This window comes from Pteronotus mesoamericanus, unplaced genomic scaffold (genome assembly GCF_021234165.1).
Source record: "Pteronotus mesoamericanus isolate MK-2021 breed Mesoamerican mustached bat unplaced genomic scaffold, CSHL_Meso_final contig_269, whole genome shotgun sequence".
Lineage (NCBI taxonomy): Eukaryota > Metazoa > Chordata > Mammalia > Chiroptera > Mormoopidae > Pteronotus > Pteronotus mesoamericanus.
The window spans coordinates 3,546,251-3,665,417 of NW_026555114.1; the positions used below are offsets into that span (position 1 = coordinate 3,546,251).

The window sequence follows — 119,167 nt, forward strand, 5'->3', positions numbered from 1 at the left end:
TCATCTCCTATTCCCTACCCGCTGCATCCTGCCATGCCCTGCAGATCCTTCTGGGCAGGCTCAGGGTCAGGAGAGTCCTTGACCACGCATATTTTTCAAAGCTCTCAGTGTGTTGGAAACACCAGTGAGATCATCATTTGGAGATATATCCAGAGATCACCAGAAAAACTACAACTAGCCTGTCCTGAGTGTAGTGGCCCTGCAAGGGAATGGAGTTGGTCCTGGATTTGTTCTTTTTAAAATTGTGGTAAAATATACATAACATAGAACTTACCATCTCAACCATGTTCAAGTGCACGGTTCAGTGTCATTAGTACATTCACAATGTTGTGCAACCATCACTACTATCTACTTCCAGAGCTTGTTCATCGCCCTGATGGAAACCCCATACCTTAAACACTCACTCCCCAGTCCGTCTTCCCCCAGCCTCTGGTCACCACAAACCTGCTTTCTGCCCCTACAGATTTGCCTATTTTTGATATTTCATAAAAGTAGGGTCATACAATATTTCTCCTTTTGTGACTGGATTCTTTCACTTAGCGTAGTGTCGTCAAGGTCCACCCACATCGTAGGAGCCTATATCAGAACATCATTCCTTCTTATAGCTGAATGAGAGATAGTCCTTTATCTGGATAGACTACAGCTTATGTACCCACCCATCAGTTGAAGAACATTTGAGTCCTTCCCACTAATTCCAAGTTATCATCAGGAGTGCTGCTCTGAACATTCATGTACGTCTTCATTTGAATACCTGTTTCCGATACTCTTGGGCAGATGCCCAGGAGAACCACTGCTGGGTCAAACTGCGACTCTGTTTAGCTTCTCGAGGAACCACCAAACTGGTTTTCACTGTGGCTGCACCATTTTACATTCCCAGCAGCAATGTATGAGGATACCCATTTCTCCACATTTTCATCCAAACTTGTTATGATCCATGTTTTTGATAATAGCCATCCTAGTGGGTGTGTTGGTCCTTGGTTTTTAAAAGATTCAAGGCTCCCTGAGTGGACAGTGGGGCCCCCAGTGAGGGAATAGACTGAACCACAGTAGCTGGGGGGGCCACGAAGAGTTTTATTATCACAGATCTCAGCAAGGAGCTGGCTTGCCCTGCTGTGCCCAGCCTCTGCGCGCTCAGCTGCAGAGGTGCACCCAACCTAGACACCACCACACTCGGATAAGAGCGGTGTCAGCCGAGTGTCCCTTCCCTAACCACCCCAGCCCAAGCGCCAGTCCTTCCTGTGCAACAGGAGCCCAACAAAGGATAGCTGGCACCTCCTCCTCTTTCTCCTGCACCAGCCGGGGTACACTCACCAGTCCCGAGTTTTTGTTCCCTAATGCGTTTCTGACAGGTAACTTGTCATTGTAATTACTGTTTTGTAATATAATTAAATGTTGTATTAATGGGGGAAACAGAAGTGCACAAATACTGGGTGATATTGTTCCTTATGAAAACTCAGTTGAATGTTTTGAAAGGCACAATCTGAGTCACACACACACACACACACAAAATAGCTCTCAAATTAAGTGGGATGAGACAGATATAAATAATTGAATAGGAGGAGATTGTCCAAACCTATGTGGTTCCACTTGCCAACCACTTTGCAAGGCACTTTAAGCTCTCTCTCCATCCCAAGGAGTCCAAAGCTGGATGGCAGAGATGGGGTCCCGCTGGTGTGGATTTCACAAGGAAGGCGACTTGGGGCTGGCAAGGAATGGACCCTCACCTAAAGGAGAGCCTTAACGAAGGCCAGCGACTGTATGCTTACTCCTTGGAAGTGAAAATAAAATGTGTTTTATGGGTTGAATTGTTTGCAGAAACGATATGTTGAAATCCCAACCCCAGTATCTGTAAATGTGACCTTACGTAGGGTCTTGGCAGATGTAATCAAGTTAAGGTAGTCATTGGATCGAATCTAATCCAATGTGACTGATGTCCTTAAGAGAAGACGAGCAATGCAGAAACACACAGGGAAAATGCCACGCCGTGTGCAACAGAGGCAGAGACTGGGGTCATGTGGCTACAAGCCAAGGAACACCAAGGATTGCCAGCCACCACCCAAATCAAGAAGAGAGAGGGAGGATTCTACCCAGGCTCAGAAGTGTGCCCTGCGCACACCTTGATTTTGACCTTTTCTGAGTGTGCTTGCACTGCTATAAGAAATACCATAGACTGGGCAGCTTGAACGACAACATTTATTTCTCACAGTTCTGGAAGTCCAAGATCAGGGTGCCATTTGATTCAGTTCCTGGTGAGAGCTCCCTTGCCAGTTTGCAGACAGCCACCTCTTGCTGTGTCCTCACAGGTCAGAGAGTGAGATCATCTCTCCCTTGTCTCTTCTTATAAGGGCACCAATCCCATTCATGACATAATTACCTCCCAAAGGCCCCCAGGTACCATCACGCTGGAGATCAGATATTAAACATATGAATGAAGGGGGGAGGTGCGAAACCCTTAGTCCATAGCAGACTCCTAGCCTCCAGCCTGTGAGAGAGAAAACTCCTCTGTTAAGCCACCTGGTTTGTGATTGACCATTTATTAAGGCAACCCAAGGAGCCAACACAACGTGTAAAGTATATAGGTAATGTTTTAAAGGTTCCCCTCTTGAATCAACGTTTTCAGTAACCCCGTCCGCCAGTCAGTCCCGCTCTTCCGGGGTAAGTGCCCTGAGCGCACCGCCCAGGGCGCAGAGCCAGGTCAGCCAGAGGCTCCGCGCCCACTAGCCTGGCTTTGAATCTTGTCTCTATCACTGGCACGTTACCTTGGAAAACTTTCTTAGCTGCCCTGTGCCTCGGTCCCGTCTACTGTAAAACAGGGTCGCTCAGTGACACAGCCCACACGTATTTCCCGAGCAGCAGGGGAGAATAGCTAAGGTTCTTGTCCTCATGGAACTCAGCCAGCAGGAGACAGGAAATAAACAAGGAAACACATAAACAAGCCAAAACCTAGGACTGTAATAAATGCTTTGAAGAAAGTATATCTTGCCCTGACCAGCGCGGCTCAGTTGGCTGGGCACCGTCCTGCACAGTGAAAGGCTGCAGTTTCAATTCCTGATTAGGGCTCGTGCCTGGGTTGCAGGTTCAGTCCCCGGTGAGGGGCAACTGATGTTTCTCTCCCTCTCTTTCTCCCTCTTCCCCTCTCTCTAAAAATAAATAAACAAAATCATCTTTTATAGTTAATCCTGAGTTGTGATCATTACACGCGAAGAAGGGGGCTGTTTTCTCCTGGCCTTGTGGTGGCGGCATCACTGGCGTTAAGGCTTGAAGAGCAAGAACAAGCAGAGCTGCAGGGCCAGGAGCCTCAGGTGTTCAGGGGGCGGGCAGGCCCCTGGCAGTTCCCCGGACAGGGCGCGGCCCAAGGGACGTGCCCAGAGTGAGAGCTGGATCTGGGGGCTGGGGCTGGGGCTCAAAGGGTGGGCTTCTCTGAGCGTCAGGTTTTCCCAACCATAACATGGGGGTATTCAGGTGAGGTTAAGCTAATGTAACAGACCCACAATAAGCCAATGGCTTTAGGAAGATGATGTATCCCCGTCCACGGTGAGCATCCCATGCCACTACTCCATGCAGACATCCAGGGACTCAGTTCCTTCCTCCCCATCCCTTAGGACAATGTCCTCCTCTCCAGTCAATGACCTCCTGTCCATGACTGACTCGTGAGAGAGGGAAGGGGACAGACAAGGAGCCCACAGTTTCTGTGCAGGCCTCTGAAGGGCTCACATTCTTTGTGCTTGATTCCATTGGCAAGAAATGACCATGTGGTTGTCCCTTATTCCAAGGGAGGCTGGCAATGAAATTCCAGTCCCTTACCAGTAGAAAGGGGCACAGACTTGAAGAGCAGCTCACAGCCTCATGCTAGGTGGGTCTAGTAATACCTCCTTGCAAGGGCACAATGAGGACAGATCAAGTACCTGGCGCTTAGTAGAAGCTTAACAAAAGTGATCAGGGGGGTCAGGACTCCCAGGAGCCTCAGAAACTCTCTGATCCAATGCAGTCAATTCTTTGCAGCTAAAGAAACAGGTGTAGAGATGAGAGGCATCTGCCTGGGTCACCCAGCAGGCAAGGGACTGAAGTTGGTCCTGAACCCTGTCTTGGATCCGCAACCCCATCCTCCCACATCTTATTTCAAATTACCTGGCTCAGCCCCACCTGGGAGCAGGGACCCAGATAACGCCTCTCCACAGGCAGTGTTGTGGGACAGGATCCTGAGAGGGACTCTGTTTTCTGCAGCAGTGCCCTGAACCCAGAGGGCACAGCTTTATGACTAGGTAGGTGTGGCCCTGGTTTCTGGGATGACAGGCCATGCTGCTCTGTGACAGAGGGCCACACCCACCCCCTGGGAGAAGGAGCTGGGCTGTGAGCAGCTGCCACGTTGGGGTGACTGAGGAGGATGGCGTGCCTGGGCTTCTTCCTCCTCCTTCTCGCCAGTGCAGTGGCCCGGGAGGAGTATGGCGTGGTCCACGTGGTGTCACAGAATTGGAGCAAGGACTACTGTATGCTGTTCAGCTCGGACTATGTCACCCTGCCCCGGGACCTACGTCACGCCCCACTCCTGCCCCTGTACGATGGCACCTCGGCACCCTGGTGCCCTGGCGAGGACTCCTTCCACCAGGCCCAGCGCAGGTCCCCCAGCCAGCAGCCTCTCCACCGGACCACCGCCATGGTCATGAGGGGCAACTGCAGCTTCTACGCTAAGGGCTGGCTGGCTCAGGGCCGAGGAGCCCACGGGTTGCTCATCGTGAGCCGGGTCAGCGGCCAACAGTGCTCAGACACCACCCTGGCATCCCAGGACCCCCGTAAGCCCCTGCCAGACCTCACCATCCCCGTGGCCATGCTCCAATACGCCGACATGCTTGACATCCTCGGCCACACCCACGGCGGGGCCATGGTCCGCGTGGCCTTGTACGCGCCTCCAGAGCCCATTCTTGACTACAACATGGTGGTCATCTTCATCCTGGCCATAGGCACCGTGGCCGCAGGTGGCTACTGGGCCGGCCTGACTGAGGCTGATCGGCTGCAGCGGCGCCGGGCCCGAGGAGGAGGGGGGCCTGGGGGTCACAATCAGCAAGAAGCAGTGGCAGCCCATGAGGGACAAGAGGAAAAAGACGAGGACACAGCTGTGGACTTTACGCCGGCCATGACGGGAGCAGTGGTCACCATGTCCTGCTGCATCATGCTGCTGCTCTACTTCTTCTATGACTGCTTCGTCTATGTCATGATCGCCATCTTCAGCCTGGGGGCAGGCACCGGCCTCTACAGCTGCCTGGCCCCGCTGGTGCACTACCTGCCCCTGCAGCAATATCGGTGGTCCCTGCCTGGCCGCCAGGCCTGTCTGCCGCTGCCCCTGCTGCTGCTGGCTGGCCTGTGCACAGTGGTGACTGTCCTCTGGGTTGCCTACCGCAACGAGGACCGCTGGGCTTGGGTCCTGCAGGATGCGCTGGGCATGGCCTACTGCCTTTTCGTCCTGCAGCGTGTGCGGCTGCCCAAACTCAAGAACTGTATCTCCTTCCTGCTGGCCCTGCTGGCCTTTGATGTGTTCTTTGTCTTCATCACACCCCTCCTCACCAGGACTGGTGAGAGCATTATGGTGGAGGTAGCCTCGGGCCCGGCAGATTCCTTGAGCCATGAGAGGCTACCCATGGTGCTCAGGGTGCCCCGGTTGAGCGTCTCGACCTTGGCCCTGTGTGACCAGCCCTTTACCATCCTTGGCTTCGGTGACATTGTGGTCCCAGGCTTCTTGGTTGCCTATTGTCATCGCTTTGATGTGCAAATGCACACCGGCCAGGTCTACTTTATGGCCTGCACTGTGGCCTACGCTGTGGGTCTGCTGGTCACTTTTGCTGCCATGGTTCTCATGAAGATGGGCCAGCCCGCCCTTCTCTACCTGGTGTCCAGCACCCTGCTCACCAGCCTGGCTGTGGCCACTCGCCGCCAAGAGTTCACTCTCTTCTGGACTGGCCAGGGCAGAGCCAAGTCGCCCACCCAGCCCATGGCAGGGCTCCATGGTGCCCATTCAGTTGGCTCCAAACAGAAGCAGGAGAACACAACAGATGTCTACACAGCCAGCGAGTCTGAGGGGGCCACCAACCACTTAGCAGGAGACTTAGACAGCAACATCAGGAAGGACACTGCCAGATTCATCACCATAGCTGAGGATGAAGCCGCCAGCCTGGTTGGCTACAGTAACAGCTCTGAGGGCTGGAGTGATGCCATCCTGGCCCCCAGTGAGCCACCCTGGGACGCCCCCAGGACCTCGGAGGAGCCGATGCCACTGATGCCATCCCCCTCGGAGCCAGGCCATGAGGCTGACCTGCTCTGGACAAGGCTGCACAAAAGGAAGAGCTTGAAGGTAAAGAAGAGTGTGTTGACCCAGGCTCCCTTGTGAACCAGGCCCTGAGATGTGTGCCTCTAGAAGGACCAGAAGAATATTGCAAAACAAAGGCACACAAGGCAAAAAGAAATCGGAGCATTAAAAATATTCCAGATCAACCCAGCGGAGCCTCTTTGTTTATTAGGATGATAAAAAGGCAGCATCCATGGAATAAATTCATGCAGGGCCCAGAGGGTCCTTAGGATAGGCACCACCTCGAACCGTGCAGAGGGGGAAATGGAGGCTCAGAGAGGGCGTACGACTTGCACAAAGTTACTCAGCAAGGGCAAGATTTTCTCCCAGGGCTTGCCAGGCAGTGACTTCTCTCCCTGCCTCCCCAACCCCCCGCAGCTCCTCAGCCCGGCAGGCTGGCCCCCTCCCGTCCCTGCAGCCCCACCCCAGCGTCACTGCCCATCCCTTCCTCATGCTCAGGGCCAGCCGCACCATTGCTGTTCCTTGATCACGCCATGACCTCTACGCTGTTTCCTCTGGCTGGGATGACCTTCCCACTCCAGACAGACTCCTCAGCCCATCTCCCTGGCTCACTAAAACATTCCACCGCATCCTTCCAGCGTCAGCTCACATCCGCCCTTTCTGCTAAACATCGCTGCTCCGAGCGTCCTGGGCAGCAGCACCACACCCAGGTGTTTCTGCAGAGATCTGAGTGTGCGCCTGCTGTGTGCGTTACCCCATGATGGGCACCAGGGGAGGCTGCTGTCTAGCTGGGGGATGGGTGGGAAGTGGAAAACAGACAAGAAACAACCTGAGAATTGTCTTAAAGAGGAGGAGAGGAGGGTTGGAGCTGGAGTAGAAGAATTTAGGACAGGGTGGCTCTATTTCCCATGCTTCCCTCATCAAATCTGGGTAATAGTCAAATCTCAACCCGTCGGGGTCTCAGCAGTCTCATCTTCATAATGGGCCTTACAATACCATGTCCACCTGAAGACAGGGGCATGGACAAGATGACCTCTTGAGGACCCCACAGTTGTTTAGGCCATATGGTGTATCTATATGTTGCTGCAGCAGAGCAAACAAACTCTGGGTTGAGGGCAGGCTCCCTAGAGGAGGTCGTATTGAAGGTAAGGGAGTCACATCCTGAGGGGTAGTGAGTGGTACAGTAGTTAGGGGTCTAGAGCCAACTGCCCAGAGGGAATTCTTGCTCTACTACTGACCTGCACTGTGTCATTGTGCAAATGACTTAACCTCTTGGTGCCTCAGTTTTCTCATCTGTGAAATGGGATAATAATGACCATTGGGTTTTGATGAGTTTCTGTCAGGTGACTGACACCATGCCTACATGTAGGACGAGCTCTATGAATGTTAACTCTATATTGTTTCCCTTCACAAGCCTTTCAGAATCAAATCCAGCTCCTACAAGGCCTTCAAGTTCTGGCCCCGACTCCCTCTCGTCTTCCCTCCACGCCCGGCATTCCTGCCCCTACCATCACAAGGGAGTAGACAGCAGACCCCACCATACCTGTTGTCCCCCCTGGGCCCTCCCACGTGCTGGCTCCTCTGCCTGGAGCTTGGCCCTCCTCCCACCCTCAGAATTGGGCCTGGACAGCCCTCTCCTCCAATCCCAGCTCAAATGCCCCCTCCTCCGGGAGACCTTCCTTGATGATACTTTCTAAACCAGCCCCCAGCCTCAATCATATTACTGTACATGCTGTTTGCTAGTTTTCTTGTCTCCCCCAGTTGAGTATCAGCTACCTGATTGGCTGAGTAGTTTCAGGGTCCAGAACAAGGCCCAGTGTGTAGTAGATGCTCAATTTATATTTGTTGGAGAAATGAATGAATGAATGAAGAATTAATCCACCTTGAACAATAGAGAAAGAGGGGACACCATGAGGTAAGGTTCCCAAGCCTCCCTGCGTACCTGCAAGGCCTTGGTTAGAGGGAAGATGCAACTCTTAGGGGACTGGCTGGGCACTGGGCGCAGGGGTTAAGGGGCTTGTGGGGGTTCGGGTAACAGGCATCTTAAAGGAAACCCCACTTGCCAGTCCCCTCGGCAAACAGCCCCTGACAACCTGGGCTGGACAAGGGCAGTGTGAGGAACCAGGGCCAGGCCCCTGACCGAAGGTGTTGACAGCTTCTCCTGCTGGAGCCAGAGGCCATCTGGCCTGGACAGAGGGGCCTCCGCAGGCCCTGGCTCATCCCCAGCCCCGGCAGCCTCCCACTGCTGATTTGCGTCACCAGGCCTGCCAGGGGTGGGCTACACCCCTCCGCCAGGCCCAAGGGGGAGGGCTGGATGGAGCCGGGCCTCTAGGCACCCCCTCATCCCACTGGACTGGGGGACAAGGAACTCCTCTCTCCCAGGACTTGCAGCCACGGGTGGCTCTGAGGATGCTGGACTAGAGCTCCCTGCAGCAGGGTGGATGCCTGAGGCCAAGGAGAGGGTTCTGCGGCTGGGGATGGGTGCGGGGGGTGGGGCCGGCCCGGGCCACGTCTGTACAGCACAGAGTCCGACTCTGTCTTCACTGCTCTGCCCAACAGAGGCGAACACTCATAGGGCACCTTATCTACAAAATGGGGAGAATAATACGACCACCCCAGGGGGTTGGACCTGGTATTAAGCCACCCAGGAAAGAAGCTGGACTGGACTCAGATTCGTGCTGCTGCTCTGTGATGACCCAGGGTCCCCTGCACCTGCCCTGGTCCCCAGAGCCACACTCCTCTTAGTTTCGGACTCAGCCTCACTTTGCCAGTCCCCTTCCCAGGGACTGGGCCAAACCCAGGTGGCTGGACCAAGCTGCCACCTGTCAGAGATGCCCAGAACTGGCAGCCCGTACCTGAATGCAGAGGAACACAGGGTACTGCACATGTATGTGTACACCCATGTGCACATATGTAGACACATGCCCACATCTATACAGTACCCTCAGGCATATGTGAACATACACATCTTGACACCCTGAACACATGCATGTACACACTCATACCCAAGCATACACATACTGAATGAGTGCACGTACCTGTGCACACCCTACACACATGTGTGCACACATGTACACCCAGGCTGCGACCTTTGCTGCTCTTTTCTTTAGACCTTGCCCTTCCTCTCCAGGCCAGTCCTGGGCCTGTGGGAGTAGAGGGCCTGATGCCTGGATTTTCTACCCCAGAGGGCAAAGTAGCCCTTTTCTGGTGGGACAGACACTGAGATCTGCCGCTCAGATGCTTGGACCCCCACTTTGAGGAGGATGGCTGGCCGACAGCCTCCCCTAGGGGTCATCTTGGGCTCTTCAAGGAGATGGGGGACCTGGAGCGCCCGCTAATGATAAAGCAAGGCAGCAGTGCCGGGACCTGGCATCTCCCCTCAGCTCTGCCTCTTGCAGGGAGTCTTTGCTCCCAGCCCCTCTGGGTTGCCTCCCAGTCTGATGACCGCCCCCCCCACACCGCCCTCAGCTGCTCCCCCTTCTCCCTTTTCACACTCTGACCTCCACCTCAGGCTCAGCTTCCTGAAGAGCCTGGCCTGTGACAGGTGAAACCTCAGATGGGGCCAGGGTGGGAATAGACTCCCCCAGGCCATGCCCAGGGCTCCAGGGGGCTCCGCCCCAGCTCTGGGGCTGTGCTGTGCTCAGGCTGCCAGTAATTATTTTTGTGACCTTGTTGAATCTCAAAGACAACCCCGTGAGCAGAATAGTCGCAGGCTTGGTTTTTCTATGATTGTTGTTGGGGTTTCTTTGTTTTGTTTTGTGGAGGTTTTTTTTTTAGTTAATAAAGAGTTTGGTATTCTGGACTCCCTCGACAGTGAGAACTAGCAAGGGCCTGTGAGTTGCCCTAGCCCACAAATGAGGAAAGGAAAGCCCAGAGAGGGTCAGACCTTGCCCACTGTCACACAGCAATGAACAGCAGAACTGGGACTCCTCTGCCTCCCAGCCCAGCAGCGGGGTCAGCTCGCTCCCCCTCCCACACCCTGGTTTGCAAAACATGCCTCCCCGGGAAAACGCTGCATCTGCCCACTCCTTTGCCTGTGCTCCTCAGCAGCACAGCCCTCCATGCCTTGTTATCATTGTCTGTCAAATGAGCTGCAATGAGCTGCTACAACTTACCTGTGAGTTTGTGGTAAGGATTAAATGAGGTGAGGTGGTGTATAAGCAGCTCACATTTGCCAAGCACTAATAGATTAGGCATACGTGTCATCTCATGATATAATGCCCAGGTCTTGGCATCCTCCCAAAAGTTATCTTTCCCAAACCAGCTTTTAGTTCCTCAGGGTTGAGCTCCCAACGGTGGCTTCCTCTTCCCTTGGCCCTCCCCTCCCATTGTGGTATGTGGGTGGGTGCCTAGCAGCTAACCCTGGTCACCACCACTGCAGAGTCATGAAGAGGGTTCCCTCTGCAGAACTAAAACGGAAAGGTTTTGTGCCTGTTTTTTCCTGAAACCCTGAAGTTTGAGCGCTCCTGTGCTGCCACCTGCTGGTCAGTTAGATAACAGCAGGTGAGCTCACAGGAGTATTCCATTAGGGAACTTTGGAATTACAGTCAGGATCATGTCCAAAAGATATATACTGACCTACCCATCAGCACGGTTCTGAAGCCCATAATGGCCCCAAGGTCAATCCTTTAGAAGCTGGTTGTGAGGAGATGGAGGTGTCACAGAGAAGGGTCTGAGAGAATTTTGATATTTTATGAAATGAAGGAGCCCCAACACAGCATCACTGAATGTCCTTAATGTTCGAAGACGGCCCATGCCTTGGCCCTTACCCTACCCCATAGCATCAGGGCACCATGAATGAGTGTTCACAGATTCCCAGGTCTTGGCTCAATCCTAGGAGGGGGTCTCCCATACTGTCCCCCCACTCAAAGCCTTGTCCTTGTAGGTCCACAGGTGCCCCTCCCCGCACACAGCAGCCATTATTCATTGTTTGTGAACAAATCCTTGTCCATCACCGGTTTGCTTTCCAAATGCTTCACTTATTTGTAGGCATAACTCTTCCTTTGACCTTCCTTCTGCCTCTAGAGCTCTTCCAGGTATGTGCGTCTGAGAGGCCAGGTTTCACGGCTCACTCCTGAGCCCACCTGGGGTGGTGAGACCCCCCAGAAGGAGCAACTGCAAAGGGAAACAGACTGCTACTGGGAGAACCTTGGGCTGCTGAAATTCTGAGGAATCTTTCTGAGAAATGCCTTTAAGTAATTTCCTCCAGCTTCTTAAGGACTTGAATGGCAGAGAGGTCTGGGGGAGGGGTGGGCAGTATGTGAGGTCTGAGCCTCCAGAGACCTTTTAGAACTCTCCAGAACTGAGAAAAGAGACTCTTGCATTTTGCAAAACAAGGGACAGAGAGGGACATCAGCCTGTCTGAGGTCACACAGCAAGGCAGTAACAAGACAAAGGCAACCAAGAACTTGGAAACTAACCCAAGAATCCTCCATAAACAAAAGACCCTCTCTCAGATGCAAACACTTGCCTTTCATGGGATTGTTTCATGAGGTCCCACTGTCCCCCAACCACATACTTGATCTTCTTAAAGTAAAAGGCTGCCGGGTCAAGAGAGAAAAGAACTTTGGGCAAAATCCTCAGCCCCTCTACACCCACCTTGGGCACCGCCTCGCCACTGCCTGCAGCTTCTGACTGAGACATGAGGTGAACTCAGGAAGAGAGGCAGCCCTCCCGAGTGCCCTCACCCATCACGGCCCAGGCTCCCCTCCAGGCTGTGTCCGCTGGCTGCACACACAATGGTGGGTCTGGTCTCGACCCACCTTGCTCAATCCCTAAAGCTAGTTTTGGTAAATTGAGTAATGTCCCCCTAAAAGATAGTCCTAGTCCCTGGGACCTGTGAATGTTACCTTATATGGCAAGGGGGGAAAGGCCTTTGCAGATGTGATTAAGTTAAAAATCTTGAGATGGGGAGACTATCCTGTATTCAAGTTAAGTTCTAACTGTGATCACAAGGATCCTTGCAAGAGGGAGGCAGACAGGATTACAGACAGAGATAAGTGAGAAAGGTAATGTGATGATGGAAGCAGAGACTGGAGTGATGTGGCCACTAGCCAAGAACTGCCAGCAGCCACCAGATGCTGAGAGAGGCCAAAAAAAAAAAAATTCTCCTCTAGAGTCTCCAGAAAGAGCACTGATATGCTGCCCCCTTGATTTCAGCTCAGAGACACTGGTTTCAGCCATCTAGCCTAGGAACTGTGAGAGGATAAATATCTACTGTTTTAAGCCACCAAGTTTGTGGTAATTTGTTATATAGCAGCTAAAACATAAAACTAAAACACAGATCAACAGACATCCCTGGCAGAGATGGCCTGGGTGTCCAGCACTGCGAATTGAGAATTAAACATCTCCCAGAGCACAGGAGACAAAGGCGCAGCAAAACAGCAACACTTCTAGTTTGCCTGTGTGCACCTTCCTACTGGGGAGAGCTCATATTATTCCACTGCAGATATAGCTTCATAAATTTAATAGTGTCTGAGTGTATGTTTGATCTGTTTCCTACAACACTGTGAAAAATATCTTTGGCTGTAAACTTCATGTTTTAGGAGATTTCTGTAAGATAGATCTAGTAATTTTGCTTCTTGAAAACTAGGGATATGAAAATCTTTCAAGGTGGTGATTTATTTCACTAAATTATTTTCCAAATCATGTTTGTGTCCATTTATCCTCGGTGTGGGCTGTAAAACACGGAAGTGACCGTCCTACCACACCCTCACCAGCATCTTTGCTAATGTGATAGGATGGAAAGCACCATCTCTATCAATTTGAATATTTCTGATTAGCAGTGAGGATGAAATTTTCTTTCCATATATTGATTTATTAATGGAATATTCTCTACTCCAGAGCTTAGCACAATGTCCACCAGCTACCATTTCCCACCAATTCTACACCAGAAAAATCTCTGGGATCCATTTTATCCTTCTCGTCTTCACAGACACCTCAAGATGCCATCTCTTACCCGGGCCATTAGATCCCTTGCCAAAGAAAAGAGCACAGCTATTCTTGGCCATGTTCCTCCAGCTGAAGACCTTGCTGCCTCCCTACTACTGAGAGTCAAACCAACTCAAGTCCTAGCTTGGTGTTTAAGACCGTTCATAATGAGCCTTCCTTACCTGCGAACTCTGCCTCGGACCAGTTCTGTCATGTTACCAGTGCTGCAACAAATTGAAGAGGCAGGAGATTGAATACGATGAGCAGTAGGGGACTTAGCAGACATGACTGACTAAGCCCCGAGCTGAGGGAAAGCATCTTATTTATTAGCAGGCTTAAACAATACAAAGAATGCAAGCTGATCTGAGAACCACCTGACCTGATATTTATCAAGACTGCAGGGACATACATTCCTTACATTAATCTAGTTACTAAAGCCAGTTCTTAAGAACCCTCAAGGAAGTACCATACATAGATAACACTCATTGTCTCTTGGTGGCGTTCCACCTCCCTCGCTGGCCAGTTTGCTGGTCAAGCGAGGATATGCAGACAATAAGCTCCTCCATGCAGGCAACTCCCTTGGCTAGACGCATCCATCTTCCACAAGTTCTGTGTGACTAAAGTCCTCATCCTCCCCCCCCCCGCCCCTGTCCCATTCACTCAGAAGGTGCTTCCTCCACTTTCCCCTAATTCCTAAGCACATTGTAGGGAGTAAGAGTCAGCCCTCACTCTCCAGCCCCACTGCGGGGCCCTGTCCAGGGTCCTGGAGCCGAACAGTAAGCAGGATGAAGTTCCTAACTCAGAGGGCCTCTCCGTAGGGAGAGGCTGGGGGAGGGCACAGATGTATTAATAAGGCCCTTTGGACTTGAAAGAACAAGAAACGGCTCAAAGTGGCCCAAGCCAAAAGAGGAGCTTTTTGGAAAGAGATGGGATTTCTCAGAACACAAGGGCGAACAGCCCAGTTGGGGCTCATGGGAATTGGAAATTAGAAAGTTGTCAGAAAGCAAAGCTGCCCTCAGGGCCTCTCCAGCCTGCACAGTCTCGGCATCTGCGCCCTCCCCTCCCTCAGCAAGCAGGCTCTCTGCACACTCATTTGCTCTGGAGCCTTAATGCTACGTCATGGCCCCTTCCGCCCGAGATCACCACCGACAGGCAGTGCTCTCTGTGCAGACACCACTCAGAATCTCAACAGAGAGAATCTTCTTGGCTCAGATTTACTCTGTTTGCTCAGGGTCCCATCACGGGCTGTCGGTGGGCCCATGGGCCCTTGACTCGGGCTTCTACTCCTGGGTCGACCAGCTGTGGCTGGAGGGGGAGGGCGGGAAGAGCCAGGTCAGATGCTACAAAGGGTTGTCAGATTCTGAATTTCTATGTGATTCTGTGCTTACTGATGTTTAAGAAGCACTTCTATAGGGCAGCGAGTCTCAGAGTTCCTTGACCCAGCAGCAGCAGCCTCACCTGGGAACTTGTCAAAAATGCATATTTTGAGGGGCCTGGAGGGGCCTGGGAGGAGTTGGACACTTCACAAAGGGGCTCAAAGAGAGCCTCACCCTCTGCTCCCCATTTCCCACAGATAAAATTCCTATCTTCTTTCCATGATGTAGAGCCAGAGGCTCGCTCTCCACTTGTCACCGGTGGGGCCGGCAAAGAGAAACTGCCACACAAGCAGCCGTACGTAAGTGTAACACGCCGAGCTTTGCTCATGCTGGCCCGAGGTGTGCCAGCTCTCCCTGGGGCCCTTGTTTTCCTATTGAGGCAACAATGAGGGAGGTGATGTCAGTGCTGCCCTTTGAGGATTACATGTTTTAGTGTCCCGGTTGTCCCCGCCTGTATCAGTTTCCTGCGGTTGCTGTAACAAATGACCAGGTGACTTACAATGACAGAAGGTTGTTATAGTCTGGAGGCCAGAAGTCTGGAAATCAGGCATCAGCAGGGTCGTGGTCCCTCTGAAGGCCCTCAGGAGACTTCTTTTCCTCTTCTAGCTTTGGTGGCTCCAGGTGTTCTTGGCTTGCGGCTTCCAACTGCACTCTCTGCTTCATTCTTCACACAGCCTTCTCTCCTCTGCGCATCAGATCTCCCTCTGTCTTTGCCTAATAAGTACACTTGTCATTGGATTTATGGACCACGTCGATAACCCAGGATGATCTCATCTGCAGATTCTTAACTAATTACATCTGCAAAGACCCTTTTTCCAAACATGTCTCACCTTCACAGGTTCTGGGTGGACATTTATTTGGGGGGAGCACTCCCATTCAACACAATATACCCGCCTCCACCAGATGTTTGGGGCCACTAGGGAAAAATGGTGTCCCTATCTCATCTTCGTCCTTGTCTAGTGTAATTACAAATGAAAGATTATTGGAGCCAAAAGGAGAATATCAAAGAAACAAGGTATTGCTCCTTTTCCAAAGGAACTGATGGTTGGGTGAGACCTGAGCTGCCAAGAAGAGTCTGCCTTTGCTCCCTGCCCTTGTCCCCGGCCCCTCACCCTGGAGCATGAGCAAGTGCACTGGGAGGGGGTCTGAGCTCCCTGGACAGCATTCTGGGAATTGCACGGCCTCCAGCAGCTCTGGCGAGGCGCATTCCCTCCCTTCTGCAGCTTCCATCCTGCTAGCCCAGGAGGTTTTACGATTGCCAGGACAGCAATTAAGGAGGGGACCATCAGCCAAATGGTGCATTCTTGGGCCTCAGCAGCTACTTCTCTGTGCGGCCTGTCTCAGGGCCAAGGCACATGAGACTTTCCAGAAAGCAGGCTGGTGTCCAGAAAGGCCCACTTCGGATGGCCTCTAACGTCGTTAGCCCAGCGATGATGAGTGAAATGAGAAGGAGCAGCCCCGGCCTCACTGCGCTTCTCTGACAGCTGCCTATGAGAACGTGCTCCTGCCAGCGGGGGACCACTAAGCATGGACCGAGGTAGAAAGGAGGCAACGAGAGGCTGAAGAGCTGAGGACAAGGTGTTTGTAGTGGAAACAGGCGAAGAGGTTAAACTTGTATTTTCTTCCCAGCTCAGCCACTAACTAACTGTGTGAGGTTGGAAGAGTTCTAAAATAATGAACCTCTACAAACCATCAGAAAAAGACAAGCAATCCAAGAGGGGGGGAAAAATGGGCAAAGCATTTGAACAGGCATATTACAGAAAAAAAAAAAAAACACACAGATGGCAAAAAAAAAAAAAAATACATGAAAAGATGTTCGATCTCCCTAGTAATTAGGGAAATAAAATATGAGACAACCAGAACATGAGTGGGAAAAACGGCAACATCCGAATCAAGTCTGCAGTTTAGTTAGGAGCATTGTGCCGATGTTAATGGCTCAGTTTTGATCCCCATGTTATTGTTCGGGAAGATGTTACTATTAGGAAGAGCAGGGTGAAGGGTCTATGAGAATATTGCATTTTCACAGCTCTCCTGTGAGTCTAAACTTATTACAAAATAAAAAGATAAACAATTACCACAACAATCATAACAGAACACAACAAAGAGATATCACGTCTAACAGAATGGCAAGAATTATAAAGATGAATGAGATCTGGCATCAGAGGTGGTGTTGCTGAGAAGGTGAGAAGGTGACCTGAAGCCACCTTTTTAGAGAGCACTTTGGCAGTATCGATGACAATTTCACTGTGGGTGCCCTTGACACAAATTCCGTGGCTTGGTATCTACCCTACCAAAATCCTTGCACTGCCCTGTCTGGTGTGGCTCAGTTAGTTGAGTGATAGCCTGTAAGCCAAAAGGTCACTGGTTCGATTTCGGGTCAGGGCACATGCCTGGGTTGCGGGCCAGGTCCCTGGTTGGGGGAATGCAAGAGGCAACCGATTGTTTCTCACACATCAATGTTTCTCTCCCTCTCTTTCTCCCTCCCTTCCTCTTTCTAAAAGTAAATCAATAAAATCTTTGTAAAAAATCCTTGCACTTATATCCAGGGGTGCTCACCATCACCATATTGTAATAACCAGCAGCAACCTCATTGCCCAAACTGAGAAAAGGCACCCACACAGGAAAGGCTCAATAACATAGTGCATCTAACCGTGAAACACCATGTGACAGTTAAAAAGAACACAATAGAGCTACATGAAGAAAAATGAGAAGGTTTCTATGCAAAAAGTATAATCTCATTTATGTACAGAGGAAGCACAAATAAAACCATACATTTCTAAATGGATGTATATAGATGTGGATGCCAACACAAGTCAGGAAAGATGCCCTCTTTACTGGCCCAAGTTCCCTCTGGCGGGGGCAACGGGACAGGGATTAGGACGGGCAGGGCAGGTGGGGTGGTGCCAAAGGGCACTTTGGCTTCTTCTGTTCTCTTTGAATTTTTAAATGTAAGGCTTTTGTGTATTACTTGTGCAGTTTTTAAAATAATTTTTAAACAGGTGTTAACCTTCTCTCGGCGTCAACTTCCTTGTCTTTAAAATAAAGAAGTTAGTAAAACAATGTTGTATGTCAATTATATCTCAGTTTTTAATGTAATTAATTAATTTACTCTTTAACTTGAAGTGGAGGCCATGTCATAAGCTGCTGCCTCCCCATTCTGCCCCTATCTGCTTCTTTCTAGTCCTCACACTTTCCAGCCCATTACTAACTTAGAGCTTTTGGGCTTGCCGTTCCCTAGCTGGCATGCTGTTCCCCACATCTTCAAGTAGCTGGCTCCTTCTCATCATTTATAGGTCAGCTTGCTGGTTACCTCCTTAGCGAGGCCTCTCTGACCACCCAAGGTCAGGATGGCGGAGAAGAGAGAGACAGGGCCAACACAGCAGGCCTGGGAGACCGGGGCAAGAAGTTAAGGTTTCAGCTTTAGGAGGGCAGGAAGCCTCAGGCCAGCTTTAAATGCTGGGGGCAGGCGGAGGTATGGGGAACGGAGGCAGTGGCCTCCACCACCTCATCAAAGAAACAGGTAGTCTGATCCAGTCTTGGTGGAACACAGAGCATAATGTGAACCCGTCTTTAGGCAGTTGCGGGTTGCGGGGTGCGTGGTCATCTCAAGGTAAACAGAGGTAGGAGAGAAGTGAAGGGTCAGAATGAATCTACTTCAAGTGGGCTTCCTGTTGAAGGGCCTTTACACTCTGCAGCGCGGTGTTTTTCCATCTCCCGAATACACAAATGTTTCTCCTGAGTTCCCTTAAGGCAGAGAGTGTCCTGTTTTGACCTCTTCTCAGATCCTTGCACTGAAACCTAAATTTATTCTCAAAAATGTCTCTCAAGACAACGGCACATCATTCCTTCCCTCCTTTTCTCTTTTTGCCTCTTTAGCTCGTTCTCTTGACCACTGTTTTCCACCCATCTTCTTCTCCCTAAACTTTCTAAAATGTTGGTCATTTCTCTCCCACTTCCCTTGTGTTTCCTTCCTCACTTACTGAGGTTTGCCATCCTTCCCTAAATCCCATCCCTAGGGCATTTTGTTGCTGGTCCTGCCCGGCTCCCCGAGGGACCTTCGGGCTGGCCATGCCTTCCATCTCCTTGGCTCCATGCATCTCTCCAAGACTGGATCCTCCGCTGAACACATAGGGAAGCTTCTAGGACTTCCGCCCTCCTCCTTCCTTCCCACAAGTGCAGCCTCATGAACTGCAAATGGTTAACTGCAACTCAGCTTGCGTGGAGAGGGGAGGTTGTCAGTTCAGAGCAGGCTACAGGGAGGGCAGGGATTTAGATCCATCAAGTGTCTCCCTGGTTGTTTCTGTTTCTCGCTGAAAGGCTTTCTCCCTGAGGCTGGAGCCCTGGGCACCAGAGAGGACCGGGCCTGTTCCTCCAGTTCCAATGAGAAAGAGCCTAGGAGGCAACATAGCTTGGATCACGTGTCCACTTGCACAACCAAAGGGGCGCACAGCATAATAGGCGACCCCATCAGAGCCACATGGTTTTCAAATGGATAAAAGGGGAAAGCGTCCTAGGCAGACAAAGGGGCCCAGTGGTCCCCCGTTGCGCCGATGGCCTGGACTGCCTGTGTGTGCAGGCTGGGGCCTTGGCAGGCAGGAGGATCTCGGGAGACCCGGCTGGGGATGCCGGCAGTTCTTGCTTTGCCTCCCCCGCCCGCGGTTGCCGACCGCAGCACACACGCGGAATGCATCAGCTTCTGACTCCATCAAGGTATTTGCTTCTAAGGCACCAAAACCTCCGATGCTCCCAAATCTGACTTTTTTTTTTAGCCACCAGCCTATCTGGATGAAAGTTATCTTAGAGTTTAAAATGCCAGATTTGGAAAGGCAGTTGTCTCAGAAAAGTCGTTGTTTGTATAAAAAGTATAGGCCCACATTTCTCTACAGGCTGTAGGAGTCGGGGGGAGGATGAGCAAAGGAGGGCAAAGCGGGGCAGGGGGCGGGGGCAGGGGGAATTGGGACAACTGTAATAGAATAGCAATTTTTTAAATCTTTAAAAAAAATAAAATCATTCATGGTTTGGTAAAAAAAAAAAAAATCAGACTTTTGTTTTTAGAGCTAGGAGACCCCTAGATATCTTCCATCCTAACCCTGTCATTTTCCAAATGAAGCAACAGGCACAGAGAAGCTGAACGTTCTGCCCAATTATACCATCTACTCAGTAGTACTGGCAATAAGGAATCCTAAAAATTAATCAATACTCTGAGTTTCCATCTGATGTTTGCAAACTATTTAAGAAAAAGATGTAATGAGAAGCTGTGCGGTATAGGTATGCCTCAGTTGTTTGTTTTTTTTAAGACTTAAATTTTAAGCCATAGATTTTTTTTAACTACGTGAATATCAAATCTCATTTTTCTCTTTTGTGCATTTATCTACAAAATGCTTTATCCTTCCACGTCTTTGATCCTCAATGGGCAATGAATCTTAGCCTTACATTTCTTCGCCCTTCCCCTCCAGGTCAGGTATTTAGGGACCTGGAAGCAAATACTTCAGGGCACCCAGGGAATTAGGACAAGGGTTGCTTCAGTCATTGGTCACTCTTTTTCTCATTTATCTAGTTTGGATCTTCACATTTGTCTTTCTTAAAGATACATACACCCATATGTTTATGTTTGGTACAATTTCTCTTTTTTTAGTCTGATCATAATTTTTATGTCATATCCCAAACCCAAACTGCCCTGACTTGCAAGAGAAAGCAGTTACTGTGGAAGAACAAGCAAAGCACGTGGGTCCCGAGATCTATTGTTGGACACAACAGCCCCTCTATGACTTTGTGAGAGCCCATCGCCCCCATCACTCAGCACAGAAAAGGGCACACGCTGTGCTCACGCTCTGCCTCACCCGCCTGAATTTGTAAACAACTGAAGCATAACACAAACAAGTTGGGTTTGTTTTTTTTTTAAACTTGCTGGTGTTTCTAACTCAATAAAATGTTTGATAATTAACTTTATGAGCTTTTCTTTTTTTAACCCCTTATTATCTGCCTTTAAATGGATCCCACTGGCTGGTTTGAATTGGATGGTTCCTTTGAATACAAGCTGATTTCTGGGTATGTACCTTAGAACAGCCGGGATAGGCTAGATTATGGTGCAAGAACAAATAATACCCAAACCCCAATGGCTTGACAAAAATTTCTTTTCTACGCGTGTTACATATCCCATGAGGATCAGGAGGAAGCTTGCAGCTTATTGTAATCACTCAGGGGCCTGACTGAAGGAGGCTGCATCTTTGACATTGCCCCATACTCATCTCAACAGACAGATAAAAGTCTGGAGGAACTCCCACAAGCAATCAGATGCTCTAGCCCAGACGGGACACCCACCACTTCCTTTCACAAGTCATTGGTCTGAACCGGTCACGGGACCCCAGGCCTCCGCAGGGCACCAGGGAGCCCAGGGCTGTGTGTGCTCATGAGGCGAGGAGGGCTGCCTTCCCGGCCTGCACGGGCCTCAGCGTATACGTTCACTGCTCGCAAAACTCCTCCTTCGCACCAGGTCCACGCCAAAGCCTCTCACAGGTGGGCGCAGAGCCAGGCCGATTGGTCGAACATTTAAGTACCAATTAGGAGTCGGGCCTGGATGGGGCTGACGAATAAGGAGTAGGTATTCAGACAACACAAATCATAGTGATTTTTCACCTAATTTTATGGTATAAGAGTTACATATATTAAAAAAAAAATCACCTGTCTCTCCACGGGGGAAAACGCCACGCCGGTGCCCCAGATGTCGAGCGCGCAGAGGCCCGGGGTGCCGCGCCCCGCCGTACAGCGCGCAGGACAGCGCGGCCGCACAGACGATGAGGTCCGGGGTGTCACCGGGACTGAGAATCCCTCTGAGTAACGCGAAGTTCACGTTCGGAAAACAGAAAGAAACCGCCAAGCCAAAACAAAGTCTGCCTTGAGTTCCACCGCTGCCTGGCGCCGTGAGTTTGCCCCCGCTGTGTACGAGTCAACACAGGGGCCACCTGTGAGACCGGCTGCCGGCCCCCGCGGCCGTGCCCGGATCCTGCCGCTGAGAACAAGGGGCCTCCATCTCCAAGTACCAGTAGCACTGCCTCCTCAGCAGTGACAGCCCAAAATGTGTCCAGACAGTGTCAAATGCCCGTGGGGTCAAACCCTCCCCCAGTTCAGAGCTCTGTTCTCCTAAGAAGTTCCAGGTTGCTGAGAGCGCCGTTTCGGGTGTGCTGCGCAGGAACAAACCCCGACCTGAGATCCGTGAGGTCCGAGTTCAAATCCAGCTCTGCCGTTAAAGCACTCCGTGCCGTCCCCTTTAAACCTTGCTGTCCCTATCTGTAGGATGAGAGGACTGGACAGGGCAATCCCTACAGTCAGCGCAGAGCTTCCAAGGCTCTTGGGCTCGGTTCTGGAATTTTTCATTCTAATACCATTCCAGTCATAGCCTTGCCCTCTCCCCAAAGACAGGATGGAGGGAGGATTTCAGCTGCACAGCAGCGCAGTCCAGGTGACAGGAGGGGCCGATGAGAGGACCACAGAGCCCGCGAGGTCCTGGGGAAAGAGGAGGGTGAGAAAAGCACGGGCAGTTGGGGTCCTGAATGCACCAAAAGGCATTTCCCGGGCTGACCCTGTGCCTGCCACTAAAAAGTCATCTGTGACCCGAGCAATAACAAGAGGCGCCCAAGGGGCTGGTAAAGGGTTTTTGAGGTTAAGAGGATAAATGGCAAGCAATGCACACAGAGAAAGGAGCAATGTACCCAGAAATGGGAGGGAAGACTCTGTGCGTGTGTGTGTGTGTGTGTGTGTGTGTGTGTGTGTGTACATGCACACCTGTGCTGTATCCCTGCTAATGGCAAGAGAAATGGAACAATTTCAGCTCAGCTTGAATATGTCTGTAAGCTTAAAAAATCATTATCACAGGGTTATTAGTTTTGCTGGTCTCTTGTTGGCTTCTTGACTCTTGTTCAGCTGTAATCAGAAGACAGGGGGCAAGAGGAGGAACAGAAGAGATGCCCCCTGCGGCTCACCATCCACATTCCCCCCTGGTTCTTCTCAGAATCCAATAAAGCTTGACAGTGAACTTAAAAGGGAGTGAGTGGTATTTAATCAAAGGCTGTTCAGTCTAAACAATGATTCAGGACTTTTTGAAAGCCAGAAGAGACAGGCTGAATGGCCTTTTGCATTCTAGGTGCCCTAAAAATGTTTACACAATATCTGTCTTAGGTTTGTACTTGGTTTGTTTGTTGTTGTTTTTTTTTTAAACTGAGCTCCCAGGCTATGCCATATTCTACAGTTAGCACCTGTCTCTCCCATCCAAGTACTAACCAGGCCCGACCCTGCTTAGCTTCTGAGATCAGACGAGATCGGGCGCGCTCAGGGTGGTATGGCCGTAGATAGCACCTGTTTCTCAAAAATATTCACCAGGTTGTTCTTTTATCCATCCAATCTCATCAGCTGTTCATGAAGCACCTACTTTGTGTCAAGTAGTATGTTTGGTCTGAAGGTACAAAGGCAAATGAAAGACAGTTTAGGCCTTCCAGGGCATCACACTCGGCACATGCACAAGTGATCACACTCCAGGGTGGCAAGTTGGGCTCCCCGGGGTGGTCTTCTGAGAAGGAGTTATCAGAGCTAAGTCTTGAAGGACAAATTTGGAGTTATTCAGGCAGAGATGAGAGAACGACCCAGGCTGATTTAAAGGCATAAAAGTGAGAGAGAGTCTGGAGGTTCAATGATCAATAAAGAATATAATGTGATTGGATAATAGCATTCGGGGAGGGTGAGGAATAAGACCAAGCTGGCCAACTGCAGCCATGTCTGTGGTGCCAAGGACCTCTGCCCTAAGTCTCTGTCCCTCACTACCGAACTATGGTTCCCATTACTCACATTCCCATTAGTCACATTAGTTCTGTTATATAAGGTCCCCGCAAACACTGAACAAGAGAATAGTAAACCATTGCTCCTAGGGGGAAATACAGGCTTACATTCCTGCAAGCCTCTGGTCACATTTTCATCAACTGGATAATATACAACCTTGTTTCATGTGTCTTTCTGTTTTAGAACACCTTATTCAATATATATCATTGGTTCATTAAGGTTGAGCTCGCGGCCAACAGCCCTGTAGCTTGGGCCTGAATGCTGCTCACCTACCACACCTTTTTCTCTGTGAGGCACATCACAGCCTTCTTGTGCTTAGAAATGTCACATAGCCATTTAAAACAACAAAATACCCCAAAATGCAAAGTGTGGCACTGAATAGACCATGATAAGGACAGTTGTTCACAGTACAGAAGACAGAGGGGTTGCCTTGTTTGACTTCAGTTGGGAAGGTACGCACTTGGACCAATAAAGTATTTTTCCCACTCTGCCCGTGTCCGTGAATGATCGCAAAAGTGCCACGAGTACTGGTTTGGAGGTTATGGCCCTGACCCAGGTGCACAGTTGGTTGGGCATCGTCCCACAGAGGGAGAAATCACCAGTTCCATTCCCAGTCAGGGCACATGCCTGGGTCGTGGGTTTGGTCCCAGTTGGGGTTCATAGTTGGGGCAAGTGATCAATGTTTCTCACATTGGTGTTTCTCTCCCTCTCTTTCTCCCTCCCTTCCCCTCTCTCTAAAAATAAATAAATAAAATCTTTAATTTAAAAAAAAAACATTGTATGCTACAAACAGCCCAGGTGGTATCTAATGCCAGATTTTTTTTTTTTGCATTTTCCCAATTTTTTTAATTTAAGTTTTAAAAGATGAGCTTACATTTTTACAGTTTGTACTTTTGTATATTTTTTACTTTAAATATTTTTATTTTTCAATTACAGTTGACATACAATATTATATTAAGTTTCAAGTGTACAACCCAGTGATTAGACATTATATAACTTACTAAGTGATCACTCTGATAATCTCATACCCATCTGACACAATACATAATTATTACAATATTAATTGATTATATTCCCTGTACTTGATGTCCCCATGACTATTCTGTAACTACCAATGTGTACTTCTTAATCCCTTCACCTTTTCACCTATCCTCCCAACCCACCTCCCAAAAGATGGACTTGACTCTTCAGAGTAGTTTTAGGTTCACTGACCTTTTTACTGTCTCCATAGTTTTGCCTTTTTCAGAATGTCATCAAGTTAGAATCACACCATATGTAACCTTTTCAGATTGACTAACCCTGAATAGGTAAGATCAATATCAATTAATAAGTCATTTCCTACTCTGTAAGCAACTTGAGATGTTGGTCATAGTTGTACTCCCTGCATAGAAGAGGAACTTAAATGTTTGTTGAAAGGATAAACCTCCTTCTCTAATTAAAAAAAAAAAAACTCAGAACACTAGTGACAGTCATTAGAACTTAGAATTATTTAGAAAAACAGATGATAATGACATTTACTCTGAATAAAGAACAGCTTGTAAAAAATAAAGGACTGTACATACATATATTTTGAAATGATTACCACGGTAAATTTAGCCAACATCCATCACTTCATATAGTTCCAATGTTTTTCTTGTGATGAGAACTCTTTAGGATTTACTCTCTTTGTAACTTCCAAATACACCATACAACAGCGTTAACTACAGTCATCGTCTTGTGCCTTATATCCCACTTTTAGAATTCTGACTACATCTTCCACAGACCGGGGTTTTGCAACGGATGACATGGTTTAGGTGAAACGAGTTCTGCTCAACTTTTTCAAGTTTTGCATGTGGGGCTCCCCTCGGAGCACTCCCCAAATTATCTGACAGTCCTCTAGGTGGGGATATCCACAGTGTTAGGGCCAAGCCAAGTATAAGGAGAGGATGACCTCATGGGCCTATTATGCCCTGTTCCTATTTCTGGGCCCTAGGGTCATCCTTCCTTTTTTGACAATGGAGCTCCACTGCTGAGTCATGTGTAACTGAAACCTTCCTCTGCAGTTCACCCTGTTTCTTGCCAGAACCTAGGAAACCTAGACAAGGGGCGATGTCACCGCCAGAGCAGCGGAGGGAAGGAGAGGTGGGTGGAAGGCATTCAGGAAATATAAAGACAGGAGGAAAAACTTGAGCCTAGACAATGATTATGAGAGTTAAGTCTGGAGAACTTCAGGCATGGGCCTGCCTCGCTTTATTTAATTAAGGCATTCATAAACATGGAAATCAACTCATGTTTCAACTGCAGCAGGGCAACAGACATTTAGGGGATTATGATGATGGTTTCTTTTGTATAATGAAGACTTTGTCTGTAATACTAATACACACTTCCTAATTTAATTGTATTATGTTGATATTTCTCTAGGTTGGCTTTGAGAGAGGACTCTAGGTGACTCATCAAAGCACCCTGCCTAGCAGACAATTAGGCAAAACAAATATATTTAAGGCTGTCTAAATATGCTGTGAATCTGGACCTCTGACTATAATTGAAAATAAAGAAATGATGGTCATGAGAGTGTCACCTGTCTCACTAGAAAATGCCTTGTTATAAAAAAGTGTTTTCAGGAAAATATTTCAGAGAAAGAATGGGCTGCTCATTTGTAGCTGGGAGAGATTACCAAGGGAGATGGCTTCTTAGCATTATTGCAGCTACTACTCAGCATCTTCTCCCCCATAGCTGGTATTTAGCTGGTCACAAGGTCCTCTGTAATAAAGACTACATTTCCCAGTCTCACCGGCAACTATGTGTGGCCATGTGTAAATTCTGGCCAATAGGATGTTAGTAAGAATGTCCAGAATAATTTCCAGGAATTGTCCTTAATGGGCTTCATTATCCCTTCCTTCTTTCTGGGGATGTGTTGCCAGCAGCTAAAGCAGCTACTTTAGACTATGAGGCCGCAAGCTAAGGACGATAGAGAAACCAAGTAGATGGACATGGGCTCCAAGAAGGCCTAGGAGTTTCTATTTCTAGAGAAATAAAATTTGGTCTTGTTTAAACCACAGCTGCTTTGCAATCTAGTCACACAATTGAATCTAAGGCTAACTGATCCAGCATTAAGGAAATGCTCGTTTCATTTCTCTGTAGCCTTTACTTCATTCAGTTTAATGAACTCATTAGCCCTGGCTGGTGCGGTTCAGTGGATTGAGTGCCAGCCTGTGAACCAAAGGGTTGCTGGTTCGATTCCCTGTCAGGGCACATGCCAGGGTTGTGGACCAGGTCCCCAGTAGGGGGCACATGAGAGGGAGCCACACATTGATGTTTCTCTCCCTGTCTTTCTCCCTCCCTACCCCTCTGTCTAAAAATAAATAAAATGTTTTTTAAAATAATAGTAATGATAATGGACTTATTAAACCCTTGCTATATAGAAAAGAAGATAAGGGCTTCATTTTTACTTTTTACAACCTCTACTGGAATATAGTATTTTGGTAATGAATGTGGTATTAACAGTACCTGTGACTTTGTCATTAATAGATATTTTCATGTTTTACACAAAATATGTGTTACAGATATATGAAAATCATTTGTATTGCTCTCTGGAAAGCAGATACTGAGGCAAAGCGTAGCGTGCGAGACATTTAGGTAGCGTCCTCGGGACAGATCGCTGTGGAAGGGAGAGAAAGGAGGCAGGATTGTGCAAAAGAGGTCAAGCTGTGCTGCAGAGCTAACAGCCTCCGCTGATCACATTGCGATCTCTGGGGCCACAACTGGGGTCAGCTGTTAGAGGAGGGGCTACCCTAGGCCCTCTTCTCTAAGTGGTCTATGCCCCGGTCACTATGCCCTTCTGTGGTAAACAGAATAATGCCCCCACCAAAGATGACCATGTCCTAATCCCTGGAACCTGTGAATCCATTACCTTATGTGGCAAAATGGCCTCGGAAGCTGTGATGAAATTAAGAATCTTGAGCAAGGGAGATTATCCTGGATTACCTGGGTGGGCCCCGTGTAATCACAGGATTATAATTTGTGATTACAAACAGGGAAGCAGGAGTGTCAGAGTCAGAGGAGGTGTGACGTTGGAAGCAGAGGTTGGAGTAGTGCGACTGCTGGCCAGGGGCCACAAACCAAGGAACGCAGGCCACACCCAGAAGCTGGAAAAGGCAAGGCGGCAGATTCTCCCTGGGAGCCTTCGGGAGGAGCACAGCCCTGCTAACGCCCCCTGAGTTCAGCTCATGAGACCGATTATGGACTTCTGACCTCCTGGGCTGTGCTTTAAGCCACTAAATTTGTGATCATCTGTTATAGCAACAACCGGAAACTAGGATACTTTCTCAGGAGAGGGTTGATGTCCCTGTCTTTTAACAGAAGAGAGTACTAAGAGGTGCCTAGGTGACAAATGTACCCTTGCTGCCCTCATTGGGTGGTAGCAGTCCTACTTCTGCCGATGATTACGGTTCATTATTCCCGCCAAGGCAGTACCTTTTCTTCTTGCCCCCTCCTGTCTGGATCCAAAGTACTCAGGTAGCTGCCATAGCTTATAGTTTAATGATGCTCTTGCTGTGTACCCTGTTGGAAGCTCTCCCTCTGAGGGACCAGGACCTCTAACCCTGCAGAGCCTACAGTTGTGAGGATGGGGAGCTCAGATTTGCTCCAGGAGCCTTCCGGAATGTTGGGAAGTGGGACCACTTCAGCTTCCAACCCTTGTAATACATGGGTCTGGTTCCCGGACCCATGTATTCTCTTTTTGTTTGGACTTATATAAATTCTACAGGTATCCTGATCTTATTTCGAATCCTGCCTGGGACACTGTTATATTAAAAAAAAAAAAAAAAATGAAGCCCAAAGAAGTTAATGATTTTGTCTAATGTCACACAGGACGGCTAAGATTAGGACCCAACTCTTCTGATACCTCACCCAGTTCTTTCCCTATGCCTTTCTACCTGCTCTGCTTCCGTAGCGTGGGCTTCCGTAGGGTGGGCACAGCATGCTCAGTTGGCCAGGCGACCTCTATCTCAGCAAAATGGAAGAGCAGGGAGAAAGGGAGGGGATGCTCTTTCCTGGCCTGAATTAGCGAGCCATTAGCTACCTCCAGTGATTAAATTATCTGGAATGAACACTGAACTCGATACTGCATACAGTTAAATGACGGAGCTGCTTAAGATTGTCTCTAGCATTCATTACCTCAATTTAATGTAGGCAAATGGGATCGTCAGTATCAGGAGGCCGCAGTGACATCAGGCTCCAGTCAGTTCTCATTATCTTGGGTTTTAAAGGAAAGAAAATGAGAAATTTCAATGCGGAGGAGTGTTAATTTTACTGCTAAAGTTTATTTTTTACATATATAAGTAAAATAATGTGTAGCAAAAGGATTGATGGTAATGTGAAATATGTAACTATTTACCTTTTAATAAATGCCCATTATTTGTGAGACACTGTGTAAGAAACTTCACAATACTGTATATGAAATTTATTTTTAAAAGATATATATATATATCTATCACTTAATCCCTTTTATCAGTAGGCTTTCCTGTGATAAAGAACAACCCTCAAAAGTTCAGTGACTTGCTCAATAAATGTCTATTTCCTGTTCATGTTATACATGTTATATGTGCTTCTTTTGTTTTTCATCTTGGGCCCTCAGCTGCAGGAGCAGCCTCAGGGGAGCATGCTGTTCTGGTAGCAGAGGAAACAAGTAGAAGTGGAAGAAACACGCTATGCCTCTTGAAGCTTCTGCTGGGACAAGTCTTTATCACACCCATTAGTTCTAGTTGCCAAAGACCGTCACGTGACCAGGCCAAATACCAGTAGAGTGGAGAGGGAGAACAATCCCAATTACACGGTAACAGGAGAGGACACATAATCCTCACACAGGAGAGGGGTAAGGAAACAACTGGGCACAACAATGAAATGTAGATAATAAAACAAGGTTGATATTAATTCTCCTCTCCACTTTAGAGAGAAGATGAGCAACTGCTAGGCTTTTCCTAGAGTGTGAAAACATCCCTTGCAGTTGGGGTGATTAGGTTTTGATACAATGTGAGCTAGGGTTCAAAGGTTAGGTAGGATATTGGTGCGTGGAGAAAAACACGGACTTTGCAGTTCCAGTCAAACAAGCTAAGTTAGCCACAGAGTAGATGAGGGAGAGAACAAAGAGGACGGGGCTCTGAGGAATGGCTGGGTGGGGTGGGGGCCTGGGTATTGAATGCTGTGGAGTTTACAGCTAAGGAGTTTAATTTCACTTAGGGGTCTGTTAGAAGCCTTCGGCTATTTTAGAGCAAGAGAATGTCATGATTGAACGATTGCTTCTGAAGATTGATCAGACTAGGGGGTTCAGGGTGGGCTGATAAATGAAGAAACAGAGAACAGGGAGACCATTAAGATCACTACATGTCCAGAGGCAAGGTAAGGGTCTTTAACTTAACCAAGGACGGTGGCAGTTAAAACAGCAACAAAAAGGTCAATTCCAGAGACTCAGAACCTATGGCTTAAGAAATTTGCCCCCTCTCCAGCCAGTGCTCCCAATAATAATATAGTAACTAAACCCATGTGAATAAATAATTTTTAATAACCTGCTTTTTGTATTAATCTATAACATACAATAACGATTTTAAAAAAGAGAGAGAGAATATAAGGCCTAGGCAAATTAAAGCTTCAAGACAAGTTCCCGTCCCCCTTGGACAAGATGGTTGTCCCCGAACCCCCATACATATAAAGTCTTTCCTGCCAGGGCTTAAAATAGATATTGGGAAGACCAAGGTAAGCCCTTTTAAAGAGCAAAATTCCATGGAGTAAATTTTAAAGATCTGGTGGGCTTTACTGAGTGATTCATGAATCAGGCAGGATCCCATCTAGCAAGTAGAGAGGAGCACTGAGAAGTTGTACAAAATGGAAGGTTTTTATGGACCAAAATTGGGCAACAAAAAGTCTTTATCAAAAGAAAGGATTCTTTCAGGTACAGGGCACCTTTCTTTGGTGGGGAAGGTGACAAGGGTCTTATGAGGCAGATTACCCATTAGTGTTGATCAGGAAATTCCAGACTGGTTGGTAGTTTAAAATTCCACTCCTGGGAGAGGCTGAAACTACAATTAGGTTAGGTATTAACTTTTAGTTTTGGTGAAGCAGCTTAGCACAAGTAACTCCATTTTGGGCCTGTCGTCTCTTTAATAGGCCAAAGCTGGAAACTGGGTGACTGGGAGATGAAAGCTCCTGGTCACTTTCAGTCTGAGTTGTGTCATCCAGGTGAGAATCTCCAGCAGGCCCTTGGGACTTCAAGTCTCAAGTTCTATTTACAGTATAAAGGTGTGTCAACAAACGAGGTAAAAGTAACAGTATATGTGAAAATGCTTTACAATGTGATTAGCGCCATTTGAGCCTCCGTTGAATTTAAGATTTTATTCTCGGGTCACTTAGATAAATAATAGATTCGAATGTTCCTTGTTTAAAAAAAAAAAAAAACTGCACTACTATATTACAACTGAATTAGCCTGTTCAAAGAAGATTTGCTAAGGGAAGCATTGACCTTGGTCAATAACAAAAAAGGTGGAAAGAAAGCAGGTTGAAATGAAGCAGGCCTGAGAAAACTGATCTCCGACAAAGGGACCAATTTGCGAGCCTCGGGAGAGGGTCAGTGTGGCCGCCAGCTACCGCAGGCCGAAACTGGGGATGGCTTTGAAGTCCAGGGTGGACGGACTGAGGATCCGCCATGTGGAAACTCGCCCAAGGCATTTCTGAGATAGGACATCACCCCAGATGGACAAGAAGGAAGGGAGCAGCAGATCTAGAGGTAGGGTACCCCGCACCATCCCGATCCCAGGCGCCAACCAAGCCTCGCTCCCGAGGGAGGCGACCCCTCAGATAAAACAAAGGCTCCAGCTGCGGGAGGAGACCCAGGTGCGCGTGCGCCACGGGACGCGCGTGCGCGTGGCGGTCAGTGCCGCGGCCCGAGGCTGGGGGTGGGAAAAGGAAGACCGCGAAGGGAAGCGCCGGGAGGAGCGAGCCGAGAAGCGGGAGACAGCCGAGCGGCGGGGCGCTCGCGCGCGCCCACTGGTGGCGGGAGGAAAAGACGCCCGCGGAGGCCTCGCAGTCCGCCTCTCTGCTGGGGGGGGCTCGCGCTCCCGCTGCTCGCGCTTGCGCCGCCCGCCGGTCTCGGGAGCGCTCTCTCTCGCGGGTGCGCGCGCTCGCAGTCTCTGCCACCCACCCGCTCCGGCACCAGCTTCGGCACCGGCAGCAGCACCGCCGCCACCGCCCACCTTCAGCCGCCGCCACCACAGACACTTTATCCTCTGCTTTCCTCTACTGTCCTCGCCCTCTGTCGACTACCAGGTAAGCGCAAGGCTCTGAAATGTGCCTCCCCGCCCGCCTTTTGCGTTCGCATACCGCCGCCCCTTGGCTCCCAACCTCAGAGATGGGTTTCTTGAGGTGGGCATTAGTGGGGGGTAATGGTGGATGCACTCCCTGCGCCCTCTTCGTTCCGGGGCGGCTTGGAAAGGGATCCATGCAAGGGATGCACACACGCGTGTGTGTGTGTGTGTGTGCATGGATGTGTGCTGGGGGTTCCACACGACCCTCTTCTCGCGGACCCGGGCAGAGGTTGTGCCCGCAGGGTGGGGCACGGATGGCGGTGACCTGGGGGAGGGGGCTGCTATGCACTCTCGATCGCCGCCTTTTGCCGCAATGGGCATGTGTCTGGGGGGGGGTCCAATGGCGACCCCCGAAATCGAACCTGTAATCCGTTTTCTCTGTCTCGGTTTGCCATCAGCCCTAAGGAAGGTATGGATCGGCTTCTAGAAGAGATGACTCCCTGCCTGCCCCTCCCTTCACCTCCCCGGAGAGATTCCAATGGGGCTTTCGCTGCCCCTGATTGAAGGCGGTGGTCCATCCCCCATACCAATTTTCCTCCTTCAGAAACCCGCAGGGGACATTTGGGGGCTGGGAGTGGATTTGGGGAGATGGGGAGGGGTACAGGCGCTGTCACTTCAGTTGCCCTTCCCCCTGCGCGCGCCTGGCACAGAGACGCGAGCAGCGCCGTGCCCGAGAGAAGATAGTGCGCGGATGGCAATGTGGAGGTTCGGAAAGGCTGGGGTCACCTGGCCTGCGACGTGGACGGTCTCGGCAGCGGCCGAACCCGGCTCGCAGGTGCTCAAAGCCGCAGACCGGCGCGGGGGCTGCAGGTGCACTTCGGGGCGGGCCCCTTTCTCTTCGCTCTCCGCCGGGCGTCCGGCTTGTGCGCTCCCTGCCGGAGGCGCGGTGCTGGCGCGCAGGGCTCGCCCCTCACTGCGGCAGTGGGTGTGGACCCGGGTGGGCGAGGAGGGGGAGGGTAGGCTGTGCCTCCTCCCACTCCCACCCCCGCTTTTTTCCCCTCCGAACGCGAGGTGCCATCTTTTTGCGGTGTGTCACGTCTTGTACGGTGTCATGCCAAGCCAGGCGGCTGGGCTTCGGAGCTTAAGGCAGGGCTGTTTTTTAGGGGGTAGGGGGGCAATAGGTCTGAAATCTTGGCGTTTTACTGCTCCAGCGCTGAGCACTGGAGGCGCCACCCAGGATCTTCCTGGGGCTCACTGCTTTGTTTGTAGGGCTAACGTGATCTGCGGTGCCAGCCTGGGTTTTTGCCTTTTATTCTGTAAGCGTGTTTAACCAAGGCCCCCACCCCTCCCTCCTCCCCCCGTGTTTCGCCCCGCATTTCGGAACCCTTTGTTAGATCTCGGGGCTTTCTGGGGTCGATGAACTCGAATCATGGCCCTACGGTGACGCGTGGAACGGGCGTGACACTGAGCGGCCCCCTCCCGGAGCTGGGCCGCGCGCCAGGAAGCATCCTTGGACCGAAGGGGTGGGATTCCAGGTCTCCGAGCGCTGCGCTGGTGTCTGCCGAGGGCCTACGCCCCACCCCACACCCGGAGCGTCCTGGTGGCCACGCCCCTCCAGGCAGCCCACGGAGCGGCACGGCGACCCTCCTGAGGTAAAGGGAGGGCTCGCTGGCGGGGCCCTTCTCTGCTTCGCGCCCTGTTGCTTCGCTAGGCGGGAAAATGGGAGGAAGGGACATGAATTTTCTTCTGATGCTCCGAGCCACACCCCATTCACCCCTCACCCCACCCCCAGCAGACTAGGAAGGGGGCGCCGAGGGGTGGTTGGCTTGGAAACCACACGCATCTTGAGAACGGCCTTTGGGCATTGCGGTGCCCCTTAAGAGCAACGATTAAAAACCCTGGTGTACGCAGAGCCGCGCCCCCTGGGGGGCTCTAGAGGGAAGCCCCTACCTTGAACAGGTGGCTCTTCCTAATTGTATTCCCGAGGCTACAGCCACCCAGATCGGTGTCCCTGAGGTATTTGTGGCCAAGTACTATTTTAGAAACGTGCGGCATTTTCACTTAAGAGCCGAAATTCATTGCCACCCTTGAAGCTGGGAATGAGGGGAGAAGGGTGGCTACGACCCCTGGCGAACTAGACCGAGGCTTGCCCTCCTGTGGTGAACTGGGTCTGCGCCACTTTCTGGTTAATTCTATCGCTGAAAATTGGCGCGCAGCGCAGTTCTGAGAGGGAGAGCATCTTAGGGGCCAAATCACCCACGCGAACCGTGCAGATTGAACGGAATATCCGGGGAATGGCCCGGCTCGGGGCCGAAGAGTCCGCTCCGGGCCAGGCCGAACCTTCCGGACAACGGTGTCTGCGATGCGAGCCGCGGACCGGCGACGGCCCCCGCCCCCACTTCCGGCAGAGCCGGACCCGCCGCAGGCAGGTTGAGGGAGGCTCAAGGATGGATTCGAGCTGCTTCTCCATTCCCTTGGCACCCCACCCCCGACCCCCAGCTGGGCGTGGGATTCTGGTTCCAGACAGGGTCTCAGGGCTGGCCGCGGCCTGGGGCGGACCGCAGGCAGAGAGAGCACCCCCTGTCCGTTGGAGGAGCGTGTTTAGCCCCAATGCCGGGAACAAAACGCAGTGCACACGTCCCTGATTTTGCTCGACTTTGGAATCTGTTGGCGCCTTGGTGGGACATTTGGGTTCGCAAGGCCTGGGGACTGTTAATCGAGGAATCCCAGGAACAGGGAAGGGGGTCCCAACTCCCTCCCTGGCTCTGCGCCGGAGGATCTGGAGGGAGGCAGCGTTTGCGCCCACGCTCAGGCGGTGGAGCGCTGAGCCTGCCGCGGTGCCTCGGGAAAGGCCCAGTCTCGGAATCCCCAGCGTGCGGAGCTATTTTACGTCCCAGGAAACCCCACTCGGCCTCTGGAGCTCAGGAACCTATAACTCCAGGCCCGGTTGGCCCAGGTTGGGATGGTTGATGGCACCTGGGGTAGCAACTGCCCAACATGCCCCTTAGGCTCAGCAGGATGACTTTGAGATTTATCAGATCCCTGTCTCTCCAACGGACCCGACCTATAGCGGAATGAGAAATGCCTTTCCTACCATAATTAGTTAAGGTATTATTTTACATTTTATGATGCTGCTTGTGTTTACCACGTAAGAATTGCTTATCCATCCCCCCATCTCCAAACCCTTCTTCTGAACAAACCAATTAAGCGCACACATACACACTACCACCGGCACCCAATCTAGGTTGACTCTTGGGCTAATCAATTTTTGACCAACGTTTGCTTTTGTAACATGTTGTGTTTACTACAGTAACCTGGCTTGACTCTTTGGGTTTTGCCTTTGGACAATTTGTTGGCTTTGCTGTTCTTTTGAATGGGTGGCAGTCTATGACCGTAACCCTAACCCCAGAGGGACCTCCTCTGCCCATGCCTGTCATGGAAGGGCGTGGCTTTTAAGTGGTTTCTAGTATCAGGCACCCCTCCCCTGATGGGGACAAAAGAAAAAGAAATGGACTATTCCCACAAATTGCAAGAAGAAAACTTAGAAACCATTTCTCTGAGGAAGGGTCACACAACATTTAGAAAAGAGCCCCTTTTACTGAACATGCCCTTTGACCCACACGCCCTTTGAGGTCCATCCCAACCTGCAGATGGAGTAGGACTGTGATTCCCTTTGTTTAGGCTGGAATTTCCTTCTGCCCTTTCAACATCAGTTCATAAAGCCCATTTGTTGAAAACTTTTAAGAAATTGCGTTTTATTCCACCTTCCCTCAGCATTTGTCTACGGTTTAAGTGGCTCCCTAGGTGTGTGTACGAACATGTGTTAGTTTTCTGATTGAACACACGATAGTTTTCCAACAAGATTGTGCCTTCTATTTAATTAGTATCTTCCTTACGCCCACTTTGAAAAAGAAGCCTCAGAAACAAATAAAAACACTCTTAAGGGCTTAATAAACTTCTCTACATACAGTAGGCATTTTGGCCCATACTCATTTAACAAAGTGATAAAATGGGAAAACATAGGTCAATAGGTAAAGAAGAAAAAGCAGAATGGGAAGGTCTTATGCAAGATCATGGCATCAGGAAGGTTTGGGGACAAATCCAGTCGAGTTTGTCCCCCTACCCTGTATCCAAATGACACCCAGAAAGCTGCCCGTGCCCCTCCATGTACCTCCACGCCCTCCACTCCCCTGCTTCCCCGAACCTTCTACCTTCCCACGGCAGCGCTCACTGCTCATGGCCCCACAGCCGGGTCCCCTCTGGCACCTCACCCTTCTTGGCAGATGGCAAAGACGAGAGGAAAGCGGGGGAGCCACACTTCACCCCAGGGGAGGACCCTGCACTGTCACCCTTGGGGCTGCGGGCGCTCCTTGTGCCAAGAGGTCAGACGGACAGAGGTGGGAAACCCCATTTGCCTCTGTTCCTTCCACTTCCCCCCACCCCACTTCTTTCATCTTCCCACTTCAGAGACCTCCAACCCCTCCCAGAAACACCCCCCCTGACCGATGACTCCTAATTTGTCGCCGAGGTGCTTCCATTAGTACTCGGAGGTAGCTTAGAGAGAGGCCACCTCCACAGGTGCGGGGAGAAGACCTCAGCCTGGCCAACTGGGCTGCAACAGGGAAAGGGACCCTGTGTTCCAGCTGGACTCTCAGCTGTTTTCCTGTAAAAGAGCAAGATGTCTAGAGACATTTTTTATTTTCACAGCTGGGGGAGGGTGCTACTGGCATCTAGTGGGTGGAGGCCCGAGGTGCTGCTAATCAAACTACAAGACACAGGACTCTCGCCCTCCTCAAAGAATGACCCATCCCCAAATATCACTAGTGCCAGAGCTGAGAGCCCTGGTACGGCAACGTTGCTACCTGGGCACTGTTATGTTAATGGCAGCTTACATTCCTTGAGCGTCTCCTAGAAGGCACTGTTCTAAGAGCTCCCCAGAAATCACCGTACTTTGTTTAACACCGTACTTTGTTTAATCCTCCCAACAACCCCCTCACATTAGCAGGCTCTGTTATCTCTGTAATCCGTGGAGAAACCAGAGTACAGAGAGTTTAGTGACTCGCTAAAGGTCACACAGCCACTGAGTGCTGGCACTGGGTGGCTGACACTTGCCACTTCCCCCTCAGCTCACACATAGGCTGAAGAGGCCTTCGTGGGCTAGCCTTCAAACCCAAGCAGAGTCTACAACATTGACCCAGTGGAATATTCTCATTCCAAAACCACATTGACTCACAAATAAACTTTTACAAGAGTCTGTAATTGGAGCTCTGATCTGGTCTTGACACTTAACCTCTGTGCCTCTGTTTATAAAACAGAAAAACTATCCCAGGACCTTAAACCTCTTCCCCTAAAATCCGGGATTTCAGGATTGCTCTGTTATACAAAGGGGCACCTGGATTTGATGGGGTCAGAGAAGGCTGAAAATCAAGCCTGGGGGATCAAGACATAGACTCAGGGTCAAGTCGCTGAAGCACTAGGGGCATCAGGTTCTCATCTAAGGCTCCACATCTAAGGAAGTTTGAAGCGTTGGCATCCGCCGATGGGACCCGGCTCTGAGCCTGGGGGTAGACAAGTTGGGCAGCCATAGGAAGGACCTCATGCACAACCTCAGGTCGCCCTTGGCAAAGGTGGGCCTGGAGGCTTTTCTTATTTCCTGGGGCCTAGGCTGGGCCATAAATATTCCATTACGCGGTGGCGTTGAGGGCCTGCCTGGAACCTTCCATACACAGGACTCGCTGCCACTCCCGGAAGCTCAGGTGCCTCTTGCAGATACGTGTGTCGGTGATAGGACATGTACCACACACTCCAATCCTGCCCCATCACCTTGCCAGAGGGGTTGCTGCCCAAGAATTATTTTCCTGTCTCTAGGTGCCATTCTCTTGCCGCCTCTGCCAGCTTCCTTTCCTGCACAGATGGCCCGGCTCTGAGTGTGTGCGGCCAGCCCAGGATGGTTTTGAGCTTTTGGGGTTCTTTGATTAGGAAGCATTCTCTAGGTGTGCAGCTAGAGTCAGCGTCCACAAATGCCAACTTAAATGACGCCCAGGTGGATTATCTTAATTTTTTTGCTCGGTTGATATTTCAGCAGGCTCTGTGCATGCCGCAGTCAGGGGCACTATAGAATTAATCCCAAGAAATGTATTTTGTGCCTCAGCTATGCAGGCAGGTTTGCGGGTGCTCTGAGGGCAGCTGGTGCTTTTTCCTAGACACCCAGTGCAGGGCAGGCAATGAGAGAGAGGCATTAGCTTTGGCTAGTGGTTAAGGGCGTGGACTCGGATCAGACCTCTTGGGTGCGAATCCTGGCTCCCTGCCTCACTGTGGGACCTAAGCCGTGCCGTTTAGCCCTTCGGGGTTTTTCATTGTCTGTAACTTGGGGGTTGGTAGTACCTCTCCCGCAGGTTGCTGTGGGATTTAAATGGGGTGATGCAGTACTTAGCCCAGGACCTGGCTCGTAGTAACTGCCCAGTGAGTGGCCTTATCAGCAGCAACCTCTGGATCCACACTTGTGATTGGATAAGTATGCAAAGGCATCTACTGACCTTTGTGATGGCATCAGTTGTATCAGATTAATTCTTACACTGAGGAGGGATCAAGACGGAGACGCAGGCAGGCGCCCAGCTCTCCTGGAACCAGGCATTGTTTGGGTGGAAGTGGACCCCCGGAAATCGCACACACCCATGTTTAAATGTACACACAGAACTCTTGCCACAGGCGAGCAGAGTGACTTATCATCTGTTGTCCCTGCTTCTGTCCTCTTCCTTCCTGAAATCCGCTCCACGCCAGGAATAGACTGTGTACTCTCCACAGGCGTGGGGGGGCTGAACCACCCTCCCCGCTGTCCGCCAGGGAATGGAGACCTGGCCAGAGTCTCAGGTTTAGAGATCTTACTAGTTTACTCATTGCCTACCAAGTGAGCACTGATGGAGTTTGAGAAGCAGTGGAAGTAACAGAAGGCAGTGGAGGAGAGATTGTTACAAATGAAATAATTAAGCAGAGTGTTGAAGTTGGTAAACTAGCAAGCAGGCCTCATGGTAGACAACTAAGAGTAAGGAGAAAACATTAAATAAAGCAAACTCTACAGAGAACTTAATTATCTGATAAGCAGAGTCATATCTGATTAAGCAATTCATCTTAAGAAGCCTTCTTACCCATGAAATAAGACTGAGAATTATAATATATCTGTTTCTAAAAGTCATTAAATTAGAAAAATCATAAAAATGATACATATATATTTCAAACATTTTACTTGAACTTAAACTGGATAACAGCACACCTGTCCCCCCATCTTTTGGGAGAGGGCCCAGCCCCCTCCCGATGTGTGGGTCAGCTGGCTGGAATCCCTTGTCTTTGCTGCCGAAGCCACATTCGCAGTGCATGGTCCAGGACTGCCGATTTCAGTGTCTTCGAAGAAGGACTTATACTGAGGAGTAATCTGAATGCAGAATTCCTCTAGAGTCCTACTGTTTTTTTATGGTCTTTAACATTCCATTTGACAGTAAAAAAAATTGTTTTGAGAATTTATCTTTCGTTTAATGCTTGCATTTCATCAGGTTAAGTTAAGTGATTATTGTAACAAGTATGATGGACCTAGAAGGTCAGCTGTGGTAGGAGACAACCCAGGCTAAGGGCACCAGGCCCTGTGGACCGAGCCTTGAATATTTTCCGTCCTTCGTTTCTGCTCCTTACGTGCTCCCAGGGAGGAGACAGCCTGGTGCAAAAGCCCTCAGGCCGCTCTTTTCCTGTCTTTCAGGACTAGATGGCACTTCAAATTCATTCACACAGAGTCCCAACATAAGGGGCGTTGCAGCATTTCCACCATAAGACTCAAAATAAATTAAATTCCCTTCGTATATTAACTCCCCTAAGTGAAGGAGTATTCGATCAAAGCCTAACACTTTTAAAACCGTTTTAAATCAGCTAGTTAGAATGAAATCTGAAGCCATCGATAATGATGTCTCATTCAGGGCCCTCCCTTGGTCCTGTCTGCTTCCCTGCTAAACCAGGCATCAAAGAGGAGAGGGACATAATTATCTCTGGTCCCAGCTGCTAGTTTTCCTCCTGGTCCCGGGAAGGCTGGGTGATGTTGTCTTGGGACCTAATTCTGAGGTTGTACTACAGAAAGTCCAGGGATGTGCTTTCATCCTTGTGTCCCACTCCCCTGCCACCAAGGATATTAGAGGACCCCTGGGTCCATAATCATCTGTCACATGACCTAGAGCCAACAAGAAGGGCTGAGGAGGAGGGAGCACGCATGGAACCATGGAACCGTGCCCCTCGCCCAGGATAAAGGCCAGCTCTCCCCCTGAATTAGAACCAGTGTTCCAAATTATGTGTCCACAGACTTGTCCTGGATCAAATCCAGGTCTGCCATTATTTATAGGCCATTTTGGAGGTGCTTATTTTTAATTTTCTTACCTCACGCCCTGCCCATGGTTTCCCCTTAAAAAGCTTATTGGCTAATTCATAATCTAAAGAGAAATGCTTAAATACCCAAGGAAAGGTTACAATTCAAGGAATCTCTTTGGTTTAAAATGTATATGCATATAAGTGTTACAATTATATATCATATACATGTATTTAAATATAATTAAATGTAAATATTCACTACCTTATATTTGTTGTATTTCTGAATTTTTTGTATTGGGTTGGCTGAAAACCCAAATAGCTTTTAACTTCGGTATTGGTAATGCATCAGAATTTGTTAATAAGCCAAGCAAGGGTTGTATATACAAATAAAATAGTTGTATGTAACGCCCTACGTTGGGGCGTGGTAGTAACTGTGGTGTAGATTCACATGGACGAGTCCCTTGCAAAGCTGCCCAGTGTCGAGAATCCCCAGGAAGAGCTGCCTGGGAGCATCACCAGCCCATCTGCCTTCCACTCTCTGCCTTGTCTCTCCCTGAGCACCAGGGAGATTTCACACTGGCCCCAACCGGCCACCATGCCGACCCTGCCTTTGCTGCTGCCGTGAGGCCTGCAAGATCTCACAGAACATCCCCAACTCCGCTTGAATAATGGACTGATTATGCACAAGTTCACCTGAACCTTCTTTAAATCTATTCAGTCTCTTCCCTGGGGTTAACCCTGTGGGGATAACTGCCCCTGGGTGCCCCTCCCCGGGGCTCAGTTCTTCCTCCTCGGGTTCTGAAGCCCCTCCCTCCTCCACAGACCCGGGGAGTGATGACTGCGCTCTACAGAGTGTTAATAAAGACAGAATATACAGAAATAAATCCCTTTCAATTGTCACTAAAGTGCTATAAATAATTATAAACCAGTGTTTGATGTCTGAGGGGAAATATAAGGGAAAACATTATCACTGGAAGGAGTCATAAGTTGACAATCTGGGCTAAGGTAAAAAAAAAAAATCTTTAAGGAAAGCTCTCCTTATCATTTATTGTCGGCAAAACTGAACTCCAGAAGTCGGCCATCCCTTCGTTCTGTGGGCTCCTGCTATCACGCACTGCTTGGGCTTGCCAAGCCCTGAGCTAATGCAACCTTACCCTCCCCTTCCCCACTCAGAGGCTTGAGGCAGAGATCAAGATCGCTAGATATAATGTTGCATGTCAATTACACGTCAATAAAAACAAGTCCTCCTGTGGATGGGCATAGGCATAATATAAGATTTCTTGTGCCTCCATTTCTCCATTTGTAAAGTGAGGATTATGCCGTCTTCCTCCTCAGAATGAGGATAATGTGCTCCCACAGGACAGTCACAGAACTGAAATAAAATCATGAGGATGCCTTTGAGCTTCTCCAAAGACAAGTGCCGCGTGGAGGGGCATGCGTCCTGGAGCCACAGTCAGGTGCCCGACCTGAAGTCTCGTGGGCTGAGTAGGGCCTGATGCCTGAAACAGTGCAGCTGCCACCACCTGCCTCCCTTAGCACCAGCCAGGCGGTGCCGACTGGGTCCCAGGGGTGAGCGCCCTGCCACAGGGCCCATGCCTGGGACAGGTGGACCCGCAGCCTGGTCCAGCAAGTACTGGCCTTGTCTGTCCCGTCTTTTGGAAAGGACGCCCAAAGCCAAGGTGCAGGACGGCGGGAGGGGGTGCCTTTAGTGCTGTCTCAAATGATATCCAACCCCTGCCAGTGCTGGCTTCTTCGGAGAGAGGCTGATACTTTGTTGGCTTGTGTCTTGAAGTGGAATTTCCTGGGAGCCTTTCTGTTTTCTTGGTGGTAGTGGCGGGGTGGGGGTGGGGGGTCAACCTCCTCCTAATCAGTCAGGGACTTGGTACAGAATCTTATATTCTAATTATGCCCAGGGGGCAGCCTCTTCCTGCCACTCAGTGTTTAGCACTCTCCCCGAATCGATTAAGGCAAGAGTGATTAAATTAAAGGCTGGAGCTGACTTTGATGGCTGTTTGGTGGTAAGAGACACAGTGAAGGCTCATCAGCTGAACCACTTGTACTTGGAATTGGAATCGAGCTGGAGCTGGGCTACAGTCTATGCGCCTCTGCCCTGTGGATGTCCGGTATCTCCTGCGCATGGAGGCGGGAAGTGTTTCAGGGTGTGTGGGTCGCCCCGCCCTGACGACAGCGGCTCTACTGCGAGGCTGCCTTCAGCACTGGTTCTGGGCGTCGAGGGGCCCCCACCGGACAGGACCCCACACGTCCCATGCCTGACATGCCCTGCACGCCTGTGACCTGTGATATCCAACCCTGCCTGCGGCCCTGCTCTTCCCAAAGCTGTCCTCATTACATCCTGGTCCACTCCACTTTGGTCATTGGAACCTGCCATCCTCTTGTCCCCATGTGGCAAATCTTGGAGCCTTAAATTCTTCTCCATCTACATCTTAAAACATCCGTAACCATCAGTTCCTTCCTCCTAGACATCGTCCTTCCCTTTCCAGGCCCGTCCTCACCAGTTCTAAAAGGAGCACAGGCCGCGTTATGTCACCCTCACTCAGTATGGAAACAACAATGAATTGTTCCTAATTTCAATTCTGAGACTCCCATCCAACCCCTTGTACAGACCACCGCCAAACTGTCCTTCCCAGAGCAGCCATGTCACATGCCCTGTCCCAACGAAGCATGAGTCCAGGACTGGGTTCTCTGTCCCTTGCTAAGCCAAGACCCACCTTGCCTGCCCAGGTCACCGTGCCTGGGCTTGGACTCCCTGTCCAGTTCTACGGGCCCAGTCCCACTGCCGACCCGCCTGCCTCTTGCCCCTTCATAGGCATCGTGCTCTCTCTTCCCCTCCCCCTTTCTAAATCGTCCTGACCTTCCCCAGTCTCCGTCCTTCCTACAGCCTTCTCCAGCTGTTCCAGTCCACAAGGTCTGGAGGCCTCTCCACCTTCCACATCCCACTGCTCAGCGGCACCGCAGTGGTTAATGCTTAATTATTTCCCTCTTGCCTTGAGCGCAGGTCTCAACTCCCCACAGGCTGTAGGTCCTTTGAGGGCAAGGTTTGTGTCTTGCGTGGCTTTCCTGCTCCCCTGGGTGTCTTGCCTTCACAGAGCTGGGCACATACACAGCTCAAAATAATTACTCTCGAGTCATGAAGTTGGATGCTAAGAAATCAAATAAGCTGAGGTCCGATGAGTTTTACCTTTTTAAATAAAGCAAGTTTTCCACCTACGAGTACATGGTTCTATTGCTCTATATACTTGAAAATAACGAAAATCACATTTTTAAAAAAATATTCTATAATTGTTGCTTTGCCCTACTTCAGACCAACTTCCACTCCCTGTTGATCCAAATTCATTTTGCTGTGTGAAGATGCTGATAATAATGGCAGCAGTGGGTTGCATTTATTTTACTAAAAACATGGCCTCGTGTATCCCTCCTCCCCCACATGGCAGGGATTCTTACCTCCTTGTGCAGAGGAACAAACTGAGGCCCAGAGATGTCACAGCTGGGGAGGGAGCAAGATCACACCTCAACCCAGCACCTCAGACCCTCCTCTCTGGTCCCACCCTCCACACCAGCACCAGCAGACACACATGTCCTTAGTGCTAATGACCAGAGAAGCTGTGCCCTCCAGCCCCTGAGAATGGGTCATATGTAACCTGAGCCTGGAGAAAGTATTTTAAACCGAAAGCTAGCCTCTAAACTGGGCCACTGCTTCATGTCGCCGGTGACGGCAGAACCAAATTTAGTGTCGTGGGTAGGTTCACATTTATCAAATAGAGAAGCTCATTTTCTTCCAGCTCACAGAAAGCATGAAAAATGTCCATACCCCTTACACTTCCATGAAGGGGTACATGTAACTGATGAAGGCTGGTAAATGTGGCTGAGAGGAGCCTGGGACATAAACTCAGGGAAGATGGCATTCAGGTTTCTAGGCAGTGTCTACAGGGAGAAATTTCATTCAAAGAGGATGTTTTCCTTGGGCAAGGCACACAAAGCAAGCTCTCTACTGTTAGGAAAAAGGGTCACGGTGGTGGGGGGGGGTGCCTAGAGCTCAGCCTGCATCACCCAGCCTCCTGGGTTACTGCCCCACCCCCCTACTCAGTAGCCCACTTTGTTTCCCCAGCTCACACCGGTGCGGCCCGCACCGCAGGGCCAGAACAGAGGGGGCAGTGGTGAACAGGGAAGGGCAGGGCTCGCACGGAGGAGGCTGGGGTCGTGTATACCGCATTGCTTAGAATTTGCAATTTCACGTGGCTCTTTCACGGTATCAAAATACATTTCCAGCAGAAATAAGAATCGTTTCTCAGCTCTGCTATTGCCTCCCACCTTCTTTCCAGCATTAAAAAAAAAAAAAAAAATCTTCCAGCTATAAAGGCAAGATACCATATGTGAGATCCCACTAGTGGTTCTGTTTTGTTAGTTTTTTAGGGGGATGAAGGTGGGGGTGGACAGGGATTATTTCAATCTATAAATTGTATGCAGAGTGAGTAGTAAGTAGTTCTTCAAGAAAATTCTTAAAAGCACCCCAAACTGAAAGATGGGGCCGCTTGGAGGAACATGGTTGGTCTTGGCCTGATTAGCTCCCCGGATCTGGGCGGGAGCTGGGGGGCACGGCCCCTTTGCTCACAGCCCTGGATGCACAGTGAGGAGCGCAGTATGCTGGGCAGGGGCAGCGCTCAGCCAAACCAAACGGACAGCCATGGGCGCGATGTCCCCGCTGTGCCCCTGGGTACAGGGACCTCATCGTCAAAGGCTATGGCCACATAATAGACACCAGACCCTACATCACTGGGACTTTGCAACTGAGGCTGCTGGGATTGCCACCTTCTAGAGCGGAGGTGTCCAACCCATAGCCCACGGACCACATGCAGCCCAGGATGCTGTGAATGCGGCCCAACACAAAATCGTAAATGTATTTAAAACATTATGGGATTTTTTCTGTGATTCCGTGTCTTAGTGTATTTAATATGTGGCCCAAGACAACTCTTCTTCCAGTGTGGCCCCGAGTCACCAAAGGGTTGGATACCCCTGCTAGAGGAACAAACCCTGTCCCTAGGTGGGCCCAAAGTTTGCAAAGAACACTTGGGGGTGACCTGGCTTCCTGGGTATACTAATGTTGTTCTAATTTGGACTAATTAAGGAATAGCCTAAATATCTGAGTTATTTGAACACTGATTTGGACATCAACCTCGAGGCGTTTGGGAGGGAGAAGTAGTGTGGGAACGCTTTAAACGCACAAGCCCGGGGAGGGCCTCATGTCTGGTGGCTCACATATGTGATTTCAGGGTGCTGGGGGGTCTCCCCATCCCCCAGATCACAAAGAATATGATACTTTACTGGCTACCTTCTCTCATTTGATTGTTTTTTAAAATTTATTTTCTTTTTTTTAATTAATTGGTTACCTTATTTACTTCTTGATGTGAGCCTGTGAGTTCAGAATTCTCTTCTCCTTTATAGGCCAGGAGCTGACGGTCAGTCAGGGAGGTGAAGCAGGGTCAGGGGAGTTCAGTGGCATCTGAAATCCCATGGCCACTTTGAGGCTCATGGAGGATTTGAACCCAGGACTTCTGCTTCTCAAGCCTGGGCTGCTGCTCCTCAGAACAAGCCTCACGCTGGCTTTCCCATTCATAGCTTTAGCCTGAGGGGTCCTACCGCTTGACATTATGAGCGTCCATTATTTTGAGTTTAGTTTTCACAGCTTTGTCCGATTCCACTTTGTTGGGCTTCCCAGAGAACCAGGCTCCCAAATGCATCCCTCTGGTGAGTGACGTTTTATTCATCCCTGTATCCTCAGTGCGGGCCCAGCACCTGGCACGGAGTGAACGCCCGGTGATTGGTGGATGAATGAATGAATGGATGCATGAATTCAGTACTGGTTAAAAATCGAGGGCTTTCTTAAAGCGACCTGGGAACAGAAAGGGAAACAGGTACATTGCGTATTTGTTCATTCTTTTACTTTCTTGGAGGGTGGACGGGCACAGGTCTGCGTTTGGAATGCTAAAAATGGAAATACATGTGTTATTTGTGGTAATCTTTTAAAAAATTAAATCTTCAGATTAATCCAAGGCTTTAGATTGTGTGAACCATGACCCCTACTTAAAAGATGAAAGACCTTCATGAGCAGGGTTGGGTCTGAGGTCTGGTCCCTACACTCATACCCCCAACGGTGGCGAACAGTTGAAGGCAAACCACCGAAACCCCTGCCGGCTCAGCCTGTCAGATTTGGCAGATGAAGGATGCCTAGTTAAACCTGGACTTCAGATGAGCAACAAATATTTTTTTCGTGTAAGTGTAATAGGCTGCCTAGTGTCCCCCAAAGACTTCAGGTCCTAATCCCCAGAACCTGTGAATGTGACCTCATTTGGGAAAAGGAGCTTTGCCAATGTGATTAAATTAAGGATCTTGAGATTCGATTGACCTGCATTATCTGGGTGGATCCTAAATGCAGGACAGGACTTAAAAACACAGAAGAGGAGGTGACAACGGAAGCAGCCGGAGACTGGTAAGAAGTGGATGGTGACAGCCACCAGAGCTGGAAGAGACAAGCAAAGGGTTTTCTCCTAGCGCTTCCGGAAGGAGTGTGGTCCTGCCAGGACCTTGATTGTGGCCCGGTAACACTGATCTTGGACTTCTGGCCTCCAGCACTCTGAGAGAATAAATAGTATCTGTTGTTTGAAGCTACTCAGTCTGTGGTAATTTGTTACAGATGCCACAGGAAACTAATACAATAAGTATGTCCCATGCAATCTTTGGGACATACCTACACTAAAAAAATTATTTGTTGTTTACCTGAAATTCTAATTTAACTGGGCATCCTGTATTTTTTCTGGCCACCCTGGTTCCCAGGGCCAAAGAAGGCGGCATTTGGGATTTGCAGGAGAGCTGGCCGAGGCTCTCAGGAAGTGGACTTCCCAGGAGTCTTTGTGAGCAGTCAACTGATCCGATTTAAACTTTAATAACTACCCTCTGGACAAAAAGGGGGGCAATTAGACAGGTGTTAATGATTTATTCCTTCAGCAGTCATTGGAGCACTTCCTATAAAACAGAAACTCTGGGTAAGGGTGGAGGAGTTAGGCATTAATCTGGTAGGCATTAATCTAGGCTAAGGTACAAGCCATGCCAGATAAGTCACGTGAAATAGTGCCCTTAACAGAGCTCAGGTGGTTCTGCGGTGCGTTTCCGATACCTGAGCTGCCCCTGGGAACCTCGCACCCTTTCATTGCGGAATGGTGGGGCCCAAGGCAAACAGCTTGGTCATTCCCGGTTGCTGAATGGCAGGACTTTGCAGCAGACCTGAAATGAAGGGAGGGGGCAGATGTGGCAGAAACGTGCTGGCTCTGGATTCCCAGGAGGAGCTTTCGATGGAAGTAGATGCCAAATGTCTCCATCACTCCCATCACTGTGAAATCTGGGCAGTCCCTGGATTCTCATGGAATGTACAGTGTTAGAGCTTTAAGAGGCCTTGGGTCATCCAGGACAATGGGATCCTACGACACCCCAGAATTGTTTCAGATGCTTTACCAAAATACCCATCCCTGGCAAGACAAAAACAGGTAGTTTACAGGGGGAAAAAGGTAGGGAGTGGGCTAAACATGAAAAGGTGCTTGACCTCACACAGAATTATAGGACTGCTGATTAAACCAATGAGAGGCCACTGTGAATAAATCAGACAGCACAGATCCAGAGGAGCTGGGCTAGGTGGGCAGGGGCAGAAGACATCATTTTTATTCTATACTCTTTCCTACTTAATTCTTTTTACCAGGTATATATTGTCTCTTTAAAAATAAGATAAATTCTTAAATATGGTCCGGCCCCAGCTCTCTGGAAAAGGCCTGAACTATCTGGAAGAAGTGCCCTTGAGAGGCTCCCAGGTGATGCAGGCATGCGTGCCACCGCCTGGTGGGGAGAGAGGCTGTGAACCTGGCCTCGCCCTCTCCTCCCGCAGAGGGGACTGAAGGTCTGTCCCCAGGCCTTCGCGGGCTAGCCTGGGCATTTTGCCAGTTTGGATAAAGGAACCTTCCAGATGAGGCGTAAGACTAGACTCACAGCAGCTCACGCCCAGTGGGTGTGAAGCCCGCACGCAGCACGGAAGGGCGCGCGGGGCCGCTTTTGGAGCACCCCTGTGGAAGGGGCGGTGGGTGGCGGAGCAGGCCTGGGGCAGCGGGCCACTGTGTTATTTACGTGTCTAACCTTCCTCGTGGTTTGTGACAACCGGACGAGCCCATGAGCCACCCTGGTCCCCCCAAATGCCTGGTAACCTGCACTCCCCGTGGATGCGTCCCCTGAGGCCAGGCTGGGTGCTATGCCTGTCACTTCACGATTTTAATGCCCAATCCTTTTACATCAAAAACAACCTCAACAGAATTTTTTTTCTTAGTGCTTTCACACAAATGACCTCATTTCATCTCCCAGCCACTCTAGGCTGGATGGTGGCACTTCCTGTTGGAAGGGGAAGACAGAGAAGCTGCCATTCCAAAACCTGGGCCCCTCAGCAGTGGAGACAGGGGAGGCGCTTTCTGGTCTCAGCCCTGCCTCGGGCCAGGGGCCTGTCTCCCACCTGGCACCACGCCTGTTGCTTCCGGAGTAACTTCCGTGATGCAGGTTCCACACCCTGCTCCACAGCCTTTTGGGGGTGCCTGCAGGATCCCCCACATTCCTTGAGGGACGAAGAGCACAGCCCCAAGACCCTGCCCTGTGGGAACACTGCCCACACCCAGGGAAGCAACAAGACCCTTCCAGTCTTCCCTTTCCCGTAGAGAGGCTCCAGCCAGTCCCCTGGGGGCCTTGGTTCAGTTTTAATCATTGGGCTGTCCTGTGGGCTCCCTCCAGAGGGGCTGACCGGCAAAGGACCACCAGAGTGTGGGCTTCCTGGCCCCAAGGCTGGAGTGTTACCCCTGCTCACTAGTTAAGGGCCATTCTGCTTGGCCTGTAGACACAGGACACCCAGAACCATGGAGGTGGAAGAACCCCCAGAGGCCAGCCTGGCCCCACCCCCTGCCCAAACCTCCTCTTCCTCACAGAGTCACCCCAGCTTCTTTGAGATGGAGGGTCACAACCTCATCAGCCCTCTGACAATAGGGCTGGGAGGGAAGAGAAAGGCGGGACCAGGAGAGAAAGCTGAAACTGTTGGGAGCAGCCCCCAAACATGTGGCATCCCTAGAACGAATTATACCCTCTTTCCCTTCAGCTGCCTTCTCCCCTCCTGGCAGGATCCCCTTCTTCCTATACCGCCCCTGCTTTCTGAGCTTATCCTGAGAAAATTCCACACAAAGGTGCCAGCACAAGGTGTTAAGGACAAATTTTGCGCCTTAACAGATGCCACAGCCAGCTGAAAAATAAGGTAATAGCTCAAAGAGGTAAAGTGACCTCCCCAGATCACACAGCAAGTTCGTGGCAAAGCTGACCCAGCACAGGTCTCCTCCGCCCCACACAGACCCCCTCCTGCGCCCACATCATCTTCACTTCTTGGGCTCCCACGCACCGGTGCCTCCTGGCCAGGCCTTTCTTCGATGCCTGGCGCACATGGAGAGGGACCCTCAGGCCCACCTGGCAGGGGGCCGACCTGTGGTGGAGGCCTGGCCAGGAAGCACCAGTAGGTGAGATCCCAAGAAATAAAGGTGTAGTCTCTCAGACGACAGAGGCCGGTCACTGGGACACATGATAAGATTTGCAGATGTGTTCCCTCGGCAGCTGCTTTGTAGAACATTCCCCTTCTCTCCTATTGCATGAAGCCCTCTCCTGCCACCTCCTCCCAGGGATCGTTTGGCTTTGCAGAGCATGCAAGCTAGGCCTGGGAAAGACAGTTTCAGCCTGTGTCCAGCAACCAGTACTGAGGCCAAGCAGTTATCCCTCATAGGAGCGAACAGGAGCTAATGACCGGTGACTGGGACCGCCCTCATGCAGAAAAACAAAAGCAAAAACCATCACCTAAATAAATCTGTCAGAGAATGACTTCAAGCCGAGGTATGTTTCTCTTCACTAGAGCAGCCTGGCTGAAGCAGAATCATGCACCTGCTTAACAACAAATGCCAATTTTCCTAGAGAAGGTCCGCAGTTCCTGTAGGATGCACGGGCATCCCTGACGGAAGAGTCTTCCTCTCGGTGAGCAACCACTTGCTCTCCCCTCAGTCTGCTTGACAGAAGCAACGTTTGTAGCAGGAAAATATCAATTAGGTCAATGAGGTTTCTCTTGCCCACGGTGAGGAAGCAGGTCCCGGGTGGCCGTGCTGTATGGGAAGGAGCCACGGAGCTGCCAGCCCACTCGGCCCGCCCGGCCGCTGCCCCCCACAACTCCTGCAGTGATCTGCTTCCAGAGGCCTTCGCTTTCCGCGCACTTTGGCCATTGCTCCCTTGCTGGTTCCTGGACTCACCTTCCTCTTCCTTTCCAAAGCCAGCCACGCCACAGTTAGCACAAAAGCTGCTCCGGGAGCTCCTCCATGGTCTTCCCTCCCTGCACCTGCCTGGCCTATTCTTAATCACTCCAACAATTTTCCCTGAGATATGGTTTTAATCACTACCTTGTTATCATGTTTCACTCAAGAAACAGACATGAGATGCAATTCACCACCCCACCCCCTTCCCGCCATCCGGGATTGCGGATGAGAGGTAGCGGAAAGGGTCAGGCCTCGGAGGAGGGGTGACCAGGGTTGGCTGTCGGCTGCCGCCTTCTAGCTGTGTGACCTTGGTTTAGTCGCTCGACCTCTCTGAGCCTGGTTCCCCATCTGAAAAATGGGAATAATAGCAGCTCTCATTCAGGTCTGCTATAAGGAGTAGTGGTGAGGTATGGGAAGCACGGCGCACAGGGCGTGACTGGCCCTTAGTTACACTACTGCTCACTGACCACGATACCCTGTCGTCATGGTAGACTGTACGTAGTGACCTGGAAACACACTTCTGCTTTCACAAGCTTTTAGAGGATGGGTTGTAGAACTGAAAGGGGGTTACTGAGAGGCCTCGAAGGGGGCCTCCTCTCCCCAAGCTGTGGGCCTCCTGCCTGGTACCTGCTTTCAGTGGTCACCCCTGCCCCTTGCCCCTCCCCTCTCCTCCTGGGACACACACTGGCGCACTCTGGCAAGGTATAGGGTGGCTACACAAAGCCCCATCACCTCCAAACACTTCCCGGTGCCAGGGAATCTGTAACACGCCCTCCTCAGTCATACCCTATCCTACAGAGGACACTGCCGAAGTCCCCAAGACAGTGGGGGTGGCCCTGCAGGATCCAGCTGCTGGCCTGGGAATGCTGATGGCAGAGCTGAGCAGTTACATTACCAGCTGACTGTGGGCATGGAGCCTTCATCCCATCCCACCCTGCCCTTCATCAGCCATTTAGTGCCTGGACCACTGTGGGCACTTAGTCATAATCACATTCACCATGAACATCAGAAAGGCCAGTGTGTGGTGAATGTGTGCATCTCTGCACAATTGTGATACAGCATGATGAACAAGCCATCAACAGTTGATAAGGAATAAATCTGAATGTGAGAAAAATCTGATTGCAAAGGTTTTCACTCCTTCCTTCCCTCCCCAGACGTTTCAATAAGAATTTAGGGACAATTTCCTTTCACTTGTCCTCATACTAGGAAAAGAACTGGGACGAGAACCTTCATGTGCTTCTCCGTTTAGATTTGGGCATAAACTTAGAGTGTTTCTCACTCACTGAGAGCTGGAGCAACACAGGCCATGGGGCGTTTTCTCTTCCAGAAGGGGCCATCAACATCCCCTGCAGAAAAATTCTCTTCTCCAGACCCAGAGCCGAGCCCTGGCAGCCATTCTGGAAGTGCGTCCTAAAAGGCAAACTGGGTCAGAGCACGGCGGCTGCTTAGCATTCCCGAGGCGTGCCAGCCGGCTGGAGGGCTGGAGAGCGCGGAGCGCAGAGCGCAGGACGCAGCCCCTCCTCGCCCGAGCAGCCCCGTCAGGACAGTGTGCCTGCAACACGCAGGCGCCTGGCCTGGGGTCCCCGGGCTGGAGGGAAAGCTGCGGGGTTTGAGGGCTGCTTGGTTAAATGGATGACAAATTTCTTGTTACCACCCCCCCCAAAATTGCTTGTTACCTTGAGGGACAAGGTGCAAAGAGCTGAAACGAGCATCATGTCACCAGAGGCCCACAGAGCAGTGGCTCTGGGGAGGACCCCCAACGAACGATAGCATCTTGTGACCGACCGTGTGGGCCTGACATGGCCAGGTTATCCCAACATTTCAGGATAAATCACAAGTTGTACTTTGATTGAATATCCCTATTTTCAAGTGGGCGTTGCTCATTTAGAAACTTTAAAACTCGGTACTGTGCTCGTGGACCATTTGTCTGGTTTAAACACTACCTGGAGGAAGTCAAGCTAGAAAGCAGGAGGAAATTCCAGAGCTGAGGATTTTGAAACCTGGGGAAGGGGTGTAGAGTGTCTTTGGGGTATTGTGGTGCCGTTCTGCTGGAAGTAACGGAGCAAAGACTGGATGTTTCCCACTAGGGAGGGTAAAGCACCTAAGCCCATGACCCTTGGCAAGTGTTTTTGACCAACTGATGCTCCCAGGGTCCTCACTCTGGCTGCCTGCACTAGCTGACTCTGGGAGGCTCTGGAATGTTCCAAAGGCCTTCCTTATATTTCCCTCTTCAAGTGTTCCTTTTGTCCAATGCTGTTGGTCACCATCTTTTCACTAGGGATGTTTTATGAAAATGCCCAGCTAAAGTGTTCAAACAGATTATGTCTTAAAGCTTGAAGAGGCCCACAATGCCCAACCGAATGCCTGCTATGCGCCAGGCACTGGGCTCCTTGGGACCCAATCAGTCTCGGGCCTTGAGAAGCTCAGAGTCTAGCTACGGAAGAAACACACGCTGGTTTTATATATACAGTAAAGATATTATGTTCATGTGGAGGCATCTTGACATACAAAGATTCTCTTAAATGAGAGGACACCTAGAACAGGTGTTACCCAAAACCTTTTCTCCAGCATCAGTTGTCTTCTATCACGAATCCGCGTTTTTCAGTGAGAGCAGGATGGGACATGGTCCAAGAATGGGCTGACATTGGGACTGAATTCCCACCAGCCGAGGGCAGGTCCCCAGAACCATCAGAAAACACTTCTGGGGCCAGAAACAAAGAAGGGGTTAACTAAACTCAGTCCTCAATTGGACTCAAGTCAAGCAAAATGATCAAAGGGGTCAGCAAAGGGCAAGTCAGAGAGACTGTGGCTAAACCAGCATCTTCCAGGCAGCCATGTGCAGAGCAATGGAACCTGGAGGCAGCATTCGCTCTGTGTCCCATTCTGCCGCTCAGCTAGGCACCCTGGAGCCAAGTCCCTTAACCGCCTGGAGCCTCTGTGTGTCCATACCTATAAAATGGGGAGTAGTCTGTCTTCCTGGAAAGGGTGTTGTAAAGATCAGGCGAGGCGGCGTGTGGGGGAGTCCCAGCTGGGAGCAGGCACAGAATAGATGCTAAGCCTCTCCGTCTCCCTCCTGCATGTTTGGTGCTGGCAGATTCGAAGAATTCCGATGTGAAGGAGACACACCCCCGCCTTCGGAGAGCCTTTGAGAATCAGAGAACTAGACGTGGTAGCCGGGAAAGGGGACGCAGGGTCTGGATGAGGTTTGGGGGAAGCCCAGGGCAGGGCGCGCCCCCACCTTGGTCTGGCCATCACCAGGTCAACAGTGGCTGGTTTAGCCCAGAGGCCCCATAGAATTTACTCCTGATTCAAGGGCACAAGACCTGCCCAGGGAGGTAAGGCCTGATGTGATCTGGCCATCTCGGATTTACTGCTGGGCAGTGGGGAGCCAGCCAGCCCCCTGGGTTCTGTGTGGTTCTGGGTTCCCCCCATGAAAGCTCATCAGAGTCTGTCTCACCTCTGCAGCACTCGATGAGCCTGCAGCCCTCAATGACTCAGCCAATACCACCACTGCATGGAACCTACTCACTTTAGGCTCTAGTAATGGCTCCCTTCTTTAATAATACAAACCAGTGGGAAATAGAACTCTGAGCTCTTATCTCTGAGGGTTCTTTGCCTTGAGGCAATTTGTCTTACACTTTCATTGGCAGTGAGGTTTCCTGCACACACGAGCCAGGTGCCTGGGTTCAAATCCCAGCCTGCGTATCTTCTCTCGTGCATGAGTTCCCTCATGTGTAAAATCGGGACAATAGGTATCCCTACCTCAGGATTGTGGAGAGACTTAAATGAGCCAACATTTCTAAATGTTTAGAAAAGAGCCTTGCATGTACCAAGTGCTAGTTAAGTGTTTGGATTTAAAAGTAAAGAGCCTTGCATGTACCAAGTGCTGGTTTGGTTGAGTGGATTTAAAAGAAAAGAACCTTAAACTCCTCCTTGGTGGATTTCACAAGCCCTTCATTTTGCATTTCACCTCCAAGCCCTGTCTCCCTTAGAATCTAACCATAGCTCTGCTCACTGACGTGAGACAGGCCCCAGCAGATCTGCACCAACGGGAGAGAAAGCAACCCCAACACCCAGCTGGGGAGACCAAGACCCATCCTCCTCCTTTACACCCCCTCATGTGTTCAAAGTCTGGAGTCTCCAAAGCACATTTCAATGCAAGTGAGTTTAAGTCACCTGTGACTCTGAGTTCCTTTGTTTGGTTCATCAGCATTAGCAGGGGTCCTGGGGAGTGGAGGAGAAGCACATATTGGCTTCCCAGCCTCCTCCACTTCCCCTCTTCTTGCCTGCCTATCCATCACTTGCTTTGAAGTCACAGGAAGACCAAACAACAGTGCCAAAAGCAGGAGGAGAAGGGCCCCAGCATTCTGCATCCTCACAAAATTCTGGCTTTTTAACTAGGTGACTGGGATGTTATGCCTGCCCTCCTGCCATGCAGATGCTGGGGCCCCGCGGGGCCTGCCTCATCAGTTTCATCCCACACACACCCGGTGAGCGCCTGCAGCCTCCCCACCGGCCCCACTCAGCCCATCTCAGCCAATAGGGGCTGCTCCTGCCCATTTGCACAACCAGGAGTTGCTTATGGAAAAGCATCCCAACGCAGTGATAGCACATTCCCTGCCAACCTCTGGGGCAGGGCGCTGCCTTTCATCTCTGTAGCCGAAGTTCACTCTTTGTCAACTGGCTCCTGGCAGAGAAGCAGCCTGAGGGGCCCTGCTGCTTCCACAGGTGCTGTTGCTCCCCGTTCCTGGGCAAAGCTGGGGGATGGGTATTTAATACAGCTGACTCTTCTTCCAGCATCTTCTTAACTGCCTGCGTTTGGGAGTTGAATTAGGTTGGGACTGGTCCACAGGTGATCAGTGTAAGCAGTGCTCAGCCTATCCTAAGAAAACTTGCCAGATTGAAGACAGGGTGAATTTATTATGTTGCTTTTATAACAAGAAAAATATCGAGTTTAAAATTAAATTATATATATAATTATATATAGGCATACAGAGAGAAAACAAATGTTACAAGTGTGAATGATTGATGAATCTGGAAGATTCTATAGGTGTGATTGTATTATTCGTGCAACTTTTCTGTAGCTTTGAAAAATATCAGTGTAAAAAATGGGAGAGGGGCACTTCTGGGGGCCCCCCTGAGCTCTCCTCTGGAATACTGGAAATATAACCGATGTGATTTGACAGTTTAATTTGTTTCCTGTTGTTACTGGGATTTGGGAGTCTTGGGAAGGAAGAAGCAAATGTCCAGACCCAGGGGCTCAAGGTGCTTTGCTCCCTGACCCATGTGGGAGGCCCTGGGCATCTCAGGTGCTAGTTCAGCACTGTTCCCTCCGCTCCGCTCCACGCCCTGCTCCTGGCAGCCCTCCCCCACCCCCATGCTCTGGATTCCTTCCCTCCACCTCCCCCCCCCCTCCCCCGTTCAGGAAGCTCACTTGGCTTTTCTTTTCCCCATCTGTTTCTGTCCTCTCCTCACTCCCTCCTGTCAGCATTTAGGAGGTTTAAATGGTTCCCCTCTTTAAAACAAACAAATGCCCCTTCTGTCAACCACCCTAACCCTCTCCTTCTCTTCCCAGCCAGATGTATTTTAAAGTGTTGTCAACACTTTCACCATCTCTATTTCCTCCTAAGGTGTCCAGCCCTCTATCTTTCTACTGTAACCACTTGTATTGGTCAGCAAGGTCAGGTTTATGCTGCAGTAACAAACGAGTCCCAAATGCCAGTGGCTTCACACATCTGGCACCACAGCTTCCCTAATCTTTCAGCCTTAGGGGTCACCTTTGAGTTCCTTGAAAATACTCTGCAATGTCTCGGCTTGGGGCCTTTATATATGCTATCTACCCCCTCTGTGTGGAATGTTCTTTCCTACCCCTCCCTTTCACCTTGCTAACTTTACTCCTTCAAGTCTCAGCACAAGCTCCCTTCTTCAGGCAAGTGTTCTCCAAGCCCCAGACTGCACAAGTGCCTGTCTCACTCTCCTATGACCCACTGCCTGCCCTTGTGACACTTGTCTCACTTGATTGTCAACTGTATCCCTCACAAGGTGCCTTCACATGGACAAGGAAACTGAGGCTCAGAATGATTAAGTCACTTGCTCGAGATCACACAGCCAGTAAATTGCAGAATCAGAATTTGAACCCAGATTTCAACTCCAAAGCCTGTGTTCTTTTCACTACCCCTGGTTAATTTTTAAATATCCAAGATTAAACTCTTCTCCTTTCTATATTACCTGCCTCCCGTCCCTAGAAAAAGGTGAACACTGAACAGATTTTCTAGCACAAGCTCAGTCCAAATTTGCTTAATTTTGCCTTGTCATTGTTGCCAGATCCCCCACCGGAAAACTGGGAAGTAGGTCAGGGCTGCAGGGACCACAGCTCTGGCCGCTGTGAGCGCCGGCCTCTGGTTCCTGGCCGGGAAGGGCCAGGCCCTGTCAGGATCGCCACCCGCTGCCGTCCCTGCAGGGATTTCTCATCCTTGGCCCTGAGAAGTCATCATGAACCGTCACATCCCTGAGCGTCACATTTTAGATGGCATGACGTCACACTGTCATGGTGGCTGCTGAGTGACATGACAGGCGGAAGCATCGTGGGCATCAACAGGGAAATGGCTAGTCCGGGATAAAATTCACCTGCATTCTCTTACAGATCTGTGGATGGTTGAGACGAGCTGATGACTGAAGGGGTCGGCTCACATGACACGTCGCAGGGCAGTGGCACCAAGCCATTTGACACCACTCATTCAACAGTCCCCTTCGTTATGTGACAAAATTATTTTCAGAAATAATCATGAAATGAAATAATCATAATAATGGACAGAAAAGAAACATGGATAATAAAATGTTTCTTTCCTTGAACTCTATACATATAATTATTCCACGCTTTTTTTAAAAATAAAAGTGAGTCCCGACCAGTGTGGCTCAGTTAGTTGGACATCCTGCAAAGCAAAAGATTGCCGGTCGGATTCCCGGTCAGCGCACATGCCAGGGCCGCGAGTTCAGTACCCAGCTGGCGCACGTGTGAGAGACGCCAATCGCTGTTTCTCTCTCACATAGATGTTTCTCTCGCTCTCTTTCTCCTTTCCTTTCCCCGCTCTCTAAAAATAAATAAAATATTTTTAAATATAAAACTAAATATTATAGTACAAAAAAAGGAAAAACACACAACTATCTACTAAATTTTTTTTACATCTACTGAGTTTTGATTCATTGGTTGCAGCCTGATGTAATATTTTATGTAAATCATGGATCAGTCACTAATGAGTGAAGTGTAATGAAAGTGAGGCATCTGCAAAAGTTGCCTATAATTTAGCAACCGCTAAATCATATCACTGAGGTACCACTTTATTTTCTTGCTTAAGAACTTTCTCTTGAAATGACCATGTGTAGCCGACGCGACATATGTTGGGGCCCACCATGTAACTGGACGTTCTCAAATAACCCCCATGGAGAAAACAAGGTTTCCTGGAGGACATTTTTTTTTATAGTGCTAAAGGTTACATTAATATAGTGCTAGCCTCACATATGTATTAGCACTCAACAGCAACAAAACCAATTGTTTATAACTGAGACCAAGAAAATACTTTTCAGGGAGGAGTGTTTTATCACTGACTTTGTTCACGATTGCTGGCACGTGATGCTCATAAAAAGCAGGCTGACCTTTCGTTCTTTTATTATCGTTGTTGGATCTCTATGGACAGTCCACTCCTTTACCTTTCCTCATGGGGCTCTCTCCTCCCTACTCTTGGTCCCCACATTGCACTCCAGCGCCTTGTCCTGATGGAGCTGAAGGGAGGTTGTAGAACATCTCTGCAATCCTCCTAAGACTGAGCAAACTGAGGCAATGCCTTGTTTATTTAGGGGAGACCAGGCCACTTGCTAGATTCTAGGTCCCTTGACCTCCTTCCTAGACAGGAAGCAGCAGCTCTGGGTTCAAGGACCAGCTGGCCCTCCCAGTGCTCCCAAGGGTCCCTGCGCTTTATAATGTTTTCTGATGGAATTTTTGCTCGGTTATATTTCTTCCTTTAAAAAAAAAAAAAACAGCTAAGCAATAAAATTTTAGGCTTGAGAATGTTGAAGTGAGCAATTGGTTTGAACTAAATTCTAGCAGGTTTTTCTCAGGAGGAATGATATCAGCTCCAGCCACTTCCAATCGATTTATTCCAAATTCAGAAAGAGGCTTCCATTCATGGTTTATACTTGGCATTAGTGGTTTGTTTCTTTACTATGATCATTAGTGGTCACTGGGATATGTTGGATCTAAATTATGTATGTGTTTATTCTTTTTTTCAGAAAGTAGTTTATGCTGTGGGTTGTAATTTAACTTTAAAGAGATTCCTCTTGGACAATTTCCCAAATGAAATCATCAGCCATTCAGATGAGAGTGAGCATTCTGCTGGCTCCTCGGTCACTAGACTTGTGCTTGCTGGTGTCCCCGGGCGAGAGACTGTGGTCAGCACATGAGCAGGATGGACTTGAGCACATCACCAGGCTGATGTAAAGTCCCCAATTCTCTGGAAAACAGAAACCTGCTTTCGGAGACTGAGGTACAGCTCTCTCTGCTCTAGGAGGCGGAAGCTAATTTCTCATCCTCCTTTGCTGTGGACTAGCTGGGCAGCTTTGGGCAACTGGCTTAGCCTCTCTGTTGCCTCATCTACGAAGTGGTATAATCCTTTCCTTACCAGACAGAACATCAACCCTGAGCCCAAGGCCTTTCTGAGTTTTTCCCTCTTAAAAGGACCTCTGCCCCTATCAGCTAGCTAACAGCCACAGGTTAATAATTGGGGAAAGCAAAAGGAACTCTTCTGTTTAGACAATCATATGTGTTTTTGTCCTTCTCTGGCTGGAAAAGCGCAAACATGACTGAGAGGTGACTGCCCACAGCTACAGCCTTCCAGGACAGGCCTCTCTGGCGGAGGTTGCGGCATCCAAGAGCCCGGCCCCAGGCTTCGAACATTGACTGCAGTGGGGTCTGCTGCCTTGGACAGCTAATTGTGTGCTGAGAATTGTCCCTCCAAAGGGCCCTTGCCATCCCCTCAGGGAACAGGGCATCCCCGTCTTGGGAGCTGTGATGCTGTCTCCTCCCTCAACCCCCTACCCCAGCCATTCCCCTCCTTCCCTCTCCATCCGTCTCACAAGGCTTTAGGCTGCTGCAGCCTTTTCTAATGAGGAAGTTCTGGCCAGGGCCTCTCTGCAGCTTAATTATATAACCCGCCACCGCTTCTGGTCCAAGGGTCACCCTGGAAAGACAGTCAGAGGTGGGCACACAGCCAGAGCCAGTCAACTCACCACCCCTGTCCCCTCGGAACTCAGAGGTGGTGCAGGAATTTGGACCCTGCAAGAATTAACAGTTCCATCATGGGCCCCCGAGTCAAACCTGCAGGATGCAGACTGGTCATTCTTCGTTAATTTCCAGCAAACAGGACTGTCCCAGTGAGAGCCTGTTCCCCTGACATCAGCTCAGGACTTTTAGCTGCCACTTGGCTTTACATCGCTGACCCGGGCTCCTCCAGAATGTCTGGTCTCTCAGCCACCGCCTCTTTAACCGATGACGACCCCTTGGTCTGATGGTGATCCTGCCATGGCCCCTCTCCAGCCTAGAGGAAGGAGTTTGACCCTTCACACCTGCCCTCTCTTCAAGGCTCTCCCCAGGGCCCCCTCCAGCCGTCTTTACCCCATTCCTTTCAGCTGCTCCGGCCTTTGACTCTAGTGCCTAGACAGTGCTCAGCTCACCAAACCATAGCCTCTGGGCACATGAGCCAATCTGCTTTCTCGCTTCTGACCTGTTGCCTGGGAATGCATTTATCCATTTTTCTCCCCTCTCAAACCAGACCCCAGAGGGCAGGGAGCGCACCTTCCGTCCCTTTGTCCAGCCTGAAGCACCTGGGAGGCAGCATTCCACAAACGGAGTTGGCCAAGGGCTCGCTTGGCTCTGAAATTACCCCTCTCTCCTTCGGCATTTGCCTATACCTCTCCCTGGCCAGACTGAATAGATCCAAGAGCAGAGGCCACATCTGCTCCTTTTTCTGGGTCCCTGGTGGGGGCTGGTACATGCCTTCCTTGTAATCGGCCCTGGTACCCAAGGTCTCCCCAGCCTCTCAGCCAGGGCTGGGCATGTGCGGTTGCTCAGTCCTGTTTATATCATCCTCTCCCTGCCTGGCCCACTCTCCTGCCTACAGGTATCCTGGGACCGCCTTCAGGACTGGAGGGCATACATGCGCATGCATGGGCATGGTACACACACACAGCCCCTGAGCACAGCATCAATAATGCATGTCGTGCACAGAAAGCTGCTATAAACTTTATTTATCACACAGCTGACATCTCTGAATCAGCTCCCAAAGCCACCTCCAAGCCTGCGGTGATTGGCGAGGTGCTCACTTAAGAGTCCACTTTTCTCTCTCTGTCTCTTAATAATAGATGCTTCCTACAGCCTGGGCTTGGCAGCTTTGATGTAAAAGTGATGTTAATCGAAGCGACTAATGGATGGGTCTGAATTTGTGCCTTTTAAGCACAAAGCATTGCACTTAATTAGCCAGATTCTGTCTTCTGATTGGAGAAAGGTCCCACCTCTGGACAGCTCCCAACACCGGCTCCTGTTTCAGGCTAATCCCAGGTGTGTTCCTGAACGACGAGAAAGCTGTGAGAGCCATGCTGGCCACCTGAGCACACAGGGAACAGGGGTGGCCCACACAAGAGAACAGGCTGCCTGTCAGTTTTGAAATAGGCTCTGACCTCTGAGCTTAGGAAGTATTCGTGATTAAGGTTGTCACGTCTCCTCTTTGATCCCGCTGAAACCCGCCCCTCCGCTCCACAGCGTCACTGGTTCAACAGCACTGATTGCGGGCCTGCCCCGTGCCCGGTGCTGAAGACACGATGTTGTCACCACCACCACACAGCATTAACATTCCAGTCCCTGGGACAAGTGACCGGAGAATTACAGCACCATGCCACAAGTGTTCGTTAAGGGCACACGTGGGGGGACTTGGCAGGTGGGAAGGACTTCTAGAAGCAATGACTGCTCTGATAAAGCCTGAAGCCTGAGTAGGAGTTAGCCAGACAAAGGGGAGGGAAAGTCAGGGAGGCGGCTTCCCTGGCGGGGAAATCAGCACGTCTGGAAGTGAGAAAGTATGGCAGTTAGTACATGTCACTCAAAGTGTGAGTGGCTTTCAGTTAATATTCATTCTTTCACTCATCTGTTCATAAAGGTATATTGAGCGCCTAGCCCATACCAAGCATTGCACTAAGTACTGAGTTGTTTACGGTGGTTAAGAATAAGCTCCTCCACTGTCAAGGAGCTTACAGTCTAATAGGGAGACTAAGTGGGTTCAATTAGAGTAAGAAGTGACAGGTATGACAGTAAAGACTGGATCAAATGTGGAGGGGAGGGTGGATCCGGAGGTAATTTGATCGCTACTCATGTCTTGGGGATGCGGAGTCTCCAGCCTGGTGCTGCAGAGGTGGGGCCAGGGAGGCTGCGGTGAATGCTTTGGAAGTGAGGGAGTGCGGTGTGCCCGTTTCCCGAGACACCGCATGTGTGCACGAGCCTCTCCCGGCTTCTGCCCACACCAAGCTTTGGGAGACCCCACTTCCTTGCCTTGGGAAGTTGAAGGGCATCCATACCTTTAGATTTAGCAAAAAAAAAAAGGAATTTAGAGTCTCTTTGCAACAACTGCAGCTCTCTACAGTGTTTCGGCACCCCTCCCCTCACTAGCTCTTACAGAATCACATTGCGGGGGGATCTGTGACGTCAGTGCCATGTCCAGGTCTCCGCGGCTCCCTTCATTAAATGTGCACCTGGACAGCTGCACGCCAGCTGTTAGCTGGTCACCTTTTCCCACCCAGGACCCCCCCACCACTGCTTCCTTAGGTGTCACCCCCATCAGGTACCTCAGATGGTGTTCCTGCAGTCCCAGGTAAGAATCATACACACAGGTTGTCACCCTAAGCAACCGCTGTCTGCATGATTGATCAGAGTGGCACTGATGCCTAGGATCAATGTTAGTGTCTTGGCCACCTTGTCTGCCATGCCACTAACAGTATGACAGCAGACCACTCATACTGTGAATAAAAGGAGCATCGAATTATGGGACAAACCTGTGGCTTTGTTACAAGGGCTTTTTGTTTTGCCCAAATGCGAATGCATTTATTGCTTTTAATCCATGTTTATAAAACAGCTTAATAAACAAAAAAGTAGACACCAACAAGAGAAAGTCTCCATAATTCTACTTTCCTTCCCAGAGAAAACCTCTGTTCTGCACACATCCTATGTATGTTATTTCCTTTTTATAAAAATTCTGTATGTGCACATTTCTACAACTGCTCTTTTCACTTGGCAACACAGGGTGCGCCTCTCTCTGCCAGCGTGTTTCTCCGCCGTGCCCCGTACAAAGGGTTCGGCTTCACGCAGGGTGCTCCAGGACACGGTTTTGGCCCTGTCTCCAGGCGTCACGGGACCAGGGGATGACCTCACTGGGTACACCATCTGCCCTGCCTGGCCAGCGGCTGCATCGGGAGGGCCAACAGGCACCACGTGTCTTTGGATCCAAAGTTGGGTGGAGCTCTGTGCCCTGAGAAGCTGGTCAGTCTGAAAATACAAACAGGATACAGAAAGGTTTGGCTACATGAATGGGTGATAAGGTTGTCACGATAATAACCACAGCTGACATGCATATAGTGTTTACTGGGAGCCAGTGACAGTTCTAAGCCCTTGACTGACATTAACTCATTGAATCCCCACATTTTACGGATAAGGCACCGGAGACTCTGAGGTTGAGTGAGTTCCCCAAGGCCACCAGCGAGTAAGTAGTGAATCCAGAGTGAAAACGAGGCAACCTGGCCCGAGCGCACGCTCCACACCCCCAAAACTGCACTGTCGTCACCTCTGGCCCTGATGCCACCATGCAGAAGGGCCCAGGCACCTCTGTCCAAGAGAAATTTGGGGATGGCGTGTTTGACCTGGTGTGGCATTTCTTGAGTGTGTTCAAAGGACATTGTTTATTTTCCGTCCTCCCCAGCCCATGCTGCGTTCAGGCCGTTCATTACGGAGGGACAAGTGCTGATTAGCACTCGACTCCCGCCATTCCCCCACCCCCATGTCCTCCAAAGGATGCCCTCAGGCTCAAAAAATAGAAATAAAAACATCTTAAACACTACCACCTTTCCTTCCTAATTCTCCTCTTCCCTCCATTTCTTCCTGTTGTTCCCATCTAATGAAATGGCATGGCAAAAAGAGCCCATTTCTGCCCATTCCTTGTGGCCTCTCAGACCCCCACCTCCCTCCCTGCCCCTGGGCATGTTCCCAGCAAGCTGAGACTTCGTGTCAACCTTCTGGGGCCCTCTGTCTATCCCCAAATCACCTTATATGTCCTGTCCGTACTTGCCTATCGCCTTGTCTGGGCACCAGCGCTCTCAAGACCTTCCCAGAAGGACCCCCGCGTTCTCTTCACAGGCCGTCCCAAAGGTGCCTCTCTCCTTTCGCCCTTACTTCCCGTCCTTTGGGACAGAGGCACAAAGGCACTAGTCTTGGCCCCTAATTTTATGCCTTCAGGTTAAGCCTCCTCTTCCTCATCTTCAGGCATCTCCTCTTTGCTCAAAACTCACCTGTCATAATAAGTCCCTTCCATCAGTCTAGAGCATCAAAGTTCTCTGAAGTGCTGTCTCATGCGTTTTATCAGTGACCCTCACAGGCACCCTGTGAGACAGGTGTCATCAGGCCCACGTTACAAATGACAAATCCAAGTGACTGGCCCAGCATTGACCAGCTAGTGAGTGGTCCCCACGAAGCCTAAAACTCAGGGCTTTTGACTGCACACCAGGCATCCCTTCCACCCAAATGCACGAAGAGATCTGGGCTAGGAACACGGATCCCTCAGGAAGATTTGGAGCCAGACCTACACCTTGGAAGCCAAGGTCTCAGGGAGTCTGGCCGTTTACCCACCTAACAAGGCAGGACTTGATGCAGTCCACAAAGGCGGGGGGCAAGTGGCCTCTCAGTGCACCTGTGGGGGTAGACGCAAACATGGCATCTCCAGACCACAGGATCCTGCTCCATGGGAGAGCCCCGGGTCCAAGGGCAAGCGAACCAGGGTGGAGAGGGCAGAATGGAGGGTGCTGCCCCAGCCCCCGCCCTGAGGGTGAGGCCATGCCGGGTTCTCAAAATGCCTTAACAAGGCAGCAGCCTCAGGGCTATTCATCAGCCCAGTAACAGCTTGATGGAGGAGCAGGTGCTTCTGAGAACCCATAATGCTCTTTGGCAAGGGGCCTGAAGGTGCCTCTGGGAGGTCTCCCTGCACCCACAGTTCTGCTGAGGCAGGAGTCTGACTGAGGAGCCCCATACATCATCAGATGTCTAGACCAAGTGGAGTATCCAGCTAGAACTGGAGAAAATTAAAAACTGCCTATTCCAAGTAGAATTTCACTTCCTGTTAGTGTCTAAGCTCTCCGTATTTTCTTTCTTAATGGTTTTTCCTTTCATCTGCTCCTTCTCCTATCCTTCCCCCTGTGACAGTGATTTCTGTTTCTGAACATAAACGTTGTCCAGGCCTCTCTGTTGGGGAATGGACATTTTGCAATGAACAGAGGCTTCCTGGGCTTTTCCTGAAATATGTTCTTGGGGCCCAGACACTAAATGAGTGCCCATGGCTTTGATTTTCTGTCTTTTGCTGATTTGAATTTCTGATGCATCAGTGTTAATTGATCCAGATAGTTGTACACCTGGATTAGACCTGGTTTGAAACTTGTGTTAAAAATTTTTTTTTCAAGATCGTTTGTTCACTCCTTACGTTGTCTTCATCTTCCTGACATCGCTCCACCTGCCCAGTCATTTCTTGTGCTTACTCACAAAAAACTTCCAATTTCTCAGCTAAGCTGGCCAGCAAATAACCAAACACCAGACTCTGTCCCCTCGCCCGACCACTATCTCTACATGCATGTGAGGTCCCACTGCCTCTCTGGGCCTCAGTATCCCCTGCTGCATAATGGCGCTGAGATGGCTGTGAACCTCACAAAGGTGTAGTTGCGGTGACTCCTCCTACATCAGGGCTTCGGGGTAGGGCTTCATGATCTGGCGGTGGAGGTCTCCAAAACCCACCCAGTGTCAAACCGAAGGCTAGGACTGCAGATTCAAAGCCTCCCTCAGCCTGGGCAGCAGCTTCAATGCATACAATGGGGCTAATAGTATTCCTTATGTCACATAGATTGTTGTAAGGATTAAATGAGCTATCGTGTGCAAACAGTGCCAGGTTATAGAAATACTTATTCTTATTGAGGGTAAATCATGGATGGCTAAAACAGGGGTGGGGGAAACATCAAGATTCCCCTCCGCAGCACATTTTAAGAGTAATGGTATGTTGGTTTGTAGACTGTTTGCTGCCTGTTATATCTGAAGGTCAGAGACACAACAAATTATATCCATGGAAGATCAGCCAGAAATTAAGATAAAGCTGATTAATAGCAGCAGGTTATTAAGTGAATAAAGTAGGCTACAGAACAACTGGTTTAGGGAAAATTATATGCATAGGAGAGATGTCTGCAAGGAAGGTCCCTAAAATGTTAACAGTGGTTAGTTTGCTTTCCTCTTTCACATTCAATAATTTTATATTTAATTTTTAAATACTGAGTATGAATCACTTTTATAAAAGGATAAATTCTCTCCACACACACCCCCTTCCTCTCTCAGGATTAAGAGTGGTTTGTCCAAGAAAAACAATTTTTTCTCTGTTTTCTTGGCTTTGACATCAGAAGATACTCCTCCTTATCCATTTACTGCTCTGAGTTCAGGGACTTTATCTCAGGCAGAATTAACGTGGTAACCAGGGACATTGGTGGTCCCTGAGCAGAATAGGGGCTCAGCAGCCACCTCCACTGCCCATCAGGGTGTCACAGCAAAAACTTACCAAGAAGGGGGTTAGAGGGGAAACTGCTATAGCTCTGAAAACAAAGGCCACCCAAGCATGAGCTCTCCCGCAACAGACGTTGTAGAGCTATTTGGCTATCCCAGCCGTTACAAAGGAGGAGAGAAGCCTTCAGTGCAAAAATCAAAACAGAGACCTTAAGCTTCAAACCGGAGTGTCTTCTCAGACACAATCTGGGAGTTTTCTTATGACACGACATTAGCCGCTGACATCAGTCATGACCCATCGTGTGCGCTCAGCAGCACCACCTCCCCCCAAAGCAGCCTCCATTCAAGCTGCCTTACAAATTGTTGATTGTTCTCTTTGGATGGAGGCCCGGGGTTATTCCAGTTTCTTCTCCCCAACAGAAATCTTTCCTCTATACAGGCTCCTTTATGTTCCCTCCACTTAACTTGGCAGTTCTGCTTAAAATCCAGGTCTTATTATTATTCAGATTTGGTTCTAGAACATTCTGTGGTACACCGTGATGTGATGTGACCGCGAGCTCACACTTGACAGCTCCTCTGAGGTTGTCAGCCTTCCAGGAAGTCTTACTGAGGACTCCCCTGTGCTGGGTGCCAGCTGAGGGGCGAGGGGAGCGGGAGAGAAGACACGTGACAAAAGTAAGCGCAGATCCTCAGACCTCGCAGTTGGGACCAGCTGTTAGTGAAGAGCATCTGAAGCAACAGAGTTACCAAGATCCAACCTCCAGGGGTGTTGATTTAGGCCCTCGGGGCCCTTTCTCTTCCTTTAAGTAAAGTTGGCTCCCTGATCCCTGAGTACAGGAATTTCCTAGTGACGTTGGCCCCAGACTTCACCTCAGAGCAGGAGAGAGTAAGATAAAAAGAATCTTCGTATCTTAGAGTAAAACAGTTGGACCATAAGCATTCAAGAATAGAGTGTAAATACAAAGAGAAAATTTTCGAAGATATTCCTAAACTAGTATTTCAATCACTGCTCGATTTAATCATGTTATCAGCCGGCTTACCAAGGTCAGAGTGTGATGTCAGCCTGCCTGGGCGGTGGCCCCCGAATCCATTATAGGTCTACTGTTCGGTTTGAGCAACTTGCTCAACCTTGGGTGCTTCGGTTCTCCACCTCTGGAAGTATGCATAATAATGGAGGCAGCTGTGTGAATTAAATGAGCCAAGACCTGGAGATGCCCGAAACATGGTTCCTGTAAATATGAAAAATCCTGTTTTCCACCCTCATGCGCGCACTGTTAAGTTCTTGATGGTGCAACTAAAGGGACCAGAGCAAAGAAAGTTGGATGCAGGAGCCAAAAATCACCTTGGAGAACCAAGTTCGTGTTAAGGTTATTTTTGGATTCTAGATTTATCCCTACTTAATCTTCAGCTATCTAAAATTGATGCATTGAGGGTGCTGGTTCTTTTTTTTAATAACAGCTTTATTGGGGTATGTCACATGGCATCAAATTCACCCTTGAATGTGTACAGTTCAGTGGTTTCAGCAGATTCCCAAAGTTGTGCAGTATCACTACTCTCCTGTTTGGGGTTTTAACCTGAGGGGTCTAAGGGCGAGCCTCCTTTATCTAGGCAGAGACACCGGGCCTATCGGCGGTGATTCCGCTGAGTCACCGTGGGCGGCCCAGCAGCTGCCCCAGTCATTCCCCTGAGAAGCGGGTGAGCCGACCGGGCTGCAGCAAGTGGGCACGCGGGCGGGCGTCTGCTGCCCCCTAGCGAGGGCTGACGCTCAGCCCCGAAGGGCCCCGCCTGGCGCGGCCACCGGAGAGGGATGGGCTGGCGGACGCTGGTTTCAGCCACAAGACGCCGGTTGCAGGAGAAACGTGGACTCTGCGGGAGCAGTGCGTCTCCGGGTTTGGGGCTTGGTGAGCCAGGCCGAGCCAGGGCGCCGAACCTGCCCCTGACGCGGGCTTTCCCTTCACTCTAACTGCAGCCGGGACATGGTCATTTCATCAAGTCCTGGAAGAGGAGGAGGGCTGTGTTTGTTTGACTTTCTGTTGGGAAGGCACTGGCATGATACAGCAGGGTAGAGATGGGTTTTAGCATCAAAAGATCAGAATTTCGAAAGTCTGCTCTGCCGCTCACTAGCTGTGTGACACTCAACAAGTTACTGACCCTCTCTGAGCCTGTTTCCTCAACCAGAAAGAGAGAACAATAATCCCTCTCATGGGGTTGTTGTATTACAGAGATGCTCTCTCTTTCTGGAGCCCCTGTGACTGGCTTGGAGTCACAGTCAGGGCTCAAATAGACAGATGCTATTGATATTCCAAAACTGCCAGAAGAGTGTCCAGCGCTGCTCTGGCTCACCCAGGGAGTTTCTGAATTACTCATTATCACAATGCATGGCAGTGGGTAAGAAAATTAGAATAAGAAGGGTGGTGGCAGGCATAGGAAGGCTATTTGGTCTTCACCTCCTGGAAGTAGAGGCCACCCCAGGTCAGACCCCCTGAGGAGCCAGGCAGGAGCAGAGGCCTGGGTGGATGCCGACGGGGCGTCAGAACTGCATGCCGTGTCCCAGAGGGCAGCAGGGCCGGGGAGACATGACCCTCCCCGGTTCCCTTATCTTCTCTTCACCTGCCCTGTCTTTCCCAGCCTTGTGGGCACTTTTATCCCTTTCTTTGCCCCTCCACCCCACTGCACTTGGCACAGCGGCATTGGGATGGGGGTCGGGGGGTGACCTTGGAGGACAAGGCACCAGAATGACTCCACAGGCCCCTTCCTGTCAGGGGCCTCAGTTTACCCAGTTACAAAATGACAGGGACAGACTCCCGGAGCCTCTGGCTCGCATTTTCTCTTGTCAGGATGCAGTACTTTCCGAGAGTCCCTAAAAAGTGGCTGATTTTAGTTTCCAGGTTTAACTCAAGTTTTCTGCCTCTCCCCAAATTTCTTCCCTACTTCCTACCCTGCTGCCTCTAAGTCACTGCCTGGGAGAACAGCAGGTAGGAAATCAGAGAGAACGGGAGAGAGGGAGGGAGAGATTGGTTGCTTTAGAAAACTAAGAAAACAGAGGAAGACAGCTCTTCGTGTGTTTATTTTCCTGTCTGTGTGTCTCTCTTAGATTACAGGGATCCGGGAGGTGATGACCATGTCTAATCCAGGCTGGGTGCCCACCTCAGGGCCAAGCTTATTTGTGTGTTTTCAGTCTGCTGTCTTGCCATGAAGGTCTCAGGGCCGGGGCGTGCACTGTGCCAGCGATCAGTTGGTTAACACGTTCTTTGTCCAGGTCTTTCAGAGAAATTGCCCTGCCCTGGCTCTTGAGGAGGAAGACAGCCGGGGTCAGAGAGAGGTGGTGGGAAAGGAAGGAGGAGGGCTGAGGTGCCAGGGCCTCCAGCCTCTCCCCCAGGCCGGGGCTAGAGACCTCCTGCTGTCCTATGAACGACCACCAGGGCTCCCAAGCTGGAGGAAACAGGCCCAGTGGACCTACTTACAATAAATATTCGGAGTAAGAAGGGAGCTCAGATGTCACTGAGTGACATTTTGTGGATGGAGAAGGTTGAGAGAAGTGAGTTGGTCACACAGCTTCAGAGTGTGAAGCCTGTAGAATGTTCCTTCCATACCCTGACCTGTGCCAGACAGAAAGTTGAAGAACACTTCATGGTCCAGGAGGGAGGAACAGGCAATGAGGGGCAGTGGAGTGTTCCATCAGGACACAGGCTTTGATTCCTGGCATCGGCTCTTATTGGCCGTGTGATCTTGGGCAGGTCACTTCCCAGATTCCTCATCTGTCCAATGGGAATCTTAGTGTCTATGCTGATGACAATGATGACAGCTACCTCACGGGATTGCTGTGAGGGTCCAGTGATACACCTGTGAGGTACCCACACAGAGCAAACTCCTTTGACAGGGGCCTTGTGGCACCGACTGTGTACCAGGCCCTGGGGCTGCAGCAGTAAGTGACACAGACAGATCCCACCCCAACGGAACTTGCTCGCTCAGTGTGTCTTACGACTGAGAAGAAGAGTGACTTCACTGTGCTCTCTAAGGACATCCTCCTTCTGGGGTCTGCTACCCGCTTAAGTCAAGGAGACTCTCAGGGATGCTCCAGACACAAACTCGTCCTTCTCAGCATGGCCTGTAGGTCCCAAAACACGAGCATGGGACTGGCCCAGCCCAGCCTGGCTGAAGAAACAGCTCTTGTGGCCTCATCGACTCAGAAGGTCCGTGAACTAAGGGCACTGCTGTCCGGGACTGGTGGGAGGGAGCGGCATGTGAGCCTCCCTGCTTAGGGAGCTCTTCCCATGCATTCCACTTTTTTCCCCAAAGGAAAATGTTAGCCCTGGGGAAGCACACAGTTCATTTATTTTGCATAGTGAATAGCTGCCTGTGTTTTTAAGGATGATTTAATTTCTCCAGCAGCCCGTGTAATTCATTCAGCTTCCTCTTGGTGTGTCTTTCTCCAGCTCTGCGGATGGTGCTGGTGGGGGCGGGGGGATCTTTGGAAGCCGGGGCACTGAGACCCACCGCCCTGCTTTCTGCCCCATGGGGCCGGACAAGGCAGCTTGACCGCTGAAGGATTACACCATGGATACAGGTCCCTGGTCCCCAGAACAATGGGCTGCTGCCTCGAGCCCCAGAAATGACCCTTAGTTCTCCTGCTTCTGACTTGAACCTGTATGGAAAACTCTAGAAGCAGCTGAAGAAAACCCAACATCAAATGCAAAAAGCCACACTGAGAATATAGACAGTGACCAAAATGCACAATGATTCTTGCTAAGGCTTACATTACAGAGTTTTTAAATTTTTCTATTAGGAGAGAAGAAATACTAGAAATGCTGAAATCAGGAGTCTATAAGCTATGGTTGACAGGCCAAATCTGACCATGAGCTAAGAATAGCTTTTACATTTTCAAATGATAGGGGAAAAAAATATATTTCACAACACATAAATTATATGCCTTTCAAATTTCAGTGTCCATATAAAGTTTAATTGGGCATAGGCATCCATGCACATTCATTTCTGTACCTGTCGACATCTGCTTTCCTGCTGGAGCTAAATTAAAATGCAAAGAATTAGATAACTAAAAAAAGAAGAAAACATTGACGATCTCTTTTTTTATTAAAGATTTTATTTATTTACTTTTAGAGAGAGAGGAAGGGAGGGAGAAAGAAAGGGAGAGACATCAATGTACGAGAGAGACATGAATCGGTTGCCTCTCACACGCCCCCAACTGACTGGGAATCAAACCAGCGACTTTTTGGTCCGCAGGACCGCCCTCAATCCACTGAGTCGCACCAGCCGGGGCGATCATCTTTATGTATCATAGAGCAATGAAATAAATCACAGAAGAAAACAGATTTGACTGTATAAAAATTATAACCTGTCAAAAGCTGTAAGAAACTAAAAAAAAAAAAAAAAAAGGCAACCAACTGGAGAAACTGTCACAAATAGGAAAAAGGGTTAATGTTATTCATAAAATAAGAGCTCACTCAAGTCATTACAATGAGCACTGAGACCTGAACAGAGAAGCAAAGGCTATAAATGGACATTTTATGAAAGAGGAAGCCAACACATTAGATTTTTACTTACACACCTTCATCCACCATGTTCCAGGAGGGCAAACTTGGCCATTGAAAGGGATCAATCAAATCTCAAGACAACACCACAGGCCTCTTAAACGTCTTATCTGAGTTGGTTGACCTGCCTCACCTGGACCAAGTATAATGTCTCCAGCAAGTTTGGGAAGCCTCAAGCTTCTGGGCCAATTCCGTCCCTCCAGGGCCAGGCTCATGGTGAGTCAGCCAGATGAGGTGACTCGTGGGCCAGTCCCAGGGATGACCAGTTGGACAGTGAACCCAGGACTTCTCAAGAGAGGCTCCACCAGGAAGCAGTGAGGAAGCCATTACTTCCTAGAGCTGGGTGGGAAGCAGTAGCTGAGTTCTCAGGTAATGGAGCGGGTGCCTTTCAGAAGAGGGGTTCTTCTGTTTTGGGGCTTTCTAGGGGAAACAGACCATCAGCATGTCTAAGAGTAGGGAATATCACCACCAAATCGTAAACCTTAAAAGATGAATGCGGACTTTTCCCAAAATAAAGTCCTGCTTATCCTTGGGAAGGTGTCAAAGGTTTGGAGAAGCTCCGTCTCAGATGCCTTTCCCAGCAGCTCTCTGAGGGACAAGGGCCTCGGTCAGAATGAAAAGGTGCCCCTTCTCTTGAGCAATAGCTGCCTCACCCAGCAGAGGTCCTGCTGATCTCATTCTTAAAACCTTCCTAGACCATCCCAGGTCTTGCTAGTGTTTTATCCTACATCATGGACCAAGAAGAGAACTCAGGCACCCACACAAGCATGCCCTGCCTTGAGGGGAGCGGGATGGAGCTGGACATGGGTATGCCAGTGGCCAGCTGGTATACGAGGTCTGTCCAGATGGTATCCAGCCATGTAATATGAAAAACAGAGACATTTAATGAGGGAGATGCAAGATACAAGAAACATTGTACGTAGGACAATGACACTTCAGTCCCCTTCAAAGTAGGCACCTTGGGACCTCACACAGTTCTCCCAGTCTCCATCAGCTGCCCCGTTGTATTTTCCTGAATCTCATCGATGGTCTGAAATCTCTTCCCTCTCAAAGGGGATTTTAGTTTTTGGAAAAGCCAGAAGTCACAGGGTGCCCAATCTGGGTTGTAGGGGGACTGAGTCACCTGAGTAATTTGATGTTTTGCCAAAAAACTCCGCAGAGACAAACATGATGCGTGAGAGGGCATGCCATCGTGATGAAGCTGCCAACCACCAATTGCCCGTAGCTGCAGCCTCCTGAATCATCTGAATAGTTTCCACAGAGGAATGTTCGAGCTTAACGCAAAATTTGATTCAGATGTGTTGCTCTACTTGCTCATTTTGAATGTTACAGCTGCACAGTACACATGGTTACTCAACTGTATCTACCGCCCCCGCTGACTAGTACAGTGAAGTCATCATAGTTCATGCATGAGCATTCCAGTCCTTCTCCTTGGCTTCCAGGTTACATCGATGTGCAAACTGTTCTTGTTATATTAACAACGGCTGGACTTTTTCCAGACAGACCTTGTAAACACAGCGCCAGAAGCCAGCTGTCCCACTCCCACCCGCAGTCTTGGAACAGCTATGTGGAGGATCTGCCTCAAGTGCGCCCTCTATCTTGTAGTTCGCCGTTTATATGCGTTGTCCAATGCCTGTAGAGACGAGACTGTGGCTTTGTAAACATTCTGCAACTCATAACTCATTTAGAGGACGCATGACATCAGGTGTGCCCTCCACGCTTTGCCCATGGAGACATTATTAATTGGTTACCAAAGCCAGAGAGCTAGATGCCCCAGAAGGGAAGAAGGAGAAAGGCCCCACCCACTCCCATTTGTGTTATCAGCTCTTCCCTCGACAACTGACCCACTTAGGCTGCTCCTGTGTGCCACTGAGAAATGTTCACTAAAAGGCCCTGGCTGGTGTGGCTCAGTGGACTGAGCACCAGCATGTGAACTAAAAGGTTGCTGGTTCGATTCCCAGTCAGGGCACATGCCTGGGTTGCAAGCCAGGTCCCCAGTTGGAGACATACAAGAGGCAACTAATCCCTCTATCTTTCGCACATTGATGTTTCTCTTCCTCTTTTTCTCCCTCCCTTTCCCTCTTTCTAAAAGTAAATAAATAAAATCTTAAAAAATAATAATTTAAGAAAAGTTCATTAAATGAAAACAAATAAGAGATAGCTATTAACAAATTTTAAAAAAGACTAAACTTAGACTAAAATTATAAAAAATTATAAAAATTACAAATATAAAAAGGAAAGAATAAAAGAAAAAAGCAGCCTAATAAGGATAGAAAGATATAAAATAACATCAGAAAATATATTTTAAAGGAATTCCAAAAGGTTAAAAACAACTAAATGACCTGCTGGGCTACTTTTACAATTTTCCTGTAAGTCTAAAATTATCTCCAAAAAAGTTAAAACATTAATCAAATGAAAACCTAATATAAATCTGGTGCGAAAAATTAAAAGTAAAAATAATTTAAACAATATATGGGAGTAAATAAGTATGCGTAATAAATAAATACATGTAAAATAAATAAAAACGGACAGCTGAGATTTTTTTAAGAATGAGACATAAAAAGACCAAAAAAGCTTAGTGCAGTGGCAGTATCGTAGCCAATCAGGTTTCTCTGAGGCACAATTATTGCTAATTAAAAATGAAGGCCAAGTATTATAACAGCTTAAAGGGAGGAATTGAAAGCAACTAGAACAGGGGAGTTTCAAAGATAAGAATAAACATAAAATAGAAAATAAATAGTATGAGATAAATAGATTAAAAGGAAGATACCAAAGTAAAGAAAGGCAACTCAAAAATTACAGAAAAAAAAATGAAAAGTAATGGAATAATCCAAAGTGGCATGAGTGAACCAGAGCAAAGGGGCATACACAAAAGTCCAGAAATTCAAACTTATGAGTAATTTTTAAAATAAAGAAATGTTCTTCATAAAGATGAGAACAAAGTACAAGTAAATATTGTTTCTGCCGGGCTCTGTTGAGCGGAAGCAGCATCTGGGCTGGGACTCCTGCAGGGAAAGGGGTGCGTGCTGCTCCTCAGCTCCAAAGCCTCACACCCCCACCCTCAGGGCGCGCAGGTGAGGTCCGGTGGGTGCCAGTGAGGTGAGGGGAGGCCACGGCCTTGACCTCCAGGGCACAACCCAACTTGGAGCTGGGGGAGTCAGGACACCGGTCAAGAGGTGGTTCTGCTGCGCCGTTAGTGACATGTGCTTGAACAACACATGCTTCTCTGTGCCCCATTTTTCCTCACCTGGAGTGCCGGCCACTGTCTTCCCTCTCCTGTTCCTTCCTACCCTCTGCATTTAAAAAAAGCCATTAAACTTCTAGTCAGCAGCATTTACTTTTTAATGAAGCGGAAAGAGCGCTGAGCATAACAAGTCGGGCCTGCTGAACCTGGCAACCTGGTGGTTTTGAATATGAACTAATGTGATGTTGGTGAACATCATGCACGTAAACAACACTTTGGCAGGGATACAGCGCTCGAGATGAGATTGGACATCTGGTAGCTGGGGAGGGAAGTGAAGAGGCGGAGCTATGTCTGCCATCAACTGAGGAGGTGGCACCTCACTCTCCCTGTCCCCCACCCCACCCCTCAAGCACTTGGCCTCATCCCAGCATCCCAGCCTCAACCTCCTATCTTACTTCCCCAGGTGGGCCTTGAACCAGGATGGCCGAGCCCCGCCAGGAGTTCAACATGATGGAAGATCATGCTGGGACCTACGGGCTGGGGGACAGGAAGGATCTCCCTTCTCAGGGGGGCTATACCCTGCTGCAAGACCATGGGGGTGACGCGGACCACGGCCTGAAAGGTTAGTGCACAGCCCTGCGCAACAGGCCCGGTGCCTTGGGAATCACAGCCCTTGGAAAAGGCTGGCGGGAAGGCTTTGCAGCCAGATTCTTAAAGGAGTTTTAAATACTGTATTGGGTTAGATTGTCGATAGAGAGAATCCTCATCATTTGAATGGTCCAAGATAACTCAAAATGTGAGACTACTTGAAAATGCACCTTTTCAAAGGAGAGTTTGCCACAGGAGGACATGCAGTGTGACAAAGGCTGAAGGAGCTGGGTTGCGGGCCAGGTCCCCAGTTGGGGACGTGCAAGAGGCAACCAATCTGTGTATCGAGGGTGCTCTCTCAAGTCTTTAGCACCACCTGTTAACCTGTGAATCAGTATGCATTAGCAGGCAAAGGGCGTGGCCGTACACATCGTCTTTATCTCTTCCTCACAGGCCTGTCTGGGCCCTATTCAGCGAGTTGGTTAATTTTGGGATTCCTACTGTACCTACATTAATAAATTGCATCAACTCCTCAATAATCTAAAATACAGTCTTTTGGCCAAATAGGCTTGGCCTCCTCCTCTCCTCTTCCAAAGAAATACATTTCATTTCACTGTCCGACCACCGAACTCGGGGAGCACACAGCCCTCTCTTCTGCTCCGTGTTCCCGCCCCCACTTCCCACCAGGGGCACCAAGCTGCCTCTGTGTGGGAAGGACTGTGTCCTGACCCCCGGACTCATTTCTAAGGAGACAAAATGGCAAACAGTCTACTTCTCTTTTAATGCTAAAAATAATTGTGAAACACACTTTGCAGCCTGGGGTGTGGGATAAAGAATGAAAGCTGTGCAGCTCCGAGGTGGGAAAGGACCTTTTCGAGGAATATCTGTCTAAGAGGGTTCCCTGGAGGAGGCGGGTCACCAGGAGGTGCCTTGGGTGCATGAAGCAATGGTTCAAAAGCTGGCTTCTCTGTCTGTGTTTAGGCAGGAACACATGGGAGTCAGAGGAGCCTGGAAATTAGACAAGTGGGCTCTGCGTCGGAGGAGGTGGAGGAAGAGTGGGCATGCTCCCCCCGGGGCTCCGGGGCTGCCAGCCAGAGCTCTGGGAGAGGGGAGGAGGGCAGGGAATTCCCAATGGGCCTAGAACCCGCCGCCTGCTGTCATGGCAACAAGAAATGGGCATTCTGACCTCCCCCAGGCCACATCTTGGCTCCAGCCTGAGCCGGTAAGTTTCAGCTCCTCCCGGAGGGCAGCAGGGGGCCCTCGTCTGAGGACTTGAGCCCACATGTCCCCCAGCATGCCTCTCACCCCTCTTTCTGTCAAGTCCCCGTGGAACTACAGTTATTAAACTCTTTATTAAACTCTCATGGATGGAATCCAACTCAGAATCACAACATGGTGAATTCGGCCCCAGGTAAATTCTGCCAATGAAAAATGGACCTCTATTTATGGTTGCCTGGTTTAAAAATTAAGTTAAAAATATAGATGATGTTGCAGCAAATGCACCATAATAATGAAGGATGTAAATAATTGGGGAAACTGGGTGTGAGAGTACAGTTTCTGTAGTGTCTTTGCAATTCTACTGCAAACCTAAAACTGTTCTTAGATAAAAAGCTCGTTTGCTTAAAAGTCCAGAAGAAAAAGTGGTTTTCACCAGTTTTATTTTTTGAAGGGAAAACTACATTCAGTTTGTACAGTAAGAACCAGTTTACTGAGTTATGTTGTCACGCAGAGTTGCCTAAAGCATGTTCGCTAAAACTACTCCATTCTTTTACATAAAGCATGGCCAGAAGTTCTGTGCTAAAACAGACAGATGATATATACAGCTGACCTTTGAACAACTTGTGGGTAAGGGGCGCCAACCCCTCCCATTGTCAAAAATACACATGTAACTTTTGACCCCCTAAAAATATAACCTACTGTTGACCATAAGCCTTGCCATAACATAAGCAGCCAGTTAACACATACTGTATGTTATATGTATTTTATATTTTATTCTTTCCATAAAGTAAGCTAGAGAAAAGAAAATGTTATTAACAAGGAAGAGAAAATACATTTACAGTGTTAACGGAAACAAATCCACATATAAGTGGACCCACACAGTTCAATTCGTGTTGTTCCAAGGTCAACTATAGTGCAAATTTTAAGTTACTAGCCTTTTTTGTCACTACTATGAAAGGAAAGCATTTGGAGATAGTTTGCTCACCGAAAGAATATACTTGCCAGAAAGCAAGTAATACCTAAAAGATTTTCATAGTTCTCATCGAATTTGTTCTTGCTACTAAGGATTTAGAATGAGTTATTTTTATATGGGGAGGGGCATCACATGGCAGAGGTGTCACTTTACTAGCAACATTTTAGGTACGTGACAGAAACTATTTTGAATAATGACAAGAAACCACATGTAAAACATGAGAACAAAGAGTATCTAAGTGGACGCTCAAAGTTAGAAAAGGCCTGGATACAGCCAAAGAGAACTGCAAAGGGTGAAAGTTGGTTAACTGATAAAATAAGACACCCTAATGAATTAAAAGGTGTTAATGGGTTGACTTGTTATACCTTCTACATAACACATTCAGAAGAGGCTTCTTCTCCTTCCTTTCTGCCTCCAAGACGGCCAAGGATGGTGCTAGTGATAAGGATTGCGGCTGGGGACAGACTGGGGGAGGAGGTGTTTGGGGCAGGCGTGCTGGAGGCCTCGGCTCGGCCCTGTGGGCCTGCACTCTGACGGTCAAGGCTGGGTAGCAGTAACAAGCCCCGACAGACACCTGCAGGAGACTTCCTCATCATTTGCCCAAAGCCTATTTGAGGCAGTTTGCAGGTTTTTGCCAACTCCAGGCCCAGGGGGCTGTATGTGCTGGAAGCTTGCTTAGAACTGGCTGGATGGGTGCAGCCAGGGCTGGGTGCCCAGGGGTGACGTGTGACCAAAGGGTGCGGGTGTCTGATCTCATAGTCCACTTGAACACCAATTGCCTTTTTTCATCTTCGGGTTCTGTCTCTGCCCAGACCCAGCCCCCTGTCATGAAACTGACTCCAGAGCTGCCCCCACCCCAGGTGGAGAGGCCCTTACGGAGTGCGCCAGAGCTTCCTTGACTTCAGATTCTGAAAGGACAGTTTTCTTATAACTGTGGCTGATATTTCAGGTGTCCCTCCACGCTGGTTGATCAGTGCTTAGAGATCCTTCCATGAAAGGAGCTGGGTGAAGTCCAGACACCAACTGTTTGGTTAGAAGTAGGCATTGTGTCTGCCTAAGCTAATTCCTTTTCAGAGGAAGGAGTCAGATCTGTGAGTGTTTTCCACGTATTTTCTGCTTGTCGTTAATTAGTGGCAGTGATCCCCCATGAATCTCTCCAGTAAGGAAAGACAAGGCCCCAGGTTTACGTGGCTTAGATTTCTAGAACTTGCTGCCATTTGTCCATGTGAGAGGTTTGCCTCAACTGGAACCACAAGCTGATTAAAAGACATTGTCTCCTCTCACCAAGAACAACTACTCATCACCTGTGTCTTTGCCTGATGACCCTGGTGTGGGGGCACAGCTGTGTTGGGGGTGGGATCGGTCCCTTTGCGGTTTTATCACGCGGCCACATTCCATCCATCTGGGTTCCACACTGACTGATGTTTGGCCCCAAAAGACTCTGCTCCTGAGTTCCTCCTAAGGTCACAAGGGGGGTGGAGAGAGGCGGCCATTCTGAGGGGCTCACTGTGTATGTTCCAGAATCTCCCCTGCAGACCCCCGCCGATGACGGATCTGAGGAACCAGGCTCTGAAACCTCTGATGCTAAGAGCACTCCGACGGCTGAAGGTGGGGCCTCCTCCTGCTCATTGTTTCCTTCAGCCAGCCCCTCCCTGCGCCGGCCTGCGCGTAGCCATGCTTTGAGCCCATGTGTGCCACCCTTCCTGGCTGCGTTTGCTGCTGCCTCTCCCTCTGGCTGAGAGATACACTCAGTCAGTGCTTTGCAGGATGGCTCAGGCTTAGCTCAGGAATTCCGGAGGAGCCACACCCCGCTTTGATGCCTTGCTCACTAGTGCCAGGTATAGGCACCTTCATCATGTGGCGCTTTGAGACAGCAATACTTGGAGAAGCTGGGCTCTGTGGCAAAGCAGGGCCCAAGCACAACTCCTCAAAGGCCCTGCTCCATATTGATTGTCCTCCTTAACCTCCTTCCAAAGCCCTGGCCCACCTCAGTCTTTCTTGAGCCAGCAGGTCCCAGAGCATCTGTGTGGCTGAGGAAAGGATCAGGTCAATGCGTATCTCAAGCTCCCATCTTGGTCTTGGATTGTTTTTTGAGCACTGGGCGTGGCCTGGGCCTCTGGACATTGACCACCATGTTAGTTTCAGCCCATCTTCCAGCCTGTCCTTTTTAGACATTTGGTAGCTAGGTTATTATAAAGCTCCTCATGTATTTTCTGAAGTGCTCCTTGGTGCTGATTTTGACCACCTTCTCTTACTTCATATCTGTATCAGTCCGGACTGAGTTTGATTGCAGGTAAAGGAAAACCCAACCAACTGGGTTATACGCATATATATGAAGAGGTGTAGTTGTCTCACATAATGACACGTCTGGTCTTGGGCAGTCCCTGGTGTCATCGATGCTATTCTGTCTTTTTCTTCTGCCATCTTTAATGGTTGGATTATTGCCTCATGGTTACAAGATGGCTGCTGCACTTCCAGGCATCACGTTTGCTTTCAAAGCAGAAAGAAAGTAGCAAAGCAAAGTATCCAAAAGAGCCATGAAATCAAAAATATTCTCTTTTAATTAGGAAAGCAAGAGTTTTCCTGCAAGCCCCACCCGGCCAACTTCCACTTAGGTTTCATTTGTCAGAACTGGGTCTCATGGCCATCCCGGGCGGTAACGGGGACTGAGACATCAGGCATTTTGATTTTCAGCCTCTTTAGTAGGAGAAATCAAGAGAGAAGAGAATTGAGAATGGCTTTTGAGCAACCAGTCTGTAGTATCTGCACCTCCATCTCTTCATGCTCCCCAAGGAGGCTCAAGGTTCTGTTCTCAGGGCTTCTCTGGGCCCTGCCTGTTGCTCCAGCTGCTGTGTCACACACAGGATGGGAGCCTGGCCCTGGCATCTTCCCTGGCAGCGTCCACCTTTGGATGAATTCAGAAAGTGGCTGTGAAGTGCCTGCCAGCTGCTTGGTAGGAAGGTGCCCCTGTGGAGGAGATGGTGGGCATGGCCCGCCCCACCCCACCCGCGCTGCTCAGCCTAGTGAAGAGAGTACCGGGCCAGGTGCTCTTTGCTCTCCTTAGGGCCAGTGATGCAAGCCAGATCCTGCTGATCTTGTTAGGACAGTTGTGCTAGTTGCCTGCCTGCCCTAGGAAGCCCCGAAACGCCCATGCTAGAATCCGTGCCAGCCTTCCACATCGGGGCTTCCAGCATCCATTCTGAAAGACTCTTCCAACCAAGTCTTGCTGCACTCTGGACCCTGTACATGTGTGGGTCCCAAGAGCTTTGGGTCCCACCCCCAAGGGAGGGGCTGTGCTGGGCCAGGCTGCTCCGCCTGCTCCCCAGACCATAATTAAAATGAACTCCTTTGTCTCATGTGACTCAGGCCCTTGGAAAGCTTTCAGCACCAACGATTCCTGGTGTTTGCCCAGAAGGGCCAGGGCGTGTGCCGGGGCATTGCTCGGGGATGGATGCCGCTTTGGAAGCGTCCCCCTGATGAGACACCAGCAGCAGCTCCTGGTGCATCTTCACCCCTGTTCTCGGCCCTGAAGCTGGGCCCCTCGGCAGCCAGCTGTCGGGCACCTGACCCTGGGCAGCGCCGGGCCTGTTCATCGCCACCGAGGGCTCACTGTGCTTCTCAACCGTGGGTCATAGGCTGAAGGGCACAGGGCAAGCTGGAGGAAACCTCAGAGGTCACCTGGAGATGATACTCCCACTTGATGAAGGGGAAACTGAGACCCAAGGAAGACGAAGGACTTGCCCAAAGCCCCACAGCAAAGCCATAGTCCCTAACCCCAGAGTTCCTGCCTGCCTGAGTCCCCGTCCCCCTCCCGCACCGCCTTAAGGATCAAACATCTGTGAACAGTCATCTGAATTTTCAACATTTCTTCTTCAAATATCCCTGGGACCATCCCCAGCAGCCTGTCTCGCTGCTGCCCTGTTTACATGGGGCTGTCCCTGGCTTTCCTGGCAAGTGGCCTGGGCCTCTCATGGGCTGGTGCCACTCAAGCCAAGTGTTAATGTGCTTCCTGGGGAGCCGTCAGGCAGGGTGGCCCGGGCCTGCTTTGTGGCGTGGCTTTTCTGCATGTGGCTGAGTTCCCTCCTGCCGCCCCTCCCTGCACTGCTCCCACACGCGAAGCGAGGTGAGGGACTTGGCACGGCTCATCCCGACCCCCCAAAGGTGATTTTCAGTGCTTTCCAGATGTGACAGCGCCCTTAGTGGATGAGGGAGCCCCCGGCGAGCAGGCAGCCACCCAGCCCCGCACGGAGATCCCAGAAGGAACGACAGGTGAGGGTGATCCCAGGGCTGGGCGCTCCGCGGAATTGCCGCAGGAGAGGGTGTGCGCGGGGTTGTGCTTGTCTCCCAGGGAGGCAGGAATGTGGGCGGACACCGGCTTCTGGGGCTCTTGGGTTGTTCTGAGCTGGATGCCTTGAGGTCCTGTTGCTTCCGTGGCTGCTTGCCAGCCTCCCAGGGGACAGGAGACCTTCAGGATTCCTTCTAGCTTCCCCCTTCCCATCTCATCAGCACATCAGCTGCGCGGGGTTCTCTGAGGCAGGCTGGCTGGTGGCAGATGCTGCCTCCACCCCTGAGGTCTGTCTGTCCTCCTGCTCAGACTCTGTCGGGTGACAGGGCCACCTCCCAGGGAGCAGTTTGCCATCAGAAGCACCGAGTGTGCAGCAGGGTCCAGATGGCTGACCCACACCTTTGGAGGATCTTTTTTAAGTGGCCAACCCTTGAGGAGTTCAGCGATATAATCTGGCATCCAGTCCTGCGTCTACCTTTTCAAACATATCCACATAGAACCAGCATGACAAGGCTGTCCTGTCAACACGGATGATGGGGAATAGCTCAGACATCCAGGCACTGACGAGAAGTCGTCCTGGACACGGGGCCGCCAAGAGTCCCCTGAGAGCTGCCCCGGCCTGAAGAAGAGGCTCACAGAGCCCAGAGCTCCTGCTTTTGCTCCCCTCGCGTCCCAGCCATGGGCTTGGTCATTGGAGGGTGCTCGGCGCGCAGCGCAGAGGAATTCCAGATGAGATTTCACCAGCAAGGGAGAGTGGGGAAGGTCCCCAGGCAGGGGTGTCTTTCCTTCCAAAGGCAGCGCTCACAGCAGCCGCATGGGAAGCCACAGCCTTCCTCCGGGCTCCGTGTGCTGAGGACGCCACACGGGGGCCAAGCAGCACCACCCGGCCCTACAGAGCGGTTTTGGCTTTGCGAGGTGGTCTTCCGAGATGGATGAAGGGGAATGTTCTCGAAGCCCAGCAGGCCTCATTCTTGACAGTGAAGGTCGTTCGAAGACCAAGGAACAACTCATGGGATGAGATCATGGGTCACTTGGTTTTTGTCCCTTACAATTTATCCAGCGGAGGCTCTTCCCCTGCTTGGGATGACCGCTCTAGCCCACTGTCTGTCCCTCCCAGGTAATCCAAAGGACTTAGTCTGCAAATGCTAATTAGAACGTCCAAGCCGTGCACAGGTCAGGGCTTACTCAGGGCTGCAGCCGCTCCCCTCTGGGGCTGGGGACGGGAGAGGATGGGGAGACAGGAACATTCTTTACTGGGCTGGCGCTCCTGAGAGCTACTGGCTCCACCCTCTCTGCCGCGTTTAACGTTGACTCTTTCTCTGTGTGGACCTTTTTTGAATTCTTCCAGGCGCCTCCCACCCGGTTATCCCCCCGAAGGTCCCTCCCTGTGCACTTGATTCAGGCAGACGTTTCCTCTCTCCTCGGCTCCTCGGCTCCTCGGGGGCTGAAGATCCGCCTCCAGCCTCACTTCTGCGCAGGTTGGCTTGCTCCTGATGGTGACCTGCCGGGCACGGTCCAAAGCGTCCCCACGCTGTCACTGCCTGCGCCCATGTCAGGACATTCTTTGCACAAACTGTGGTTGGCAGACTAACAACAGGGCCACCACCATGCTCCTTCGCTCCCCCACCAGAGCAGGGCCAGCTTCTCCCCTCCTCTCGTTCTCCCAGGGAGGGTCCTGACCACAGTCGGCCACGTCGCTAACCATAGAGGACATGGCCCAGGGTCTCCAAGTGGCGCCTTGAGCCCCATTCACTGGGACTGAGATGGAGGGTGGCTGCACCCAAAGAAATCCTCCTCACGAATACTTTCCCCTCCGTCCTCTCCAGCCTTTACCTCCTCAGTGCGGTGGGAGGTTTTGGAGTTGGGGGACCCTTTCTCAGCTCTTGACTTGGACAGTATGTGCCTTAGTTGAGCACCTCAATTTGGCACGTCCCATTTGCTACATCTTGGTGTTCCAGTGAAAACTTCCCATTTGGGCTCCATTTGGGGGTGTGGTGGGGCCGCCCCACTGCAGGAATCCTTGCGGTGCTGGGGTGGGAGCCCCTGCCTCTTGGGGCTTCAAGGACACAGAGCGGCCGTATAGTGATGTGAGAACCCAGCCCCCGTCACACACCCGCCCCGCCCCGACTTCTCTGAGCACCCCCTTGCTGGCTCGGGGGTGGTCAGCGTTATGGGTGCCCTCCGGTTTCTGACGTGCGCTGGGGCCAGCACGTCACAGCTCTGCACCGGTGAAAGTGAAAGCTGCCGACTCCCCAGACACACAGGGACGTCATCTGGCACGCCCTCCTGTTGTCTGTCTCCAGGACTCCATGCCACTCAGATGGACTTGCTTCCGCTCTGAGCTTCCCTTCCCTAACCTGGTCAGACACTCAGACCGAATCTGTGCCTGGAGCTGTGCCTCCTGGACGGTGCTGTCCGATGACGCGGAGCTGACGCCATCAGGCCTCACGGGCAGCACCGTGCCGGCGTGCGGGCCCAGGGGGTGGTTGTGCCTACGAGCTGGCCACCTGCCCCTCTCCCCGCAGCTGCCCTGGGACCACCAAGGGGGCAGGTGATCACGAGCCCGCCACATGGTGCCTGGAGGCCCAGGGAGTCTTTCTTCTCCCTCCTCCGTGCGCCCCGTGGTGGCCTGTGCTGGCTAGCGTGGTAACTTGTCATTTCTGTCTGAAGTGTAGAGACTGAGTCATTGCACGTCTGGGAGAAAAGGCTGGGGGCCCAGCCAACAACTCACAAGCATTTCTCAGCGGTGGTGGCCTCTGTCGCTGGGGCCGTGAGGCCAGTGCCTGTGAACGTATAGCTAACTGACCGTGTAAACCCTTTCTTCTGGACAGTTATATTCATTCACCTGATTCACAATGGTGCCAGAACTGGCTTCGTGTTAGAGTTAATTGATTTGGGTTCCACTGAGGGCGTGGTCAGGAACTTCTCTCAGCTCCTTTGCTGGGGGTGAGCTGTGGTTCCCGAAGCAGGAGCCCAAGACACCCCAGAAGCTACCCACTGCCTCCCTCTGACCAGCAGCACCTACTCTGGGCATGCAATTAAAGGGCTTGCCCAATAGTTTGGAGAAAAGACACCGAACAGCTTTAGGGCACCTACCACATGCCAGGCACTTTGTGCAACACGTTCACACAAGCTCTGGTGTTCACCACTCTCCTGCAGGTGCAGCCGGCATCGGCACCCTGGGCTCTAGGTGAGGAAATGGAGCGCAGGGGGTGAAGTGAACCGTGGCGCCTGGGCATGACTCCCGGCCCAACTCCACAGCCTGCGCCCTGTCCGTCCCTGCACCTCTGCCCCGAGCTGGGGCCGGGACCGGGCCGCCGCCGGCGCTCGGACACGGGTCCCATGGCAGTGACCGAGCAGCAGATTGCTCCTCTGACCCCGCACCCACCCTGTGCGTCTTCATCGTGCAGGGACTCAGGACTCTGGGCCCGCAGCAGGGCAGGTCTTTCCTCCTGGAGTGTGGTCGCCTGTCCTGTCAGGTGTGTGGGGTTTGTGGGATGAACCATTTTCATCAACATCCCCAGCGACAGCATTTTCAACGAGTCAGAGACACAGCCCCTCGGTTCTCGTAAGAGGTGCCATTTTTTTAATGTTTTCAGAAAAACACCGGCAGATGCAGAGCGCTTTGTTTGTAGCACACAATAACTGTCTGTGCTTTTATCTCCTTCATTCGCTGACACACAAACCAGCTGAAGAAGCAGGCATTGGAGACACGCCCAGCCTGGAGGACCAAGCTGCGGGACATGTGACTCAAGGTCAGTGGCTGGAATCGCCTGCTGAGGCGGGGGGGGGGGCGGGGGGGAGCGGGGGGGGGGGGGTTGGGAGGGAGGAGACAGCCACGCGCGCAGGCGGACTCTGCCCTGAAAAGAGACTCTGGCCTGGGGCCTCGATTCACTGGCCGGGAGGTTTTTCGGAGGTGGCGCTTATTAAAGGCGGGCTCTTCAGGTAGAGAAAGAACTCTAACACCTCTTTCCTAACACCATTTCTGAGCCATTCCTAAGGTGTTTAGTTCTGAAAAACAGCTGGCCAAGTCCTACCTGGGAGGGGAGAGAATGAATATATAACAGAAACTCAGATACGTGTGAGAGGCAGCCCCCCCGCAGGCTCCGTGCTGGGAGCAAGGCCTCGCCGCCAGGCCGTTTCTCTTCAGCCTTCTCCTCGGCGAACCTCAAAGCTTACTATGATTTTCTTCTCAGGGACCAAAACTGCTATATTCAAGAAAAGCAACTTTCTACAACCATTTAGCGTAAATGCTTTAAGAACGTAATCTTTAAATCCTAGAGATTCTTTATCTTTGGAAACAGATCTCTGATGCAACGTGGGCTGGGTTGTTTTTTTTTATCATTTACTGTATTAATGAACTTCAGAGTCTACTGTGTAATATGGCAGCTTCTAGATCACAAAAGACGCTGTTCTTTTCTCCAGAAAGTGATGTGGGGTTTAGCCCATGGTGGGCGTCACCACTGAGACCGTCTGGCTTTAGGAAGCGCCTGAAGACGTGTCTCACGGGAGGGTATTTTGAGCCCAACTACGCATTACTGCTCCCTGGGGGTCGCTGCCCCATAGGGAGCCAGCGTTTCTCTTCTCATATGACCCAGAACGGTGCGTTTTCTTTCTTAAGCTTACAGAGAGTTTCAAAAAAATATTACAAGGGCTAATCAGCATAAGGGGGAACCTCGGTCTGTGTGCTAAATAACTAGAATCCTGCCTCCTGTTTCTTTTAGGCCATGATTTGTCAGCTTAGGGAATATGAGAGGCTTCTATAACCTCTGGAAATGAGCATTTATTTCCATAAAAAGACATGAATTTGAGTTTTTTACCTACAAGTTTTATCACAGGCTGTGCCTACATGGCCCTAAAACATATTCCACACAGTGAAGTTATCAGACCAACAGCTTTTCTGGAAACTTGACTGTTGCGTTAACTGAACTTTTTAAATTTACCTGGCAGTGGCCTAGAATCTCAGATACACAGATGAACATCAGGTAACATCCGCGAAGGGAAGTCGGCACCGCATCTGTGAATACACAGGCGGAGGGGCTGCCCCTGCTCCCAGGGCCGGCATTTAATGTCTCCCTTGGGGCTGCTGGTCCAGGTGGCCGGGGAAACCTTGTGGAATTCCCACCCACTGGTGACCCACACACACTCTTCCCTCGCCAAAGGCCTGCGGTCTGTTTTCTAGTAAAACATGCAGCTTTAAGAAGAACCGTGTAAACAGAAGTACAGGTATCAGATCTCTCTCTTGCTCTTTCCTGCTGCGGAAGGAAAAGCTCTGGCAGCCTGTGTTCAGGGTTCAGGAAGCGCTAAGATACAGAAAGATGTTTCAGGGTGGGGCTGTAACAGGCTGCGAGATGGGGAAAGGCCTGAGCCCTGCCCCCTCCCCCTGAGGGGTAGGCCTGTCTTCTGTAAGTGTCACAAGGACCAGGACCCCCGGGGGCGGGGGCAGTTCATCTAGACTCTGGAGGCAGTCGCACTGCTTGCCCGGGTATTGTTGACCTTGGACCCCCCATCCCTGGTGGTTGCTATGGTTAATGGGAACTGAGCATTTCACAGTATCCTGGGAACTGAGTAGAATATTCTCCCAGCCTGGCTCCTTCCCCCAGGAATATAATTACATTGTTAGATCCCTCATCCATCAATACACACACAAACACTGTACAGTTATATCCTGGTGGCTTTTCAAGTTATGTTTACTATTCGTGTTTGAGGCCTCTGTTTCTTTTTTAATGAGAGTTTTTTAAAGTCTTGCATGTATCAGAGTACGGTACATCCCAATCAATAGCGATTTCTAGGAGGCTCTGGGAGGGACGCTTACTCCGGAAGGCAATGGAGACCTTGCTTGTTGGGGGTATGGGTTCGGGGCTGTGAAATGACCAGCAGCCACCATGATTCTGGGCTGTTGGGCTGGTTGGAGGGTAGGAAGTCACGGAACTGAGGCACCTGCTCAGGGTGTTTGCTGCCGACTTTTTCCCCTACATCTCTGTTGCTGGAGTGGTTCTTCCTGGGCACCGACCAAGGGCCCCAGTAAGGTGCCCGTGGGCCCCGGCAAAAGCAGAAATCTGCCCATTTTCCCAACATCAGTTCATCCACAGAGTATTCATTTATCGATCTCCTCCTGTGTACAGACACTGTGGTAGATGCTAGGATCACAAAATGAGTGGGATCGTGAGCTTGACTGAGGCCCAGCATAAGGCTGGGAGGAGGAGGTGGGCAGTGGCCAGACCTCTTGGCAGTGAGCAGCTTGGAGTTGGGGAGAGAGGGACAGTCACATGTTACCCATATATGTCCACAACTGCACATGCATGTAAAAACATGCATTCTCCCACCTTCCTGCCCTCCCTTCCTCTAATTTCTTTCTCTTCCTGAATCCTTTAGGGTTCTAGGTTTTGTTGAGAGGAGACCTGGGGAGTTATTTGGGTTATTCTGTTGAGACTAGGTAGGATTGTCAAAGGATTGGGAGTTTTTTCAAAAAAAAAAAGTTTATGAGAAGATAGTGATCAATTTTAGATTTTTCTGTATGAATCAGAGCACAGGCATGAAGCAGGGTTAGTTTCTGGGCCCCCGATGATTTCATTTGGCAAAATAGGGAACAGAGCGAGAGGGAGAGGGAGAAGGAGAGGGATCGGGAGAGGGATCGTCACTGCACCCATGCCAGGCCCCACCCCGAGGCCAGCCTCTTCAGGGCGCTCAGTGCCCCAGCGGGATAAGCACAAGGCAGCCCCGCAGCAGCGGGGCCAGCAGCCCTGCACACGTGACCTGCTCTGAGCCGACCAGAGCCCGCCACAGGCGCCAAATGACACCGGTGCTGGGTGCGGCCTAGGAGGTCACCAGGTCCAGGAGGAGAAAACTGAGGCCTGCGGAGGGGAGGGGCTTACCCAGGGTCATGCAGAATTGGTGGCAGGTAGACCAAGAGAGCTTTCATTCTGAGCAACTAAAAGCAGCGGGTAAGCGCAGCGCGTGCGGGCTTGCGATGTCATTTAAATGTCCTTTTCTTATTTCAAGAAATAAGTGTGTTCCCTCTTCCACAATGGGTGAACCCTTGCTAACCTTTTGCCACCACTGCCTCTTCAAACCCAGAGGGGCTGAGAGCTCCCGGTGAGCAGGGGAAGGTGCCTGAGAGGCCCCCGGCCTATGAGCTTAGCTCTCAGGTTCCGCCTGGACACGGCAGAGAAGCGCCTGGGGTCTCCATGCTGCCTCTGGGAGAGAAAGAGCCAGAAGGTGCCGTCCTAGCCTCTCACCATTCTCAGCACCATCCCATCTGCCAACCGCCACCTCCGACGGCGGGCCTTCGGGAGCCCCACCGGGCATGGGGACCAAGGCACGGGGGCCAGGCCGAGGCGGATCTGGCTTTTCCGAAGCCCACCTCCCCTGGACACCTGCAGATGGAAGCTGGCGGCGTCGCAGTGGTACCAGGAAGCGTCCTCACAGAGCCGGGGTGCCATGGAGATGAGGCCATGGACCCAAGGACCCGGGGCCTGGCCCTCCAGCAGCTGTCCAGCGTGCCCGGGGCTCCCGTCCTGCCTGAAGGCCCCAGAGAAGCCACAGACCAGCCTTTGGGGACAGAACCTGAAGACACAAAGGAAAGTCGCCGCAGCCTGGGGCTGCCGGAGCACCAGATTTTGGTAGACCTGCACCAGGAGGGGCCGCCTCTGAAGGGCGACCAGAGCAAGGAGAGGCTGGGGGGAGAGGAGGTCGACGAGGACCGAGACATTGACGAGTCCTTGTCCCAGGACTCTCCTCCCTCCCAGGTCTCCCCAAGTCTGCAGAGCTCCCCAAGCCGAGGCGGGCCACCCCCCCAGGCAGTTTCCCGAGAAGCCACTGGCACCCCTGGTTTCCCAGTTCAGGGTACCATCCCCCTCCCTGTCGATTTCCTCTCCAAAGTTTCCACAGAGCCCCAGGTCTTGGAGCCCGACGGGCCCAGCGCCGGGCTCGCGGCGGAAGGGCACGACACGCCCCCCGAGTTCGCCTTCCATGTGGAGATCAAAACCAATGTGCAGAAGGAGCAGGCAGACTCAGAGGTGGATTCGGAAGGGGCCTTACTTCCAGGGACCCCTGGAGAGGATCAAGAGCCCCGGACCTCCTCTGAGGGAGAGGACGCAAAAAAGACTGACCTTCCAGAACCATCTGAAAAACAGCCTGCGGCTGGTCTGCCAGGGAAGCCCGTCAGCCGGGTCCCTCAACTCAAAGGTCTGTGCCTAGAGCTCCTTCACTCCTTCCTGGTGACCCGTGTGCCACCCAGGCTGAGGGCACTGCCACTGAGCTTCCGGCCCCCCTTGACTCCTGCCGCTTCCAAGGTTCCTAGGGACAACCACTAAACCGACCGCCTGGGGGCTGCTGCTCCCTCCCCCACGGCCGTGCCCGCCCCACAGGCTCTGGATGCACCCTCTCCTCTCGCGCTTGCCGCCGTTCTGCATGTCTCCAACACCCGCCCAGCGCTTTCTGCCCTGTTCATCTCTCTGGCCGCTTGGTGTACCCACAGCGGTCCATCCGCCCACGGGAGGTGGGTTGGCAGGCCACACTCCAGAGAGGATAACAGCTGCTCCTACTTTTGAGGGCCAGTGTGTGCCTTAAATTCATTGTCCAGGCCCCTCCCACCCCTCCCAAGTGGGTGTAATTAGCCCCACTTTGCAGATGAGGAAACTGAGGCTCCAAGAGTTAAAGTAACTTGCTGAAGGTTACTGAGTCCTAAGTGACCAAGCCAGGTTCACAGTCCAGGTAGGTCTGCCCTGTACACACAGGGACTTCCAGAAGGTTCTGAAGTGTACCCTCCCAGCCCAGAGATGCAGAGGGCACGAGCCTGTATTCTGCAGCTCCTGTCAATGGACAGCACGTGACATGCCGCAGGTGGCACACAAGCATCCGGAGGTGGCCAAGGCCCACAATGAGCCTTTGGCCCAACAACTGCCCCCGCCCCCGCCCCGCCGCCCCTGCCTGTGGCAGGAGGGGCAGGGAGCAGGAACAAAACCTCCCCGTTCAAAGAGCCTCCCCCTCCCTCAGCAGAGCCTGTGCTGGGATTATAGGGTCCCTGCCCAGCCCCTCCTGAGCCCTGGGAAGCAAGGCCCCAGCAGCCCTTTGGGGGCTGGAGAGGTGGGATCAACAGTTCCCAAGGGTCAAAGTCTCTGTGTCCTGTTAGGGAGGGGCAGCTTACATACCAGAGGAGGCTCCTGGCCACAAGTCGGGAGTATCCATACATTTAGAACCCTTAGCATTTTAGAATTATTCTCAGGGTTCAGAAATTGGGGCTACATAAAAATTTAACATCTGTTAAATTTTGATGAGATCCTACTTGTCAAGAAAACTTGGAAATGTTGTAAACAAAGGAAGCTGTATTGAAAATTTAAAACAGAAAAAAAGCCCTATGTCCTATTTTTAAAATATCCTAAGTTCCAAAATAGGAGGGGACAAATAACTATGGCCTGACAGATTGCAACACTGTTTCCTGAATGTGGTGTTTTCTTGAATCCCAGTCTGCTGGATGCTGATGGGTGTGTCCCGGGGGAAAAAGTTCCTTGGTCCAGAATGGTTAGAAAAAACAGCACAAACAAAGTTAAACAGGCTTTGCGGGTGCAGAACCCATCAGAGCCCCTAATATCCTGGTGCACATGTTGACGCTCGGAGAAGGACCCACAGTATGAATTTCCCAAAGCGGTTTGGTCTCACCTGCTTGTGTCTCCTGGAAGAGGGCCTGTTTGGTGCCCCAGTTTGGGAAATGCTGATCTAGCCGGTGCTTTGGCTGTGACCTGCAGGATGGTGGTTCATTTGGGCAAAGGACGTGAATCAGGTCCACCTGGGGCTCTTATTAAAATGCGGATTCCTGGGCCCCGCCTCAGGTTTCCAGAGTCTCAGGGTAGGTCCAGGAGTCTGTATTTGGATAGCCTCTCCTGCTTATTCTTCGCAGTACAATTTGAAAACCCCTGGGATAGGTGATCAATGATGGTCACTCTGAAAATCCAGGCGCCAGTAGCCAGTGAGCAGCTCCAAGAAGCCCCCTTGTCCTTGGGGCAAGGGGGATATGACACCGAAACCAAAGACAAGCTGTGATCAGTCCTCCAGAATGAAGGTCAATAGAAGAGTGGGTAAGGGGCGGGGGGGTGCTAGTTGACAAGTGGATTGGTTTCACCAAGGGGTGTGGCTTCTGAAACACAAAAGCAGTCAATGGTCCGTGTAGGCCTAAAATCAGAGGTTATCTGTAGGATGTTTGCTGGTAACTAGTTTAGAGCTGATTTGGGGAAATGGCTGAACAAGGATTAGGCCATTGGGAAGGCCTGCAGGTGGTGAGGAGGCCGTCTAGGGCCGGGTCAGGGTGGGATGGGCTCGCGGGAGAACAGCTGCGGCTGGTGCCCAGAGCCCCCCATCAGAAAGAGGCCAGCTCAGGAAGACAGCTCACTCACCCTGACCCTGCGGTGACAGCATGAGCAGGCGCGGGGCGCCTGGCTGAGCTGCCCCATCCGCGGCCCTGGGACTTTCCAGCGCCCCTGCTTGGAGAGGAGTTGGCCCCAGTCGGGGGAGGTTGGCTCAGGCAGAGGCAGGAAGGGAGTCTGTGGAGAGAGCCCGCCTTCCCTGTGCCAACGTGTGCCCGAAACACTCTCCTCTGCGTCCCCTCTGCATGTCCCCACCCTCGGCCAGCCTGCTGCCCCCTCACCAGGGCGCTCCAAGCAATGACCGCAGTGTGCTGTGTTGATACTAACAATGAGACACCTAACAGACGCCAGGGGAGAGAGATGGGTGGGCCGCCACGGAGCCCAGCTGAACAGAGCGCACTGCACTGTCCTGAGGAGCCAGCCCGGCGATGCAGGGCTCTTCCCATGAGCTGTGCGCAGGGGTGTAACGTACATTCTCATTTATGTTTTGTCAGCTCGCATGGTCAGTAAAGGCAAAGACGGGGCTGGAAACGATGACAAGAAAACCAAGGTAAGCTGGCGACACCACAACACTGCCTGCCGCCGTCAAGTTTATCAAGAAGCTTTAAATCGGAATTAATTTTCATGTATATCATGCGGGGAGCGTTTGTCACTGAAGTACAACTGTCATTGAGAATGCTTTGTGTTTTTACGCAAACTTAAACTCCGGCATTTATCCATTCTGATGCTTACGCCAGGGAGGGTGGTGAGCAGGTTAAGGAATTCGTGCTCCTCGTTGCAGTCACGTTAGCCTAGTTGAAAGGAGGTGGTCGCGGAAAATGAAGGTATGTTTGAATTTTCTGCAATAAAGGTTGAATTTTGCACATCTTGCACTTCCCACTCCAGGTCTAGGCTCAGCAACTATGTGTATATATATTCACACATATACAAAAGGGTATAGAAAATACCATTTCCCGAGGGGGTTGAGGGAGTGTTGAGTGAGGAAGTGATCTACAGCCTAAGGCGGAGGGTTCTGGAAAAGCCCCAGAAGAGAGGACCTTTAAAAGAGGGTTGGTCAGGCAGGGGGTGGGGAAAGGCACCTGAGGAGTGGGAGCAGCACAAGCAAAGACCCGGAAGAGAAGCCATATGCCTTCCAAGAACTCTAAGCAGGTTGGCCGGGTCGCTGCTGAGCTGGAGGTGGGGGAGGGGCTGGCATAGGAGGGAAACCTGGCACACACCCTAAGTGCCAAGGGCACCCGTGTGGCTGCGATGGCGCGGTAGGTGCCATCTTCACATCTTGCCAAGGCGGTGCTTTGGCGTGGTACTTCGTCAGTCTTCAGAACCCGCCCCCCAGAACAGCGAGGGAGGCATCCCGCCCCCAGCAGCACCCGGGCCTGCCCTCCCGCTCAGTGCCTCCTGTCAGCTGCAGGTGACTCTCCTCAATGACTTTCTTGCAAAATGCTCCTGTAACTGCACAGGAGTGTTTTCCCAGGAAAATCCCACTGTGGCCCCCGATGAAGACCTGTTTTTCTCGAAGGTACCTACAACTTCCATGATCAATTCTGCCTCAAAGGCCTGGGTCTTCACCAGCCCTGGAGTCCGCAGGTGCAGAATGTAGCTCTAGGCGTTTGGCAGCGCACTGTGGCCATTCCCGGAGCGCCTGCCCGGTAGGAAGTCAGGGTTCACCACCACAAGGCCCTGGTGAGTGAGCTGAGGGTCCTGCAGAGACTTGGGGCTGGCTCTGCCCTCAGTGCTTGGAGCAGTAGCAACAGCTGCTTGCCGCTCATGACGCACGTTTAGGGGAATCCTGGCCTCGTGTGTGCATACGTTCTTGCATTCGTTTGTGCCCACATATGGGTGCAATGGCCCTGCCCTGGAGTCGCTCACCGGCTCACAGCAAGGGGTCAGGTTCCTGAGAAGCCCAGGCCAGGTAGGGAGCACTGCCTTGTGCATCTGGGGAAGGAGGGGCTGCCAGGACCCGCCCCCAGCTTTTCTTCCTTTCGCCTGCCCCAGGGCCTCAGCTCGGCCCTCCCCTCGCACTCCCTCTCCATCCCTTGGGGCGTCCTCCTCACCAAGGCTGGCCACACAGAGGGCCTCGGTCACCTCAGTGGGGGTTCAAACCCAAGGACCCTGGTAAAGTCTCTAGTCAGGACCTGCCCTGCAGGCCAGACCCCCTCCCTGGAACCCTCTGGACTTGTCCTCTCTGGTTTATTCCTGAGGGAGGGTGTAGCACTGCCCCCCCTAACGAGGGCCACACTTCCTGGTCAACGTACCCCAGAGGCAGTTAGGACAAACCACAGATGCCAGCCACACCATCCGTCAAGTGCAGCTGCCTCTGTGAGGTCATCCAGCTTACAGACATCTGTCCCGTTGGCCACCTGCCCCGCCCAGGCTACTTCCTTAAGTGGAACGCGTTCCAGAGTAAACATTGGCCAGATTAGGGTTCGCCGGACTGTGTTTAGTTCTACTTGAGATTTTAATCAGAAAGTGTGTGTGTGTGTAACCTAAGTGTTGTCAGGCAGAATCTTGAAGGCTTAGAACAGGCACAGTCCTGATTTTAGCAAGTGTGATTCTGTCGTTGAGGTGGAAGAGAGCCAGGTGTTAGCAGGCCAGCAAGGGCTCCTCACCTGGAACTGGGCAGCAAGTGAGGCACTTCCGACCTGTGACACATTGGAGATGTTTTAGTAAGAAACATCCTAGCATCATCTACTTCAGCGATCTCCATCAGCTTTTTAAGCATGAAACACCTGTAAATCAGTGGTCTCCAAAGTGGGAGAGGGGACAAAAGAAAATCCAGTGGGCTAGAGAAAGAACATTCTAGAACTTCTATTCATTTTTTTATCTTTTAAAAGTTTTGTCACATGTTTTATAAGGTCCATCATATATTGGCATTGTGGTATAGTGCTAACTGATAAATAAGTACAAGGACTGTTAAGGGTACAGGATCCAGACAGTTTGGAGATCGCTGCTGTGAACCATTACTGCCTTATGTATTTTTAGTTACTGTCCTTTTTCAGTTTGTTCCCCCGCCATGTGCTGACTTTTATTTTGATTTTATTTATGTTTATGTTTAAGACATCCACACCTTCCTCTGCCAAAACCCTGAACCATAGGCCTTGCCTTAGCCCCACACGCCCCACTCCTGGTAGCTCAGACCCTTTGATCAAACCCTCCAGCCCTGCCGTGTGCCCAGAGCCATCTTCCTCTCCTAAACACGCCTCTCCCGTCACACCCCGAACTGGCAGTTCTGGAGCAAAGGAGGTGAAAGTCAAGGTAAGGAAAACACCTTTGAAAAGAATCAGGCTGCTCTAATGTGGCTTTCTAGTGGATTTTTTTTTTTTTAGCCGAAAAGACCTTTCTTCAGATAAACTCTTGCCTAGAAGCACCGTGGAGAGCAGTTCAAATTCTGGTTGAAATGGGTTGGGGACCCAGTGCCCCCCATCTGAACTCCCCTAGGTGCCTGAGAGCAGCAGCCCCTGAGGCAGCTGAGGGCCCTGCCGTGGAGATCCCCGCTCCGACCGGGCTCCCTCATCCGCCCTGGGCTCCGGTCCCTGGCGTGTTTCCAGACCGTCCTCTCTTGGGCCAGGTGCCAGCATCGCCACGCAACCGTGCCCATCCCACTAGTTCGCGCCCTCCCCAACCATCTGGAAGTCCTCGGTTAATGTCTGTTTCTTTTCCGAGTGTGTGCTGTGTATCAAGGTCATCAGCTAGGTAACCACACCCAGTCACTGCTGACCCACTGTGCTTGTGCACTTGCTCCACCGTTGGCTAGTTTGCTAACTGATGCTGGTGTTCGCCCACCAAGAGCTCTGAGCACACCTAAGGAGTTGCTGAAACCTAAGGGTTGCTTGCAAGAGCACAAAAGGGCATGACTTAGCTCTGTTAGCACTCTGGGTCAGGTTCAACAGTGTCTTCAAGGGTCCCTGGGGAAACCAACCACCATCGGTCAAATCCCTAGGGAAAGTCAGAAAGCGGTGTCCACATGGGAGTGGTCTACTAATGTCCTGCCTATGGACCGACCCTGGGTGGATAATGAGCCTGATCATCGCTATAAGCTCTGTTGTCTTCTACAAAATACATGCGCACACCTGAGGCTGATAACTCATGTAAACAGTTCCCTCCAGGAGGAAATGGTATTCAGAGCACTTGGCGTTTGGGTGGGGCTGTGGGTTTGTGTGCCCAGCAAACCACTGTGATTGCAGGAGACATTCTAGTTGCATCTAGTAAGCAAAGGGCCGCCCCAGTCTTAGCCTCTTTTGAATCAAAGTGGTTGAGTGGGGCTGGCATCGGTTCCAGGTGACAGTGACTTTTCCCAATTGTAAAAACCACTCTACCATGCTTCTGTTTACAGGGGGTGGATACTAAACCTGGGACGAAGATTGCCACACCCCGGGGAACAGCCCCTCCAGGCCAGAAAGGCCCAGCCAATGCCACCAGGATCCCCGCGAAAACCACGCCATCCCCAAAGACCCCGCCGGGCACAGGTAAGCAGCATGTTCTCTGGAGGCACTTAACCGTTCCTAGCCCCTGATAGTTCATTGATGCCTGCAGTTTACGAAGCACCTGAATGTTTGTTTTCTTTTTAATCTTCTTGACAATTTTCTGAGGTAGATATTGAATCTCCACTTTTTACCAATGAAGAAAATCAAGGCTCTGAAAGTTTGCACAGCTAAATCTAACCAGCTCATTTTATGAGGAAAATGCACCCACGTGACTAACAAGTGACAAGAAAGGGGCTTCTCTGAGCTTCTCTGACCCCAAGTCCAGGGCTCCTGGGAGGTGTTCAGCCCTGTGCAGCCTGAACACATCACTATGCGTGACCTCACGTTGTGCGGCCTCTGCCCAGCATCCCTTGCTGGGACGTAGGGACCCTCTGACAGAACCTAAGGCTTAGCTGAACTGGTGCAGGCTGGGTCTGCCCTCCTGTGCTTTGTGCGTAAAACCCAGTTAGTCTGAGTATCAGAAAAGACTTCAACAGAGTGACTTTGCTTCCAGGGTTGCTATTAAGAATAGTAGCCCTGTCCTGGCCAATGTGGCTCAGTTGGCTGCAGCGTCATCCCTTAAGCAAAAGTTTGTGGGTTTGATTCCTGGTCAGGGCGCACACCTGGGCTGTGGGTTCAATTCCCCGGTCCAGGCGCATTTGATTCCTGTCTGGGCACAAACAGGAGGCAACAAATGGATGCTTCTCTCTTGTTTCAATGTTTCTCTCTCTCCCTTCCTCTCTCTCTGAAACTAATGAAGAAAATGTCTTCAGATGAGGATTTAAAAAAAAAATCTTTGGGGATTGGGAACAGCCAGGCTCAGCTCCCCTCTCCCACTGCCTGGGAGACATGTCCCGGGCAACTGGGTTTAGACTCCGCGCACCTCGGGGGGCACCTGGCCCGCGCTGGCTGCGGCGTGGTGCTCGGGGGCCTATGGACCTTGTGCGGGCTGGGCATGAGCCTCGGCTGCCCATTGGCGCGAGTGGTGTCACAGAGCCCTTCGTCTGCTGCTTGTTCTTGCCAGGCTGTTAGCCGAGTTTGCCGCAGGGCGGTGCCTCCAAGGACGGCTGCCCAGTGAGACCTGTTGGTTTGATTTTCCAGGCAATGTTGTTCTTGTGTTTATAATACCTATGATATGGGGTAGTGAAGGAATCACAACTGGATCTTATATACAATTCTGATCCTGCTTCTTTTCGCTTAACATTATGCCAGCTGACTCACACAACTAGAGCCAGAACTGGAAACAAGAACGTGCATTTCTCTTTGGATCTTACCTGCTCTTGGGCGGCAGCCTGGCCGGTGGACAGGATGCCCCGTGGGCCCCCTTGAGCTTGTTTCCTGACAGACAGGTGGGAGCGCTGCCTCGCTCACTTCTGCTGCACAGGCTGGCTGGGTACCCACAGCCTGAAGAGGAGGCCCCATTTAAGCTTGATTATAATGAGGCTTTCTGTGGATTTTTCTTTTTAAGCTACCAAGCAAGTGCAGAGAAAGCCACCCCCTGCAGGGGCAAAATCTGAGAGAGGTAAATCTGAGGCTGCTTCGCCCGGGGGCCACCCCCTTTGCGTGTGCCGCTGTTTGTTGGCTTAGGTTTTCAGAGCCAGAGGGTCTACTTCTGAGACACTGGCTTCACACGCGGAGCCTGAATCAGAAGAGTCAGAATTCCCGTTCCTCTTCTTGGGTGCGGTTTGTTCAGATGCGGCTGCCTAGTGGATCTTTCTAATCCTGCGTGTTCGCATCCCCTTCCGCTGAGGGCTGTTGGGTGGGACGGGGAGCATGTGCCTCAAGCTGTTTGTGCTCGCTGGGGGTGAGGACTGTCCCTAACCAAGGTCTGGGTGTGCAATTCCCTCTGGCATTTATTAAATACTCAGCGCTGCTCTGGACACTTTGACCTGTTACTGCACCCAGCCTTCAAAACAGCACCGGGGGCTGGGACCACACTCCCCACTCTTCAGATGAGGACACAGGCTCGGGCAGCTGTGCCCTTAGGTGGCACAGAAAGGATCTGAAGCCACCCCCAAGCACAAGCCAGCCGTGTGCCTGGAGGCAGTGGGGCAGGGCAGGGCAGGGTGGGGGTGGGGGTGGGGCTGTGTCTGGAGGCAGAGGCCCAGGCTCCTTAGGTTGAAAAAGAGAAAAGGCCTCACTGGTCCTGCTGCCCCAGAGCTTGATGACATTAGGGATAACTACAGACGTGGAGTTTCAAACTCTAAGAAGGACCATGCTTATTCACTTGGCACATCGGCCTCCGAGCTGAGAGAAGCTAAACCTCAGCACCCCGGGCACAGCATCCAGCCCAGCAGTGGGACGAACCAGCTTCCAGGCCCCACCCCTAGAGATTGTTATATCAGGTCCAGAGGGGACCCAGGAATCTGCATCTTACCGGTCCCACTTCCCCCCACTGCCCACAGCTCTAGAGACTCTGACTCAGGGGTCCCTGGGCCACGCTTGGAGAAACACTGAACCATGTGGCCAACGGGATAGTACACAACTGAAGGACAGTCTCTGGGGAGAGGACTGGTCCCAGCAGCCCTCCTGGCAGGCGTGGACAGGTGCACTGGTGTTTGCCCTGCATCGTAGGGGGAGGATGGGCGTTCTTAGGGAGGGACTGGCATAGCAGGGCATGGAGCGTGAGCATGGCTTGTTTGGAGAGCCAGGGACAGGTGGACATGAAGCAGGGATACTGTTTTGGAGCCAGGGAGGCTGGGTGGGGTATGGTGGGAAAGGGGACTTGAACTTGCTGAACAGCTTAAAACTCACCCACCCTGACTGGTGTGGCTCAGTGGATTGAGTGTCTGCCTGTGAACCAAATGATTGTGGGTTCGATTCCCAGTCAGGGCACATGCCTGGGTCGCACGCCATGCCCCAGTGGAGGGCACACGAGAAGTAACCACACATTGATGTTTCTCTCCCCCTATTTCTTCCTCCCTTCCCCTCTCTCTAAAAATAAAATCTTTAAACATAAAAAAGTCAACTTTAAAAAATAAAAATTAAAACACCTCACCTATGGGTAAAGGCTCTAACAGATCTAGACAAGGGTAGCCTGTGGATCCTGTCCTTGCGTTGGCCTTATTCAGGGAAAAGACCACCTGGCATTGCACTGGAGTTTATGAAACACGATACACATACCCCTGCCTAGCCTCCCTCCCTGCTGGTGTTATAATTATTTTTGTTTGAGTTGAGGCCCTGATTTCAGATGGGGAAGTGATTTGTCCGAGACCACACAGCTAATTGAATCCCATCTCTTGCTTGCAGGGCCGTGGGGCAGAGTTGGCTCCCTCTCTGGGAGGGGATACTGGGAGGTCCTTGGTGGACTTCGCTTCCCTGGGAAATGGGGTATCTCTGTCCCTAAGCAACAAGGCCAGGAAGAAAAGATGTTTCTGTGGTATGAGCTCAAGGACAGCCTCCTGAGCCTCCAGCCTGGAAATGGCCTCAGGACAGGCGGTCCCCAGGGCCTGAGTGACCTGGCTGCCAACCCAGTTCTGGCCTCACTCCCTGCTCCTTCCCAGGTGAATCTGGGAAATCTGGGGACCGCAGCGGCTACAGCAGCCCCGGCTCCCCTGGCACTCCTGGCAGCCGCTCCCGCACCCCGTCCCTGCCAACGCCGCCTACCCGGGAACCCAAGAAGGTGGCAGTGGTCCGCACCCCGCCCAAGTCACCGTCTTCAGCCAAGAGCCGCCTGCAGACTGCGCCTGTGCCCATGCCAGACCTGAAGAATGTCAAGTCCAAGATTGGCTCCACCGAAAACCTGAAGCACCAGCCAGGAGGCGGGAAGGTAAGGACGGGGCTGGGGGAGGCCGGCTGCGTATGCAGGCCCGAGGCCGCCTGGAGAAGGCGCGTGGGCCCGGCAACGCCTGGAGCATATGGAGCGTAGGCGGGCAAGCAGGTCAGCTCCCATGCCTCACAGAGCACCCAGGCTCCGGACCTCTCCAAGGGGTCGCCACAGTGGAGCGTGGCTCTTTAGTCCCCACAAAGCCATGAGTGCCCTGCTCAGCGGAGAAAGACTGCTGGGTCTTTCCCTGCCCACGTCAGCCCCCGCTGATCAGATGGTGTCAGGGATTACAGGGTTGTTCTCTGCGGCCTGCAGGTTCTCAAAGTGGGGATGCCACAGAGGTCCCCTGGCCTGCATCGCGTTTAGATCATGACACAGCGTATCTGTAGTTCAGTGTCTCTGGTGTTTGTCGCACATCTGTTTAGGTTTCTCTCTAGCCTTCTGTTCTGGGGAAATTCTGGGTTCTATTTTGAACAATGGATTCTTCCAGGGGCAAGTGGGTGCTCATGAAATGCTTGGGTCTCCTAAGGTGAGCTCCCGAGGGCCGGAGGTGGGGGCGGGGGATGGCCTGGCCTGGGCCCCCCTTACCCTTCTTGTCCGAGTCCCCGTTGTATGAGTTTCCTCGGGCTGACACACGAAACACCACAGATTGGGCGGCTTATGCAGCCAAAACATAGTTCCTCACAGTTCTCAAGGCCGAAAGTCCAAGATCAAGGTCTCGAAGGTTGGTTTCTGCTGAGGCCTCTCTCCTTCGCCTGTAGGTGGCCACCTTCTCCTGTGTCCTCACATGGTTTCTTCCCTTGGGGGGCTCCAGGTCCCAGTCTCCCCTTCTTATAAGGACACCAGCCCTATTGGGTTAGGGTTCACCCTAATGACCTCATTTTAACAGAATGACTCCTTTGAAGGCCATATCTCCAAATACAGTCCCGTTCTGAGTACTGGGAATTGGGACTTCACCCTATGAATTTTGGGAGACACAATTGAGTCCATCACAGCCCGTCCAGCACCATGGAGGGGAGTGGGGAAGGGAAAAGAGGGGGCTCATATGGGGTGCAGAGGACCAAGGCTCTGCTCTTGAGACCACAGATGCGTTTGGCCTGGGCCGTTTTGGGGGCAGGGGGAGGGTGCCTTACAACGCCCTCAGCCGATATTTCTCTCTCCATCGAGACAGCTCAGCACCCCCGCAGCGGGAACCCTCCCCTCCGCTGGTTTTATTACTCTTGGCCGAGGCCTGGCTGTCCCTGGAAGGGGGGCATCACAGAGGGGCCCTGCGAGTGCCTTCCCCGAACCCTGCACCTCGCCCCCTGTGGAGACTCAGGGCCTCCCGCCAAGCTCCCAGCCTCGCTCCTGCCCAGCGGGGGTCCCGGCGCCTCTTGGGGCAGAACTGGTCTTCAGACCCCAGGAGGCCCTGGGCCCACGTTCCCTGCCTCCATGTCGGCCTGCACTCCTCTTGGTGGAGATGCCTGTCTCCTTCTGGAAGGAGCCCCGAGGCAGCTGTGTAGGGTGTCGGCGTGAGGCTGACCCTTCTGTGAAGCTTCGAGGGCCGCGCGGCCTCCAGGGAGCTGGTGGGGTGTTTCCCACGGGCAGCGGCACCCTTCCCTCCGTGCTGTCCCTCGTGTGCCTGTTTTCATAGCACAGTGACCTTTTGCCCTCATTGTGAAAAATGAGAAAACTGCACATGGCAGTTCCGCACCACCGAGAAGATTAGGCAGCTGTGACCAGCGCCCACAACGACCCATTAGAGGGACACGGTAGCCGTGGGCGTCTCGCAGCCTGCGGGACTCTGCACACACCAGCAGACACCCAGTGCCCTCCTGCCACCCCGGGGTCATCTGAGGTTGGCTTGGAACGTCTGGACACTGTCGGGCCCGGTTCTCACAGCTCTGCCGAGTGGCAGGGCTGAGCGGAGGGGGGCACTTTCCCAGGGCTGCCGGCCGCCCCCCACCCTACACCGCGCAGGGAGAGGCCGCTGGGGAGCCAGGGCCAGGGACGTGATGCTCAGAGTGGAGAGAGGGAAGGTGCCCCCATGCCACCACCGCACCACTCTGGGCGCAGATGTATGTCCCCATCTGCTGAAGGTTCAAGGAGGAAGGAGGACCTCTCCTGGGACTGACTGGGGCAGGAGGTGTGGGAGAGTGGCAGCAGATGGAGCAACAGCCGCTCCTTAAATTCCACGGAAAGCCTAGAAAATTGCCTGAGCTGAAGGAAACCTCAGCTGTAACAACAAAGATCAACACGTCACTCTCCAGGGAAACTGAAAAGGAAAAGGAGGAAAGAAGGCACCTGGGATCCACAGAGGAGGATTTTCAAATGATCTGTCGAAGCATCTCATGTGTCCTCCTTCGGGACTGGGCTGACGGCTCCTCAAGGTGACGCTGAGCTCTTTGGGCCCCTGTAACATTGCGGGTGCCCACGCACAGCAAGTGCTCCATGGGTGTTTGTTCAGCTGCACACGGAACCGCGCTCTGAGGATTGACTCAGCTCCCTGAAGAGGGGACCACGTTGACGAAGGAAGCGCAGGGGACAGCCGTGCTTGGAAACCTGCAGACTGAAAACCATGGCAGGTCAATATAAGTCACTGGCTAAAAATAATGTAAAACTTCTATTTCCTGCTTTGCACTTTTCTCTGTTTTCATGGTTTGCTGCAGGGAACATGTATGGCTTGAAGAGTCCAAAATGAAATTCTTAATTTTAAAAGGAAAATGCAGAAGAATCACTTGCCCACTCCACAGAGACGGAAGCAAAGGGGAGGAGGGGCCGCAGCTGCAGTCATTGCGGCTCGGGAGCCCTGGGGCTCGGCGCGCATTCCCAGCTGCAAAGGAGAACCGCCTTGCAGGGGGCTCAGGGCGGGCACAGTGGGATTCTGTTAAAAATCCTAATGCCAGGGCCTTTCCCAGGCTTGTTAGACCCTCAGGGGGGCCTCCCCAGGTGTTCCCAGTGTGTAGTCCAGGCTGAGAACCCGTGTCCCCGAATTCCTACCTGCGAACCTCTGGCCTAAACCCCAACTCCTAGCGCCCTGCCTACACCCTGGATCTGGTAACTAGTTTTCCTCTTTTGGTCCCAAACCTGTCCCTGTTTTCAGATTCTAGGCACCTGCTCCTCAGTCAGCTCAGACCCAGCCCAGGCCACACCCTCTGTCCTGCACCCGCCTCCCCAACATCTATCCCGATCTCCTCCTTTGTGAGGAGAGCAGGGGGCAGTCAGACACAGAGACAAAGGACCAGCATTTGAAACACATTAAAAACAAAACAAAACAACTCCTCACTGCAGGTGTGAGCGATGTGCAATTGGTATCCTTACATCCTGGTGAGGATGCAAATCAGGATGATCCTTTGGGATATAATGAAGGCACGTTCATGGTTTTCACAATTTAACTCTGCTCAGTCAGCGATCTGTGGAAGGGTCTCATCTTTTCCTCTGGATCAATCTTTGTGTCCCTGCGGCCTCAATTCAGAGAAGCCAGGACAGACCCTCGTTTGGGACCATCACCCGCCTTTGGGCAGTCCCTCACATAGGGTGCTGGGCACACAGGCTGGAAGAGGACAGTAAGAAACTGCACCCTGGGGAGTTTCAGAGCAAAAGCAAAATAAAGTTAGCCCTGGGAGAGCCGGTGGAGTGTGGGTTTAGGCTGGAGCTTTGTTCGTTTACACGAGAGCTAAGGAGAGTTCCTTAGCTCAATTGACAGAGGAGGTTCCTCTGGGTCTGTGGGCCGTTTTCCCTGACTGGACAGGACAGCACCCTCCAGCAAGGGTGGAGAAGAAGGGGGTGCTGGAGGGCGCCAACAGGAGAGCCCCAGGCTCCACCGTCAGTGGTCATAGCGGGTGAGCTTGGGAGGCCGTCGGAGCTGATTAAGAGGGCAGGCGAGGGCAGGCGAGGGCAATGGCAACCCCAGCAGCCCCGCTGTGGGGTCAGCCAGGAGCATGGAGGGAAGTGACAGAGGTCCAGTGCCATCCAAGGTGAGAGAGAAAGTGCTCACTTGGGTCCAGGGCTGCCTAGTCATGAGAACTGGGGATCCCTTGGCTGCCAAGGCTGAGAAGGGATGTGCAGGGTCACAGCCAGAAAAGGGCACAGGGGCCCGAGCGTGGGGGCGGTCTGGTTGGCTCTGAGCCCCTAGAGCTAATGTCACTTCCTCTGGGGACATCCTGGCCAGTAGCTGGGATGCCAAGACCCCAGGCTGGATAGGACCTAGGAGCCAAGGAAGGACAAGAACCTACCAGAGCTGTCAGGCTTTGAAAGGCTTGGGCTGCAATGTTCCAAGTGACCACAAGATGGCAGTGGAATGCCATAAGTGTCTGTCTCCGTGCACGAGAACTGAAGTATTTTTATTCTATTTATTAACAAAGTCCCAGGACTCTGTCAATAAAAAGCACAGGTGAAGAACATTTACGTGGAGTAAGTGAAGTGAATGTTTACCCGGGATAGTTTGCCTGTCCTGGACGCAGAGGAACCTGGACGCAGAGGAACCTGGACGCAGGTGTCAGGCCTGAGGGGAGGGCTGGGCAGGGCCGGCTGGGACCCTCCTCGGGGACAGTCCTGGAACCTGGAGCACGAGCACCTAGGTTTCTGAAAAGATCTCACGTAAATCAAATCATCTGAAAGAAGCTGGGGGCAGTCTCTGCTTAAAGGAACAGTGTAAATAGTCCTACAGGTGACTCCCGTTATTTGATCTCTTCTATGGCTGGTTTACATAACAGGCCTAGATAAGTTTTCCTGGTCAGTTCCCAGGCTGACCACCTTGGACTTTCCCACCAGCACATCCACTCCCAGTCCTCAGCACTGGGCCTCCTGACCCTGGTGAGGTGAAGTCCGGCCCAGCAGCACCAGACAGCGCTGGAGACAGACCCCGCCAGGGACAGCCTGTGGCCTTTGGCCCAGCCTGCGAGCTGGAGGGGGCTGGGCCAGCTGGAGCACCCTGGGAGATCTGAGTGCACAGGGAACAAGGTTAAGGCCTAATGAGGCTTTGGGACCTCTCTGGGTCCTCCAGGAAGTAGATTAACCAGAGTGGGCCCGCCCTACCTCACCCCACCCTCTGCTCCAGGGCCAAAACCTGACCACAGGAATTTTTCCTTGACTAGGAGTCTCCTGATCAAAATGTGGAGCTTCCAAAATATTGTTTTCCCCTGTGGTGGGTATTCATTCACAATGCCTGGCCAGACCTGAGGCTCAGTATCACCGTTACTCTAGATGAGACACTGGTTCAGGATTCCAATTTTAAAATGCCAACCATTACCCTTTTTTCTTCTCCTTTCTGTAAATCTAACATTCTGTAAAGGGTGTTGGCTTAATTTGACAAATAACAGTAACTCGTATTTGCTTTGTAAATATCCTTGTGTCTATTGCCAAATCCCACAAAAGCTTGTTGCCTTTTTTGTGGGGTTAGAACAAGAAAAAGCCACATTGGGGAAAAAAACAAACGTATGTTGCAGATCTTGTTATTGCTTAATGTCTCTTGATTCATCTGATTAATTTCTTACATGGATTTGTATAAAAAACAGGTTATTTTCCTTGAAAAACTGGTAAGTTTTCTGTGTCAGATAAGGGGAGTTACGTAACCCATCCTGTTTTCCTTTTTGCCTTGGCTTCCACGAAGCTCAGTTAAGAGTAATCGTCAGTGCTAATGGCCTCCTATTCTTTTACCTTATCCTTGAAATTTTCTTGTGTGTGTGTGTGTGTGTGTGTGTGTTTTCCTAATTCTAAACAGCTCTTTGTGAAAGTAGGCAAGTTTGCCTCTGAGACTTACCTAGTTGAAAGTGGTTAATAACAAATGATCCCCAAAGAAGTTCATGTAGGATTATTCCTTAAAATCTGAGAGTGGCACAAACCCATTCAAAGACAGGATGCAGAGGGTGACAGCAAGTCCTTAGGACGCAGTGTGAGAGCGCCCATCCCTCCCCCTGCTCGTAGCCGAAGCCTGGGCTGCCACAGTCAGATCTCCTTGTGGACAGGAGAGAACCTCACCGTCCTCCATGGGAGACTGTTGTTTTGTTTGACTTGTGACACACAGCCTTGGGGACAGACAGCTCCCAGAAAATGTTACTGTCATATCCGTAGCCTGTGGCCACAGAAACGCCCCTCTCCAGACTCCGGTGTGGGTTCTGCTACTGGCTTGAGAAAGTCCCCAAACCCCTCTAGGCCTCTGATGGCTTCCTCAGCAGTACGCTAAGGGGGTGACGGGTAAGAAAGGTGACATGGAATTAGATACTTATCCAACCTCTAAGGGAGGGGTCTTTTTTCCATTTAAAAACCAAAGGAGAAATTACAAAGAAAGAATTTGAATATATGAAAATATAAACATTTGTATGTTAGAAACAAATATACCTACTAGCAAAAAGGGGCAAAGGTGCAATGTTCATAATAATCAATGCAGAGTAAGCCAACAATGTGTTTCCATTTATGTCAAAAAAAAAAAAAAACATCAAATTTTTAAATGACCAATATGGCAGCAATATGGTAGAACTGACTCTCTGAACAGTGCTCTTAGGGTAAATTTATCTGATCCTTTTAGAAAGCCATTTAAACAGTTGTGTTGAGGATTTTTAAAATATTTGTAACTTTGACCCAGAAATTCTACTTTTGGGTCTGTATGCTTTGAAAATAATCCATAATATGAGGGAAAAAAAACTCCTTGCAGGAAGATATTCATGGTGAAGCTGTTGATAGTCTCTAAAATGGAATCAATATAAATATCTGATAGCACAGATGCCCCAAAACGGAATATTACTTCAACAATACTCTAATGGCTGTAGAACACAGCAAATGCTTTGGGTGTGATGTTACTTGATAAAGCAAGATACAAAATGTATGGACACAGTAATTGCTAGTATTTCTACGCACATGATGATAGTGTATTTATATATGAGACTTCAAGGGAATACAATGAAATGCAGTCATGGTTTTGTTTGAACAGCAAGAAAACTGTTTCCTTTTTGAATTCTTTAACTTCTATTTTTAAAATCAGAATGTTATATTCCTTTTCTAATGAAAATACATAGTCTTGTATTTTTAAGGAACATAAAAGAAGATAAAAAGATAGATTTGCCCTGGCTGGTGTGGCTCAGTGGATTGAGCTCCAGCTTACGAACAGAAAGGTCCCAGGTTCGATTCCCAGTCAGGGCGCACACCTGGGTTGCTGGCCAGGTCCCCAGTTGGGGGTATGCAAGAGTCAACCTATCAATGTTTCCCTCTCTGTCTCCTTCCCGTTCCCTTCTTTCTAAAAAAAAAAATTTTAAAGAGGTAGATTAGATACGTATTTCCCAGGTTTTCAGGTTCAGACTAAGGAAAAAAGCTGGGGATAGCGTCCAAGAGAAGATTGCTATCTTTTTGTTTTGCCAGATTAAAGACAGCTAGAAATAATAAACATTATCTACTATCAATGTGATTTAATAATTAACCATTTAATACAGGAAAAGTCATTTCAACACCAAAAAGTAGGATGGACCCATTTTGCTGTCATATCCTCCGTTTGTTTAGCTGAGGACCCGTGGACCCCTCGGTGGCCCGCTCTGGCTCTTGTGTCAGAGTACGGGACCCGCCCCGTAGGTGAGCCAGGCCAGGGCTGCGACCCCCAGCCACAGCCACCCTAACTGTCCCTGGGCCCCTGGGGCAGTGACTCAGAGAGCGATGCCAGCTCTTACCTGGGAATTCCAGTCGGAGGTCCTTCACATCCGTGATGGAGAGAAGCTGTGGCGCCGGGTGCCCCACACAGAGCTCCTGAGGGGAGGCAGCTGGTGGTGAGGACAGCATCGCTCTAGCAAAATCGAGCTTTTCTTTTAAATTTTATTTATTTTGAGAGAGAGAGGAAGGGAGGGAGAAAGAGAGGGGAGAGAAATATCCGTGTGAGAGAGAAACGTTGATCAGTTGCCTCTCACACACGCCCAGTCCAGGGACCTGTCCCACAACCTAAGCATGTGCCCTGACCGGGAATCAAACGGGTGACCTTTCGGTTTTCAGGATGACGCCCAACCCACTGAGCCACACCAGAGGACTGGAGTGGAGTTTTTCAACTCCTCTTCTCTGTGCCATAGTTTTTAGACAAATTGGGTCAAAACCATGCCCCACCTAGACATCGATATCCCCACGTCTTCTCCCTGGTGCCCGGAGAGGGGAGCTCCCAGAGCTACAGCGGGGTCGCTACCAGCAGGGCTGAGCCGCTCACGAAAGCTGAGGGGAGACACCTGGGACCATCAGCCCAGTTCCCCTTAAGCACCTGCTGGGCCGTAGACAAGGGTGAGCCGCTGGCTGGAAGGGCAGGCTTACCCTGCCTTCCATGAGACCAAGTCCTCGCACGTGAGGGTCTGGCCCTCTTCTCCGTAAGGCCATCCATGTCATCCTTGTGACGTTAGTGACCCTTGAACCCAGCAGTGCACTCCGGGGCGCTTTTCAGAAGCACAGAGACCGACGTTGCTATTCTAGGTCGGGGTGAGGTCTGGGATTTAAAAATAAACAACCCTGCAGGTGATTCCATTCTGCCCGGCAGGCTGGAGAACAGCCACGGAAAGGCCTAGGTGAATGTTCTGGTGGGTCTGACAGGTGCGTGAATGAGGACCCACGTGGGACTCTTTTTGTCTTCATCTAAAACATAAGTGAGCACATTTTATTCCATCCTAACCTCGTGAACACTCAACTCCGGTTTAAGGGCCTCACCAGGGCTCCCTCCGGGGCCTCGGTGACACAATCCTTTAGTTGAGTGAAGCATTGCCTCCCGACGGACATCTGGTAAACCCCATGCCGAAAGGCAGGGCCAGCCCCGGTCACCCACGATCCTGGAATGCCTGGGGAGCTGCCTGGGCCCTCCTCTCCCCGCCCTGCGGTCAGGAGTAGCTGTGCAGAGCAGGGGCGTCCAGATGTGGTGTGTTACTCATCCTTTTTTCTGGCTGTCAAAGGTGCAGATAATTAATAAGAAGCTGGATCTTAGCAACGTCCAGTCCAAGTGTGGCTCAAAGGATAATATCAAACACGTGCCAGGAGGCGGCAGTGTGAGTACCTTCACACTTTCCCCCCGCCCAACTGTGGTTCTGGTTTTTAAGAAGCGGCATGAGTGTGTGTCCTTGCGAGACATTGCACAGAATAAACCATCTCAGTCTGTGTCCCCAAGGAAACCTAGCCCAGGCTCCCCACACCCGGGCCTGCTATTGTGGAAGGGGCGCCCAGTCCCCCAGGGCTGCCCCCTGCACGGCCGCGCAGGGCAGATGGCTGACCCTCTCTCTGCCTCACACCAGCCAGTGGGTCCTCACAGCCTGAACGCCCATCATGACCCCACTCACCGCCCAGCATGGGCTCCTGGGAGCCCCACAGTCCTTGTGAGGCTGGGCTGAGGGTGGCAGCGCCTGGGATGGCTCTGTCACCTCCTCCTCCATCACCTGGGCAGGCTCATTTTGAGTGGCTCCACTGGGACAGCCGGCCCGCTTGTTCTGACGAGTGGACACAAATGTCTCACTCTACTACCCCCCCGAGCAGGAGAAGTCCAGTCTCTGCTCACGTTTGCCTCCTGCATTTGCAAGGCGGGGTAGCCAGTGCCTACGCCTCTCGCTCATGTTCAAAACCAGCTCCCCCCCACCCCCCCCCCCCCGGCAGTGACTTAGCTGCAAAAGAGCCCAACAGAAGTGCCCCAGGGGACCCGCCTTCAGCCAAGGGTTGACCTGGAAATGCTGCCGTGAGCCCCTTAAAAGTTGGCTCCCTCCAAGTTTTCCTGGGGAGCTCCCTGCACCCCCCATGTAATGTCCCTGAGATCTGCCCTGGCACCCACACTTCCCCACTCGATCAGCTCTGCTGTCGTCCTCCCAGCTGTCCCTTGTTCAACAGCGGGCGCACACTCGTCGTCCTGAAACTCCCCCTTCTCCGCACCCCTCCTCACCGCCCTGGCCTAACACGCTGGGGAGCAGGAGGCTGGGAGCCCCTGAGGCCCGCCCATGGGGAGGGGTGGTTTCTGAGAGCAGGCACCTAGCTCCCGGCCGGCAGCCCAGGGGGCGGCGATGGCCCCGAGGGGCTGTCTCTCCCCCAAATGCCCAGCCTGGGCCGCCCGTCCTCTCGTCCAGCCCGAGGGTTTATTCTTGCAATGTGCTTCTGCCCCAGCCCCTGCCCCGGGCAGCCCTCAGCTGATCCGCGGGATGTGGGCACTCACCAAGCGGCTGCTGCATGGCGCTTCATTAACACTCCCTCACAGTGTCTGCTGTGTCTCCTCTGTCCCCAGTCCCTGCTCTCCTGTCCCACTGCCACCTTGTCTTCCGCCGAGAGAAGGTGTGGGGACCCCCCCACCCCCGTCCGTGATCACGTTGCTGTCTTAGCTTTCCCTCCTGGGTCTCTGGCTTCACTGCAGCCTGGGCTCCGGCCAGAGGAGGCGGCTGGCGCCTTCCCGTTTCACCCGTGTCTGGTCGGCTGGTTGGTGGTGCTGGTGAGGCTGAGGCCGTGGGGTCCGGTGGGCCGCAGACAGCAGACAGCCCCTTCAGGAGGAGAGAGCACATTCCCACTGCTGATGGCAGTTCCAGGACCTCAGGGGGCTTCCTCAGGCACCCCCTGTCCTTCCTGCACTCTCTGCCGGCCTGTGGGTTAGCCTGTGACCGAGAGAGGAGGACCGTAGGCAACCCGGGGTCGGCCCCAAATGCAACACTCGATCCTTGGCCGAGGCTTGTTTGCAGGAGGAGCCTTCGCGCGGGCAGCTCTTCTGGTGAAAGGTGGCTGGGGGGTTGCAAGCCCCTGCTCAATGTCGGCCTCAGGTGTTCCGGGGGCACTGGCCCCCCCGCCTGGGCTCCAGCTTCTGGCTCGCCGTCTGCTCCCTGGTCTAGAGGTGACGTCCTGGCAGGCAGGCCTTGTTCCTTCTCCATCTGGGACCCCGCTGCCTCTGGCAGGCTCTGGGCTCCTCCCAACGCGGCCCACAGTCAGTCAGCCTGACCCGTGCCCTCCCGCCCTGGACCCCACCCCCACCCTTTCCTTTCCCCTCCCTGCCATTCATTCCAGGTTCAGCCCCACCCTCCTCTGCTCACAAGCCACCGCACCTGTCCGAAGGGAGAGCGAAGGCCTGGGTCACGCCAGCGTAGCCCTCTCCCTCCTGCCAGGAGTCCCCAAGTTCCTTGCCCACCTCCTCGGCGCCCACCCCAGGGCACAGCTCTCTCCCAGGCCTGTCCTCCGAATCATTCCTCACCCACCCCCGCCCTCATGGGGGGGCGGGCAGGCCTCCACACCTGGGTGCTCCCGGCTGACGTCCACCTGCCAGACCCAATCAACTCTCCATCAACTAACTGCATGTGCCAGGATGATTCTAATTAACCGAAACAATTTGGGATTGTTCTAGGTGATTCTGACTGAAGGAGAACCCCTCGTTTTCTTCTGGTGTCCTTGTTAATTAAAGCCACTCTCAGGCACGAGGCCGTTTCTCCCTCGAGTAACTGCTCCAGGGCAGGGAGCGCAAGTCCACTGGGTGATTGGCCTCCTGCTCCCTCTGGTGACCTCACACAATGTCGCTGATGAGGAGTGACCCTCAGTGACCACCTGGGGACCTCTCACAGCCACAGAGACACACCTGCCAATGTGGAGTCCCTCAGGGGCGCCCCATCTTCCTGGGAAGCTGGTTCTTGGGCTGAGATCAGCAGGCAGTTCCGGGGCCACCATCCCCCTTGGGAGGGTGGGCCCTGCGGCCCGGTCACACGGCGGACCCTCGGGCCCCGTCTGCACCCTGGAGCCCTGGGCCTCCCTGGAACAAGTGTCTGAGTCTGCTCTCTGCGACACTAACCCTGTGGCGTCTGCTGGGCCACCTGCCCCTCCTGTTGGTGTCACTTTCCGGGACACTCAGGTGCCAACCGGCTCTTGCATCAGAGGTGCCACGCTGCTCTGGGTGCTGCTCGCTGACCGTCACTGTTCTTGCTGTGGGTGTGCTGGGGTTTCCGGAAACTTCTCCTGGAAGAGAGCCCCTCTCAACCCCACACCTCCCTCTCTTCTTTGAGGCCCAGCAGATATGTGTCTCTTGCTTTTCCAGCGCGACTTTTCAAGGGCTGCACGGATTGTATGGACCTTCGTTCTCCATGTCCTCACTGAATGTGATCTATCTCACGTCAGGAAACAGTGGCTGTTCCACGTGTGTTTGCTAAGCAAATGGCACAGGCCCTGCACAGTGACAGAGTATCCTGTTTATCCCTGAGGGTCCTTGTCCTGTGGGACTGAAGACACTCCAGTCCCACAGTTGTTTTGTGAAGATCCAGCTCCCTTGGGGCAGGGTTGGCAAAAGTCCAACCACATGGTTTCCCACCATGAGGACTAGGGCGTGTGCGTCCTGGCAGACAGGAAACGCCATCCAGCCAGCCTGGACTCACCCCGCTGCTGCTCGTCGTGTTATGCCCGTCAGAAAATGATCCCATTTAATTCTGTCTGTCTGCCCCACCATCCCCACCCCTCACTCGTCCTCTCTCCTTTCCAGGTGCAAATAGTCTACAAACCAGTGGACCTGAGCAAGGTGACCTCCAAGTGTGGCTCGCTAGGCAACATCCATCATAAGCCAGGTAGCCTTTGCAGGCGGGGAGCACGGGGCAGGGAGGCCTGGGGTGGCAGGGGTTGGGGGGATGGTGGCGTCGTGGTCCTGCTCCTGAAGTGGCTGGGCAGCAGTGCTGGGGTGGGCCGTCAAGGAAAGTGTTGAGGGTGGCACTTGCTGGGGCCTGGGAGGTGCGGCTGTCCTGTCCCGCTCCTGAGCAGGGCCACGCTGGCCGGGACACGGTGAAGAGGGCAGACGCTGGTCCTAAACCCTGAGCCATGGTTCCCGCAGCAGGCTGTGCACGGGGCCTCTAGAGCTGGGGCAGGCCCAGTCTGGGCCCTGAAGGCTGGCTGTGCGGATGACCCAGCTTGGTCCCCAGCCAAGATGGGGGACACTTCACCAACTGCACAAACAGCCACACAGAACCCATGGGCCGTTGGCATGCTCCCTCTTTGACTTTGTTTGAACAGAAAAGGATACAATCGGCTCTCCCTCATCCTTACCACCCTGCCTCCCGCACAGAAATCAGTGCTACCTATAGGGCTTCCTGCATCGGTGGACATGGTCTACGCCTGTGATGTCCAGTGTGGTAGCCACAGACCACATGTGGCTGTTGAGCCGGGGAAAAGTGCTTAGTGCAGTTGAGAAGCTGAACTGATTTTACTTACTTACAATTGAAGAGTACATTTACTCAATGGAATACTGCTCAGCTGTAGAAAAGAAGGAAATGTTACCTTTTGCAACTGGAGAGTGTTCTGCTAAGTGAAGTAAGCCAGTCAGAGAAAGACAAGTGCCATATGATCTCATTTATATGTGGAATCTAATGAAATAATTTAACAAACAGAAAGTGATGGAACAGACTGACAGCTGCTGGAGGGGAGAGGAGGACTGGGTGAAAAAAGGGGATGGGGTTAAGAAAAAAATAATGTATACACACACAGACGCGCGCGCACACACGCACACAAACACATAGACACGACAACAGTGTGGTGATAGCCAGAGGGTGGGGGGGAGGGGGAGGTGGGCAATGGGGGGATAAATGGGGATGGAAAGAGGCTTAACTTTGGGTGATAGGTGCATGGTGCAATGTGCAGATGATGTTTTGTTGAGTTGTACAAGCCTGTGTGGTTTCATGAACCAATGTCACCCCAATAAATGCAATTAAAAAAGAGTTTTCCAAAAAAACCTTCAAGTGGGCACATGAGGGTTGCGGCTGCCATGTCGGGCAGCACAGATCTAGGCTGCAGCGTCCTCCCGGGCGTCGAGCCCAGACCTCTGCCGGCGTCAGGCCCTCAGGGCAGAGCGCGGTCTGGGCTGGAGGCGGCGCTGTGGGCAGAGAAGGCCGTCAGAAGCATCCCTCACAATGTCTCGTTCTTTCCCGGCTCTCTTAGACATTTTGTGGGAATTCAGTCTTACTCAGGGACAACTATGCCTCACCCAGTGCCACCATCCTACCCCGCTGTGAGCAGCTTTCCTGGGTGGCTTTATCCTTCCCCAAAAGTAATGTACAGCTGACCCTTGATCAACACAGGGGTCGGGTGCTGACCCCTGAGCAGTCAAAACCATGGGTGTAACTCTGACTCCCCCAGAACTTAACTGCTCCTCCCTTTCTCTTGGCCAGAAACTTTGCCAATAACATAAACTACTGGTGAACACATATTTTGGATGTTATATGTATTATATGCTGTATTAATGTAGTAAACAAGAGAAAAGAAAATCATAAGGCGTAGGCACAATATTAATTGAAAAAAAAAAGTATGCATATAAATGGACCCACACAGTTCAAGCCTGTGTTGTTCAAGGTCAGCTGAAGTGTCTCCCTCCCTCAGGCCCTGTCTCCCACGTCTGGGCGTGGCACCGAGTCCTGAGGAGGCTGGAAGGGTCAGGACCCTCTTTATTTAGGGTGCATTTTGCCCTTTAGTTTCATTCCAAGGTCCTAAAGGGCTGCAGCTTACAGGCTGTTGACAGAAAGACTTCACTCTTTGGAAGCCACAAATCTAGAATTCTGAGCAATTTCTCCCACACTGAGCTGTCATTTACCTTTGTGTTATCTAAGGAGGAAGAGTTTTCTGAGTAAATATTTGATGCGTACCTTGATTAGAGAGACGAAGCAAACTGTTTTCAAGCCCTTTAGAAGGACTGACTTGTGTCCAAACCACATTCTCAACACAGGAGTCTTAGCTGCCCCCAAAGGTTGGTGTCTGCTCAGAACCCCTTGCGAAGCCCTCACTCAAGGCACGTGCTCTTGTGTGTGCTTGTTCCAGGGGGCGGCCAGGTGGAAGTCAAGTCTGAGAAGCTGGACTTCAAGGATAGAGTCCAGTCGAAGATCGGGTCCCTGGATAATATCACCCACGTCCCTGGCGGAGGGAATAAAAAGGTAAAGGGGGCAGGCAGGGAGGAGGCCGCTTTTGGATGTGGCTGTCAGCCGAGTCGTGTAGACAAGACTGGCGCAGTTTCCCGGAGGAGGAGAACCAAAGGCCGTGTAGTGACTGGCTGGATGTAGATGCTCAGCGACCGCTGGGACTGCGGGCTCGGCCTTAGCCGCCCGCTGCAGTCACCTGGGAGTGCACACAGCTCTGATGCCTGGGCTCCATGCTGGAGACTCTGGCCGGTCTCAGGTGCGGTCTGGACACCTGGAATTTTTAAAGTCCCCATGTGTTCTTCAGTGCAGTTAAAGGTGAGAGCCACTGTCCTAGGCCCTGTGGTTGGCAAGCGTCCACAAAAGGAGCCGTCCGAAAGCCAGCCCAGAGCACCCAGAGCGAGCCATGGGAACACAACCTCATCTTCTAAATGGGTCACTAGGCAGCCAGAGCCAAGCAGCGATGCTGAAATCCAGATTCCAGCAAAGCCTCTGTCATGGGCATGCCTGTGAGGAGGCCACTGGACCAAGCTCGGCTGTGGGTCTGGTTGTGTAAGCACAGGGGGCGGGGGGTGGTGCGCCAGGGTGTGTGTGACACTGAGCAGTCTCCCTCTGGGCTGACACAGGATGCGGTCTTGTGGCTGGACTTTCCTCATCTGCATAAATGCAGCCCAAGTGCCCTTGGGGTTTCCCAGCCACGCCTGCCGCCCTCAAGTTCTGAAGTGGCTCACTTTCCAGCCTTCAGTGTCTCCCAGTGACGACTGAGGAGTGGTGGAGGGACAAAAGATGTCCCGGAATGGGCACAGAATCTGAGATCCAACCAGCATAAGAAACGGCACTGCCCAAGGTAGCCCAGCTGGTTGGTGTGGCCGCAGGGCAATCTTGCCAACACACCAGACTTGGTGGCAGCCAGGAATCCCCATGGCAAATAGCACACCCCTCCCCGCCACACCGTCCCCGCACCCCTGCCCTTGGTCCCCCTCCAGCAGGCAGGCCTGCTCACCTCCGGCCTTGGAGCTGAGTAGTCACACATACCCCATCTTGCACTGGCGGGAAAGCCTAACTGTGGTTTTGGAGAAGCACTTGCTAGAGAGGTGGCAATCTAAGACCTGGGGCCGGACCTGACCCCTAGACAGAGCCCTCGAAAGGCTGAGGGGAGGACAGGGCCTGGGCCTTGGTGAAGGAAAGCCTCGGGCCCTGTCTCTAGACGCTTCTGTGTCCCAAGGGAAGCTCTGGGCTAGACTCTGTTTGCAGGTGTGACCTGGGCGAGGTCGGCAAACACTCTCAGCCTGTTTCTCCTCCAGTGAAATGGATAGAAATACCCAAATCCCAGGGTGGTTGGGAGGCCCAAATGAGATGGTGTTCTGGAAGGTTCCTGGTACTCTGTAGTCATCTAAGAACCTGCATTAGAGTCAAGTCTGAGTCTGAACTTCTGCTTTAACTCATCCCTCAGACACGGCTCAGAGGTGGGCCCTGTAGGGCCCAGACCTCTGCTCGGAAGACATGGCCCTGGCGCCAGAGGGCCCCCTTCATGTTCAGCCCCTCATTGCCTCGGCAGCTGAATGCAGGGCACCTCCCGCCCCCTGCCGGAGTTCCTTTCAGTTTCGGGGTTTCGGGAACATTCCCAGGACCCTGTCATTTTTCTTTCTTAAGAACAAAACTTTGAAAAAACATCAACATGAATGTTCTTATCAAAGCATATGTCAAAAAGGCCTTTCAAATACAGAAATGTGGAAGGGTCCTTTTAGCAAAGCAGTGACCCCAAATGAATAAAATAAGCACATATATAGCTTAAATGAGAGCCCGGATTTTCTCTGCTGCCCCACACGAGCCCTCCGTTTACCCAGGGGCCATGGACTCCGGGAACTGAATGGAAAAGCTGTGTGTGGGGGTTTTCTGGTTTCACCAGATACTCAAGAGAGGTCTTAGGACCCCCAAAAGGTTGAGAATTACTGTGTCCACCACATCAGGGCTCATGAGGAGAGAATTCCTCGGTACTACCTGCATCTCTAGCTAACGCTTCCTGAGTTCCCCAGGCGTCCTTTGGCGCTCAGCCCTCTGGGGCTCGGGCTACGTCGTCCTTTCTCCACATTCTCTAGTGCGCCTGTCAGTGCTGCCTACAGTGGCTGTCGCTGCCACACTCAGCAGCCACCGGCAAAAGGAAGGGTGTATGTGGCTTCTGGTGGGGCAGCAGTGCCTCTAGGGACGTCCCTTCATCTTCTCCAGCGAACTTCAACAATTCCACTGGCAACTGAGCGATATCTATTAAAATAAAATGAGTGTGCCTTATGACCTACTGGCAATTCTACTTCTAGGGTACACTTACACGTGTGTGAAATGGTATATGTACAAGGTTATCCAAGGTTATTCATATGTGGCATTGTTGGTCATAGCAAAAGGCTGGAACACCCAAAATATCCACGCCTAGGGGAGGAAATAAATTTGGTACATCTGCTGTGGTGGAATGCCAGCCATCAACAAGCACAAGGGGATCAGGTACCAATAACAGAAGGTATTAAGTCTACAAACCAAAGTACCAGGCATGTGGGTATCGTTAACATATGTATTAAAATGTACACACACCCCTATATTATATACACTCACACATATGGGTGTGTGGAGTATCTCTGAAAGGGTACACAGACAAGAAACTTACAATGGGCACTGCCTCTGGAGAGGGGAACAGGGTCACTTGGAGGCAGGTGACAGAACCCTGCACAAGCGTTTGCTGTTGGAAAATGATAAAAGCCATAGTCAACACCACCGCATCAACTCCATCCCATGGGGCCAGGTTGGCCGGGCGTGTCCTCCTTTCTCTGGCTCTTCATCTCAGCCTCCCTCCCCTCCCATCTTGCAGATCGAAACCCACAAGCTGACCTTCCGTGAGAACGCCAAAGCCAAGACAGACCACGGGGCGGAGATTGTGTACAAGTCGCCTGTGGTATCCGGGGACACATCTCCGCGGCACCTCAGCAACGTGTCCTCAACAGGCAGCATCGACATGGTAGACTCGCCCCAGCTCGCCACGCTAGCCGACGAAGTGTCCGCCTCCCTGGCCAAGCAGGGTTTGTGATCAGGCCCCCGGGGCGGTCAATAATCGTGGAGAGAAGAGAGTGAGAGAGTGTGGAAAAAAAAAAGAATACTGACCTGGCCCCTCGCCCTCTGCCCTCCCCCAGCTGCTCCTCACAGATCGGTTAATCGGTTAATCACTTAACCTGCTTTTGTCGCTCGGCTCTGGCTCGGGACTTCAAAATCAGTGATGGGAATAAGAGCAAATTTCATCCTTCCAAATTGATGGGTGGGCTAGGAATAATAAAATATTTTTAAAAACAAGTTCAAGATGGCCACACCCAACATTTCCTTGGGCAATTACTTTTGATTCTTTTTTTTTCCCCTCTGAGTAGAAGAGGAAGGAGAGGCTCTTGAAAGGTGCTTCTGGGGAATTTCAGGGACTGGGGGCGCCCCCCACTCTGGCCCCATCCTGGGGATGTCACAGAGGCTGCAGCAGAACAAAGGACTTGACACAGACTGTGCTGGTGTGAGCTGGACAGGTGGGGGTGGGCAGGGACGCAGGAGAGGCTGAGGCACGGAGAGGGCAGGGAGGGGAGAGGGCGGGGCGAGAGTGAGAGTGTCGGGGGCGAGGAGACCTGCTCCCTGCATGGTAGGGCTGCAGGGAGGACACACAGCCTCCACTGGGACCAAGTGGC

General features: G+C 51.4%; 2 protein-coding genes and 1 pseudogene across 11 annotated transcripts; all 3 read left to right on the forward strand.

Moving 5' to 3' along the window:
• The first annotated feature begins 4,384 nt into the window (after positions 1 to 4,384).
• SPPL2C (signal peptide peptidase like 2C) lies at positions 4,385 to 6,379 on the forward strand. The gene has a single exon (XM_054574819.1). It carries the CDS (start codon positions 4,385 to 4,387, stop codon positions 6,377 to 6,379), a length of 1,995 nt encoding a protein of 664 aa, XP_054430794.1.
• A 25,158-nt stretch (positions 6,380 to 31,537) lies between these two features.
• Positions 31,538 to 118,793, forward strand: MAPT (microtubule associated protein tau). 10 transcript variants are annotated; one of them, XM_054574880.1, is made up of 15 exons: positions 31,538 to 31,728; positions 75,457 to 75,615; positions 79,294 to 79,380; positions 81,955 to 82,041; positions 85,747 to 85,812; positions 89,939 to 90,244; positions 92,913 to 92,968; positions 95,473 to 95,670; positions 96,749 to 96,881; positions 98,347 to 98,400; positions 100,382 to 100,647; positions 109,527 to 109,619; positions 113,051 to 113,132; positions 115,366 to 115,478; positions 118,318 to 118,793. In XM_054574880.1, the coding sequence occupies exons 2-15, from the start codon at positions 75,474 to 75,476 to the stop codon at positions 118,531 to 118,533; spliced, it is 1,899 nt and encodes a 632-aa protein (XP_054430855.1). In that variant the 5' UTR covers positions 31,538 to 31,728; positions 75,457 to 75,473; the 3' UTR covers positions 118,534 to 118,793. The 10 variants fall into 10 exon arrangements, with proteins under 10 accessions (XP_054430855.1, XP_054430854.1, XP_054430856.1 ...); XM_054574879.1 differs by lacking the exon at positions 98,347 to 98,400 and having other exon boundaries at positions 89,135 to 90,244; XM_054574881.1 differs by lacking the exon at positions 95,473 to 95,670.
• Positions 74,382 to 74,463, forward strand: LOC129071599 (uncharacterized; annotated as a pseudogene).
• Positions 118,794 to 119,167: the final 374 nt, after the last annotated feature.

Excerpts from the sequence above, each read along its gene's own strand:
- SPPL2C (XM_054574819.1), top strand. The coding sequence starts at position 4,385 with ATGGCGTGCCTGGGCTTCTTCCTCCTCCTTCTCGCCAGTGCAGTGGCC.
- MAPT (XM_054574879.1), top strand. The coding sequence starts at position 75,474 with ATGGCCGAGCCCCGCCAGGAGTTCAACATGATGGAAGATCATGCTGGG. Across the intron at positions 92,969-95,472 it reads ACGATGACAAGAAAACCAAG|ACATCCACACCTTCCTCTGC; the intron begins GTAAGCTGGCGA and ends TTTATGTTTAAG. Across the intron at positions 109,620-113,050 it reads ACGTGCCAGGAGGCGGCAGT|GTGCAAATAGTCTACAAACC; the intron begins GTGAGTACCTTC and ends TCTCCTTTCCAG.